Here is a 120,459-nt window from a genome sequence, read left to right as displayed (position 1 = left end):
AAGAGGCAATGAGGGGCGACCTTGAAAATTTATGTTCTGCTTTTACGCTAATAGAGGAATAGAGAGCTTTTCTTGTATCTACATCTTTTCAATTGCCTTCCACTCAAAATAAGCCTTTTACCAATGTGGCATACTTTGGGATGGCAAATTCTACTTCCGTTTACTGCTGCTAAGTCGCTTCAGCCGTGTCCGACTCTGTCTGACGGCAACCCACCAGGCTCCCCCGTCCCTGGGATTCTCCAGGCAAGAACACTGGAGTGGGTTGTCATTTCCTTCTCCGATGAATGAAAGTGAAAAGTGAAGGTGAAGTCGCCCAGTCGTGTCCGACTCTTCACGACCCCATGGACTGCAGCCTACCAGGCTCCTCCGTCCATGGGATTTTCCAGGCAAGAGCACTGGAGTGGGGTGCCATTGCCTTCTCCGACTTCCCTTCACTACAGTGACCTTAAAGACAACAAATGACCACTACAAATATATTGATCTCAAGTGGAGTAATTACACGAAAATGTTTTACAAACTTTGAGAACTCAGTCACAGAACATTATTTCATTTTGTATTGCACTGATTTTAACCTACTTGAAGGCAGGCATACAACAGTAAACCTGGACATAAAGAATGTATGCAAGATGGAAACTGAAAATTAAAAGTTTTATATATATATATCTGTACACACACACATATATATAAAATTAGAGCTCCCATCACACTTAAGCTGACTATAGGAAAACTGGAAAAAGGAGAAGGATGAGATGGCTGGATGGCGTCACTGACTCGATGGACGTGAGTCTGAGTGAACTCCGGGCGTTGGCGATCGAGAGGGAGGCCTGGCGTGCTGTGATTCATGGGGTAGCAAAGAGTCGGACACGACTGAGCGACTGAACCGAACTGAACTGAGTCTTTTTAATTTAAAAAAATTGATATTAAAATAATTATTTTAAGCCAATTCGCTGTAAATTCAGTCCTCTTCACAGAATCACTCTGAAAGGAAGCCTAAAGGTATAAAACCTTCAATGAAGTGAGAACATATGCTTCCAGAATCGCATCGAGACTTAATGCTGTATCTTATGTGTTGTGTTCCTTCCTTCTAATGAAAAGGCAACTACCGCTAGTTAGAAGTAAAAAGACTGTACCACGAATGCTGCCTACCACGGAATAACTTGAAATTCTCTAAAAAGTTTGACGTAGTACAAGTGACGTACACAGCGATATAATAAAACTCGCTGCAGTGAGTTCACCTCAGGTACACAATCAGAGAGACTATTCTGATTATAAAGAAAACCAGTTTCCAAATAAAATATTCCTTCCTAGCCAAAACGCCGTTTTCTGTCTCTCCCAGAAAAGCTCCGAGGTACGGAGGAAGCCAAAGTTAGTCGTCAAATATCGCGAGAACATTTCACTCTCGCTTCACTGAGCTGAGGCCGAGGACTGGCCAATCAGATGGAGGCACCCCGCCCCCTGTTGCCGGGCGACGAAAAGGCTCGCGGCTACCCGTGATTAGGCTTTGAGGGCCTAGGAAATCTGCACGCAGGTGGGAGCGGGTTCACGGGCCCGACCGGTGGGCTACGCGGTGGTGGAGGGCTCGCAAGAAGTTCGAGTGCCCCTGGGTGGTGCGACCGCGCTCCTTTCGCACCCCTCAGCGCCGGCTGAGGTGAGAAATCCCCGGTCCCAACTTTGTCCGTGCCTCCCTTACTGGTTATCTTAGCTTGGGCGATGCTGACGCACTTCAAAGAAAATAAACCCGGCTCTTAGGAGTTCTCCTCCAGCCCGACGCCGGGCTAAGGAAGGCCCATTTTTAGTCCTGCAGAACATGGGAAGAGGTTTTCTCACACAGTCCCCTAAGCAAACCCGCCAGGGGACCAGAGGGAAAACGACCGGAGCGCCTCAGAAAATTAACTGTGGGCTGAGTTTTACTCGAAGTTATAATAGCTGTCTGTCTGTCGGTCATAGCAGAAGGGACTTAACAACTTTCCGCTTCTTCAAATATATTAAAATGGTTGGTTTGGGGAGGATAATGATTGTAATAATAATTAGGAGCCAGGTATTTCAGTGTCTGAAATCGTCACAAAGACTGCAAGCTGGAGCTCTCTCCATACTACAGTAAGAAAACACGCCCTGAGGGTGTACAGCTACGTCTCTGGTTGTGTGAATAACCCCTTAAATTATGCAAATATTTGAAAGACTAACCCCGAAGTTAGTGGCATGTTTGTTACTAGTGCTCCTCCCTTGTATTTTACCCCGTGGAACTGATCAAATGGTAACCAAATTTTTTTTCCCTTCTGTAATAAAGCAGTGGCAAAGAAAATCAGGTGGAATTCTATGTAGTGTGCATTTTCTTAAAGTTTTCAGGAAAGCTAGAGTAACCCCAACTATTTTTGCTGAATAAAGGAAGGTTTATTGTCTTAACTTTCTCTGAGAGGAAACCGTTTTTTTTTTTTCCCTTGGCACTGCCTTAGTTACAACACCAGGGATGGAACTGGTGCCCCCTGTAGTGGAAGCACAGAGAGTTAACCACTGGACTGCCAGGGAAGTCCCTGGGAGGAACTGTTTGGACTATAGACCTTGTCTGCCTTTGAAAAAGTCGTTTTATAAAACTTACTTTTCCATTTGAAATAATAGTAATAATTCTGTTACTTTGTCCGAAGAGTTCAGAATGGCCAGAAAATAGAATCACAGAGCTGGTTGGAATGGGAAGATTCTAAGTCTGCTGTGAATATATTAAATATAAAGTAATAATGGTAAATCTGAATAGAAATCCACCTTCCCTCCAATAGTTGAAAACTCAGACGTGGTGTCCAGTTTTAAGGACAGAACTGGAGATACTGATTTATGAGTCATCAGCCTAGTTACAGTTACATGAAAACAAAATATTACGGAGAGGAGAGAAACAATTCCAGGATTGATCATGAATAATGCCAAGGAAACCAGAGAAGTACTGGGCAGGGGCTATAGAAACTGAGAAGCCATTTTGGTTCAAGAAGTTATTTGTTTTCTTTTTGATAATTTAGTAAATGTTTGTAGCTGGTTTTTGTAGCTGGCAATGCCTTCACGTGGGTGGAAATTCAGAAGGTACAAAAAGAAACAAAGGTTTTGCCTGGCACTGAGATTAATGCTGGGGATATAAAGATGAATAAGATCCAGCTCTTGCCTTCAAGGTGGAAAAGTATTTAAGCAGATTGGTGTGATAGGTCCTGGGATAGATATGTGTACAGATGCATAGTAGCAGTTCAGACAGCCCTGTAAATTCAGATGGAAGAAGGTTAGGGTGGGTATGAATTGGTGGTTGATGGATTCCTAGGGAGAATAACAGGCAAGATGTGTGTTACGCAAGGGACAAGTCAGGAGGCCAATATAATAATCCACTTGAGTTCATGAGGCTCTGAACAGTACAAAAGCAATGGAGAGGAAGTTATATTTTAAACATTTAGAAATAAAAGTAGGATTATGTGGTTAGCCGTGGGAAATAAGGGAGAGGGAGAAATCAAGGACTGAATTTGTGGCTTGTGTGATTAGGAGGTACACCAGGAGGAAGAGTAAATTCGGGAGAGATGACAATGAGTTTACGTTTTCATTTATTTTGAAATGTTGATACTATATTGAAGTGAAAATGGCAAGTAATTGTTTGGATATACACACCTCAGAGGGAATGTGAGAAGTCAGGACTGGAGATTCAGTATTGTGAGTCATCAGCTTATTAATTGCTCAAACCCTGAGTATAGATGAGGTGGATCAATGAGAGGGTAGAGAGGAAAAAGAAAAATAGACTGGTTCATATCTTGAGAAATGCTTCAATAGGGGCAAGTAGAATAAGATGAAGGAGACTGAAAGAGGAGAAACAGAAGAGGGGAGTATCACGGAGATGGTTGCAATATTTTAGAATTTGCCTCTGTAGAAAAAGAATATATAGGACAGAATTAAAGGTGGTTTCAGAATCAAGAAATTAGTTTTTAGGGTTAGGAAAGAATGGAACATGACACCAGACTCAAAGAAAGGAGAAAGTTTAAAGACACAGTCAGTCAATCAGTTCAGTTGCTCAGTCGTGTCCGACTTTTGCAATCCCATGGACTGCCCCACACCAGGTTTCGCTGTCCATCACCACCTCTTGGAGCTTGCTCAAACTCAAGTCCATTGAGTCGGTGATGCCATCCAACCATCTCTTCCTCTGTTGTCCCCTTCTCAGGAGTTGGATAATGGTCCGAAGGAGCTTGGGGCAGGGGTTAGGGAGAAGGAGTTTGGCAAGGAGAGGGAAGCTAATGTCCCAGAGGTGTGGGATTAAGAGGATAAATCAGAATAGAGAATGATCTTGAATGAGAGAAGTCATGGCTCTTGAGAGTGGAAGGCAGCATTGATATAGGTAAGTTGATTTGCTCCAAATATGATGGATTTCACATCTTAATTTTCTTAATTATGAAATTGAGTCATCTGCTGAGAGAGGCAGGAGTAGAAAAGTTGTTAAGAATTGGAATCATCAAGGACAGAATAGCTTATCAAGGATAAATAAAATAATTTCAGAGATATGAAGATCCATCTAAACTTGGTGACTATGACTTTGCAGTTCTCCAGTCTATACAGCTGTGAGTTTTCCATCAGCAGTGTTCAGCAGTCCAGGTTGAATGTAGAGAATAGTTTCTGATTTGTGAAATGGGTTGGAGTGTTCAAGGATGCAAATTAGTTGATGGTGCTCATGAAACGGTAATTTAATGTTGAGAAGGAAAGGAATTGTTAAATGACCTAATGGCTTCTTCAGTGGGGATTTCAATGGACATTTCAGTGTTCATCTTACTTGAATTCCCAGAAGAAAATATCCATGGCTGACCATTCTTGCCTTCTCTTGGCATCTCTGGCACACACTCCTGGCTTTTCTGTTAGCTTTCTGAGTCTTTGTTTTCCATCTCTTATACAAGCTTTCCCTCTTCTGTGCAACCTGTATATATTTACATTCCTCAGGCCAGAGTCTTGGGTACTCTTTTTCTCCATATTCTCTCTCTAGTTCAGAATCTTTAAAACTCTTTTGAACATTACCCATAATAGGACATATATCTTACATTATAGACCTGTATACACATATGTGTAAATTTACACAAATAAAACTGAAACAAAAATTTAATGAAACAGTACCCTTCCTATGTGCAATGAAACCTCTTATATCTTCTGTTCTATTTCACATTTAACCCATATTGGTCATAACCCTCTAAGTTGTTTTTATAAGATACTAATAGATTATGACCATTATTTTAAAATGCTATTTTAAATAGTCAACATTTTAAATGATATTTTATTCTGCTGAGTACAGGAGGGGGCTGATAAACTAGAAGATAATGAATAAAGGCAATAATTTAAGGGGAGGTGTTCAGTTCAGTCGCTCAATCATGTCCGACTCTATGTGACCCCATGAACTGCAGCACGCCAGGCCTCCCTGTCCATTACCAACTGCCGGAGTCTACCCCAACCCATGTCCATTGAGTCGGTGCTGCCATCCAACCATCTCATCCTCTGTCGTCCCCTTCTCTTCCTGCCCTCAATCTTTCCCAGCATCAGGGTCTTTTGTGAGAATAAAGGTGAGAAAAAGATAGAAGGAGAGGAAATTAGGGCCAGAGAATAAAGTATTTCGTTAAGATATTTGAGATGAAGCAATTCCAGATGATGATAAGCTCTAGCTCTGGCCATGGCCAGGAATTAGAATTGAAATGGTTGCTGAGATTTGGGTCGTGGAACTGTGGAGCTAGAATGTTACATATCGAATCCAATATCCATACGGAAATCATCCAGGTTGTTGGTGGTACTAGAATGGAGAGACTGAACAAGATACACAAGACTTTAGTAAATATGGGGGAGAGATTAGGTGGCTCCTATATAAAAGCAACCAGGAAAGATCCAAGGCAATGTAGTTGCATTATTTGGTCCTCATGGAAGACAATCCTGTTGTTTATTACTTTTTTTAAACTTTGAAGAATGACGTTTGCCAGTTACATTGTGGAGCAAGGAGAGTGCCATATATTCACTCTTTGCCTTGGACAAGAAGCTAAGACAGTCTTCACTACCAAAAGTTTTTTCGGAAGACAGGATCCTGTTAAGTTGATGAGTGCAAGGAGGTATTTATAACAGGGTTGAGAATATAAGGGAATTTTCTATAGACCAGAAAGCACAGATAAAAATAGTCAGAGAAGAAAGATACTTGTTTTGCAAGGAGAGAGAAAACTTAACTAAAGCATGAATGAGAGCCCAGGAGAGAAAGGTAAGTAGACGGACTTGCATTTTGATAAGATAGTAGGGAAATGAGGAGGGCATGTTATAATAAATGATTCCATGGTTGAGTGGAACAGTTATGTCAAACCTGAACAAAATTAAAGCAGGCTTAACCTTGTACATAGTGGTACCTACAATAGCAATTTGCAAGAAAAGTCGCAGTGGATTAAATGTTTGAAAGGGTATGTAGTTCACTCCTGTCTTGCTATAGGAGGTATCAAAGGAGAATTAAATTATTCTTGTTTCCAAGCAGTGGTTAAACTGAGCAAATAATGGCCAGTAATCACAAACCTTCAGCAGTCCGTCCTGTTTCTCGAGGTGGGATTGGATTGACAGGAAGGCCTCCTTCTGGAATACGACCCCCATCAGGAAATATTCGAGTGGCAACTGGTGTAAGTTTAAAACAAATTGTTTAATTATTATGTGTATATCCTGGTAGAATTTAAAAAGCCTGTCTATAATAAATATTCTTCTTTGTTTTTCTTTATGCTATAAGCATACTATTATATATGTGTGTGTGTGTGTTTTAAACATCTAGAAGTATAAAGAGCTTCCCTAGTAGCTCAGTTGGTAAAAAATCTGCATGCAATGCAGAAGACCCTGGTTCAATTCCTGGGTTGGGAAGATCCGCTGGAGAAGGGAAAGACTACCCATTCCAGTATTCTGGCCTGGAGAATTCCATAGACTGTATAGTCCATGGGATTGTAAAGAGTTGGACATGACTATATCAATGTGGGAGAATGTTTAAAAGACTAATGTTAAGAGACAATGCGTACTCATACTAATATTGAAATTTATTTTAAAGCTACAACAATTTAGGGGCATAGCATATTAGTGCCAAAACCAAGTGAAATGGAATAGACCAGAAATGGAATTAGGCAAGTAAGAATTTAATTAGTGATGAAGGTTGCATTTCAAATTAGTAGGAAAGCATGGAGTATTCAGTACTGCTGAGTAATTGGTAAACCATTTGTTTTAATAAACCAAATTCTTCCCTGACACAGAATCCTAGATATTTTCAAAATTTTATATTAAAAAATGAAATTTAAATGTATTAGCAAAACATGTAGACAAGTATATTGTATAAACTCAGCATCTCCCAAAGTTTGCTCAGGTTCATGTCCATTGATTGGTGATGCCATTCAGCCACCTCATCTTCTGATGTTCTCTTCTCCCTCTGCCCTCACTCTTACCCAGCATCAGACACTTTTCAATTATTTGGTCTTTCACATCAGATGCCCAAAATATTAGAGCTTCAGCTTCACCATTAGTCCTGTTGTAAATAAGGACAAATATATGGACATTTTGTTTCTTTACAGATTGGAAGTGGTATAAATATGTCTAACACATAGAATTTTACATTTTAAAGAAAAATATTACTTGTCATTAATTTTAGATATTTTATTTACTATTTCAAACATTTTAAAATGTAAGGAAAATTTTACATATTACATAGAATCTTAGTTTTATTTTTAATATTCTTTTTATAGTGTTAATATTAGAGGTACAGTCTTTCTCTATTTTATTGAAACTGAATCTTGTCATTTAGATGCCACCTGGAACAGCAAGACCAGGCTCTCGTGGTGGTCCCATAGGGACAGGAGGAGTTCTGTCTTCTCAAATCAAAGTTGCAGATCGTCCTGTAACACAGCAAGGTTTGAGTGGAATGAAAACTGGTATGAAAGGTATCTATTTTAAGAAGATGAGCATATTTTGTATAAGAAGTATTACAGTGTATTAGTGCTACGTCACTTCAGTCATGTCTGACTCTGCAGCCGCATGGACTGTGGCCCACCAGGTTCTTCTGTCCATGGGATTTTCCAGGCAAGAATACGGGAGTGGCTTGCCCTTTCGTTCTCCAGGGGATCTTCCTGACCCTAGATGTTAGAGATGGAACCCTCATTTCTTACATCACATGTTGGCAGACAGGTTCTTTACCACTAGCGCCACCTGGGAGCTATTACAGTGTATTGCTAAATCAGAATTATACAGTGAAAGAGGCTATTTTACTCAGTTCTTACGCCTTGATTCAGAAATTTTAAGGGTTAAATAAGAGAATGAATGTGAGAATTCATTGTGAACTAGGGAGTTATATACATGTATGAGCTATTTTAATCATTTTTCTGGTGAACTTTGCTATAACTTCTCAAAATTGAATATAGTTGATTTACAATATTATGTTAGTTTCAGGTGTACAGAACAGTGATTCAGTTATATATACATATATATGTATATATTTATTTTCAAATTATTTTCCCTTTTGGTTATTATAAAATGTTGACTATAGTTTTCTATGCTATAGAGTAGGTAGGTCCTTGTTGGTGAACTTTGCTATAATTTCTTTGAAGAAATTTGAAATAATTTGAAGGAAAACTCAGACATGAAAATTAGATTTCTAGTACTATATAGAAATATTCTTAGTGTTTTTTTTTGGTTTCCATATCAAATGACAATGGTAGGTATTTGTATATTTATGAGAAGTGAGACCAGAAGTGTTACTTTTGGTAATAGTTATTATTCCATTATAATGCTTAAGTAAGGAAGTGAGGCTAACATATAGATTTATACTGTATCTCTCCTTATGTCTCTATGTGTTTAGAAATGCATAATAATAATAACACTATATGTTTTGATTCAAGAAGTTGGTCTATAATATATATATATATAAATCAAAACATAGGGAGCTGTTTCATATTGAGTTTTTAAATTTTCTGTATACATGCAAATGACTTATCAGGGATGAACATACTAGTACAAAATTAATTATAAGATGATATACCGACTTCTATAATATAATATATCCTACCTTTCAACAAACTTAATTTTCTTACTTATGATACAACTTATTTCACTAAATATTGAAAACCAGTTGGTTATGGGACTTCCCTGGTGGTTCAGTAGTTAAGACTCTGCACTTCTGATGCAGGGGCCACAGATCTGATCCCTGGTTGAATAAGATCCCATGTGCCATGCAGGGTGGCCAAAGGATGAAAAAAAATCAGTTGTTTAGAAATGCTTGCTTAATAATTATCAATGCTGTGGAGGAAAATGACTCAAAATTTTGTAGTTGTTTAGTCTTTAAAACTGTATTCACAGAATCGTTTATGTGTTTCCTATTTCTTATTTAAAAACCTTAAGGGCAGAAACCTTAAGGGTGCAATTCTAAGAGAACTCATCAAATTTTATTACTGTATTAATTTCTCCTTTAAAACAGAACCAGTATTATTAATTATTTAATAATTATTATTTAATTATTTAAGATTAAATAAGATTCTTATTTAATAAGAACAGTATTAAATATTTAATACTTAAATATTAAGTATTAATAATTTAAGTATTATTTAAGAAAATAGTCATTTTCTACAAATACAGTTCAAAACCTCATGTGAAAAGTTCTGTTACCAGCATGTACCCCTATCTGCTGTGACTTTTGCTGTTACCTGTTCCAGTGCCTCATTTCCCATTCTAGTGAGACCTTCTCTCCCTCTTCTCAGCATGGATTTCAGTCAATACTGCCTAGTCTTTTCTTTCATGCCATGCAGGGCATTTCACCTCTCTCAAGGTTTGGAACATTTAACCTATGGATGCTTTTTTAGTCCTACTGAAATGTAAGATTGTGTTCCTAAAAAGTCTCTGAAAAATTATATAAAATCATAATCTCTTGCCTACATTGAGAAATTTATAGTCTAAACCTACATTGTCCATTGTGATAGCCAATAGCTATTTGTATTTGTAATATAAATTATTTGTATTTTTACAAATACAAATATTTGTGATTATTTAAATTAATTAAAATTAGTTAAAATAAAAGTATTTTACCAGTTCAGTTGCTTAGTTGTCTCCGACTCTTGGCAACCCATGAACCGCAGCATGCCAGGCCTCCCTGTCCATCACCAACTCCCGGAATTCACCCAAACCCATGTCCATTGTGTCAGTGATGCCATCCAACCATCTCATCCTCTGTCGTCCCCTTCTCCTCCTGCCCTCAATCTTTCCCAGCATCAGGGTCTTTTCAAATGAGTCAGCTCTCTGCATCAGGTGGCCAAAGAGTTTCAGCTTCAATATCAGTCCCTCCAATGAACACTCAGGACTGATCTCCTTTAGGATGGACTGGTTGGATCTCCCTGCAGTCCAAGGGACTCTCGAGTCTTCTCCAATACCACAGTACAAAAGCATCAATTCTTTGGCGCTCAGCTTTCTTTATAGCCCAACTCTCAGATCCATACAAGACTACTGGAAAAATCATAGTTTTCACTAGATGGACCTTTGTTGGCAAAGTAATGTCTCTGCTTTTTAATATGTTGTCTAGGTTGGTCATAACTTCCCTTCCAAGGAGTAAGCATCTTTTAATTTCATGGCTGAAATCACCATCCACAGTGATTTTGGAGCCCAGAAAAATAAAGTCAGCCACTGTTTCCACTGTTTCCCGTTTCCCCATCTATTTGTCCTGAAGTGATGGGACCAGATGCCATGATCTTAGTTTTCTGAATATTGAGTTTTAAGCCAACTTTTTCACTCTCCTCTTTCACTTTCATCAAGAGGCTCTTTAGTTCTTCTTCACTTTCTGCCATAAGGGTGCTGTCATCTGCATATCTGAGGTTATTGATATTTCTCCCGGCAATCTTGATTCCAGCTTGTGCTTCCTCCAGCCCAGCATTTCTCATGATGTACTCTGCATGTAAGTTAAATAAGCAGGGTGACAATATACAGCCTTGACGTACTCCTTTTCCCAATTTGGAACCAGTCTGTTGTTCCATGTCCAGTTCTAACTATTGCTTCCTGACCTGTATACAGATTTCTTAAGAGGCAGGTCCGGTGGTCTGGTATTCCCATCTCTTTCAGAATTTTCCACAGTTTATTGTTATCCACACAGTCAAAGGCTTTGGCATAGTCAATAAAGCAGAAATAGAGGTTTTTCTGGAACTCTTTTGCTTTTTCCATGATCTAGAGGATGTTGGCAATTTGATCTCTGGTTCCTCTGCCTTTTCTAAAACCACCTTGAACATCTGGAAGTTCATGGTTCACATATTGCTGAAGCCTGGCTTGGAGAATTTTGAGCATTACTTTACTAGCATGTGAGATGAGTGCAATTGTGTGGTAGTTTGAGCATTCTTTGGCATTGCCTTTCTTTGGAATTGGAATGAAAACTGTCCTTTTCCAATCCTGTGGCCACTGCTGAGTTTTCCAAATTTGCTGACATATTGAGTACAGCACTTTCACAGCATCATCTTTTAGAATTTGAAATAACTCAACTGGAATTCCATCTTCTCCACTAGCTTTATTCATAGTGATGCTTCCTAAGGCCCACCTGACTTCACATTCCAGGATGTCCCACTCTAGGTGAGTGTGAGTGATCATACCTTTGTGATTATGTGGGTCCTGAAGATCTTTCTTTTACAGTTCTGTGTATTCTTGCCTCCTCTTCTTAATATCTTCTGCTTCTGTTAGGTCCATACCGTTTCTGTCCCTTATTGAGCCCATCTTTGCATGAAATGTTCCTTTGGTATCTCTCATTTTCTTGAAGAGATCTCTAGTCTTTCCCATTCTATTATTTTTCTTCTATTTCTTTGCATTGATCCCTGAGGAAGGCTTTCTTATCTCTCCTTGCTATTCTTTGGAACTCTGCATTCAAATGGGTAGATCTTTCCTTTTCTCCTTTGCTTTTCGCTTCTCTTCTTTTCACATACCACCAGCCATGTTTCAAGTGGTCAGTATTCCCATGTAGCTACTTATTGGACAATGCTATAGAATATTTCCATTGGTGCAGAACGTTCTCTTGGTTAGTCCTGTTCTAGACCCCATTAGTCCTCATTTCCATTCAGTCACCCTAACCAGTAGAGTCCAATGTTTTTCTTGGTTGTTTTGAATCCACTCTCTTAACAGCCCAACATCTAGTCCCATCTTTGTGATCTTAATCCAGGCTTCCATTATGTCATGATGCTACGATATTAGTTCTCTTTTCTATTTCATTGCTTCTTTCAGATTTTTAGACTTACTGGGACATTTGTAAGAGCTATTAGAGAATTGTTTAGTGTAATTCTGATTGCGCTTTGGATTTGGTAATGTGGTGGCATTTTCAAACTGAACACTAATATCTAAAAATTTTTTTTAGGTCCCCAGAGGCAAATTTTAGACAAATCTTACTATCTTGGACTTCTTCGGTATGTTATATACTTTTTTTTCCTAGGAATGATCATGAAGTTTTAACTATAGTACTTACTGAGATAATTAGGTATCTGTTAATTCTTAAGATTATTTTGTATTCTGACATAATTTATGGTTAATTTGGCTCTAAATAGATGTCATTACAAATGGTGGTGGTATAGTTAGGCTGAGATTTTAAATTTTATGTATTAGAATGTATGTGAGCTATATATTTCCAGTTCAGTTTTTCATCTAATGAGAAGAATATTTTATGCTTCTTTCACTGAGTATTCTGAAATATATTATTCATAGATATGTGTATGAATGATAAAATGTATATGCATGCCTGCTAAATTGCTTTAGTTGTGTCCGACTCTGCGACCCCTTGGACTGTATGTAGCCCACCAGGCTCCTCTGTCCATGGGATTCTCCTGGCGAGAATACTGGAGTGGGTTGCCATTTCCTTCTCCATAAAATGTATATACTAATTTATAATAATTACTGAAGAGTTTTACATAAGTATGCATTTAGTCAGTTGCTGTAACTGTGACCTAATTTTAACTCATTAGTTTGTTATGAATCTCTTAAGTATGCAGCTCTAAATTAGCAACTCTTTTCTCTTTCTCTACCTACTTTTTTCTCTGCTCAGATGCCCTACTAGCCTATCTCCATTTTTCCATTTTACTTTATTTTCTGGTTGGTTCATCCTCTGTGTCTTCTTTCCCTCTTACTTGCATTCTATTTAATGCATCCTTCTATTGTATCCTGAAATCTCTGTTTTCTTTCTTTTAGTCCTTCTTAATTCTTTTGCTCTTCAGTTACTTGAATCTTTTTTATCCTCAAACTCCTAGAAGTTAGTAAGAGAAGGGAAGGTTTTCTCCCATCTATCCTCAAAGCTGACATCAGCCGTTAAAAAGAATACATTTGAATCAGTTCTAATGAGGTGGATGAAACTGGACCCTATTATACAGAGTGAAGTAAGCCAGAAAGAAAAACACCAATACAGTATACTAATGCATATATATGGAATTTAGAAAGATGGTAATGATAACCCTGTAAGTGAGAGAGCAAAAGAGACACAGATGTATAGAACAGTCTTTTGGACTCTGGGAGAGGGAGAGGGTGGGATGATTTGGGAGAATGGCATTGAAACATGTTAATATCATATAAGAAATGAATCACCAGTCCAGGTTCGATGCAGGATACAGGATGCTTGGGGCTGGTGCACTGGGATGACCCAGAGGGATGGTACAGGGAGGGTGGTGGGAGGGGGGTTCAGGATGGGGAACACGTGTACACCCATGGCGGATTCATGTTGATGTATGGCAAAACCAATACAATATTGTAAAGTAAAAAGAAAATGATAATAAATAAATGATAAATGGTTAAAATAAATAAATAAAATGCCAGTGGATTAAATGTCATTATAAAATAAAAAAAATCTAGAGACAGTTAAATTCTAAAAAAAAAAAAAAGCTGACATCAGTAAGAATGAGAGTGAGGCCATCAGTTTTGATATCTAGTCACTTTTTAATCAAAAGAGGGAAAGGTGATAAAGCTATTTCTCACCATCACATAGCCTCTCTTCTCCAAGATTTGTGCTTCTGTACTAATAATTACAATTACCTACTTATAGTAATTGAGTGAAGAACAATGGTTCTCAACTGGCAGTGATTTTGCCCCCTCAAGGAATATTTGGCAATTTTTAGACTCATTTTTTGTTGTCCTAACTGGATTTGGGTGATGTGTCATTGGCATCCATACCACAGAGATGGTTAAGCATCTTACAGTGCACAGAAAGAATCGTTTTAAGTATTGTTCAAAGACCTAAAATGTCCATAGTGCTGCTTTTGAAAAGCTGTATTCTAGAGGGTAGCAAGAATTGGGAGAGTGACAGTCAGATGCCTACTTCTGTCTGTAGATTGTACCAGGTGCCATTCTAATACTATTTCATCTTTTTTAATGAATAGAGAACTTTTATCAATTTCTCAGTTGGCGTATACCACCTTAATAAAATAAGCTGCTTAAATTGTTTTTCTTTTTTTAGTGAAATTTCACAAAACCAATTATATTGTTGTTACACATTTATGAAAAGTTTATTTTGTTTAACTAGAGAGACTGTTTTCTGGATTGGAAGCATTACTAATTTCTCTATTTCTTTCCATTAGAAGTAAAATAAGTGAACTCACAACAGAAATCAATAAACTTCAGAAAGAAATAGAAATGTACAATCAAGAGAATTCAGTGTATTTGTCATATGAAAAGAGGTGAGTAATTTTGCAGTTAAAGTATGCAAGGTATATTTTTATTATGAGTAACATTTGATGTAATATGTTTCAGAATTTTAGTACTAAATTTGTAGTTAAACATAATATTCATAATGTTCATCTGCCTATTTATGTATTTATGAATGTATTTTATATTTACAGAGCTGAGACTTTAGCTGTTGAAATAAAAGAGTTTCAAGGACAACTAGCAGACTACAACATGGTATTTGGTCTTTTCTGAGAGAATTTCTTTTGAATATTTTCATTGCTTTTTACCACTTTAGAGAATGCTATAACATTTTAATGTTAAATACCAAATAATGCATGAATACATACATAGAAAGATTGAAACCATACCAAATGTAGAGATTAAAGTATATATTTGCTTTCTCCCTACTTTCCCTCCCAAGAAATATTTTGGCTTTATAGATTAATAGGTATTCTTCCAGCCTTTAATAGAAAAACACTTAAAAATACAGAACATGGATACTTTTTTTCCCTAACAATTTAAAAATAATATTTTTTAGAGTAGATAAAATGTATTGAGTACTAGCAATGTCACTGCTTTAAAAATACTTTTATCTTTCTACAGAGTGTTGTCATCATGACGTTTTAAAAATTTAGTTACTTGGTACCAAACTTGCCTTTATCCTTCCATTTCATTCAAAATACAGTGTTTGTCTCCTGTCACAATAGGGCAACTAATATTATCACAGTTTTGCTTCCTAATGTGGACTTCCAGTAGAAGCTTCCTAGTGTGGATTTCCAGAAGAAATGATCTTGTTTGCAGTGTTGATTACTGGCTCAATCTTTGGAGTAATCTTGGCCCCATGAACATTTCTAATGTTTCAGAATTTTCTTTCTTCCTACTCTGTGGGTACTTTAGGCAGCAGTGGTCTCGGAACTTACTGTAAACTTTATCTCACATTTCCAATTTAAAAATAGTGATACACAAAGTAAGAAATATTCCACCATAATGATTAGGTACCTTATAATATACCTACTTGATATTGTTATATTGTACTCACAAACAGAATTTCTGATTATATTAATAGTATATTTTCACAGTATAATCCATATAGTTCTGTGTAACTTTTTTAGTAAATGATCTTCTAAATATGAGAAAAATAATTTTTTATAAAATATAAAAGACAGAGAAAGGGATTTTTAGTTATATGAGAATAAATTATGCAAGTTACTTGATATAAAAATATTAATAATGTGTAAAATATGCTGTTTGTAGGTTTTTATCTAATACAGAGAAAGCACTTAGTTAGCCAGTTATCTTGGAGAAGGCAATGGCACCCCACTCCAGTACTCTTGCCTGGAAAATCCCATGGGCTGAGGAGCCTGGTAGGCTGCAGTCCATGGGGTCGCTAAGAGTTGGACACGACTGAGCGACCTCACTTTCACTTTTCACTTTCATGCATTGGAGAAGGAAATGGCAACCCACTCCAGTGTTCTTGCCTGGAGAATCCCAGGGACGGGAGAGCCTGGTGGGCTGCCGTCTATGGGGTCGCACAGAGTCGGACACGACTGAAGCGACTTAGCAGCAGCAGCAGCAGCAGCCAGTTATCTAACACAGAGTAAGGTTTCAGTAAATATTAGATCTTATTAGCATTATTATCCAGAGAGGGAAATGGCAACCCACTCCAGTGTTCTTCCCTGGAGAATCCCAGGGACGGGAGAGAGAGCCTGGTGGGCTGCCGCCTATGGGGTCGCACAGAGTCGGACACGACTGAAGCGACTTAGCAGCAGCAGCAGCAGCGTTATTATCCAAGAAGCTAAGGTCATGGCATCTGGTCCCATGACTTCATGGCAGATAGATGGAGGAACAGTGGAAATAGTGACAGACTTTATTTTTGGGGACTCGCAAATCACTGGAGATGGTGACTGCAGCCATGAAATTAAAAGACACCTGCTCCTTGGAAGGAAAGCTGTGACCAACCTAGACAGTGTATTAAAAAGCAGAGATGTAACTTTGCCAACAAAGGTCCTTGTAGTCAAAGCTGTAGTTTTTCCTGTAGTCTTGTATGGATGTGAGAGTTGGAGCATAAAGAAGGTGGAGCACTGAAGAACTGATGCATTTGAACTGTGGTGTTGGAGAAGACTCTTGAGAGTCCCTTGGACTGCAAGGAGATGAAACCAGTCAATTCTAAAGGAAATGAACTCTGAATATTCATTGGAAGGACTGATGCTAAAGCTGAAGCTCCAACACGGGCCACCTGATGTGAAGACTGACTCATTGGAAAAGACCCTGATGCTGGGATAGATTGAAGGCAGGAGGAGAAAGGGATGACAGGATGAGATGGTTGCATGGCATCACTGACTCAATGTTACCTGAGTTGGAGCAAACTGTGGAGATGGTAAATGCCAGGGAATCCTGGTGTTCTGTAGTCCATGGCGTCACAAAGAGTCAGACACAACTGAACAATAACAATAACGAGCACTTGTTATCCATATCACAGTTGAAAATGTTATATATAGAGATATATATTATGTTAGGAAAGTTTAGTCTCTTAGAGTCAATTACATCCAGGTAGTTTGCTTTTAGTAGCCTTCCTGTTCAAATTCTGCTTTGACAACTTGCTAAATTTTTGTATCTGCAAAATATGGATTATAATATCTACTTCGTAGTATACTTGTGATAATTAAGTGAAAGAATACATATAATAGGCTCAGAACAAGGTTTGGCACAAGGTAAATACATTTGCTGTTGTTGTCACTGCCTAACTTTTTTTTGCCTGACTTTTTGAAGTAGGCTTCTGTTTGAAGTGTTCTGTTTGTGCCTTGCCCTGTAGATTTTTTTTTCAATTTAATTTTTTAATAATTTTTAAAAGATTAAATCATTTTACATTTTCAGTGGTATAAATTTGTAAATCCATTAACATTTCTTCCCTCTGGGGAAAAAAAGGAGAAAGATCTTCCCCCAAATTTTGTTTTCTCAACATCCTTCTTTATAAAGTTAGACATCTTTTCAGAGAAGGCAAAGCTGTTTGAGGTACTATCTGCAGGAAGAATAGTTCTTTACTGCTTACTTTTCCTCCCTGAAAATGTAGTTTGTTGATTGCTTTAATGCTTAGAATGTGCTTATTTAAGTAGCTCAATATTTGTTTTATCTTGGAAGTAGTAATACTTAAATAACTACTTATTTGTAAGATTGAATACCTATATTATAGATTATAGAGAGGATTTATGAAGACTAATAGAATATTTTTTTGTACTTTTGTTTTTAGTTGGCAGATAAACTTAATACCAATACTGAAATGGAAGAAGTAATGAATGATTACAACATGGTAAGAAAATTTATAAGCAGTTGATCTACATAGCCTCTCTAAAATAAAGCATTTATATCTGGAAGTAACTTGATAAAACCTTATGTACCATGAAGATAGGTATTACTCTGATCCTAAAGACTACTGTTATATTTGAGTTCCCTTAGTTGCTCTTTTAAAATTTCTTCCTGTTGGTTGACACTCTCAAGTGGATGCTTTAGTGTCTTTCTACAAGGCTGTGTTAGAACTGATCTCTCATTCAGTATTAGTTAGGAGTCCCATCCATATATGCTTGTATATAAATTAGTTTGCAATACTTCTGGTTTAATGTTTGTGCACATGGAGCTGAGTACTCAGTGAAGAGTTGTATTAGAAAAGGAGAAAATGAATAATTGCCATATGATGCCAGACATAACAGTACTTTTGATTAGTAAATGAGAAATTGTATTCAGTGTTCTTAACGAGTATTTGGTAGAAAGTAATAAAATGATAATAGCTAGCTTAATTGATCGGAGAAGGCAATAGCAACCAACTCCAGTATTCTTGCCTGGAAAATCCCATGGGCGGAGGAGCCTGGTAGGCTGCAGTCCATGGGGTCGCTAAGAGTCGAACACGATTGAGCGACCTCACTTTCACTTTTCACTTTCATGCATTGGAGAAGGAAATGGCAACCCACTCCAGTATTCTTGCCTGGAGAATCCCAGGGATGGGGGAGCCTGGTGGGCTGCCGTCTATGGGGTCGCACAGAGTCGGACATGACTGAAGCGACTTAGCAGCAGCAGCAGCTTAATTGATTATAAATATTTGGAAGAAAATAAATAAAATTTATATAGTTTATTATTTATCTATACAAAGACTACAAAAGCATAGGATTTATAAAATGACTCTTCTAAATTTTGGGGCTTCCCTGGTAGCTCAGCTGGTAAAGAACATGCCGGCGATGTGGGAGACCTGGGTTTGATCCCTGGGTTGGGAAGATCCCCTGGAGGAGGGCATGGCAATCCACTCTAGTATTCTTCCCTGGCGAGTCCCCATGGACAGAGTAGCCTGGTGAGCTACAGTCCATGGGATCGCAGAGTTGGACACAACTGAGCGAATAAGCACAAAAGCAATAATAATGTAGTGAAGTTCTTAACTTCTTAACTTTAAAACACAGGAGAATTCTCAATTTAAAAACTGTGTTTTTAATGCCAAATATAAAAAGTGAAAACGTGTTCTTTTTGTTTTGAGAAAGAAAGTGAAAGTGAAGTCGCTCAGTCGTGTCTGACTCTTTGCCACCTCATAGACTGTAGCCTACCAGGCTCCTCTGTCCATGGGATTTTCCAGGCAGTGGGATTGCCATTTCCTTCTCCAGGGGATCTTCCCAACCCAGGGCTTGAACCCAGGTCTCCTGCATTGTAGACAGACGCTTTAGGTCCAAAGTCTAGACTGACTATGTGCAGGTTGAGTCAAATAGGAGTACTCAGGTAAAATCTTAAATGATTTAAGAAAACTTGCGTTGGGTCTAGATTTGACATATTACTAATCCACTATTGAACACTTAATGATATCTTGAAATTCTGTTTACATAAGTAAAGTTTACATTAGATTACTTAACAGGTCAGTAAACAATGAATATTTTTGGTGTGAGATTTATAATGCCTGTGAAAAAGAGTGTTTCTTTGTATTTGGTGTTGGTAGTGGTTTGTTAAGTAAAGTATATGGATTTTTTAAAACTTTGCCTGTGGCATTAGGATTATTTTTATAATCTCTAATTGATTCATAGTCAGAATGAGCTTTAAAGAGATAGTTTGGCTTAATGGTACTTTTTTATCACTAACTTTTCAGTTAACTCTTTTTTCAGCTTAAAGCTCAAAATGATCGAGAAACACAAAGTATGGATATTATATTCACCGAAAGACAAGCGTGAGTACAATCCATTTAGAAATCAAACAGATTTATTAGTGACCTGTATAGGTAGTTTAACTTCTGAATCATTTATTTCTTTAGTTTTGTTCATTGTTTTTCCCTGTTGCATTTTCTAATTTTAAAAAGTTGAATGTTTGCAATACAGACTGCATTGTTAATGTATCTGTTGTCTTCATTTAGATAAATTTTCTACCTCTCTGAGTTTTAAATCTAAGGTGGATAAGAACATCTCTGCCATTTGCAATTTTAACTTGAACTTCTTAACTAATTCAAATTATGAGATTTAAGCCCCAATCTAATGAAATGCACTTTATTATTCTGTGGGCTATTTATATTATTTTATTATTCACTTACTAATTGATAATTAGTTGTTATGTTAGTAATCTACTTTATAGATGTAGGTTGTATGTGCATCTTTATATATATAACCTGGTTAAAGACCAAATACCAGGTAACTGTTGTTTTTAAATCTGTTTTTTTCAATAATTTTATTTATTTTTAGCTGTACTGAGTCTTTGTTGCTGTGTGAACTTTTGTCCAGTTGCAGCAAACGGGGGCTGCTCTCTAGTTGCTTCTCATGTGGTGGCTTCTCTTATTGGGGAACACAGGCTTTATGGCATGCCGGCTTCAGTCGTTGTGGCACTTGGGCTCAGTAATTGTAGCTTTGGGTTCTAGAGCACAGGCTCAGTAGTTGTGGTGCATGGGCTTATTTGCTCTGTGGCATGTGGGATCTTCGCAAATCAGGGATTGAACCCAGGTCTCCTGCATTGGCAGGCAGATTCTTTACTATTGAGCCACCTGGGAAGCTCCCAAGTAACTTTGACTTTGATGATAAGGTAAGTGTGGCAGTGACAGTAATGCCTACAAAGATAAGTGGACGTAATACAGAGACCTTAGTCCATTTGGGCCACTGTAACAAAGTATCATAGACTTGGTAACTTATAAACAACAGGAATGTATTGCTCAGGGTTCTGAAGGCTGGGATGTCCAAGATCAAGGCAGCAGTACAGTCCTGTTTCGGTGAAGGCCCTCTTTCTGGTTCATACCTTCTTGTGATATCATCACATGGTAGACAGAGCTAGGAAGCTCTTTGGGATCTCTTATAAGGGGCACTTACTAATCCCATTCATGAGGACTCTACCCTCATGACCTAATCACCTCCCAACCTTTACACCATTACCTTTGGTTCAACATATGAATCTTGGAGGGACACAAATATTCAGACATTATCAGTAGTTAACGTAATTATTCTTTATTGACTTTTTGACTTTAATTATTGTCTAAAGCAGTGCAAACAGAAGATGAGCTATTTTGTACAAACACTGTACACATTTTGTTCCATAAATTTAACAATATTAATTTCCTTGAGAGCAGGGGTAATAATTAACCCAAATAACCAAAATTGTATAACATCAAAAATACTGTCATATTACCTCCGCATGTACAGTAAAAACTTGATGAAAAATAAGATGTTAAAATATAAGGATGAATTATTTGAAAGGTAAAGGAAGGTAATTTTCTTTTCATTAAAAACAAAGAAATCTCTTCCCCTGTCTATCATCTGATGCTCCTATAAAGTACTATCTTAAATTACAAATATACTGGAAATCTCTTCCCTTTTGCAAAGAAAATCCCATATTCGTGGTAACCAGACACATACTTGAAAGCTTCCTTTTTGTTGCTCTGGTTTTAGACCAGTTAACAAATATTCATATAAAATACTTTCTTAGGTGTCTAAAAAGTAAAATATAATAAACTATAACTAACTCGTTGAGGACCTTATATAGTTCAGAACATTTCAGTTCAGTTCAGTCACTCAGTCATGTCCGACTCTTTGCAACCCCATGGACTGCTGCACACCAGGCCTCCCTTGTCTATCACCAACTCCCGGAGCTTGCTCAAACTCATGTCCATCGAGTTGGTGATGCCATCCAACCATCTTATCCTCTGTCATCTCCTTCCCCTCCTGCCTTCCGTCTTTCCCAGCATCAGGGTCTTTTTCAGTGAGTCAGGTCTTCACATCAGGTGACCAAAGTATTGAAGCTTCAACTCCAAGAGAGCATTAGAACATTTTGTCCTCATTTATTTTTGCATTTATCTACAAACCTATATAATGCACCGGTCAGATTTGTAAATGTTATATGTATGTGTTTTATAGATATTTTATCCAAAAAGATAACTCACAGATTATAAATTCAGTGATGATGTAGGTTTCTATGTCTGTTTGGTTCATTGATTAAGAAAAATGTTCTTAAAATATGGTACTTTGTCCTGAAAATGTTAGCAGTTTCAAAACTTAATATCTATTGTAACTAAGGCTGAGTGAGATAGGGTCCCCTGACCCTTTAAGAGGAATTTTAAATTAAAGACAAATTATTTTTATAAAGTTTATTTTTATATGTACCAGGAGGATAGATTTATTTCATGTGTTCAATCAGATGGCCAACATCTTAATAAGACAAGAATTTACCTTATGTTATCCTATACATTTGAAGGGAGCAGGAAATGTACTCATACTTTGAGAAAACAGGTATAAAAAAACCTGTGTTTTCTTTCTCTTCTCTTTTAGTACCACCATTTACTGTGGCATGAGACCATATGTTTTATTATGGAACACCTACTTATAATAAAGTGGTTATAGTATATAGACCCAACATGTTACTATGGTATCTGGCTTTAATTCATTTTCACACACCTACTTGAACTAATGCTTTTCTTCCATTTTTAATGTCTACTTTTTTAGTTTGGTATTAGCCAAAATCAGTTATCCCTTAAAAATATACATAATTATAATTTTAAACCCATTTATTTTTCTTTGTTTAATCAGTTATCTATTGAATACCCAATATTTAATTATGAGTCTTTTGAATATAAGAGATTTGATGTAGTCTTTGATATTTTTCATAGTTCTATTTCATTTTTACTATATTTATAAAATATGAACATTTGCCTCTTAAATTAGGAAATGATATTTGGTAAAATGATAGGTTATGTAGAAAAAGATGCCTTATGTTTATATAGTTATCTCACTCTTATAATTGAGATTTAAAATTGTAACATATAATTTATATTATCTATTAGGAAATACTACACATAAAGCATTTATATCCTTTATTGAAAACATGTTCCTATAAATACAAGCAAATATGCATTACAAATGATTCAGTTATTTTATTTCACAGAGTATATCATCCTAAACAATTTTTATTTTCCTTAGTACACATTTGAACTGAATTTACTATTTATATAACCTTAAAAATTACTATTGTTAGAAAATAATGTACATCTACATTATTTTTAGTCTCTTTTTTCTAAGGAACTATCAGTTATACACATTTTAGAAACTTTACATTATAGAGAAATTTGAACATACACAAAAATAAAATAACATATTATACTCCTAAGCACCCATCTCCATCAACTTTTATCCAACCCTGCTCCATCTACACCACTGGATGCTGTTCTCTTCCTTGTATACTGAAGAAAATCTAAAACACCATATTATTTAATCCATAAATATATTTGTGTTTTAGAAAATTTTTTCTAATATACATAGATAAATACTGTATACTAAATTACTCCACATATGAAAAGTAAAAATGATGGTTTTTTTTACAGTTTTTAGTGCCACTATTTACATTAACTTGTTAAAATTATGATTGTAGCCAATTGATGATAAAGAATTAGCAAATAATTCACTTTAGACTTTTCTTGTAATAGTTTCAAAGCCAGTGTTCTTTGGACCATTATTGTGCTATGATCTGTTAGTAGCCATGCATCAAAGAAAAGGTTTTGTTGTTAAGAAATTTGGCAAATTCTTAATATTATGCTCTTGAAGAGCAGAAAGCAGGTTAGCCTAGTAAAGTCTTGGGTAGCAAAGTCCTTCTTTACTATAAGTCCTGTAGTAAACAAGCTTGTTTGACTTTGTTTAAACCCAGTATTTTCTCATAATTCTATAGTAGTTTCCACCTGCAATGCAGGAGACCTGGGATCAATCCCTGGGTTGGGAAGATCCTCTGGAGAAGGAAAGGCTACCTAGTCTAGTATTCTGGCCTGGAGAATTCCTTGGACAGCATAGTCCATGGGTTGCAAAGGGTTGGACACAACTGAGCGACTTTCACTTTGACCATGTACCTTATAATCCTCCATACTGAATGTCTCTCTGGAAGTTAATGTTCTAGAAAACAAGTTTGGAAACATTGCTCTGCCTACAGCATCCCAAAGAACTAACCATAGGCTAACTGAAGATTCCTTAGCTCCAGAACAGAATCATTTGAATAAAAATGTCCCCCAAAGGATCAGAATAGGTATTTTTTAAAACAAGATGCATAGATAATTTCCACTTTGGAAGTTGGTATATTATTCAGTTGCGACAATCATTTATTTTGATGACAGTCTTTCTTCATAACTGAAATTGAGAGATTGTGGCTGATGTTGTGCCTGTGCTTTAAATTGCTGCTAAATTTTCAGAAATTTGATGTGCCAATTCAGGAAGCATTTAAAAAGATTTTAAAAGCATTTTCCAATTTCATGAATTCATTCTATGGGCATAAAATCAATCTTAGTGTTTTGTCAGTTTAAACTATCTCTGTTCTTCACTTTAACTCATGATAAAATTCCAAAATTTTTATTTCTTTACTGATTCCAATCAGTAAAACTTTAATAGGTGTTACATCAAATATCTGGCTAATATGAGAATCTGTTCCCTTTAATTAAAGAATAATGTAGATTTTTTTCCTACTATTATTTTGGGTCTCATATATACTGCTGAGAATAAGCAATGCTAGTATTTTAACTGTTAGGTATCAAGGAGTGGCAGTTACTGTATTTGGACCTGCTTGCACAAAGCTAATGAGAAGAGTGTAATTTTATGATATTTATGTGTTGCAATTAATATGATGGTCTACTGGCCCATAGTTCAGTATATCATTGATCAAAATTTCCATGCCTAAAATGTGAGTGAGCTGGTAACATTTTTTTAAAAATCAAATATTGAAAGAAATTAATTTTCTTCACATAATTCATGAGTATCTATATATTTGTCTTCAATAAACCCATCATCATATACCACAAATGAATGTAGTTGTTCAAATATTACTGTAGTTTCTTCAGAGTTTGAGTCTGGTATCTGTGAAGGAGAACTTGGATTTCCAGTAAAACCATCTTCATAGGTTTCTGCTTCATGCTCTTCCAGACGATGATGATTGTAACTAAGCAGAAAATTATACCATACTGGACATTTGATAGCAATTGAAATGAGTAGTGAAGTCATCACTACAGTGACGACAACACCGACAAGAAAAGCCCAGCTTTTTCCATGAGATTCATGTTCTTAAATGGAATAACGAGAAAGAAAGGGAGAGGAATTTTGTTAAATTGACAAAAATAAAATAATCATAATTACATGTCCTAATAACTCCCCAGTATTGGTATTAGAAATAAATATCCATAATCTTCTCTAAGCAAAAGTTACTAAAACTGCAGTAAATAAAGATAGTTCATATTGTGGTACAAGAATACCTTTTTTCAAAATAACTACCTATCTTTGCATTGTTTTTCCATTCACTCAGAAACATTATTGATTTATACCTGTTAAGTATTGTGACTTAACTAGTTAATACCAAGGCTCAGAGAAGTTAAATAATTTGTATAATGCATTTGACTGATAACTGAGCCTACTTAAGAAACCCAATATTTTGTTAATCATTTCTTAAGTGGAGGAATTGTTCTTTTACACTGTTTCAAGAAATTTAAAATGCAGAAGAATGAGAACTATCTCAGTTTATTTAGTATGCTATCCTCAGCAATATTAATATTCAAAACAAATTACCTGAATTTCTTGTCAAGTTGTTCAAAGAGTTATTAAATGTTGAATTGCTAATGGACTGAAAAGGAATGTGAAGGTCTTCAGTTATAAATGAAGGAAATTTTGAGTAGCATTCAGCCTTGTAAGGTACTGTTTTGATATTGTAGCACTTCAGGATATCTGGATAGCTACACATGGTGATGTTCTCATTTTCTAGTAAAGTAGAAAAAATTTATTATGGAAAATAAGATTATTATGGTTAATAAATTATTATGGTTAACAACATCTTATAATTTTTTATCTGGAACTTTTTTGACATGTCTATCTGTCATTAAAGGTATAAGAAAGAAGATAATTGTATTTGTCTAGCAACAAAATGAAGAAAGATGCCTATTTCTGTTTATTAAGTTACTTTATAGATACAGTTTAAATGCAGTTCTTGTGTATTGTTCAGTTTGTCTGTGTTAGTAAAGATGTTATGATTTAGATTGTGGTGAGCATCTGGAACATGGTATATAGTTTAGAAAATAGGGCACCTACTTCCACCTACTCTCTGACAGGATATCCTTAGAAAGGAAGTACTTTTAAAAATTACAATAGTTAGGACATGGAAACAACCTAGATGTCCATTGGCAGATGAATGGATAAAGAAATTATGGTACATATATATATAATGGAATATTACTCAGCCATAAAAAGGAATCCATTTGAGTCAGTTCTAGTGAGGTGGATGAACCTAGAGCTTATTATACAGAGTGAAGTAAGTTAGAAAGAGGAAAACAAATTTCGTACATCAACGCATATATACAAAGTGTAGAAAAATGGTATTTTCAGGGTAGAAATAGAGACGTAGACACAGAGAACAGACTTTAGATAAATAGCAGGGGAAGGAGAGTGTGGGACAAATCGAGAGAGTGGCATTGACATATATACACCACCATGTGTAAAATAGATAGCCAGTGGGAAGCTGCTGTATTGGAACGGGGAGCTCAACCTGGTGCTCTGTGACAACCTAGAAGGGTGGGATGGAATAGGGGGGTAGGGGGAGGTTCAGGAGGGAGGGGACATGTGTGTATTTGTGGATGATTCACCTTGTTGTATGGCAGAAGCCAACACAATATTGTAAAGCAATTATCCTCCAGTTAAAAATAAATGTTAAAAAAACAGTAAAAGAAAATTAGTCTTATGTGTTGAAACTGCAAACAGTATACAGAGTGACAGTTTCATCTTACATATGTAGAACATTCAAGCTTCTTCTCTTATTTCTTTTTTTCTGGAGAGGCAGAGGGAGAGCTTGTATTCAGCAGTTGCTTTTCAGTGTTTCTCCTGTTTCCATTAAACAGGACTAGTTTCCTTTAAACAGGAATAGTTTCCTTTGCTTTAAGACATGAAATGAGAGACACTTCTAGGGTAGAACAAGACAAAATCATTTTGGTTTTGACTAATTTAAATTATAAATGCTTACCTAGTGTCACATTCGATGTCTTCAACCAGTTTTGTAAATTCAGTAGACTACAGGAGCAGTTCCATGGATTTCCATATAAAATTATGAATTCCAGATAAAACAGTTGTGGTACATCAAAATAGCTTATCAAATTGCCATGCAAATTCAATAGTATCAGGTTTTTAAGAGGCAAAAATGTATCAGGATTCAGTTGAACTATTTTATTTTGGCAGAGATACAACTTTTTCAGTTTATGTAATCCTGTAAAGGCACCCTGTTGAATTGTGTGGATGGAATTTCTACAGATATTTAAAATTTCTAGATTGGACAGGCTACTGAAACTGTTATTAAGTAGGATAGTGACTTTGTTCTCAATCAAATAGAGCTCACTGAGTAAAAAATATGTCTGTAGAACTCTTGTGTCTGTAATATTTAGAGTAATTTGATTATAACTGAGGTCAAGTATAGTAACATTTTTACTGATATTTGCTGGAATCAAAGAATAATTCTTTGCAGTCGAATTACATTTGACTTCCTAAAAAAGAGAAAATTAGAAATGCATTAATAAGGAAAAATATTGACAAAATTTCCCAAATTTTCATATCTAGGCAATTAGACATTGGAAGGAAATTCTTTTAGGGAAAAAGTTTACTATCTAATCTTTTGATGTTAAAATATGTAAAAAGGTAAAGAAAATACTCCTTTTTAAAATTGGGATGGAGTGTTGAAGATTAAGGAAATTCTGATGTCATGCGAGTATCTTCCAACAGTTAGTAAATAATTATTATTGAAAGAATATTGATATATTACCATTTATATATGTGGAAATAAATGGTAAGTAATTCCATTAATTTCCTTAGTATTTTAGTATGCAAGATTGATGTTTATGATGAGAAAATAATGTAAAAATATGTAATTTTAAAAAATCAGTAGAGCTACCAACATTACATCTAAGATTATTAAATAATTAAAAAACAACATTCTGCATATAACTCTATAGGGTTAACAGCTCAAACTTTGGTGTTTTAAAGGAAAATATCTTGTAATAGAAATTGTGCCATGTGTTAAAGTCTGCCGACAAGAAGAAGTACGTCGCCTATGTGGATATAGATCCAAAGAAATAGTTCTTGTTTCAACTGTTTTTGTAGTTGAAGTGTCCCCTGATAGTAATAATAATAATGCAACAACAACAATTTTCCTCATAATTACGTGTTTTTAAAAAACGTTTTCTACATTTTAAAGTGTTTTTATGTCTTAACTCATCTCTGATCTTATAGTGAAATTTTATGTATTTCTTGCTTTTAAAGAACTTAGTTTTTTATAAAATGAAGACTGCTTTTGTCCGTTACAATCTGGCTGAGAGATCACATGTTTTGAATATACCCTACTAACTAAAGGGTTCATTTTGATAGTTTGATTTTTTTTTTGCTTATATTGCCTTTAATATTTTACTATTTAAATTTACCCAAAGTGTACCATTGAAAATATTTTCACTGCTTTGATTGTAAAAACTTACTGTTTTAGAAGTCTGGCTTTCGTCTGATAATAATAACATGGAGAGCAGCCAAAATAAGATTGTAATGCTCATGGTTTTCATACTGTTAACCTGATAGAAAAGAGAGTATTTACATCTTGTTAGGAGACAAGAACATTAGTCTTTTGAGGACATTTTGATTTCCTTTTCACTCCTTTTAAGTCTGTTTTTTCTTAAAATATGTAAAAAAGGAAACAAGTAAAGATCCCTTCACCCTCCCTACACTCTGATCTTAGAAACTGAAATGCTCCTGCGGAGAATGAAAGACAGTAATTTTCAGGATATCTTTTTAGCTCCTGGATCTAGTGAAAGGAACTTTAAAACAATTGAAGTGGTTGGGCATTTTAAAATTTATATATATGCACAAAAGAAAGTCTAAAGGATATATATACTTATGTATATATATATTAATACATCTTTAAGTATATACTCATATTGCTACTTCTTGACTTTTCGACTTTAGGCATTATCTACTGATATTATCCTTTGACTTAACATTTTGGGAGATGAGAGTCCTCAGCTTGCTTTCCAATAGCTCACTACCTTCATCTTCAGTGCATCAAATATATATCTACTGTCTTTGCACTTTCCTTATCTTCAATGCATCAAATATATATCTAGTGTCTCTTCACTTTCCAAACAGTCAATTGTAATTTTTGTTAGACGACTGAAGCTACTTAGCAGCAGCAGCAGCAGTTTATATAACTCAGTTTATACTTCAAGAATGTATAAAACTGTCAAAGACTGAGCCATGTTAACAGGATTATTATTCTGTTCCTGCATACTTTTTTCTCTAGTTAGTTGTGTTTGTTTTCTTTTCCTGTGCTTAGGGTTTTTTCACCCATTAATTTATACACAAACACTCTTAGCAAATCTCTCAATAGTTTATGTATATTAGATATTTTAATCTATTTCATTTGCTTGAAAAAGTCTCTCCTAGACCCTGCTGCCATGCTCTGATATGGATAAGCTGATCACTAGGCCCTCTATGGCAGAGAAGGCAATGGCACCCCACTCCAGTACTGTTGCCTGGAAAATCCCACGGATGGAGGAACCTGATAGGCTGCAGTCCATGGGGTCGCTGAGAGTTGGACACAACTCGGTGACTTCACTTTCACTTTTCACTTTCATGCATTGGAGAAGGAAATGGCAACCTACTCCAGTGTTCTTGCCTGGAGAATCCCAGAGACAGAGGAGCCTCGCGTGCTGCTGTCTATGGGGTTGCACAGAGTCGGACACGACTGAAGCGACTTAGCAGCAACAGCAGCAGCAGGCCCTCTATGGAGTTGTTGACCTCCACTCTCCTTCTATCCTCATTGTAGAGATTCTCTTTTGCCCTCGTTACTGGATTCCTGTTTTCTAGAATGCCTTGTCTTGGATTACTGCCTTTTTTCCATGGAGTTTCCTGCAGTAGCTTCCTGAAAAGGTCCTTAGGAGGAAATACTTTCTGGACCTTGAAAGATGTTTTGGCTAGAAATTTTAAGTAGGATTTCTTAGAATTCTTAGAATTCTAAGTAGGAAATGATTTTCCCTCAAATGGTTGATGGCATTGCCCCGTTGTCTTTGGATTGCTAGTACATTCATCCCTTGGTATCTGCAGGGGATTGGTTTCTAGAAACCCCTGCAGGTACCAAATCTGTAGATGTTCGAGCTCCTTATATAAAATGGTGTAATGTAATGAATATACATTACAAAGGGCCTGATTTTGTATTCACAGGTTTTACTTCTGTGGATTCAACTAACCATGACTGTCTTACTGTAAAGAAATGAGATGCTATGCCATTCTAATTCTTTATCTTTTACGTAACTTGCCACTTCTTAACCCCAAAGCTTTTCTTCTGAAGTATGTTGCTGAACAATATTATAGAAGTTAGAGGTATACTGTATAGTGATTCAGAATTTTTAAAGACTATACTGCACTAATAGTTATTATTAAAATATTGGCTGTATTCTCTGTGCTGTACAATATAGCCTTAATGTGGCTATTCTGAAATTTCATGATCCTTTGTGAGAATCTATTTTGTGAAAGCCTATGCCTAGAGAATCCCATGGATGGAGGAGCCTGGTGGGCTGCAGTCCATGGGGTCGCGAAGAGTTGAACACGACTCAGTGACTTCCCTTCCACTTTTCACTTTCATGCATTGGAGAAGGAAATGGCAACCCACTCCAGTGTTCTTGCCTGGAGAATCCCAGGGACGGGGGAGCCTGGTGGGCTACCGTACATGGGGTCACACAGAGTCGGACATGACTGAAGTGACTTAGCAGCAGCAGCAGCATGAAATAGATACTTGATGGGTGGTTTCAATCGGAAAACAAATAAATCTTTCTGAATTATTTCATTGATGATATTGATAATTTTCTTCCCATTAAAAAAAATCTTACCTCCCTTTCTAGAACTTCTTTAATTCTAAAAGGAATTGGCTCTCCTTGTATGATTTTCTAATCTTTTATATTTATTCATCTGCACTTCATCTCTGTGTGTTTTTGCTCTGCTTTCTGGAACTTTATCTTCAAACTCCTCTATTAAAGTTTTCTTTTTCCTGTTATCCTCTTAATTCTCAGAGCTATTTTTAATTCTCTGAAAATTTCTTTTCTAGTATACTGTCCTATGAATATATTTTCTTGTATCTCTTGTTTTTTTTTTTTCCCTTGAAAAGCCTCTGTGTCTTCAGGTCATGTTTTTCCAATTTCTTTTAATAAGTATCCTTTATATTAGAGGATTTCTTTTAAACTTCCCATATCTGTTAATATTTGGGTTCAGTTCAGTTCAGTCACTGAGACATGTCCGACTCTTTGCGACACCATGAATTGCAGCACACCAGGCCTCCCTGTCCATCTCCAACTCCCGGAGTTCACCCAAACTCTTGTCCATCGAGTAGGTGATCCCATCCAGCCATCTCATCCTCTGTTGTCCCCTTCTCCTCCTGCCCCCAGTCCCTCCCGGCATCAGAGTCTTTTCCAATGAGTTAACTTTTCACATGAGGTAGCCAAAGTATTGGAGTTTCAGCTTTAGCATCAGTCCTTGACTATGCCAAAGCCTTTGACTGTGTGGATCACAATAAACTGTGGAAAATTCTGAAAGAGATGGGAATACCAGACCACCTGACCTGCCTCTTGAGAAACCTATACGCAGGTCAGGAACCAACAGTCAGAACTGGACATGGAACAACAGACTGGTTCCAAATAGGAAAAAGAGTACGTCAAGGCTGTATATTGTCACCCTGCTTATTTAACTTATATGCAGAGTACATCATGAGAAATGCTGGGCTGGAGGAAGCACACGCTGGAATCAAGATTGCCAGGAGAAATATCAATAACCTCAGATATACAGATGACAGCACCCTTATGGCAGAAAGTGAAGAGGAACTAAAAAGCCTCTTGATGAAAGTGAAAGAGGAGAGTGAAAAAGTGGGCTTAAAGCTCAACATTCAGAAAATAAAGATCATGGCATCTGGTCCCATCACTTCATGGGAAATAGATGGGGAAACAGAGGAAACAGTGTCAGACTTTATTTTTTGGGGCTCCAGAATCACTGCAGATGGTGACTGCAGCCATGAAATTAAAAGATGCTTACTCCTTGGAAGAAAAGTTATGACCAACCTAGATAGCATATTGAAAAGCAGAGACATTACTTTGCCAACAAAGGTCCATCTAGTCAAGGCTATGGTTTTTCCAGTGGTCATGTATGGATGTGAAAGTTGGACTGTTTTAAGCTGAGTGCCGAAGAATTGATGCTTTTGAAGTGTGGTGTTGGAGAAGACTCTTGAGAGTCCCTTGGACTGCAAAGAGATCCAACTAGTCCATTCTGAAGGAGATCAGCCCTTGGTGTTCTTTGGAAGGAATGATGCTAAAGCCGAAGCTCCAGTACTTTGGCTACCTCATGTGAAGAGTTGACTCATTGGAAAAGACTCTGATGCTGGGAGGAATTGGGGGCAGGAGGAGAAGGGGACGACAGAGGATGAGATGGCTGGATAGCATCACCGACTTGATGGACGTGAGTTTGCATGAACTCTGGGAGATGGGGATGGACCCAGAGGCCTGGTGTACTGTGATTCATGGGGTCGCAAAGAGTCGGACACAACTGAGCAACTGAACTGAACTGAACTTCCAAAGAACACCCAGGACTGATCTCCTTTAGAATGGACTGGTTGGATCTCCTTGCAGTCCAAGGGACTCTCAAGAGTCTTCTCCAGCACCACAGTTCAAAAACATCAATACTTTGGCGCTCAGCTTTCTTTACAGTCCAACTCTCACATCCATACATGACCACCGGAAAAACCATAGCCTTGACTAGATGGACCTTTGTTGGCAAAGTAATGTCTCTGCTTTTCAATATGCTATCTAGGTTGGTCATAACTTTTCTTCCAAGGAGTAAGCGTCTTTTAATTTCATGGCTGCAGTCACCATCCGCAGTGATTCTGGAGCCCCAAAAAATAAAGTCTGACACTGGTTCCACTGTTTCCCCATCTATTTCCCATGAAGTGATGGGACCAGATGCCATGATCTTTATTTTCTGAATGTTGAGCTTTAAGCCCACTTTTTCACTCTCCTCTTTCACTTTCATCAAGAGGCTTTTTAGTTCCTCTTCACTTTCTGCCATAAGGGTGCTGTCATCTGTATATCTGAGGTTATTGATATTTCTCCTGGCAATCTTGATTCCAGCGTGTGCTTCCTCCAGCCCAGCATTTCTCATGATGTACTCTGCATATAAGTTAAATAAGCAGGGTGACAATATACAGCCTTGACGTACTCTTTTTCCTATTTGGAACCAGTCTGTTGTTCCATGTCCAGTTCTGACTGTTGGTTCCTGACCTGCGTATAGGTTTCTCAAGAGGCAGGTCAGGTGGTCTGGTATTCCCATCTCTTTCAGAATTTTCCACAGTTTATTGTGATCCACACAGTCAAAGGCTTTGGCATAGTCAGTAAAGCAGAAATAGAGGTTTTTCTGAAACTCTTACTTTTTCGATGATCTAGTGGATGTTGGCAATTTGATCTCTGGTTCCTCTGCCTAATATTTGGTTTAGGACTTACACATATGAATGGGAAATGAAAAAACTGATTGGAAACTGGATTTGTGTGGTTCTTTTTTTTTTTTTTTTTTTTTAATATTTTCTTGATGTGGACCATTTTAAAAGTCTTATTGGATTTGTTACAGTATTGCTCCTGTTTTATATTTTGGTTCTTTGGCCTCCTGACCAGGAATTGAACACCTTGCCTCCTGGGGTGAAAGGGAAGAGTCCTAACTGCTTGACCTCCAGAGAATTCCCAGCTCTTACCCAACTGTAGACCTTACTATAGAGTGACCTTAATAGGCTTTTATTCTTGGGGAATCCCTAATGTCATTATCTTTAGATTGTTCCTTTTGGGCTGCTTAGATTCCTCAAAATGACTTTTCTGATCTACTGCCTGAAAAGGTGACACCAATTGGCCGGCGTTCTGAGAGCTGAGTGGTGAAAAAGTTGGGTTTAGCTCAGTAATTAGTATTTACTGTTATTTTCCCTGCTTTTGACATAACATCCCTGCAGTCACTTGTGCCCAGATTCCATTAGTTTTATTCTCCCCAGAGTAAAAAAAACACCTCATTTTTCTGCTTAGGTAGGAGGGGAACTTTACCTGACTGGACAGTGTCCGGGAGAAAGACTTTCAGCTGTTTCAGCCTCTCCTTTTCTACTTCCAGAATACCTGGTGCTGCCAATCTCTGAGCCATCTAGGGGTTCTGCAGTATAAAAAATGTAGCTTCTCAGCTTTCCCCACTGCTGGCTTCAGAAAATTTTGGTTTCCTAGTCAGTTTCCACTTAACTTTTAGCTTTCTAGTTTCTAGATTTCATTGCTGTTTCCTCTTCTATTCATTTTGTCATTATAAGTTTTGTAATTCATATTATCTTTTATTTTCATTTTAATAGGTTTTTGAACAGGAGTCAATGTTAGTGGGTACATTCAACATGCCCTAACTAGAAATTGTCATTTATTTCAATAATTTTTCTCACTAAATACTTTCCATTTAGTCATTTTATTCATGACCTTAATGTTTCTTGTTTTTATCTGTTTTCTTAAGATCAGTGTTAGAAGCTGCTATATAAAGCAACTATACTCCAATAAAAATTAATTTTAAAATTATCTATTAATTTTAAAAATAAACTGCTGCAAATGAGCTGTTTGAAAGGATATGAATATGTTATTATCATCCTTAGTGATTTTTAAAAATTTAGTCTTTTGAGGCTTCTTATAGCACTTACTATAATTAGTTGCTTATGATTTTTTAGGGCAGTTTATTCCTTCAGAACAGGGAGTAAGAAACTACTCAGTTAACAAGATTCATTTCAAGTTACTAGAGTGTGTTGCCACATTAGCAATGAGGAATTTATTGTTATGTCAATACTGGTCTATTAACTTCCTCATTGCCTTCAATTTGATGATCTGTTTATGTTTATTCCCTTTCCAATTTCTTTCTTTCCATGGCTAAATCAAAATTGTAAGAGAAAGCCACTGTTCTCCTAGATTTTGCAATTTGAATGTAGATCATAATAGCATCCCTTTTAGAGCCAGAAATGATTTCAAGCTATCACTTATGCCAGACCACTGCCCACAAAAGGGGATCCCTGAATCATGTATAAAAGGTAAGTACCCATGTTTAGTGATCTCTCGGAGTAAGTGCGCAACCTCCTCAATGGTTTGTTTTGGTATTTCTCAATGGCGTAGTGAAATTCTTACTGATGTTTTTGTAGGATGCCCATGTAAGTAATATAGAGGTAAGGGAGAAGTTCCTTTTTTTTTTTAAGAGAGAAATAGGATAAGGATGAATAAAGGAAGCAGATAATCTATAAAGAAAAGGGTTGACATGAAATAGGAGCAGCTAGAAAAGGTAATGGAGGTCAGGTAGGATTGTGAGACTGTGGAAATGGAGACTGAGGATTGTCATGTATTCATTATATTTATCAGCTACTTTATACTATCATGCTAAAGTGGATAAAATCATAAGGGTTAGAAAAGGAATCTTTTTAAATTTATATTTGATAAATTTTAGAGTTAGAAAAGACACATACTCAGAGCTTAAGGTAGATTTTGTTCAAGAAAACAGTCAACAAATCTAAAGCATTAGTAGGTCTAAAGCTATGAAATGCATTGATTGAGCCACATGGGCCATGGGGCTTTTCTTGTATTTGTACATCTTTTGAGAGGGAAAAGATTGACAAAGGGAGTTGATGTTGACTGTCACAACACTACACAGACAAATCCTTAAACAGAAACATTTGCTAACAAATCCTTATACAGACATAGTGGCTATCTTGAAGAAATCAAATTGGTGAAATAAATAGCTGATAGCAGAAATTATTCCTGAGTCAGTTTACCCTGTTTAAAAAGTTGATTTAAAAGGAAACAGTTATTATTGCCCTTTTCTCCCTTTAGATTTTCTTCTCAATTTGAAATTTATTTTGAACTGATATTTTGGTTTGAGTTTAGTGATTAAAAAATAGAGAACAAATGGAATATCAGGTTTTTAAAGAATTGTTTTACAAGATTAAATGTTCTTTTATATAGCCTATACCCTATGTTATAGGAAAAGAGACTTACACAAAAGGAAATGGTAGATATTGAGAAAGAAACAATGTTCTTCTTAGCACAGTTTCAAGTGTGAATTTCTGAGTTTTTGGTCATGTACTTTATATGGCTATTATATACTGTGAAATAAAAAGATACTGCTGTTATTTTGGCTTGATTAAATAAAGTGTGTATCCTGTAATACAGTTTTTCCATTAAATATTTTAGATATTTATACCAGAATTCAATGTATTTATAGTAAGGTATTAATAACTCACAGTTAACTTTTCTCTTGTAATTTCATAGAACTAACTTTCTTTTTTTTCCCCAAATTTGAAAAGTTTTATAATGGAAAATTTCAAGGAAAAAAACCTCTCAGGAAAAGAATCATCACTCAGTTGTAACAATTATCACCTATTATCCAGTCTTTTTTCATCTTACAAATTTGTTTTTAGGTTAATGTCACTTCCGATTGCTCTGTGATTAATATATTTCAAAATTAAAAGATCTTATAAATTTGATTGGCTAAATGAAATCTTCCTCCCCCCAAATTACGTTGCTTTATGTTATTACTCTATTTGGAAAAGATTTTTTGGCCATGTCCAAGTTTGTATTTCTAAGATAGCTGTCGTGAAAATACAGTTATATTTTCTGCTCTTTCATCACTTATTAAAGACAAAGATTTTTATATAGACTTAACAGGCTTAAATATGATTTTAAAAAATTCAACAACAATCACCAAACCTATAAATATATAGCATCTTACCTTTCCTTTTTTCTTTTCTCTGAGACTGGTGTGTAAGGAATCTGCTGTCTTTCTTCTACACCATTAAAAAAAAAAAGTATGTCATGTGATTTATTTCACTTTGTCTTAACCTTTGTACTCATTGAACAGGTGGAAAAAAAAACAAACTAGACTTCCTTAGCAAAAGATTGACTCAAAGCATAATTTCTTAAAGTCATCTATGACTTTTTTAGTATAACAAGTAAGGTGGCTTTAGTTTAATCTTTGTGTTTCTTAATTTCTCTTGAGAAATTTAAATATTAACAAATTTACCTTCTGTGTTAAAGTGTGTAATATTGAAAATGCATAATTTGAAAGGTGCATTGCTAAAGTGATTTAAATGTTAGTCCTAAAGGTATTTTATATTTTGCAAGACTCAAGTTGAAAAGATCCCACCAAATTTTGTATTCCAGTGAGTTTCACCTTTGTTTACTCATTTTATAACACCATCATTGGTGGTTTTACTGCCAAGTTATAACAGGAGCAGACTACTCAAAGAATCAAAAGACCCACCCCTTGGCCATTATGTGGCCCTCAAAGAATCAGTTACCTTCCTTGTGCTTCCTTGTGTAACTTCTCCTGTGTAAAATGGAATACTTTACAACATTCACTCCCATCTAATTGTAGTAGATATATCAGGTAAAAAGATAGTTAAAATTCATTGTTGGTAATAAATAATCATGGGGTTCAGAATGAGTTAGTTCTAACAGATTTAACTCAGTATCCCTAATCTGTGAAAGAAAGAGGTTGAAATAGATATTCTTTTATGTTTGAAATATCTATGAGTGCATATACCCATGTAAATTGTAGCAGCAGCTGACATATTTATTATGCTATAGTAATTGAGGTTAAAAGTGAAGACATTACTTCTGTTTAACAATGAGACAAAAATAAATAGAAATTCCAGGTTGTCTGTTTCGTTATATTTATCTTTTATTTGGTTATTATGAGATTCTGTCTGTAGGAAAATTTGGGAGTTGGTGATGGATAGGGAGGCCTGGCGTGCTGCGACCCCCTCTTTGGGGTCGCAAAGAGTCGGACACGACTGAGCGACTGAACTGAACTGAACTGATTATGTTAGTAGGGTATGAGAGTGTGAAGTGTGTGGAGGATAGATATTAGGATCTATGAGGCTTAGCTAGTGATTGTGAAAACTGTTAAAGTTGATACCTGTATTTGAAAGAGATTGAATAGAATAATTATATTTTATTATTGAAACAATTATTTTCAGGCAAGATTCAAGATTCAAATTCAAAACTTCTTTTTATATGTAATCTTAAAGTATTTAGATGATAACTAGCATCCTACCTCTGTTTTTTTCAGAATTTTTCTCTACCCTATGTATAATTGATCTTGCATAGGTAGTAAGTGCACATCACTGGTACTTCTTGTGATTATTTGATAAAGATGGTTATTGTTTGTAATTAATATCATACTACTACTTATATAATTAGACTTGTAATGTTCCTATTATATTCTCAAGGAAATTAGCTGATTATTTTACAGTGCTAAAGAACAGTTGATAATTTTGAAATATCAATTTTAATTAAAGCAGTAGATAAAGAAGAATTTAAGGAAAATATATTAATCTAAAGCTATGAACTTTAAAATCAGATTGCACTGTTGATTTTCTTACTCTGCAGTGTAATCAGAGCTGTGTTACTTTAAATGATTTGGTAAACTTCCATACAAGATTTCAAAGATATCAAAGAATTCTGTAGCTAAAAGATACTTGAAAACCACTATTTTAAAATTTAACTTTCTTGTTAATCTTGAGGATATGATAACAAGAAGTGCAAATGCATTCTGATCTATATAAGACTTTAAGGATTTTCTGTGATAAACTGTATTTTCTTACAAGAAAGTGAAGTAGAGAATAAGAAAATAGAAGGATTTAGGGATTGAGAAGAGAAGGATGCTGAAAACGTCTGTGTTGATGGGGCCAAATTTCTGTGTTCATCTGTGTGCGCTTCTCTGGTAACTCAGTGATAGTCTGCGTGCAGTGCAGGGGACGTGAGTTCAATCCTTGCGTTGAGAAGATCCCCTGAGGAAGAAAATGGCAACCCTGGTATTGTCTGGGAAATCCCATGGACAGAGGAGTCTGGCAGGCTGCCATCCACGGTACTGCAGAAGAGTCAGACACAACTATGCAACTAAACACCACCAGCATAAGGAGTTATCACAAACTGCGGTTGAATAACTTAAGTATCCTATGTAATTGAGACTGAGTAAAGTTAATTGATTTTCTCTTCAATATAGTAAGAGCAGTATTGCATACTTTTGATTTCAGGAAGGAAAAACAAATTAGAAGTGTAGAAGAAGAAATTGAACAGGAAAAACAAGCAGCAGAGGGTATTATCAAAAATATGTCTCCTGAAAAACAAGTCAAGTATATAGAAATGAAAACCGCAAATGAGAAATTATTACAGGTAATACTAGTTACTACTCTGTGCTGGGCTACAGCAATCTTACTACTGAAAATATGTTCTGAAAGTGGGCAGGATTGGCATCCCCTGAGAGCTTGACTAGACCTACTGATCAGAGTCTTCATTTTAACAAGATGATTCATACAAACCTTTAAATTTGGGAAACACTCATGTAGAAAACTTTGTTTTCTTATGTTGTATAGTGACGTAACTTTTACTATATTATTCAGTTCTGTGCATCATTCGTTTTTGCAGGTCATAAAGATATCAATACATGAAGCACTTGTTTTATAACGAGCTTTTAATGGAAACATTAAAAGGCCATATACAACAGAGCCATATGGATATTTACTTTCTTTCCTTTTCTTCCTTCCTAATAAACACTTTTTACTTTCTATGTCCTCAGTTTGAACAGTTATTGTCCCCTAATTATGGTAAGCAATTTGGATGCCCGCTGAGGGGTTATTGAGACTGCTCTCAGCATTCAGTCATAATGGTGACTCAGATTTGGAAGGTATTATTGCCCTTTCATGCCCAGATTTTCCTTAAGCAAGCAATTAAAAGAGAATTAGTCCCCACAAATACCAATGAATGTAGTTTTAGTTTCTCAGATAATCCTTTATTGACAAGTTAATATGACTTTTTATTTCAGACACAATTTGTGAAATAGGATAAAATATTGATGAAAGAGTGTGATAAAAATGCTGAAATACTATCAAAGTATAGCTAATATTGCACAGGGGTTTTTGAATGGGTCTAGTTGGCCCTTGAACAACTTGGATGTTAGGAACAGCAACCCCTGTGCAGTTTAAAACCTGCATATAACTTATAGTTTTCCCTCAGTGTCTGAGGTTTCACATCTACAGATTCAACCATCTTTGGACTGAGTACTATGTATTTCTTGAAAAAAAATCTGTATGTCAGTGGACCCATGCAGTTCAAACCTGTTATGTTCAAGAGTCAATGGTAAACACTTGAAGGGTCTTATCCCTAAGAGTGAGCCATGTAAATTGCTATAGGTCTTGGCCTTAAGAGAAAATGGTCAAAAAATATGGAAACATGGTTAAAAAGTCCAATAAAAATTATAACTTTAAACAGTAACATCATTAATTTAAAGTCTTCTGATATTTGATATTCTCAGAACACAGTGATGATTCACTGAAAAGTTCTGGCTCCCTTTTAATAATTCATGAAGTATTTAAAAGGTAGATCATGGTAAGGTTTTTAATAATGATGAAATAAATTGGCAAAATAGAAATAATGAGTGTTAATAAATTCTAGTCAACTTATAACATGGGTTGAAAATGTTTACAAAAGTTACTTCAACACATATATTTGACATGTTGATAAATGAACTATTCTTAATGTGATTTGAATATATATTTGCTTTTTTCCCTTCTTAGGAATTAGATACACTTCAACAACAGCTAGATTCACTGAATATGAAAAAAGAGAGCTTGGAATCTGTAAGTATAAAATGAAGTAAAAGTTTTCATATTACTCAGCTACAAAAGGTAATTCAGTTAAGTGTATTAATGGAACTCATTCAAGGTATATATTTATTTAGTAGTTTACTAACAGGAGTATAATATATTTTTTTCCCATTCAGGACTTCAACTGTCCTAGTTTAGTAAAAAAGTAGATTCAGTGGGCATGGAAACCCACTCCAGTGTTTTTGCCTGGGGAACGCATGGACAGAGGAGGCTGGCAGGCTGCAGTCCAAAGGGTCTCAAAGAGTCAGAACATGACTGAAGTGACTTAGCACATCATGGCAGATTCAGTTATTGAGTACCTACCTGTACAAAAATCAGGGTGCCTGCTGAGGCACACAAAATCTAATGGTAATTTAGAAACGTGAACAAGAGACTAAAAACAAATGAAGAAGGGGAGATCAGTTCATTAAAGATGTAAAAGCTCACATTTGCTTTATTATTGATCTAAAGCATTTTAAGGGCTTCTCTGGGGGCTCAAAGGGTAAGGCATCTGCCTGGAATGCGGGAGACCCGGGTTCGATCCCTGGGTCGGGAAGATCCCCTGGAGAAGGAAATGGCAACCCACTCCAGTACTCTTGCCTGGAGAATCCAATGGAGGGAGGAGCCTGGTTGCAGAGTCGGACACAACTGAGCGAAAAACATTTTAAAGTTCACAAAACGTATTTGTTATAAAATATTACAAAAGATGAATGTAAAAATGCCTGTTTCCTTTCTCTCTTTCTAGACAGTCTCGCTTACATTTGCTGAGTGCTTATTATGTGCTCATTGTCATTTTACCTTCACAACAATCCTCTAATCCTATCTTTGTTTTACTGTTGAGAAAAACCTCAAGTCGGGTATACACTGGATATGCTTTCTGCAGCCTATCTTTTTTTTTTTTTTAATATAACATTCTCTCTCAAATATCTGTTCATATCAACTCTTAAAGTATCTTCCTCATTATTTGAAATTACTACACTGTACTGCATTGTATGATTATATATAGCACAGCCCTGTAGATGACTAGGTTTTTCATAGTTTTTTAAGATTATAAAACAATGTGGTAGTAAAAATATACATTTTTTTGTTGAGTTACTGTGAGTATATCTTAAGATAAATTTCCCACATTGGGTAGAAAGTTACAAACTTCTAAATGTTGTGACATTGCCAAATTGCCTTCCAAAAAGCTTGTTTTGTTTTATACTCCTAATCCCAATGTATGAAAGTGTATATTTCCCCATTTATTCATTAACAGCATGCATTAATCAATCCATCATTTGCCTCCTTTGTCAAAAATAAGGTATCCTTAGGTGCATGGGTTTATTTCTGGGCTTTCTATCTTGTTCCATTGGTCTATGTTTCTGTTTTTTGTGATAGTACCATACTGTCTTGATGACTGTAGGTTTGTAGTATAATCTGAAGTCAGGAAGGTTGATTCCTCCAGCTCCATTCTTCTTTCTCAAGACTGCTTTGGCCATTTGGGGTTGTGTTTCCATATGAAATGTGAAATTTTTTGTTCTAGTTCTATAAAGATGTCATTGGTAATTTGATAGGGATTGCATTGAAGGTGTAGACTGCATTTGGTAGTATAGTCATTTTCACAGTATTGATTCTTCCTACCCAGGAACATGGAATATCTCTCCATCTGTTTATGTTGTCTTTGATTTCTTTCACCAGTGTCTTATAATTGTCTATATATAGTAATTTTTGCCTCCTTAGATAGGTTTATTCCTAGATATTTTATATGTTTTTGTTGCAGTAATGAATTCCTTAATTTTTATTTCTGATTTTTCATTGTTAGTATATAGGAATGCAAGTGATTTCTGTGTATTGATTTTGTATCCTGTGACTTTGCTAAATTCACTGGTTAGCTCTAGTAATTTTCTGATAGTATCTTTAGGGTTTTCTATGTATAGTATAGTGTCATCTGCAAACAGTGAGAGCTTTACTTCTTTTCTGATCTGGATTCCTTTTATTTCTTTTTTGAAATAAATTTTTTTTATTTCACTCTTTTTGGCATTAGTACATATCTGCCTAAAACTACGTGAATTTAAAGAAATGTTACAATATTCTCAAATGAAGAAAATGTAAATCCTAATTCTGTTTAACCTTAGCTGGATTCCTTTGTGGGTTTAAAACAACTGATTATACAGAGTGAAGTAAGCCAGAAAGAAAAACACCAATACAGTATACTAACACATATATATGGAATTTAGAAAGATGGCAATGATGACCCTGTATACAAGACAGCAAAAAAGACACAGATGTGTATAGCGGACTTTTAGAGGGAGAGGGAGAGGGTGGGATGATTTGGGAGAATGGCATTGAAACATGTATACTATCATGTAAGAATTGAATCACCAGTCTATGTCTGATGCAGGATACAGCATGCTTGGGGCTGGTGCACGGGGATGACCCAGAGAGATGTTATGGGGAGGGAGGTGGGAGGGGGGTTCATATTTGGGAATGCATGTACACCCGTGGTGGATTCATGTCATTGTATGGCAAAACCAATACAGTATTGTAAAATAAAGTAAAAATAAAAATTAAAAAAAACATTATGTCAAATATCAGTCAACAAGTATTTAGTATCTGCTGTATGCTCACTACTGTGCTAAGTATTGTTGATTCAGTTCACAGGGGTGTGAAAAAAAATCAGGTGAAGGATCAACATGAGCTTGAGTCTTCAGGAATGGTTTTATCAAGATGAAATTTGAACATGTCTATAAGTGGTTAAGTAAAATGGAAGGGGAAGATACTGTGAAGAGGGATACCTCAAGATGTCTGCATGTTTTTCTATTGATGTTTTATTATCATGACTTTTCACCTAAAGCTAATATATTGTTAAGTTGGTGCAAAAGTAATTGTGGCTTTGGATTGTTGAAATTTGCCATTTGATATTGGAATACATTCTTGAATAAATGTGGTTATGTTATACATCATTTTAATGCATATTTCTCACTTCATGTTTTCTTGCTAATGACTTATTACTTGCTATTTATATTTATTTTAGAATATAGAAAGGATGTTAGACAAAAAGCAAATTGGAGCAGTTTTTTTAATGTGAGGATTTTTTTTTATTCGAGTTCAAAATGGGTCATAAAGCAGCAGACACAACTCACAACATCAGCATTGCATTTGGCCAGGAATTGCTAACAGATATACAGTGCAGTGGTGATTCAAGAAGTTTTGCAAGGAAGATGAGAGCCTTGAAGATGAGGAGTGCAGTGGCCAGCCATTGGAAATTGACAACAACCAACTGAGATCTATCATCATAGCTGATCCTCTTAAATCTACACAAGAAAGTGCCTAAGAACTCAACATCAACCATTCTGCAGTCATTCAGCATTTGAAGCAAATTGGAAAGGTGAAAAAGCTCGATAAGTGGGTGCCTTGTGAACTGACCAAAAATCAAAAAAATCATCATCCTGAAGTGTTGTCTTCTCTTATTCTACAGAACAACTATTTCTCGATTGGATTGTGACATGCAATGAAAAGTGAATTTTATGTGACAACTGGTGACAACCAGTTCAGTGGTGGGACTGAGAAGAAGCTTCAAAACACTTCCCCAAACCAAACTTATACCATAAAAGGGTCTTAGTCACTGTTTGGTGGTCTGCAGCCCATCTGATCCTCTACAGCTTTCTGAATCCAGAAAGGATTCAACAGAAAGGGCCCAATTCTTTGCCACGACAATGCCTGACCCCATGTTGCACAACCAGTGATTCAGTAGTTGAACAATTGGGGCTATGTAGTTTTGCCTCATGCATCATATTCACCTGACCTTTCACCAACCGACTACCACTTCTTCAAGCATTTCAACAACTTTTTGCAGGGAAAATGCTTCCACAACCAGCAGGAGGCAGAAAATGCTTTCCAAGAGCTAGTTGAATCCTGAAGCACAGATTTTTATGCTACAGGAATAAACAAACTTATTTCTTGTTAGCAAAAATGTGTTGTACCTATTTTCATTAATAAAGATGTGTTTGAGCTTAGTTATAATGATTTAAAATTCATGGTCCAAAACCGCACTTAAGCTGTGTATATAACCCTTTGCCTATGGACTTTCAGACATTTCCTCTTGTTCAATTTTTCCCTTTTTTATTATTCTTTCTCTTTTGCTTTCAAAAAGGAGGAGCTCTTTCTTCCCTCTTAAAAATCTTGTTAATGCTGTGGGCCTGGTTTCAGATATCAGCATTAACTTTTATTTTTGTTAACTTAGAAAAATTCTTTAGATCTCAGATAATCAATTTTCACATGTGTAAAACAGAATTAATGGTACTGTCTTACAGAGTTACTTTGAGTGTTAAGAGAATATGAAGTATAAAGTCTATACTTTACATATAAGAACATATTAAGTATAAAGTATATATATAAGGTATATAAAGAATTTGAAGTATAGTGCCTGCCACAGAATACATGCTCATTAAATAGTAGCTTCAAATGTCATTTTCATCATTATAATCACCACTAACACCCCTAGCTCTTTTTATTTTCTTTTGAAATTATCCTGTCCCTTATTTTCTCTTTGTGAACAGTAGAACAGTGGTGAATACATGATCATTTTACTACTCATTTTTACTAGTTTCCTAGTGCTGCTATAATAAAGTATTACAAACTGAGTGACATAAAACAACAGAAGAAATATTCTAATACTTCTGGAGGCTAAAGGTCTTAAAGTATCAGCAGAGATTTGCTTCCTCTGGAACACTAGGTAGAATCCTTCCTTGCCTATTCCTAGGTTCTGGTGCTGGCTGTCAATCCTTGGTATTTGTTTCTTAACTTGTATCTGTATCACTCTATTCTTTGCCAGTATCATCAAATGGCATTCTCCTCATGTATCTGTGTGTGTGTGTATGTATCTCTGTTTTTATCCTCATGTATCTCTGTTTTTATCTTTTTCAATGAAGACAGCCGTTATGCTGGATTAAGGTTCACCTTAATGACCTCAGGATATCAGAACTTAATTAAATCTGCACAGACTGCATTTCAAATTAGGTCACATTCACAGGTGCTGGAGATTAGGACTTCAACGTATATTTTTGGGGGATATAATTCAACCCATAACATTGTAGGAAAGCTTATATATGATCTATTTAGGGGAAAATATCTTACTTCTAGAGATCAGTTCTTTGGACTTTGGATTGGGTTTTGTGGTTCAAGTTATACATACATCATTTCATTTTCTTTATTATCTTCCCACTGGTAGAGATGTCTATATCTTTGTTTAGTTCTTATATTTAGAAACTAAAATAAACTTAAGTTACCACCTTCTTGTGAATCTTAGACTGAATAGCTTACACACGTATATAGGGATTTATTTTTCTTCTTCAGTGTTTAGAATTTGTAGCATTCTTGAGTTTTATAGATACTTGATATCTCTATTTAAAGAAGCTGGTAGTTTAAATTTGTCCTTAGTTATAAACTGGAAACTATTTGAATAGTTTTTGATAAAATACTAAAATTTTTTTTTTTATTCTCTTTAGGAAATAGCACACTCCCAGGTAAAACAGGAGGCTGTATTGTTACATGAAAAACTTTATGAGTTGGAGTCCCATCGAGACCAGATGATTGCAGAAGACAAAAATATAGGATCTCCAATGGAAGAAAGAGAGAGATTACTCAAGCAGGTAGGGAAAGCAAACATACTTATTTTAAAATGTCAGGATTTGGTAAATGTATACAGTTGTTTTATTTAAGGCATATGCATTGAACAGAAAGCCAGTAAGCTTATTTAAAAAACAAAACAGTAAAAAGCAAACTCCACCTAAATTAATATGAACTGCTTGACCAAGAAAATCTAGATAAGTCATTTCTCACATAAAAACTTTTTATTTTTTCTTACTTAAATCCTAATTTTGTATGGTCTTCATCCATATTTGATCATTTTTTCATGTCTTGGTTCCTTACAAGAAAAACTCTTCTTATTGGTTAGTAAATAATTAGACAGTCTTACAGAAAATGTATTCCTTTATATGCTTTAGGCCTCATATTTAGAAAATTAAGTGTCCCAAGGCTGATGACTTTATGTGGTTATTTCTATCAGTGCCTGGATGAAAGTGAATGGATTTAAAATGTCCTGTGAAATCACAGTATGTCAGCATGTTGTATCACATGTGTTCAGTAGTTTTCTTACTGCCCCAAGGCTGGCTTTAATTTAGCCTATTATTTATCCTGAGACACCCTAAAACACCCTAAACAGATAGCCCTTAGGACCCTATATATTTGGGAAACAACTCTAGTGAATAACCTGTAAATGGGACTCCTGTGTGGTCTTAGATTGAATCCAGTGGGTTTGTAAGAACAGTAAGGATCACCTCAAGCTTCCCAGGTGGAATTAGTGGTAAAGAACCTGCCTGCCAGTGTAGGAGACACAAGAGGCGCAGGTTTGATCCCTGGGTTAGGAAAATCTCTTGGAAGAAGGCATGGCAACCCTCTCCATATTCTTGTTTGGAGAATCCCATGGACAGGGGAGCTTGGTGGGCTAAGTCCATAGGGTCACAAAGAGTCAGACACAAATGAAGCGACTTAGCACACACAGGAGCTATTTAAGTATTAGAATCATTCTATAAAGGTACTATAATCTAGTATCTCTGAAACTCCTTGGAAAGAGATCATTGAAGGCAGGGGACTAAAGAATGATCCCGGGATGGAATTGCTAAATAAAATATAGAATGATTAAGTTAAATTTGAATTTCAGATAAGCAATGAATAATCTTTCAGAATAAATATATACATAAAGATGATAAGTGTATTCCAAATACTGCATAGTATATACATACCACAAAAGTTACTCATTGTTTTTCTGAAATTGAAATGTAATGAGGATTGCTAAATCTGGCAACCCTACTTTGTGTGTGGGTTGGGAGTAGGTAAGATGGGGAGCAAGGGTAGGGAGACAGGCTCAAACATCCTAGATATTTATTTAAACTGATTCGGTCCTGAAAATGTATTAATCTGATTGTGCTTTGTTGGATAGGTATGGATATATCAGTCACCACTCTTCCTTTGAGGAGGAAAGAAAAATCTGTGACTAGTTCCCCAGTGATGTTCCTTTTAACTTAAAAGCTTGAATTGTAAGAAATAAGTTAAAAGAAAGAGACTAGATTTGACATTTCAGTACATGCCTTAGAAGGAAAATCTCTTTAAGATGGCCTAACAATGAACAGTTCTTTAAATTCTGTTTTCTCTTTATACATTTATAGGTTAAAGAAGATAATCAGGAAATAGCCAGCATGGAGCGGCAGTAAGTACATTTACATTAGGACATTTTACATTCATTTCTTATCTTTTAAATTGTGTAAGTGTATAAGAGATGCATATTGTTAGTCTTTTTTTTCAGTGGTTCATAGTGACAATGCAGCTTTCAGTTTTATTTATAGCTTTAAATAATTCTTTGAATGTTTAGTTAGGAGCCATTACATAGTATAATTACTTTTTAAAAACAGCTTTATTGTGATGTAATACATACTATACAATTCACGTATTTAAAGTGTACAATTCAGAGGTTTTTAGTATATTCACAGAATTGTGTAACCACCACCTCAGTCAATTTTCAAACACTTCACTCACCCCACTAACAACCCATATCCCATCACACCTCTCATCCCCAATTCCCAGTCCTAGGCAACCACTCTGCTTTATGTCTCTATAGGTTAGCCTGTTCTGGACATTCATATAAATGAAAGCATACAATGTATAGTCCTGTGTGGCTGGATTCTTAGACTTAGCATGTTTCCGTTATGGTTGGGGACACTGAGTGTACCAGTGCAAGTGCATGGGACCTTTTGAAGGAGGTCACCGTTATCTTCATTACCTCCACCATAGTTTGGCCTCAGGTCAAATAATGTGGAGGGAACACAGCCCCACCCTTCAACAGAAAATTAGATTAAAGATTTACTGAGCATGGCCCCACCCATCAGGACAAGACCCAGTTTCCCCTTCAGTCTCTCCCATAAGCTTCTATAAACCTCTTATCCTTCTCCATCAGAGGGCAGAAAACCACAATCACAGAAAACTATCAAATCTGAACACCACAGCCTTGTCTAACTCAATGAATGAGCCATGCCACGTAGGGCCACCTAGAATGGATGGGTCATGGTGGAGAGTTCTGACAAAATGTGGTCCACTGGAGAAGGGAATGGCAAACCCTTCAGTATTCTTGCCTTGAGAACCTCATGAATAGTGTGAAAAGGCAAAAAGATAGGACACTGAAAGATGAACCCCCCAGGTTGGTAGGTGCCCAGTATGCTACTAGAGATAGTGGAGAAATAACTCCAGAAAGAATGAAGGGATGGAGCCAAAACAAAAACAACACCCAGTTGTGGATGTGACTGGTGATGGAAGTAAAGTCTGATGCTGTAAAGAGCAATATTGCATAGGAACCTGGAATGTTAAGTCCACGAATCAAGGCAAATTGGAAGTGGTCAAACAGGAGATGGCAAAAGTGAACATTGACATTTTAGGAATTGGTGAACTAAATGGACTGGAATGGGTGAATTTGACTCAGATGACCATTATATGTACTACTGTGGACAAGAATTTCTTAGAAGAAATGGGGTAGCTATCATAGTCAACAGGAGTCCGAAATGTAGTACTTGGATGCAATCTCAAAAACAATAGAATAATCTCTGTTCGTTTCCAAGGCAAACCATTCAGTATCACAGTAATCCAAGTCTGTGCCCCAATCAATATTGCTGAAGAAGCTGAAGTTGAATGGTTCTATGAAGACCTACAAGACCTTCTAGAATTCACACCCAAAAAAGATGTCCTTTTCATTATAGGGGACTGGAATGCAAAAGTAGGAAGTCAGATTTGGGCTTGAAGTACACAGTGAAGCAGGGCAAAGGCTAATAGAATTTTGCCAAGAGAATGCACTGGTCATAGCAAATACCCTCTTCCGACAGAAGGGAAGACTCTACACATGGACATCACCAGATGGTCAATACCGAAATCAGATTGATTATATTCTTTGCAGCCCAAGATAGAGAAGCTCTATGCAGTCAGCAAAAACAAGGAGTTGACTGTGGCTCAGATCATGAACTCTTTAAGCCAAATTCAGACTTAAATTGAAGAAAGTAGGGAAAACCACTAGACCATTCAGGTATGACCTTAATCAAATCCCTTATGATTATACAGGAGCAGTGACAAATAGATTCAAGGTATTAGATCTGATAGACACAGTGCCTGAAGAACTATGGACGGAGGTTCATGATGTTGTACAGCAGGCAGTGATCAAGACCATCCCCAAGAAAAAGAAATGCAAAAAGGCAAAATGGTTGTCTGAGGAGGCCTTACAAATAGCTATGAAAAGAAGAGAAGTGAAAAGCAAAGGAGAAAAGGAAAGATATACCCATTTGAATGCAGACTTCCAAAGAATTGCAAGGATAGATAAGAAAGCCTTCCTCAATAATCAATGCAAAGAAATAGAGGAAAACAATAGAATGGGAAAGACTAGAGATCTCTTCAAGAAAATTAGAGATACCAAGGGAACGTTTCATGCAAAGGTGGGCACAATAAAGGACAGAAATGGTATGGACCTAACAGAAGCAGAAGATATTAAGAAGAGGTGGCAAGAATGCACAGAAGAACTATACAAAAAAGATCTTCAGGACCCACATAATCACGATGGTGTGATCACTCATCTAGAGCTGGACATCCTGGAAGCCAAGTCAAGTGGGCCTTAGAAAGCATCACTATGAACAAAGCTAGTGGAGGTGATGGAATTCCAGTTGAGCTGTTTCAAATCCTGAAAGATGATGCTGTGAAAGTGCTGCACTAAGTATGCCAGCAAATTTGGAAAACTCAGCAGTGGCCACAGGACTGGAAAAGCTCAGTTTTCCTTCCAATCCCAAAGAAAGGCAATGCCAAAGAATGCTCAAAGTACCACACAGTTGCCCTCATCTCACACGCTAGCAAAGTAATGCTCAAAATTCTCCAAGCCAGGCTTCAACAGTACATGAACCATGAATTTCCAGATGTTCAAGCTTGTTTTCGAAAAGACAGAGGAACCAGAAACGAAATGGCCAACATCTGTTGGATCACGGAAAAAGGAAGAGAGTTCCAGGAAAACATCTACTTCTGCATTATTGACAGTGCCAAAGCCTTTGACTGTGTGGATCACAATAAACTGTGGAAAATTCTGAAAGAGATGGGAATACCAGCCCATCTGACCTGTCTCCTGAGAAATCTGTATTCAGGACAAGAGGCAACAGTTAGAACTGGACATGGAACAACAGACTGGTTCCAAATCAGGAAAGGAATACATCAAGGCTGTATATTGTCACCCTGCTTATTTAACATATCCAGAATACATCATGAGAAATGCTGGGCTTGATGAAGCGCAAGCTGGAATCAAGATTGCCGGAAGAAATATCAATAACCTCAGATATGCAGATGACACCACCCTTATGGCAGAAAGTGAAGAAGAACTAAAGGGCCTCTTGAGGAAAGTGAAAGAGGAGAGTGAAAAAGTTGGCTTAAAGCTCATCATTCAGAAAGTAAGATCATGGCATCTGGTCCCATCACTTCATGGGAAATAGATGGAGAAACAGTGGAAACAGTGTCAGACTTTATTTTTTTGGGCTCCAAAATCACTGCAGATAGTGACTGCAGCCATGAAATTAAAAGACACTAGCTCCTTGGAAGAAAAGTTACGACCAAACTAGAAAGGAAGAAAAAGAAAGAAAGTGATGTCACTCAGTAGTGTCCGACTCTTTGTGACCCTGTGGACTGTAGCCTACCAGGCTCCTCTGTCCATGGATTCTCCAGGCAAGAATACTGGAGTGGGTTGCCATTTGCTTCTCCAGGGGATCTTCCCAACCCAGGGATCGAACTCGCATCTCCCACCATGCAGGCAGATGCTTTACCCTCTGAGCCACCAGGGAAGCCCTATGACCAACCGAGACAGCATATTAAAAAGCAGAGACATTACTTTGCTAACAAAGGTCAGTCTAGTAAAAGCTATGGTGTTTCCAGTAGTCATGTATGGATGTGAGAGTTGGATTATAAAGAAAGCTGAGCACCAAAGAATTGTTGCTTTTGAACAGTGGTGTTGGAGAAGACTCTTGAGAGTCCTTTGGACAGCAAGGAGATCCAACCAGTCCATCTTAAAGGAGATCAGTCTGGAATATTCATTGGAAGGACTGATGCTGAAGCTGAAACTCCCAATACTTTGGCCACCTTATGTGAAGAACTGACTCATTTGAAAGGAGCGTGATGCTGGGAACGATTGAAGGCGGGAGGAGAAGGGGACGACAGAGGATGAGATGGTTGGATGGCATCACCAACTCAATGGATATGAGTTTGGGTAAACTCCGGGAGTTGGTTATGGACAGGGAGGCCTGGTGTGCTGCGGTCCATGGGTCACAAAGGGTTGGACACGACTGAGTGACTGGACTGAACTAAATGTTTTGAAGGTTCATCTATGTTGTAGCATGTATCAGTATTTCATTTCTTTTTATTGCCAAATAATATCCCATTGCATGGATAGACCATATTTATTTATCCATTCATTAATTGACATTTGGATTGTTTCTGTTTTTTGGCTATGATGGATCATGCTGGTATGAAGATTCATGTACAATTTCTTGTGTGGACATATATTTTTGCTTCTCTTGTGTATTTACCAAGAGTGGAATTTACCTGGGAGTGCTGATTCACACAATAACTTTATATTTAACTTTTTCAGGAGGTGCCAGACTATTTTCCAATGCTGCTAAACCATTTTACATTTTCACCAGCAGTAACTAAGTATTCCAGTTTCTCCATGACTTTATCAACCCTTGTTATTACCTTTTTTTTTATTATTATAGCCATTATTGTGTGTGTGAAGTGGTATCTCATTGATTTGGATTTTCCTGATGACTAATGAATGATGTTGAACCTTTTTTTATGCATTTATTCGTCATATGTATATATTCTTTGGAAAAATATCTGTTCATATTCTTTTCCCATTTTTTTCATTCAGTTTTATAAATTTTCTTTGTGTTTTGGCTGCGTTGGTTCTTCCTTACAGTGTGTGGGCTCTTCGTTGCTGTATTCTGGCTTTCTCTAGTTGTGGAGAGCGGGAGCCACTCTCTAGGTGCAATGCAATGGGCTTCTCCTTACAGTAACTTCTCTTGCTTTGGAGCACAGTCTCTAGGGTGTGGGAGCTTGGTAGGTGTAGCTCATGGACTTAGTTGCCCCATGGCGTGTGGGATCTTAGTTCCCAGACTGGTGATTGAACCCATGTCCCCAGCATTGACAGGTAAATTCTTAACCACTGGGCCACCAGGGAAGTCCTCCCAATTTTAAATTGAATTATTAATTTATTTTTGTCCATGCCACACAGAATCTTAGTTCCCTGACCAAGGATTGAACTGGAGTCCCTTCCATTGGAAGTGCAGTGTCTTAACCACTGGACTGTCAAAGGAGTCCATTTATTGTCTTATTGAATTGTAAGAGTTCTTTATATATTCTAAATAGACTCTCTCATCAGGTAAATAACTTGCAAAATTTTTCTTCCATTATGTGGATTTGCTTTTTACTTACTTTATGGTTTTCATTGAAACACAGAAATTTTACATTTTGATGATGTCTGGTTTGTTTTCTTTTGTTGCTTGTGCTTTTGGTGTCAAGAAACCAGTGCCTAATTCAAGTTCACAAAGACTTATACTTATGTTTTACTTTTATTTAACTGTTTTATAGTGCAGTTCTTATGTTTAGATCTGTGATCCATTAACTTTTGTGAATGGTATGAGGTAGGAGTCCAGTTGTATTCTTTTCCTTGTGCATTTCCAGCTGTCCCAGTACCATTTGTTGAAATATTCTTTCAACAAATGTTGTTTAATGTTCTTCCTCTGTTGAACTGTTTTGGTACCTTTGTCAAAAATCAATGTATGCGGGGGGGGGCGCTCCGCAGAAAGAGAGAGGCAGTGGAACTTCCCTCAGCAAAGCCGAGAGGTCCTAAGGAGAGGTGAGCCTGCTGTCCGCCAACCAAGCCCCTCGGCGAGCAAGAGACAATCAGACTCGACGGGTTCCGTCTAAGCAGTTCCGCTTTATTGCCACAAACTCTTGGTTTATATAGGCAAGCAAGGGGGGGGGGTTTGCAAGGGTTGGACCAATCACGTTAAAGGTCAAATCTTAATATACCATCGTTGCACCAATCACGTTAAAGGTCAGGTCGTCATGCGCTTCATTGTAACAGGAGTCTATGGTGATCACACGCTGTCCACATGCACGGAAATCAAGAGAGCCAATCAAAAGTTTTAACAAACTTAGGCCACGCCCTCATCTCTTCCCCCAGGCACCATCTTAGCTCTAAACTGCAAAGCTAGCCCTTCTTTTTTTAAGGTTTCCCATTTAGGGCCCCACAAATGTATATAGATACAGTCCTTTTTCTAGACTCAAAACAATTCTATTCCATGGCTATATATGTCTTTTCTTATTCCAGTACCATACTGTCTTGATGTTGTTGTAACACTATTTGTTGTTATTATTCAGTCACTAATCATGTCCAACTCTTTGCAACCCGACGGGCTGTAGCATGCCAGGCTCCCTGTCCTTCATTATCTCCTGGAGTTTGCTCAAATTCATGTCCATTGAGTTGGTGATACTATGTAACCATCTCATCCTCTGCTTCCTCTTTTCTCCTTATGCCTTCAATCTTTCTCAGCATCAGGGCCTTTTCCAGTGAGTCTGCTCTTCACATCAGGTGGCCGGAATATTGGAGTTTCAGGTTCAGCATAAGTTCTTCCAAAGAATATTGGATTGATTTTCCCAAAGGATTGATTTCCCTTAGGGTTGACTGGTTGAATCTCCTTGCAGTCCAAGGGACTCCCAAGAGTCTTCTCTGGCACCACAATTCAAAAACATCAGTTCTTTGGTGTTCAACCTTTTTTATGGTCCATGGTCCAACTCACATTTGTACATGACTACTGGAAAAATCATAGCTTTGACTATAGGAACCTTTGTCAGCGAAGTGACATCTCTGCTTTTTAATGTGCTGTCTAGGTTTGTCACAGCTTTCCTTCCAAGGAGCTCAGTTCAGTGGCTCAGTTGTGTCCGACTCTTTGCGACCCCATTAATCGTAGCACATCAGGCCTCCCTGTCCATCACCAGCTCCCGGAGTTCACTCAGACTCATGTCCATCCAGTCGGTGATGCCATCCAGCCATCTCAATCCTCTGTCGTCCCCTCTTCCTCCTGCCCCCAATCCCTCCCAGCATCAGAGTCTTTTCCAATGAGTCAACTCTTCGCATGAGGTGGCCAAAGTACTGGAGCTTCAGCTTTAGCATCATTCCTTCCAAAGAAATCCCAGAGCTGATCTCCCTCAGAATGGACTGGTTGGATCTCCTTGCAGTCCAAGGGACTCTCAAGAGTCTTCTCCAACACCACAGTTCAAAAGCATCAATTCTTCGGCGCTCAGCCTTCTTCACAGTCCAACTCACATCCATACATGACCACTGGAAAAACCATAGCCTTGACTAGACGGACCTTTGTTGGCAAAGTAATGTCTCTACTTTTGAATATACTATCTAGGTTGGTCATAACTTTCCTTCCAAGGAGTAAGCATCTTTAAATTCTATGGCTGCAATCACCGTCTGCAATGATTTTGGAGCCCAGGGAAAGAAAATCTGACATTGCTTCCATTTTTTCCCCTTCTATTTGTCATAAAGTGATGGGAGCAGATGCTATGATCTTAGTGTTCTTCTAATGATTACTATAGTTTTGTAATAAGTACAACTGCTTTTGTGAAAATTTTAACACATATAATCTGCTCTCAATGGTAAATTTTCTGTTACTTTCCAACTTTTCAGACAAACTTGCTAACTTAGTTTAGTTTATACAAACCTACATAAAGAATGTTGTTAAAGATTTTTTATTTTCTTAATATCACAAGTAAAATTCAAAAGAACTTTGGGGAAGTGTCTGCTGTTGAAGTCAGGCAACCTGACATTCTCGGAATATACTTGTACTCTAAAGGTGAATCATGAAAAAATATTTTTCTCTCAAAATTTATAGTACTATTCTCAGAATAAAGCATATTTTTATCAATATTATTTCTGCAGATTAGAAAAGATTAAAGATTTTGTAACATCATCACTAAATGTTTATTTTGAATAGCAAAATTGTCTGCCATAGATTAATTAAATAATATTTTCAACAGGTTAACAGATATAAAAGAAAAAATAAATCAATTTAATGAAGAAATTAGACAACTTGACATGGATTTAGAAGAACACCAAGGTAGTTTTTTTATATTTTTATGATGTATAATAATAGACTAAAAAATAGATACATAGCAGTATTTATTTATATAGTACTAGGGTCTCAGGTACTCTTTGCCTGGGGTTTATTATTTAATTCTTTGTGATATCACTAAGTTTAACTGCTAAAATACTAAACTACTACAATACTGAATATAGTTAGTATTGAATTAAAGCCAACTAAAAGCTGTATGTAACTTAAAATGGTTGTATAATAACAAGAATTTATTTTGTTTTGCCAAGAAGTTTTTTTTTTTTAATCAAGTAAAATGGGTTAAAGTTGCTCACAGATTTCTAAATTATACTTCTTCAGCATAGGCCATGTGGTAGAGTTGTGGAGGAGTGAGGATCAAGTCATAAATATCACAAAATGTACAGGAAGTTATTCCCCGGAGGGCCCAGTAATGAGGTAGCAAATACTGATTACTCCAGTTCTCTGTCACCTTTCCTTAGCAGTGTCATTTGAAGAATCAAGGCAAGAACCTGAGCTCTTGGGGTGGAAATGCTGTGGTATGAATTTGGGAGCTACAGTCTGTGTGTGTTTGGGGGAAGACTTTGGGCATTACAGATTTCTAACCAGCTTCTCTCTAATAAAGGGGGAAAGTGGATTACTATGGCACTTTAATCCCATATTAACTGCAAACCAGTTAATATGTTAATTGGATTATCAACACTTGACTATATATTCTTAAGAGTTAGGTATGGTATTGTAAATAATATACCTAGTATAGCAGAACAGATTAAGAAGAAGTGGCAAAAATACACAGAACAACTATATAAAAAAGGTCTTAATGACCTGGATAAACATGATGATGTGGTCACTCACCTAGAACTGGACATCCTAGAGTGTGAAGTCAAGTGGGCCTTCAGAAGCATTACTGTTTAAGTTACTGGAAGTGATGGAATTCCAGTTGAGCTATTTAAAATCCTAAAAGATGTTACTGTTAAAGTGAAAGTCGCTCAGTCATGTCTGACTCTTTGCAACCCCGTGGACTACACAGTCCATGAAATTCTCCAGGCCAGAATACTAGAGGGGGTAGCCTTTCCCTTCTCCAGGTGATCTTCCCAACCCAGGGATCGAACCCTTTGAAGCCTCGTTAACCTCTTTTATACTTGTTGAAGCTCAGAGAAGTTACTCATATTCCCACAACTAATAACGGGTAGAGTCTAGATATAAGCCAAGTTCTCTTTGACCCCAAAGTCTTAGTTTTATTGCCCAAACCTAATCTTGGCTTTCTGATATGAAGTGCCATATTTGTGAAATGAAAATGTTCTTGTGAAATGCTTACAGTCTTATTTACATGTGACGACATGGCTTCCCTGGTGGCTCAGAGGTTAAAGCATCTGCCTACAATGTGGGAGACCCTGGTTCGATCCTTGGATCGGGACAATCTCCTGGAGAAGGCAGTGGCAACCCACTCCAGTATTCTTGCCTGGAGAATCCCATGGATGGAGGAGCCTGGTAGGTTACAGTCCACAGGGTCGCAAAGAGTCACACGACTGAGCGACTTCACTTTCACTTTCATATGTCAGTGAGATCTCTAAAAACAGACAAACTTTAAGCCCTGATTATTAGGAAAGTAAACTTTTCTGAGCTTTCATTTTTCTCATTTGCAAAATAAATATAATGGTCCTACCTCACTAAGCTTTATGAATATTAGATGGTACACATGGCAAGGCAGTTTCACTAAGGTCATGTTATTTTCTTTATTAAATTATTTTATTGCTTTTAGTGCATATAGATCTAGTATTGCAGATTTCTGAGAAATCTGTCAGATACTTTATAGGACACATTTTAAATAATATTCCACCTTCTAAATTTAAATTTATTAATTGCTAGTTCTAAAAGTTCCTCTGTTCTCCAGGGGATCTTCCCAACCCAGGGATTGAACCAGGTCTCCCGCATTGCAAGCAGACTCTTATACCATCTGAGCCCCCAGGGAATTCCAGTTCTAAAATAAATAGAATGCTTTTAACTGTAGCTTGCTTTCTCCTTTTCGTTTTCTAACATTCTTTTTCAAAAATTCTTTGTCCTTTCTTGCCGTGCTGTGGCTTGTAGTATCCAGTTCTCCAACCAGGGATCGAACGTGTCCCCCTTGCAGTGCAAGCACAGAGCCCTAACCACTGGACCACAAGGGAATTCCCTGTCCGTTTTGATTAATGTAGAAAGATGCAATCTATAATGTAATAGTAGCAAGAAAAAAAAAGCAAAAAAGTATATATACATATGCTTTTTTATTTTATACACACACACACACACACACACACACATGTGTGTGTGTGTGTGTGTGTGTGTGCTCAGTTGCTCAGTCATGTCCAGCTCTTTGCGACCTCATGGACTATAGTTGGCCAGGCTTCTTTTTCCATGGAATTTTCCAGGCAAGAATCCTGGAGTTGGTTGCCATTTCCTACTACAGGAGATCTTCCCGACCCAGGGATGAAACCTGTGTTTCTGGTGTCTCCTGAATTGGCAGGTAGACTCTTTACCACTGTGCCACCTGGGAAGCCCATATTTATATACGTAAATGTAAGAACATATGTGATATGTAAGTATGATGTGTACATATATCTCTCTCTCAGTGGATGAGTTTCCTGTTCTTCTACTACCCTGTGAATATTGTGAACAGCACAGGGATTTCTGTTAGGTACAGATCGCATTATTTCTTGCCTGAACTACTGCACTAGTCTACTAACTGGTCTCCCCACCTCCATTCTTGCTCCCTCTCAGATTCATCCACCACAGTATGCCAGACTGACTTATGTGAAATGTGATTTTCTGTCGTTCTCCTACTTAACAGTGGTTCTCGATGACCTACAAGAAAACATTTAAGAATCTTTGTATGGCGTTCTAGTTCTTCTGTAATCTGGCCTGTACATTGTCAGTCTCCCTTTCTGTCCCTTGTCATCTCTACGCTTACATTCTAATAATAATAATAATAATCTATTATACCAGTGGTACCTCACACCTCACCCCCTTTACCATATATCAAAGGATTGTTTCACGTTCAATCCTTTGTTCCTATTATTTATTCCCTTATCTTGAATGTTCTTTTCCCTGTTATTTATCTCCCTGACTTCTCATCTTTTAAGATCTAGCTCATGTATCCTTTTATGTCCAACATAATTAACCCTGACTTCCCTCCCTGGCCTATTTCTGGGCCTGGCTAAGTGAATGACCCCCTCTGTTACCAGAGCACATGGCTGGCATAAACGCGTTGACCACGTGACTACCACTTTCTACTTAGATGTTTGTCTTTCTCTTAGGCTGTATGTCCTCCAGGACAGGGACTGTGTCTTGTTTCCTCTTTCATCAACACAGTGCCTGGGAAAATAAGCATTCAATAAATCTTTGTGGAATGAATCAAACAGTCCTTATTTTATTTAAATATTTTAAAATTATTATTAATTTTTGGCCACACCTTGCAGCTTGTAGGGTTAGCCCAACCAAGGACTGAACCCCAGCCCGCCACAGTGAGAGCAGAGAGTCCTAACTACTGGACCATGAGGGAATTTCCCTGTATTTTGGAAGGGAAAGATTTGTAGAGTCAATTAAAGGTGATAATTGGCCTCTAGTCACTTCTTTGGGCCCTGCAGTTCTCTTTTAAGAGAAGCTTCCCTGGTGGCTCAGGGGTTAAAGCGTCTGCCTCCAATGTGGGAGACCCGGGTTCTATCCCTGGGTCGGGAAGATCCCCTGGAGAAGGCAATGGCACCCCACTCCAGTATTCTTGCCTGGAGAATCCCATGGACGGAGAAGCCTGGTAGGCTACAGTCCATGGGGTCGCAAAGAGTCAGACACGACTGAGCGACTTCGTTTCCTTTCTCTTTTAAGAATTTAATCTTTTTTTCCTTCTACACTGGGTCTTCATTACTGTGTGTGGGCTCTCTGTAACTGCATTGAGTAGGGGCCACTCTCTAGTTGTGGCATGGGGCCTTCTCATTGTGGTGGCTTTTCTTTTTGTGGGGTATGGGCTCTGGGTACGAGAGTTTATGTAGTTGTGATGCACAGGTTCAGTTGCTGTGCAGCATATGGCATCTTCCCAGATCAAGGGTCGAATCTATGTCCCCTGCTTTGGCAGGTAGATTCTTAACCACTGGACCACCAGGGAAGTCTGGCCCTCTAGTTCTTAAGATATGCAAATATACTCTTATATGCAGAGAGAGCTTGATTAATTAGCAACAGTTTTAGTACCTTCTAGAGGATTCCTACCTTCGCAGTTTATGATTTTCAATAAAGAGGCTCCTTAAGATGTGGAGGATTATCAGGTTGACTCTCTGGTCCATACTTATCTCTGCCCCTAGCTTTACTCCTTCTGACCCATTTTATTAATTTCTTAGATGTTACCTGGTTTCTTCCATGTATGGCATCTGTATATAATCCAGCTTGGCTACCTTTTGCCTTGTAGGGGTTCTGGTTAAGATAGCATTTAAACCATAAATGTGTTTGTTCTTGTCTGACTTTATTAGTACTCCTCCAACCTTTTGATTTTCAAATAAACTTTTAAAAGGTTTGCATTTCAAATAAACTTTTAAAAGGTTTGCATAATTCTAACTTTAAAGGCATCTTTTGATATTGGTTTAGGTATAGTTATGTTCTCTACTAGGTATTAATGGTGGTCCTGTAATCCAACAGCTTCATTAAATTCATCATATTTAGGCATTTTTTAAGTCTTTAAAGTTATAGTTTGCTAAAAGTTACATTGCCAGACTGTTTGAGACCCTATGGACTGTAGCCCGCCAGGCTCCTCTGTCCATGGGATTTTCCAGGCAAGAATACTAGAGTGGGTTGCCATGCCCTCCTCCAGGGGATCTTTATTATTATTGTTTCCTTTCCTGTATTCCTCATTGCCAGGAGTTTGACCTTTAAAAAATTATTTTTACTGTCATTTTAGAGGAGTTTGGGGGTGGGGTGGGGTGAGGGGTTAGATGTGCACATTCAACCTTTACAAAAAAATTACAAGTTTTAAATTTATCCAGAATTTCTAAAGAGTTTAATCATCTTGAATGTTCTTCATTTTACTGGTTTGTGGGTGTGTATGTTTTGCCTCAAATGACCATTCTCATGTGTTTTCACTAACTGTGCAATAATCAACCAGCATCTACAAGGATACCCCTTCTTGCTTTTTAAAAATTTTCCTTACACTAGTTCAAGTTATTTTAAAGACTCCACATAACTTACTTTTTAATTGTATACTTTTTAAATACAAATCTGGTATATACTATCATGGGGAAAATTCAAGCAGTACCAAAGTGTATAAAGTAAAAAGGCATCTCCTTTCTCCTTATACTCATCCTTCATTGCTTTTCTCCTCATACTTGTACTTCAGAGGTAATCATTGTTTACAGCATAGCCTTTGGACTTTTTTTCTATACAGAGCACACGTATATATAATTGTATATATATATTTTATATATGTATATATTTAATTAAGTGATACTATAAAGTTCTTCTGAGCTGAGTCTTAACTTTGTCCTTACAAAAACTATTAGCTGTGGTCATGTTGATCTGGTTGTTAAATAGCATTAGCTATATCCACATTGACATTTGTTGTTGTTTAGTCACTAAGTTGTGTTCAGCTCTTTGCAACCCCATGGTCTATGGCCCACCAGGCTCCTCTGTCCCTGGGATTTTCCAAGCAAGAGTACTAGAATGGGTTTCCATTTCCTTCTTCAGGCGATCTTCCCAACTCAGGGATTTAACCCAGGTCTCCTGCACTGGCTGGAGGATTCTTTACCACTGAACCTCCAAGGAAGCTCCTACATTGATTGACATTAGGTTGTTTCTAATTCACTACCAAGAATAATGCTGCAGTAAATAACCTTGAAAATTTCCCCTTGATACATATGTGTTTGTTAATTTGTTTATTTCTATAGGCTAAATTTCTAGAAGTGAAATTTTGAATAGAATGTTATTTATGTATACAGTTTTTATTATTTTTTAAAATTTCTTTCCATAAAAGGTTGTACCATTTTATACAACCACAAGCAGTGTGTAAAAGTGTTTCCTCACCAGTGCTAGTTATTAGTTTTTGTCAGTCAATACATAGTTCTCTGACAATTCAGTGTTCTCCAAAGCCTGAATCTGTGTTACTATGATGATCCACAAGGTGGGGCTAATTTTCTGGACATCTACATACTCAGACTGAGCTTAAGGAATGCAGTTTACAAAGTACAGTCACATATCTCCCCAAGAAGGATTTTTGGACATCGTCACTAACTATAAATTATTCCTTCTATTTGAGAGTATGGTATTTTCCCAGAGATTGATGAAACGAACTATCATGTGGTTATTAATACAATATATCACAGACATCTAAATATCCAACAGCTCTAATGTGATAAATATGTGTCATAATAAAATGCTATAGGATCATATGATTACTGTCTTAAATTTCAGATGAATTCATTTCAGTTTATTCCATGATTTATATACTGCTTTCAAGAACAGTAAAAAAAAGACAACCATTAAATGTTTAGTGAGTGCCAATTAAAAGAATAGTAAAAACATAAAATACAACCCTTTGGTTTGTCTGTAGGTTACTTCTTTCTACTCATAGTTCCAAGGCCAGGTTAGAAGCTTTTATTCTCTGATTTTGTCAGATAAAATAGAATTTATGAAGACAGAATAGTTTTGTTTTAGAGCACAGGTTCTACAACCAGAATGCCAGGATTCAAATCTGGGCTGTTCTGTTTTACTGGCTGATCTTAGCCATGCTACTTGACCTTTCTATACCTTTGTTTCTTCGTCTTTAAAGGGAGATAGTAACAGTAGCTACCTCCCTCTTAGGGTTACTGTGAGGATTAAATGAACACTGTGTGAGTGTGTGTGTGTATGTGTATGACTCAGAATAGCATGCAGTTTTAAAATTGTGCATAAATGTTAGTTATTGGTTGTTAGCATTAATGCTTTTAATTTATAAACTGAAGCTTGAATAACGGTCAAGAAGATTTTCTCAAAACATATTTGGAAAGAATTTTCCCATTAGTATTTTCTGTGGAACATACAGGATAACATCTTCAGCTTACCATCTGGTATCTGAGATTTCAAATGACATCTTTATGCTGCTATTCTTTAGTTTCTCAATACACATTCAATGAAGAATGAGTCATTTCTTGGTGTTCAATTTGGAGACTGGTTAAACTATTCATGAGTGTAGTGGTGTTATCTTCAGACCAGGCACATTAGCATCCTCTGAAACTTGTCAGAAATGAAACTTCTTGGATTCTACCCTAAACCTACTGAACATGAAACCTTGAGAATACAGTTTAGCAGTTTGTTTCAACAAACCCTCCTGATGATTCAGATGCATGCTAAAGTTTGATAACCACTGCTTTAGGAAATAATTAAGAACTTAACATTGTATTTAGTATACATGCCAAGGATTACTCATTAAACCATATGATTTTGTTGACATTACTCTGTTGAAACAAACTTTTTAAAATGGTACTTTCTCTTCTCTTTAGAAATGGTGGACTTTAGGCAATAATTTAACTTTTACATATTTAGAGGATTTTTAATGTATATATTTTAAATGCCTCTAGTAGATAGAATTACCAGACTTTGTCTGCATAGCTGTAAAGAAACTTTCTTGGCAAAATTTAAAACATTTTGTAGAGAATGTATGATTGATAAATTGGGTGAAGCTTGAAAATTAAAGGGGAGAGTGAAAAAGTTGGCTTAAAGTTCAACATTCAGAAAACTAAGATCATGGCATCCGGTCCCATCAATTCATGGCAAGTAGATAGAGAAACAGTGGAAACAGTGTCAGCCTTTATTTGGGGGGGGCCTCTAAAATCACTGCAGATGGTGACTGCAGCCATAAAATTAAAAGATGCTTACTCCTTGGAAGAAAAGTTATGACCAACCTAGAGAGCATGTTAAAAAGCAGAGACGTTACTTTGTCAACAAAGGTCTGTCTAGACAAGGCTATGGTTTTTTCCAGTAGTCATGTATGGATGTGAGAGTTGGACTATGAAAAAAAGCTGAGCACTGAAGAATTGATGCTTTTGAACTGTGGTGTTGGAGAAGACTCTTGAGAGTCTTGGACTTGCCCCTTGGACTGCAAGGAGATCCAGCCAGTCCATACTAAAGGTAATCAATCCTGAATGTTCATTGGAAGGACTGATGCTGAACCTGAAACTCCAATGCTTTGGCCACCTAATGTGAAAAGCTGACTCATTTGAAAAGACCCTAATGCTGGGAAAGATTGAAGGTGGGAGTAGAAGGGATGACAGAGGATGAGATGGCTGGATGGCATCACTGACTCAATGGACATGAGTTTGAGTAAACTCCAGGAGTTGGTGAGGGAGAGGGAGGCCTGGTGTGCTGCAGTCCATGGGGTTGCAAAGAGTCAAACACGACTGAGTGACTGAACTGAACTGAACTGAAGCCAAAAGTTAGTTTATAACATTTAAACTTATGTGTACTCATTTTAACCTGCCAGTTTAGTAGTATTTGATATATTAGTTTCTTACTACTATAGTAATACCCAAAAAGGTAAGAGATGATATAAAAAGTTGAAGTTTAATAGGACTACAAAACTAATTAAAATTGAAGTAGGAGTTGGGGAGAAGGAAGTGCTATAGCTTACTAAAATATGTGAAAATGTTAAAGCGGATTTAGATAACAGCTCAATGTGAATTCATGTGATATAGCCTCCAGAACAGCTGGAATCCTAATCCTTTTACATTAACAAAAGATGAATATATAGACTATGAGAAGTGATAGTCTGCTTGGAATCCTGTTTTTGGCATCATACTTTAAAAGGAATAAAGGATTGGAATTCACTAAGAGTAGAATGAACACATGATAAGGGGGCTGAAACCATGCCAAATAAGGAGCACTTGATGGTACTGAATATCAACAGTACTGGGAGGTTTACCTTGCCTCAGAAGGATCCCAAGTGCTAAAAGGAAAAAGTCCTTCCAGCAAAAGTCCTTCAGGGTTAATTTTTGCCCCTTGGCATTAATTTTATTTGCTCTCTGCTGCTTTTTCTCCTCTAAAATCAGTAAGTCTGCTGACTTGGGGACCTTGTGGCCAGGGAGTCACTAGCATATGCCTTGTAAACTGGAGAGAAGATTGGGGTAGCTACATATTCTGGAAAATGGTGATCAGACCCTTTTCCAAGGTCACATCAAATACTCAGAGTTTGAAAGTAGCTGTGAAATAACCCTCATTTTATGAGCGTGTCCTTTCCCTCTCCTTTGGTCTCTTCATTAGACCCTTTTGCTGGCCTGCTTTTTTTACACCTCCAGTGTGATAGCCAATTAGCTTCCCTCGTCTATGATCTTGCTCTCTTCTATAATAGGAAATCTAAGAGCAGATACCTTTTTCCTGAGGTGAAACAAGCCCTGTGTTTTACCCTACTTTAGGACTACCCATGTCTATACATTGCCTCTCATGGGAAGCTCAGATATTAATCCACCAACTGAGAAATTACAAAATAGAGTTCACTAGGGATCTGATCTCTTTTCTTTTTAGCCACAATGATATATGGGGGAGGAGGTTTTATGAAACTTGGGAATCTGCTAAGATATAGGGGTTCTGTCTTATCTAATGCAGCTGACCAGCTGTATAGCTGGAAACATTGACCAGATATATCTTTCAGCTACGTCTTTTGGTAACTTGGAGCATGGGATTGAGTGGAGTAGCAGGTAGGAATCTCCCAGGTTTCTGACTTGCATGATGATGATGGTGAAGGGCTTTCAAACATAGTAGGGAATACAGAGGGGTACAGACTTTGAGGGGGAAGACTGATCCATTTAACTATGGAATGGCTCAGGAGTAAAGAATCTGCCTGACAATGCAGGAGCCACAGGAGATGTGGGTTCAATCCCTGAGTTGGAAAGGTCCCCTGGAGAAGGGCATCGCAACCCACTCCAGTACTCTTGCCTGGAGAATCCCATGGACAGAGGAGCCTGGTGTGCTACAGTCCATGGGGTCACAAAGACTCAGACACAGCCGAGTGACTGTGTGTAAGGGCTATCCTTAATGAATTTGGGAAAACTGTTTTCAGACCTGAAAGCAGAAAAGCTGTCTGCTGACTTGGGTCTCTGACTTTGCCATCACCTTTATATACTGGTAACTCATTTCCTACCCAAGCAAGTATACAAGTGGAAATTTATCAGTGCCATGTAATTAGGGGCTCTACTCTATCTGTTTCACTCCCTAGCCTTACTGCTCTTTTAGTTGGCACCTGGCGAAACAGTATACTTAATAGGAGGCTATATAGAACACAGGCTGACCAGTGGGCTCTTAGCCTCTAGTCTTTAACTGTTGACTCCCCCATTCTCTTTGAATCCTTCTTCTGAAAGTCCTTCTAAATGTCAGCTTCTTACCAGGAGCCCCCTTAGAAATCTCTTATTTTCTCCGTCTTTGCTGGGCATCATCTTAGTAAAATTCCGTAGCTTCTGCAGAATGCTGAGAACCAAATGACTTTAAGGAAGAAACTGAAGATTGGAGCAAGCACAAATTTATTCTGTTTTCTCTACCTGGGATCCTGGGAGCACAGGACTGCAGCCATCTTACTAGTTGAGGAAAATAGCCCTGGGCTTCCAAATCTCAATTTTTGTAATACTAAAAATCCTGTTTTTCTAAAATTATCATGATCTAGTTTTACCAATGATCCTTTTATGCAGCTATAAAATGTCAAATTTTGTCCTTGTGTTTGGGCCTTGGATTTTTGCTCTTTTAATCATGTCTTTCACATATATTAAATGCAACTTGTCTAGAATTACTTCAAGCAACTTCTTCCTCAACTTAGTTTTTTCTTTCAGTAACTAATACGACAGTGTCCTCAGTTGCCCAAGACAGAAACCTGGGAGTCATACTTGAGTTCTCCATCTCCAGCCCTCACCACAATCAATTCACTCTAGCTCTTAAATGTCTCAAAAAAAAAAAAATCTCTACCTTACATCCTAATTGCCACCGGTCAGTCTTCATCTGTCAACTGAATCATTGTTGACAGCCTCCTAACTGGTCTTACTGTCTCCAGTCTTCTCTTTTATTCTCCTGATCAGAAATATTTTTCAGAAATGCAAATTGATAATTTTATTCCTCTTCTTAAATAATCGTACCATTGTCCTTAGGAGAAAATCCAAACGTTTATAACATATGCCATATAAGGTCTCTCATAGCCTACCTCATCTTTTTTTTTTTTAATGGGAGTATAATTGCTTTACAATGTTGTATTAGTTTCTCCTGTAAAACAGTGTGAATCAGCTATAAGTATACAAATATCCCCTCCCTCTTGAGCCTCCCTCTCACCTCCCCCATGCCACCCCTCTTGGTCATCATAGAGCACCGAGCTGAGCTCTCCCCATACTGTGCAGCAGTTTTCCACTGGATATCTACTTTACACATGGTGGTGTACATATGTCAATGCTACTCTCTCAATTCATCCCACCCTCTCCTACCTCATTTTTGTAGCACTTTTTCTCTTCATATTCTCTTTCAGTTCTTTGTGCTACCATATTCATCCTCACTTTCAAATTTCAGTACTTATAATGCTTTGATTATGAACTTCTATAATTTGACCCAGTAACTCCTTTTCATCCTTTTTTTATAATGCACACATGTTAAATATTACTTCTTTAGTGAAAAACTTCCTGGATCCCCAAACTAGGTTGTCTTTGCTGTGTACTGCTGTAACATCCTTTACTTTCATCTAATAGCACTTCAGTTCAGTTCAGTTCAGTTGCTCAGTCGTGTCCAACTCTTTGCGACCCCATGAACTGCAGCACACCAGGCCTCCCTGTCCATCACCAACTCCCAGAGTTTACCCAAACTCATGTCCATCGAGTAGGTGATGCCATCCAGCTATCTCATCCTCTGTCATCCCCTTCCCCTCCTGCCCCCAATCCTTCCCAGCATCAGGGTCTTTTCCAATGAGTCAACTCTTTGCATGAGGTGGCCAGAGTACTGGAGTTTCAGCTTTAGCATCAGTCCTTCCAATGAACACCCAGGACTGTTCTCCTTTAGAATGGACTGGTTGGATCTCCTTGCAGTCCAAGGGACTCTCAAGAGTCTTCTCCAACACCACAGTTCAAAAGCATCAATTCTTCAGCACTCAGCCTTCTTCACAGTCCAACTCTCACATCCATACATGACTACCTTTGTTGGCAAAATAACGTCTATGCTTTTTAATATGCTGTCTAGGTTGGTCATAACTTTCCTTCTAAGGAGTAAGCGTCTTTTAATTTCATGGCTGCAATTACCATCTGCAGTGATTTTGGAGCCCAAAAAAATAAAGTCTGACACTGTTTCCACTGTTTCCCCATCTATTTCCCATGAAGTGATGGGACCAGATGCCATGATCTTAGTTTTCTGGATGTTGAGCTTTAAGCCGACTTTTTCACTCTCCTCTTTCACTTTCATCAAGAGGCTTTTTAGTTCCTCTTCTCTTTCTGTCATAAGGGTGGTGTCATCTGCATATCTGAGGTTATTGATACTTAGTACATTTTAATTGTTAAATCTTTAGACTTTAAGTTCTGTGAGGAAACTAACCCTGCTATTTTGTTTGCTGTTGTGAGCTATTCAGAGATGAAATGAACTTTCACGGGAGCGTATATTTCCCATCACCAGTGTGTTCATGTGTAGGTTGAAATTGGAACTAAAATAGAGAACTTTTGGAGACCTTTTCAGTTCTTTTCAGTTCTTTCAGTAAGGAGATTTTTTTTTACCAAGTTGTCAAGCATATAAATGTATAACTTTTAAAATAAAATCAATTTAAATGAATCTCACCTAATTGAACATTAATATTAACCACTGAATATGTAATGACTAATAGCATATAGAGAACCTAAGAGATATTTCTAATTTTGAGTACTGTAACTGGAGTTTTTAAAAATTGTTATTCTCTTTTATTGCTTGTAGGTGAAATGAATCAGAAGTACAAGGAGCTAAAAAAGAGGGAGGAAAATATGGACAGTAAGTGATAATCTTAGAGATGTGAAAATATTATATTCTCAGATAGTTGTTCATTTATACTAAATCAGATCTCACTTTGGGACGATACAGTGACTAATAATAAGTGCAGAAGTGTGGACATTCAAAGCATTTGACTTGAAGTATTACTAAATGTCTAGCATAGTTTAGGGATGGGTAGAGAATTATAGAAAGATTTTGTACATGTGTATACGTGTGTATGATTGTATGTTAGGGATAGATTCTAAAGCTAATATTTACATTTATAGTCTGTATAAAGAATCTATGGACCACTCATTGTTTGAACATTGGATGTTCTCTTTTACATGCTTTACCCTTAATATCTTTCACCTTTTTTATACTTTTCATAATACCTGTCTCGTTATGTATTAGCCCTCATCTCTGATTTTGTTTCTTGGTTCTGTCACTAACTGAAACTTCTGTTGTGGCTTCTCATTCACTTTTTTTAAAAAAAAATCTGAATTTTAACTTTGTAAATAGATCTTCACTTTAACTTATGTTGTACCTTCAAAAGTTTATAAAAATTGACTGTATTAATGATTACTGCTGCTGCTAAGTCACTTCAGTCGTGTCTGACTCTGTGCGATCCCATGGACGGCAGCCCACCAGGCTCCCCCATCCCTGGGATTCTCCAAGCAAGAACACTGGAGTGGGTTGCCATTTCCTTCTCCAGTGCATGAAAGTGAAAAGTGAAAGTGAAGTCCATCAGTCGTGGCCGACCCTTAGCGACCCCATGGACTGTAGCCTACCAGGCTCTTCCGTCCATGGGATTTTCTAGTCTCTTTTAAATTATCATTTTTCTAGAATTTGACATTTTTGTAAGTCTGATGTCAGTTGTTACCTTCATAGAAGCATGTTATAAATCAGTAATGGCCAACTCTGGTTTAACAATATCCCAAGACTACTTTAAAAATCTCAACAAGTACCAAAAACTACCTCAAAATTAATTTGTTGTTTCATGCAAATATTAAAATTATTTTAAGTTAATTTTTGAAAGATCCATAGAAATATTTTAAGAATGTAAATAAGAGCAAATTATATACTAATTTTATATTAGAGGAGAAAAAGAATGATTTCTTAGAATATTTATTTATGATCTTGAATAAATCACTGCTGCTTCTGCTGCTGCTGCTAAGTTGCTTTAGTCATGTCTGACTCTGTGCGACCCCATAGACAGCAGCCCACCAGGCTCCCCCATCCCTGGGGGAGTGGGTTGCCATTTCCTTCTCCAATGCATGAAAGTGAAAAGTCAAAGTGAAGTTGCTCAGTCGTGTCCGACTGTTCACGACTCCATGGACTGCAGCCTACCAGGCTCCTCCGTCTGTGGGATTTTCCAGGCAAGAGTACTGGAGTGGGGTCCCATTGCCTTCTCCAGAATAAACTAAACTTATTTAATTGAGACTATTTTGGCATTATAAGGAAAATGCTCAATTTTCAGGTAAAAAAGGTATAGTAGTATTTTCAGAAGTAAAATTAATGGCCAATTACAGATGTTAATAATTGTAGCTGTATCAGTGAGATCCTAGTGTAAAACCATAGAAATTTTTCTCATCTCCATCTTATCAGTTGTTGCTTCTCAGCCTGCATTTATAAATATTTAGTGTACTTGTATTAAGATCATAGTAGTTAAACTTTAAAAGTTTGAAAGTATGTAGAAATGTTCTTATTGAGTAATTTAATTACCCTTGGGTTAAAAAATTAAAGTGATATTTAAAAATTTGCTTTGAACTTCTAAAAAGTACTTCTCAGACTTACAAATCAGAGCTTATATAGTGTTTAGCTATATCAACAGTAGCCTTTCATCATATGTTTCAATCGACAGCTTTTATTGAGACTTTTGAGGAAACTAAGAACCAGGAACTGGAAAGGAAGGCACAGATAGAAGCCAGCATTGTTTCGCTTTTGGAGCACAGTAGTCGAGTAAGTGCCATGTGCCGGTCTTACTGTCCTCATTATTTTTACTGTGGTTACCTTATAAATACAACTCAAAAACCGCAAATGTTCACTATTGTGTAAGAGCGCAGGATACCTAGTGAATATCTTGATTCCTCAAAAAATGTTTATTGAGCAGCTACTGTTGTGTGGTACCATAGGAGGGAAAATATATGATCTCTTTTCAATATTCTAAGTGTTTTAAAAATCCAGTTAGTTCCTATAATAGCATAGTTGAATCTTTCTACAGTGAAATAAAGCAAATATAAAAGAAACAATTCTGAATTTTAATTTAACCTCTCCTTACTGAGAAATCTGACTTTGAATATCATGTTTTCTTTTATAAAATATATATATGTAATGAATGATATATTTCAAAACATCCAGTCCTTTAGCAGCATTTTTAAGAGTTTTATTGGAAAGTTAAATCAATGGAATTTTTCCACTTTCATGTCTCTGCAAATACAGAATATAAATCGTATGAAACAGATATCCTCTATCACCAATCAAGAGCTGAAAATGATGCAGGATGATCTCAATTTTAAATCTACTGAAATGCAGAAATCACAGAGTACGGCTAGGAATCTGACTTCAGGTGAGAAAACACTGTAGATTTTAATGTCCTTTTTTTCTGTAACGAATTGGAACTTTAAAAATCTGTTATTCTCTTTGATTTTTTTTAAAGACTGAGGATATAATTTATGATTGCCTATTGCTGCAGTCATTCATAGGCTCAGAATTTTGTGTGACTTTCATATCTACTTCATAGTAATTCATTCGCATATTCTCATTCATTTAACATTTATTGAATATTTGCTCTGTGCCTTTGCTATAATTTGGGTATACAGAGATTTTTAGAACTTGAAATGGCTCAGCTGGAATTCCTTCACCTCTACTAGCTTTGTTTGACTTCACACTCCAGGATATGTGGCTCTAGGTGAGTGATAAGACCATCATGCTTATCTAGGTGAGCAAATTTGGAAAACTTAGCAGTGGCCTCAGTGCTGGAAAAGGTCACTTTTCATTCCAGTCCCAAAGAAGGGCAGTGCCCCAAAATGTTCAAACTACTGCACAATTGCGTTAATTCCCATGCCAGCAAGGTAATGCTTAAAATCCTTCAAGCTAGGTTTCAATAGTATGTGAACTGAGAACTTCCAGATGTTCAAGCTGGATTTAGAAAAGGCAGAGGAACCAGAGATCAAATTGCCAACATCCGTTGGCTCAAATGCAGGAGACCCCAGTTCGACTCCTGACTCGGGAAGATCCCTGAAGAAGGGATAGGCTACCCACTCCATATGCATGGACTTTTCTGGTCGCTCAGATGGTAAAGCATCCACCTGCAATGTAGGAGACCTGAGTTCAGTCCCTGGGTTGGGAAGATCCGCTAGAGGAGGGCATGGCAATCCATTCCAGTATTCTTGCCTGGAGAAGCCCCATGGACAGAGGAGCCTGGTGAGCTATGGTCCATGGAGTCACACAGAGTCAGACACAACTGAGTAACTAAGCACAGGACACGCAGAAAAACCAGGAGAATTCCAGAAAAGCATCTACTTCAGCTTTATTGACTATGCTAAAGCCTTGGACTGTGTGGATCACAGCAAACTATGAAATATTCTTAAAGAAATGGGAATACCAGACTACCTTACCTGCCTCTTGAGAAACCTGTATGTAGGTCAAGAAGCAATAGTTAGAACTGGACATGGAGCAGCAGACTGGTTCTAAATTGGGAAAGAAGTACGTCAGGGCTGTATATTGTCACACTGCTTACTTAACAGTTATGCAGAGTATATCATGTGAAATGCCAGGCTGGATGAAGCGCACGCTGGAATCAAGATTCTGGGAGAAATACCAATAATCTCAGATATGCAGATGACACCACTCTAATGACAGAAAACGAAGGGGAACTAAAGAACCTCTTGTTGAAGGTAAAAGAGGAGAGGGAAAAAGCTGGCTTAACATTCACATTCAAAAAATGAAGATCATGGCATCTGGTCCCATCACTTCATGTCAAATAAATGGGGAAACAATGGAAACCGTGATAGACTTTATTTTCTTGGGTTCTAAAGTCACTGTGGATGGCAACTGCAATCATGAGATTAAAAGACACTTGCTTCTTGGAAGAAAAGCTGTTGACTAACCCAGACAGAGTATTAAAAAGCAGAGACTACTTTGGCAACTAAGGTCCATCTAGTCAAAGCTATGGCTTTTGCAGTAGGCATGTATGGATGTGAGAGCTGGACAGTAAAAAGGAAGAGTGCCAAAGAATCAGTGCCTTTGAATTGTAGCGCTGGAGAAGACTCTTGTGAGTCCCTTGGGCAACAAGGAGATCAAATCAGTTAATCCTGAAGGAAATCAACCCTCAGTATTCACTAGAAGGACTGATGTTGAAGCTGAAGCTCCAATTCTTTGGCCACCTGATGCGAAGGGCCAACTTATTGGCAAATATCCTGATGCTGGGGTCAAAAGCAGGAGGAGAAGGGGATGACAGAGGATGAGATGGTTGGATAGTATCACCAACTCAATGGACATGAGTTTGAGCAAATTCTGGGAAGTAGTAAAGGACAGGAAAGTCTGGAATGCTGCAGTCCATGGGGTTGCAAAGAGTCAGACCCAACTGAGCAACTGAACAGCAACAACAGATTTTTTTTTTTTTTAATCCAGTCTATTTCTTCAAGAAACTTTTCAATCTCGTAGAATGACAAATAATTGAAATATAATGAAACAGTACTATGATATAAGCATAAAGAGCAATGGAGGTACACAGGGCTCATATCCCCCTGGTCTTGGGTAATTAGGAGAGGTCCTGCAGGTGGCCATATTTTAATTACAATTAGTTTCAGTCATTATGACTAACATGAGATTAGGGCAGCACTGTCTGAAAGAAATGTAATGCTAGCCACATATATAAATTTCCTAGTAGCCACACTAGAAAAGTGAAAAAGGTGATTGTTAATAATATATTTTGTTTACCCCAGTGTAAAAAGCACATAAAATTTACCATCCTGTAAGGGTACAGTATAGTAAATTATCTGTACATTGTTATGTGACAGATATCTAGAACGTATTCATCTTGCAAAACTGGTATTTATACCCATTGAACAGCAGCTCCCCATTTTCTCCTCCTCCTAAGCCCCAGCTAACCATAGTCTACTTTCTGTTTGACTACGTTAAACACCTCTTACAAGTTGTATCGTGCATATTTGACTTTGTGTTACTGGTTTAGTTCATTTATCATAATGTTTCTCAAAGTTCATCTGTGTTGTGACATGTGACAGGATTTCCTTTTTTTGAAGGCTGGAAAATATTCTGTACTGTGGTAACTACCACATTTTCATTATTCATTCATTTGTTGACATTTAGGTTGTTTCTACCCTAAGGCTATTGTGAATCATACTTCAATGAACAAGTGTACAAAGATCTCTTCACAATCGTCTTTCAGCTGTTTTGGATGTATACAACTATGAATATTTTTACACCTTTATTTTCTGTTTTTCATAAGCTGAAGTATTTTATGTTTAATTATTTCATCTAAGAAACTTCTATTTTGGGTTTTAAGCCATAGTTTAAAATTTTTCATTATCGAAGGTCAATATTAATTCAACAAGTTTTTGCCTCCTTTAAGCTATCTTTATATAAGAAATATACATTTTTAAAGAGTAAATATCAGAACTAGCAAATGAATTCAATAATCATAACTTAGTATTCCTTTCATATTTTTATATTTTGTATTTACATTTCTTTTGAAAGCCTAGTTAATAAAAAAAAATGAGAAAATCCAGTGGAGATAAAAATCCAGTTTATTACTCTGATAAGGGTTTTACTGAAAATTTCCCTTTTAAAGCTTGAATTATCTGACCCCTACAATTAATTTCATTTTCTGTGCTCAGTTACTTTTTTTAAAAAACTTTTTATTTTGTATTGGGGTATAGCTAGTTAACAATGTTGTGATAGTTTCAGGTGAACAGAGAAGGAACTCAGCCATACAGATACGTGTATCCATTCTCCCCCAAACTCCCCTCCCATCCAGGCTACCACATAACACTGAGCAGAGTTCCATGTGCTATACAGTAGGTCCTTGTTGGTTATCCATTCTAAATATTAATATAGCAGTATTGTACTCAGATGTTTTCAAGTGTTAATTTAAGCCATGCATATACATTGTTTTTTTAATTGTTCCTTAACATCATCCCCAATAAGAAACTTCTATCTGGAGATCACCATAAGAGGTTTAGAATATTATGATTCAGCTTTCAGAGATAATGAATTTTACATCCCCTTTTTGTGAACTGCCTTCCTTTGGCCCTTAAAGTTATAATTGGAACTCACCTAATTTTTTTGGTGTACTCTATGTTTCTTAATGGGGCAAATCGCTCCCAAGGGGGAAAATTACTTCTTGGGAGGAAGGTAAAATTTTACACACTAATTATAATGGTTTGTCGCCCTCCAAAGGGTCATTGTACATAAACAGATATACATCTGTAATATAAAAACTTCATGGGAGGTGACTAGGGAAACAGTAGTCTACAAACGGCTCCTTTGGGGGACAACAATGTAAAAAAAAAGATTAAGAAGCACTGATAAACTGCATGAGTGAAGAGGCAAGGAACCTGTCAGCAATAGTTTTTATTTATATTTTTGGAAAGGAAACGCCAGAGAATAAACAAATCCTCTGATGGCAGAATATTTCAGGAACATTTCCCCAGGTCAAAGTGGCTCCTTCTGAGATTTTGCTACTATGTACACACTGCTTGGTAAACTTTTCAACTTCATAGCATATCAGAAGGAACTAGTCTGCATCCTCTTCCTGTCTCTTCTCTTGGAGAAGGTTTTAGCTTTTCATGGGGACCTGCTGTTAAAGGAAGATAAACTTTATACCAACCAACCATTTTCTCCCTTTCTCTAGGAAAAGCAGTATATGTAGTTTTTTAGTGTATCTCCCTAATATATCTTTAAATTAAACTTGTAGTTAGATTTATATAGCTTTTTACTGAACAGTGAAAATATACAAACTGAGTACATTTCCTATTTGGAACATTGAAACACCATAAGCCTCAGTGACTTTGATTCAGTGCTTTGATTCTCATCTTAACTATTTCCAACCCTAGTAGAAATATTAATCCAACAAAACGAAAGCCCTCTCAACAACACTTAAGTCCATGTGTATCTTATAAAATAAAAAATGTCAATATTGTTGAGCCTTTAGATTCTTTAAAGGGACAGAGGAAATGTTCACATTTAATTATACCAACTTAGGACAAATTTGGTTGGTAACAACCTTCTTTGTTAAATCAGTGTCGTCTGAACCTTTTTTTTTTTTTTTTTTACTGTTTGATATTTAATATCCTGTGTGATTTTCTCATAATAATAAGCCATGAGTCATTCAATTCTTAAACATATTTTTATTATGATGTCACCTTCCAGGTATATTTTAATCTTTCTGATTTTTTAGGTAGTAGAGAAAGGTTTAATAGCAGCTTTATATTTAATTTTTCTATTAGGCAATCTGTATAGATAATAAAAATTAATTCCAAGTAAATTTTGATAAATCTTACATGAAAAAACCAACTTACTTACCCATTGCCTGCCCTGTATAAGAGAGACATCCTGGTAAGAAGTGCCAGAAATCTGTATATAAATGCCAACCAGATACTTATCTGGCTACTGAAATGTATGTGCATAGAGTAGACTTTTTGGGACCTAAGGAAAAAGCAGAATTTGAAAGAACTGAATGCAGAGATTTCAGATGCTATGTACTCCAAAGGAGAAAAGTTTAGAGTTTTATTAATTTCAGCAAAGTTAATTGTTCATTTATAATATAAATCAACACTCTTCAAAGGAATAGAATATGGCATCTCTAACATCATTTAAAATGTCCATTATACCATAAAAAATTTAATAATGTAAAGAAAGAAGAAAATGTAAGTCAAGAGAAAAAGCAGTCACTATATACTGAACCTGAGATAATCCAGATATTGAAATGAAAAGGACTTTAAAAGTTATAAGCATATTTAAGGGCTTGAGAAAAATGAAATCATACTAAATGAACAGGTGGAGAATCCCACAAAGAAATGAAAATAACAAAAAAAGAACCAACTGAAAATTCTAGAGTTGAAAATACAACTAAAATGAAAAAAATCACTGATCTAACGGAAGATAGAAGACAATTGGAAAAAAGAATCAGTGAACTTAAAAGATAAATAAATAGAAATTAACTAACCTGAAGAAGGAGAAAAAAAGAGTAGAGCCTACATGATCTGTGGGACAATTTCAAGCAGTCTAATTTACATGTAATTGGAGTCCCAAAAAGAAAAGAGAGACAGAGAATGGGAGAGAAAAGATAGTTGGAAAATGGCTGAAATTTTTCTGAATTTGATGAAAAAAATTGTACAGACCTAGGTCAAGAAGCAACAGTTAGAACTGGACATGGAACAACAGACTGGTTCCAAATAGGAAAAGGAGTATGTCAAGGCTGTATATTGTCACCCTGCTTATTTATCTTATATGCAGAGTACATCATGCGAAATGCCCAGCTGGATGAAGCACAAGGTGGAATCAAGATTGCCGGGGGAAATATCAATAACCTCAGATATGCAGAAGACACCACCCTTATGGCAGAAAGTGAAGAAGAACTAAAGAGCCTCTTGATGAAAGTGAAAGAGGAGAGTGAAAAGTTAGCTTAAAACTCAACATTCAGAAAAACGAAGATCATGGCATCTGGTCCTATCACTTCAGGGCAAATAGATGGGCAAACAGTGGAAACAGTGTTAGACTTTATTTTTGGGGGCTCCAAAATCACTGCAGATGGTGACTGCAGCCATGAAATAAAAAGATGCTTACTCCTTGGAAGGAAAGTTATGACCAACCTAGACAGGATATTCAAAAGCAGAGACATTACTTTGTCAACAAAGGTCCATCTAGTCAAAGTATGGTTTTTCCAGTAGTCATGTATGGATGTGAGAACTGGACTGTGAAGAAAGCTGAGCACCAAAGAATTGATGCTTTTGAACTGTGGTATTGGAGAAGACTCTTGAGAGTCCCTTGGACTGCAAGGAGATCCAGCCAGTCCATCGTAAAGAACAGTCCTGGGTGTTCATTGGAAGGACTGATGTTGAAGCTGAAAATCCAATACTTTGGCCACCTGATGCAAAGAGCTGACTCATTTGAAAGGACCCTGATGCAGGGAAAGATTGATGGCAGGAGGAGAAGGGGATGACAGAGGATGAGATGGCTGGATGGCATCACTGACTCAATGGACATGAGTTTGGGTAAACTCTGGGAGTTGGTGATGGACAGGGAGGCCTGGTGTGCTGCGGTTCATGGGGTCGCAAATAGTTGGACACGACTGACCAACTGAACTGAACTGAACTTAAGAAGCCCATCAAACCCCAAAAAAGGTTAATATAAAAACTGCTCACCTAAGCACATCATCGTGACTGCTGAAATGCAACAATAAAGAGTAAACAATAAAAGGAGCCAGAGAAAAATAATATGTATATACAGGGAATGATACATCCCAGTCATTCTGAATTTTGTATTTTACTCTGAAATATGTTACTTTTAATATAAAAATCTTCTGTCCCTAAATATAATTATTTTTAGCAGGATGTTGTGTTCAGCTTTTGATATTCTGAAATACCAATCCCAAGGAAGGGCAATACCAAAGAATGTTCAAACTACTGCACAATTGCTTTCATTTCACCTGCTAGCAAAGTAATGCTCAAAATCCTACAAGCTAGGCTTCAACAGTGCATGAACCGAGAATTACCAGATATACAAGCTGGATTTAGAAAAGGCAGAGGAGCCAGAGATCAAATTGCTAATATCTGTTGAATCATAGAAAAAGCAAGAGAATTCTAGAAAAACATCTACTTCTGCTACATTCTGTATGCTAAAGCCTTTGACTGTGTGGATGACAACAAACTGGAAAATTCTTCAAGAGATGGGAATACCAGACCACCTTGCTTACTTCGTGAGAAACTGTATGCAGGTCAAGAGGCAATATTTAGAACCAGCCATGGAACAACTGACTGATTCCAAATTGGGAAAGGAGTATGTCAAGACTGTATATTGTCATCCTGCTTATTTAACTTCTGTGCAGCGTACATCATGTGAAATGCCGAGCTGGATGAGGACAAACTGGAATCAAGATTGCCGGGAGAAATATCAGTAACATCGAATATACAGATGACACCACCCTTATGGCAGAAAGTGAAGAGGAACTAAAGAGCTTCTTGATGAAGGTGAAAGAGGGGAGGGGAAAAGCTGGCTTAAAACTCAACATTCAAAAAACAGAGATCATGGCATTCAGTCTCATCACTTCATGTCAGATAGATGGGGAAACAGTGGAAACAGTGACAGAGTATTTTCCTGGGCTCCAAAATCACTGCAGATGGTGACTCCAGCCATGAAGTTAAACTTGCTCCTTGGAAGAAAAGCTATGACAAACCTATACTATAGTGTATTAAAAAGCAGAGACATTACTGACAAAGGTCCATCTAGTCAAAGCTACGGTTTTTCCAGTAGTCATGTATGGAAGTAAGAGTTGGATCATAAAGAAGGCTGAGTGCCAAAGAATTGATGCTTTTGAGCTGTGGTGTTGGAGAAGACTCTTGAGAGTCACTTGAACAGCAAGGAGATGAAACCAGTCAGTCCTAAAGGAAATCAGTCCTGAATATTCATTGGAAGGACTGATACTGAAGCTGAAGCTCCAGTTCTTTGGCCACTTGATGTGAAGAGCTGACTCAATGGAAGAGACCCTGATGCTGGGAAAGATTGAAGGCAGGAGAAGGGGACAACAGAGGACGAGATGGTTGGATAGCATCACCGACTCAATGGACATGAGTCGACTCAATGGACTCTGGGAGTTGGTGATGGACAGGGAAGTCTGGCATACTACAGTCCATGGGGCTGCAAAGAGTTGGACATGACTGAGCGACTGAACAACAACAGCTCTGAAATACCACTATATTTTTGGGTGGGAGGTATTCATATCCTTACTTTAAAATAGAGGAAAGATGAACATAAAATATTCTATGAAACTGTATCACTGTATGCCTCTACAAATTAGTAACTACAGTATGTATCAGATTATTCCCATGCCAGTCTCTGGCAATACAGGAGAGAGGAAACTGGCAAATTCAAACCAGGTTTGAATTCAGATTTCTTCATCTTGATATACAGGACATATATTTCAATTCCATTTTAGTATTTGGTTTTGAGTTACCTGGAATAAAATTTCCAGAACAATGGATGATGCCTGGGGAAAGAAGCCTGAAGTAGTGTTGCAGGAAGGAGGACCCCTTCCAGGGCCCGAAACTGGGCTCTTGTCTAACACTCAGAAATGAATTGTCCGAGGAGACACATGTGCTGACAAAGCAAGAGATTTTATTGGGAAAGTGCACCCGGGTGGAGAGCAGTTGGGTAAGGGAACCCAGGAGAACTGTTCTGCCACGTGGCTCACAATGTCGGGTTTTATGGTGATGGGATTAGTTTCTGGGTGGTCTTTGGCCAATCATTCTAATTCAGAGTCTTTCCTGGTGGCGCACACATCGCTCAGCCAAGATGGATGCTAGCGAGAGGGATTCTGGGAAGTGGACAGACACGAGGTGTCTCCTTTAGACCTTTCCTGAACTCTTCCAGTTGGTGGTGGCTTATTAGTTCCATATTCCTTATCAGGACCTCCTGTCATAAAACAACTCATGCAAATAGTTACTGTGGTGCCTGGCCAGGGTGGGCGGTTTCAATCAGTGTGCTTCCCCTAACAACTCCCTCCTGAGAGACTTCATACTCATGATACTTCTTGGGAATTGGGGCGGAGGTCTCTTTCTTCTATAACTTCTTCCTGCTGTGCATGGGCGTAGCCCTGCCTAGCAGAGCAGAAGTCTCTCTCTACCTGATCTAAGTTGGGGTGTTCCACATCTGAAACCAGCTTCCACCCTTGTAGTAACAGCAATTTAGTTTGAAACTGCTGGAGTCTGCTGGAAATAAACTTTGTAAGGAGTTGGAGTATACAGGGGCCAAATAGGAGGCCTAATAAGATAGTTACCACTGGACCCATGAACAGTAGGAGCCAAGAAGGGAAAGAAAGAGAACTCCATACACTTGTTGAACGCAATTCCCAGATCTTTGTGGCCTGTTCCAAAAGCCCCTTGATATCTTCTTGGACCTGCCCAGACTGGTTGTAATAAAAACAGCATTCTTTAGATAGAGACAAGTGCCCCCCTGTCCTGCAGTCAGTAAATCTAGGGCCTGACGATTTTGTAGGACCGTTGCGGCTAGGGAGTCTAACTGGGATTCTAGGCGTTGGAGGGTCCTCACCGTTTTTTCTATGGTTACAGCAGTGTTGGTAGAAAGCTGCTGAAATTTATGTAAAGAAGTTCCCCCCATGGCAGCTCCTGTCAAACCAGCCGTCAGTCCTAATGCCAGGAAAAGAGGGGTAAATATTACCACACGACATATCCTCTGATCAGTATATACTGGTAAAGGCAAGGAGGTATTACTCCAGGCCAGATCTATGTGGGGTGTAACATACCCTAAGGAGCAAGTTCCTGACCAAAAAGGTGGTAGGGATAAATAAGCTTTATCCCCACATATGAAATAGACACCATGACTGGGTTTAAGCTGGGCAGCAAAACGGGTTTGCCAAAGAGGAACAGGATTTCCATCTGCCTTACAACTGGAACATGTTATAATGGAACAGGGGCAGTCTCTTAGTAGCTGAGAGAAGACTGTCACTCCACTTGCTGCAAAACCGGCAGCAGTGAGGGCATTTAGGAAGGGATTCAAGTGTTGTGAGGCATCCTGGGTTCTGTCCTCAAGCTAGAGAGTATTTCGTTTAGGCTCCCACCATAGGGTTAGGTTTTCAGGGGTGGGTACCCCTACAAGGGAGTAACAGGGGTCAGAGTTGCCTGCCCGATTTAGAAACCAGGATGACCAGGTGTGGTTCTTTGGTCGTCCAGAATAGAACATGGATTTTCGAGACTGGTTAATAGCATTCGAGGAGAGCCTCATGTTTGGGGATAGGTATAGTGTGTCAGTTCTGCCAGAACCTCTAGTTCCCAGACTTTGGGCTAAATCATAATACCCTAGTGAAATTTCTAGGTCCCGGTTTTTCCCATCAGTTTCAACAGTGAAAGTCACCGCACATTGTGAGTTGCCTAGATTTCCCACTGACACCCCTGTCAGGGAGTCGCTTTTTAGACAGATAGGGAAGGTCACTTGGGGAATGTTAGTCAAGAGAGAAAATAAGGGCTCAGGTGGGATTGCAGATGTTATTGAGGGGGTAAATATAGACAGTTGTTGCTGATACCAAGGCATGAATATTTTTCCCCTTTTTCCCCAAAGGCCATACCACGACCAGATGGGGCACACTGGGTAACAGCATGTAGCTCAGCTGGAAGAGTGGGCCACTGATACCCTGGGATAGATTGGACATATCCCCAACTTCTGCCATTAATGCAGATCCAGCAGGGGCTGGTTAGGTTGAGTCGAGAAGCAGTGTGGTTTGCAAGTGTATATGCCTCGTTTAGGGAGAGATTAATAGCCATACAGGGAGATATGATTAGAAAGAGGAAGAACATCATATGATGCATTTTTACTTATCTGAAGGAGAGTTGATGTGGTTCCACCTGAACAAGAGTCTGAGATCTTCAACAGATTCACAGGAATAGTTGTCCTCTGGTTTTGGAGTCTCAGTCCCCTTCCCCCCCCTCCTGTAGGCCATAGGGTTTTATTCTAGAATTGTGGACCCAGGCAGATAGACCCTTCACTTTTACAGCAGTTGAGGTTACTAGGACAACCTGATAGGTCCTGTCCATTTTTTGGACAACTGGCTTAGACTCCCTTTTTCTTGCCAGGTCTTTACTAATACTTGGTCCCCCGGCTCTTCCTGGGGATTTTTCAAGTTTTCCTGTGGTCTAGGGAGGATCTGTTCTCCATATCATTGGAGTTCTTGTTGAAAACTTCCCAAATCAGTTATATGTTTTAAGAGAGTATTGGTGTCCTCATCAAAAAACAAATCAGAAGTTAGGAATAGACATCCATACATCGTTTCATAAGGGCTTAATAATAGTGGCCGTTTGGGGGCTGTCCATACCCTCATGAGGGCTATAGGTAGCATATGGATCCACTTATTATGTGTTTCTTGACATAGCTTGGCCAGAGCCCTTTTAAGAGTCTGGTTGGCTTTCTCTACCTTTCCCGAAGCCTGAGACCTCCAAGATGAGTGGAGGTGGTATTTTATGCCTAAGCATGCGGCCAGATTCTAGGATATCGTGGCTGTAAATGAGGGCCCATTGTCACTCTGAAGTGATCGAGGCAACCCAAACCTAGGTACTGTCTCCTTCAGCAGAGCTTTACAGACTTCTGTGGCTCTCTCTTAGTAGGGAGCGCTTCAATCCATCCTGTGAACGTGTCAATAAAGACTAGCAAATAAGAAAACCCTTGGGTCTTTGGCATAGCTGTAAAATCCATCTGCCAGTCCTCTCCTGGGTATGATCCCTGATGTTGGACAAGTTTAAGACCTGTCTAACAACCTTAGCCAACTGGGGATGGTAGAGAATAGGCTTGAGGAAGATTTCCAGATTATCTCTTCCAAAATGGGTACTTTTTTGTAAGGAGTTAATAATTTCCCAAACCTGAGAGTCAGGGAGTATTACTTGGGCCTGAACAGTCTGAAACCACCCATGTGACCCAGTCTCCCAGCCCCGCTCAGCATATCAGGAATGTTCCTCTGGGGTATAATCTGGAGTCAGGGTTTGCTTGGGGAAAAGGGGGCAGATAGCAGTGACAGGGGTAGCTTCCCTAGCAGCTCGTTTTGCCTCCTGATCAGCTTTTCTATTTCCCTGGGCCGCCTCTTCTTGCCCCTTCTGGTGACCTTTACAGTGGATGACAGCTAATTTTGCAGGAAGTTTGCCTCCAGGAGCCTGAGAATGAGCTCTTTGTGTTTAATAGGAGAGCTTCGAGCACTGAGCATCCTTCTTTCCTTCCAAATTGCTGCATGGGCGTGCACATTAATCCTCTTTCCTTCCCCTAATTCCAAAGCTCTTGTCAGGGCACAAAGTTCAGCTTTCTGGGCTGAGGTGTCTGAAGGAAGAGACCCACTTTCCTTAGTTTCTTCTAGGCTCACTACAGCATTTCCTGCTTTTCTCTCTCCCTTTTCTACAAAACAACTGCCATCTGTGTACCATTTTTCCTCTGGGTCAGATAAAGGTGTCTCTGATAGGTCCAGGCGAGAAGAGTATAACTTGTCTATGATTTGCATGCATTGGTGATCCAAAGGGTAAGTAGGGGGATCTGGCAGTAAGGTGGCTGGGTTTAAAGTCTGACAGACCCTCAACTTTATTTCTGGAGTGTCAAGGAGGAGACTTGGTATTGGGTGATCCTTCCTCCTGTCATCCACCTACCATCCCCTTTAGTTTCCAAGACTGCTTGCACCTGGTGAGGCATATACACTGTGGTGGGCTGACCCAGGGTCAGCTTAGATGCCTCCTTAACCATAAGAGCGGTGGCCTCTACTGCCCGGAGGCAAGTGGGCCATCCTCTGGCCATCTCATCTAGTTGTTTTGAGAGATAAGCCACGGGTTGTAATACAGGCCCCATCATTTGTCCTAACATCCCAAGAGCAGTTCCTATCCTTTCAGAAACATAAAGCTTGAAAGGCTTTTCCAGGTTTGGGAGGCCTAAAGCTGGGGCTGTAGTGATAGACTCTTTTAGGGCATTAAAGGCCGCCTTGCAGGTCTCATCCCAGTCGAGTGGCTCTTCCTCTTTCCCTCTTAACTTTTCATATAGGGGTCAGGCCAGATTGCCATAATTAGGAATCCAGATCCTGCAAAACCCAGTCATTCCTAAAAATCCTCTAAGCTGTTTTTCTGTTTGGGGGTATGGGTTATTTAAGAAAAGGGATTTCTTCTGGGGGTCGAGCATTCTTTTTCCTTCCATAGTTATAAGTCCAAGGTATTTTATTTGGGTTAAGCTAATCTGAGCTTTCTTGGGGGAGACTTGATAGCCCTTTTCATACAGGAAATTTAGAGTTTTAATAGTGTCCCTTTGAGAGCTGGTAAAATCTGGACTAGCTATGAGTAAGTCATCCACATATTGTATTAGATTGCTGTTTATTAAAGTTAATTCCCTTAGTTCTCTCCCCAAGGAAGTCCCGAAAATATGAGAGCCGTCCCAAAACCCTTGTGGTAGTCAAGTCCAGCAGATTTGTATGGCCTCCCTTGTTTCCAAGTCCCGCCACTCAAAAGCAAAGAGTTTTTGGGATTCAGGATGGAGAGGAATGCAAAAGAAGGCATCTTTAAGATCAAAGACTGAGAAGTACTTAGCATTTCCTGGGACTTGGGATAGGAGGGTATACGGATTTGGGACTGTGGGGTGGATGGGAACCACAGCTTCATTAACAGCTCTTAGATCCTGGACAAATCGATAAGATCCATCTGGTTTTTTAACAGGCAAGATTGGAGTAGTGCAGGGAGACTCACAGGTGATTAGAATTCCAATATCTCGGTATTTGTTAACTAATGGTCTAAGACCTTCAAGAGCTTCTGGTTTTAAGGGATATAGTCTTTTCCAGGGGTAGGGAGCATTTGGCTTCAGAAGAATCTTGACTGGTGGAACATTTATGGCTAGACCAGGGCTGGAGATATCCCACACCTGGGGATTGACCTCATCTAAGAAAGGGAGAGACTCCTCCTTTTCTACATCTGACTATAAATATTCAGACACTAGGCAAAGGAAATTATCAACTTCTAGCTTTCCCCAAGTCACTCTGGTCTGGAGGCGGCAAAGAAGGTCTCTCGCCAGTAGGGGAGCAGGGCAACCAGGGATGTATGAGAAGGGGTGGGTTCCTTGCCATTTGCCCACCTTACAATGGAGGGGCTTAGTAAAATTTCGGCTTTGGGGCTTTCCATCTACCCCATCACCGTTTTAGTCTGGGAGTTTAAAGGTCCTAATCAGAAAGGAAGAACAGAGAAGGCAGCCCCTGTGTCTACAAGAAAGTTCACATCCTTACCTTCTATTTTTAGAGTCACCCAAGGGTTGAGAGGAGTGATCTGAACCTCACCATTCGTGGGGGTTTCTCCAGCCGCTGGGCAGCAGGTTTAAGGGTCTCCATACACCTTCCCTTAGGGCGATATGGGCACTCCCTTTTCCAGTGCCCATCCTCTGTGCAGTAGGCACACTGGGTGTGTCTCAGCCATGGTGGATTATTAAGATCCTTTTTCCTTCCTTGTTCTCCCCTGGACTCTTGCGTAGTGGCAGGATGAATCAAAGCCAGGATTTTAGCCTGTTGTTGGTCCAAGGCCTGGGTCTGCCTATTCTCCTATCTTTTCGGGCTTCCTTTTGCTCCCTCCTCCTGGTCCCTGTTCAAAAACACCCTGTTTGCCTCCTCCACCAAATCGGAAATTGGGGTCTCTGGTCCTTTTCCTAGTTTTTGTAATTTTCTCCTTATGTCTGGGGCTGCCTGGGTTATGAAGGAATGGGCCAACAGGACTCCTCCTTCCATACTTTTTAGATCTGTCTTCTTTAAGTTTTTAAAGGCTTCTGTGAGTCTGCCCAAAAAGCTGTATTTTCATTTTCTTCCTGTGTAACCTCTTTTATCTTACTATAATTAACAACTTTTCGGACACCCTGGGTTATTCCCTGTATTAGGCAAGTAATGAGGTGTCTTAAGGATTTCTTTCCTGCCCTTAGGATCCCAGTCTGGCTCTGTAGAGGGGATTGCCTCTTCAGCAGGGGCCAGACTGACATCTACCCGCTGTCTCTCATCAGCCACTTTTCTAGCCTGATCTAGGATTCGAGCTTTTTCCTCATCATTACAACACTGGGTGAGGATGACCATTATATCCCTCCAGGTGAGGGGGAAGTTAAGGCTAAGACACTCAAATTCATCCTTAAATTTTGGGGGGTTCTCGGAATATGAGCCCAATTGTTCCTTGCATTGGGTAATGTCTTGCATAGAGAACAGAACATGAACGTGCATAGTTCCCCCCTCCCCGTCTGGTACCTCTCTTAGAGGGCAGATTTTGTCTGAGGATGACCTTTCCTTCTCTGGAGGACAAAGCTTACTTGCTGATCGTAACCCCATGGAGGAGGGAACATATGGAGGAGGAGCCGAAGCAATGGTGAGTGACTTCCCTTCAGATCCCACGACTTCCGGGCCCAGCCTCATGACTTCCGGGTCTGAGCTCGTGACTCCTGGGCCTAGCCTCCTGACTTCCAGGTCCGAGCTCGTGACTCCTGGGCCTAGTCTCCTGACTTCCGGTCCAAGCTCGTGACTCCCAGGCCTAGCCTCCTGGCTTCCGGGTCCAAGCTCGTGACTCCCAGGTGTGTCTTAGCCTTCTTTCCCCGTGATTTCTCTGCTGAAGAGGAGGTGGTCAAGAGAAGGTCAAGGGGCTCTTCTGTTTCAGTCCTTGCTAAAAGGATTTTGGAAGAGCATTTATCAAAGTCCTCAAGCTTATATTTTCCCGTTTTCCTGGAGTCCTGGTAGAGGGCCATAAAGGCCTGGACATAGGGAACCTCCTTGTATTTACCCTCGCATTTGCAGTATAGACTGAGCTGTGAAATGGTGGTATCCAAGTGATCCCGACTGGGGCCATTTTTCCCCTCCTTCCAGGGAGTAAGTAGGCCAGTATTGAGTGCAGTATTTGATAAGTTTTTTCTTTTTTAGCCCTTCCAGTTGGTATCCCTCCTAGTGGGCCAAAAGACAACCCAGCGGGGTGTCTAAAGGAAAGCTAGGCTTATTTCCCATTTTAGTGACAGTATAGTTTATGTCTCATTCCCAGGGGACAAGTATTGGGGTCGATGCCCCTATATCTGACTCTAGAGAGATTGTAAGCTCTCTCCTGATCCCAAATTGCCTGATTGTATATGCGCCAAAGGAAATGTTCAGTAGTAAGCACAGTCAATGGTGCTGTAGGACTGGTCCCGAAAGGTGAATTGACCCCTAAGGATGTGTCTCAGTTCAGTTCAGTCGCTCAGTCCTGTCCAACTCTTTGCGACCCCATGAATCGCAGCTCGCCAGGCCTCCCTGTCCATCACCATCTCCCAGAGTTCAATCAGACTCATGTCCATCGAGTCCGTGATGCCATCCAGCCATCCCATCCTCGGTCGTCCCCTTCTACTACTGCCCCTAATCCCTCCCAGAATCAGAGTCTTTTCCAGTGAGTTAACTCTTTGCATGAGGTGGCCAAAGTACTGGAGTTTCAGCTTCAGCATCATTCTCTCCAAAGAAATCCCAGGGCTGATCTCCTTCAGAATGGACTGGTTGGATCTCCTTGCAGTCTAGGGTGTTAATTTTCACCCAAGACCAAGTGTGACTATACTGAACCCCGTCAATCACTTCCACGTGGAAGCACTCAGCCAAATGCTCAATTAAATGGCTGAATTTATAGAAACAGGGCACCCAGTGGAGGGCTTCTAACGCCCGATTGTCTCCCCAAGAACAGAAAGCACAATTGATGGGGAGCAGAGAGCGTAGCCTCTCAGAAAATCTCTTGCAAAGACCCAGAACTTCAGGTCCAAGTATCGACAGACAGAGTGAATGGAAATAACTTGGGTCTTCATAGAGAGGAAAAGAGGCCAGGTTGAGAGAGAAGGAGTGGGAAAAGACAAAAGGTATAACAGTGCGGGGAGAGAAAGAGGAAAAAGAAAAAAAAAGGGGGTGGCCTTACAGACGTCTCCTGCCACCTACAGATACCCAGGTGTTAACGGGACTTTTCCCTGGGTCTCCAGAGAAGGGAGGACTGGAACTCGGCCCTACCAGAAATCAGAACCAGAGTTCGAGTTCTCTGCCAAGAGGTGATCAGTCTCCAATCCTCAGCTCAGGTTGAGGCCCTTCGACTAGACTCCTGTGTCCAGGACCGGGGGACTAGAAAAATAGGATGGGATAGGTTGAAAGGAGGGGGTGAGATAAAAGGGGGTCAACAAAATCTCTTGTTCCTTACCCAGTCGGGGCACCCTGGCCAGTTGTCTGCGTCAGGAGGAGACCAGGGACAAACGAGTCCCAGTTGTGGCTGCTGGGTCAGATCCGTCGGCAGGCAAGCTGGTCCTGGAGTACCCTGAGCGATCTGGATGTCAGCCCCAGTAAAAATGGAGGTGTCCTTTCATGGTCGCCAGTTGTTGTCCCCTACTGGACAAATTGGTCAGGTATTACTGTTCCTCTTTCCATAGCTCACTAGCTCATAGAGGCGTTTTGGGTCATAAAGCGATATTTGTTATCTTAAAAATGAATATTTCATAGAGATGATGATAATATCACTCAGCACCAAAGCTTGACTGGTTGTTGACCTTGGGCAGTTACCTTTCTAAGCTTTTTGTTGTTATTCAGTAGCTAACTCATGTCTGACTCTTTGCATCCCAATGGACTGTAGCATGCCAGGCTCCCCTGTCCTCCAGTGTCTTCAGGAATTTGCTTAAATTCATGTCCATTGATGTCTAATCATCTCATCCTCTACTGCCCCTTTCTCCTTTTACCTTCAGTAGTTTCCTTATATAGTAACATTTACCCCTTCCACCCTATCTCAAGGCTGTTATGAAAAGTAAATCAGATAATATATAAAGCCAGGTACTTTCCAGGTTCTCAGTAATATTGGTTTCCTTCTTTTCCCTTTAAAAAAGAGACTTTTAAAGCCAGCATCACAAAGTTAAGTCTCTGAAATAGAGAAAGTAGGTATTAATATTTAATTCTACCAGAATGGAATTTTTAAAAATACTACTTTATGGTTATAAATGTAATTCATAGTCATTATAGAGGATTTAGGAGAGATATAAGCAAGCATAAATAAAAAGTAAAAATATAATCCTACTATCAAAAGTTTATTACTATTAAAATTTTGGTATCCTTTTAGTCTTTTTTCTGTATTTTCTTGGGGGAAAAAACGTTTCCCAAGTATTTTCTGCCCAGCTATTCCTCTCTTTCAAAGGTTTCCCAGCCAAATTTCTTAAAATAATCTCACTCTTGGTTCCATTTCTTTATATAAAAATCTATTCTCAGGAGATAATACCCAGGTTCTCCTGGTCAGTAAATGCAACACATATTTATACAGTATTGTAAAGTAAAATAAAGTAAAAATAAAAATTTAAATCAAGTAAAAAAAAAAGTCTCTAATATTCTGCACTGCAATCCACTCCTTTATTCTTGAAATGTTTTTTCCCCATGACTTCTGACTTTTCTTTTATTTCTTTGGTCACTTCTTATTCTATATGGATCCTTCATGTTAATTTAGTCTTTAAAAATTTGGTATTTTTGTAAGTGCAGTCATGAATCCTTTTCTCTTGATGATTTCAACCATTCCCATAGCTTCAGGTGCCATGTCTGCGCTGATAGTTTTAGAAACTGTATCTTCTGATCTCACATTTTTCTCTGGGCTTTCAACCCATATTTCTCTATATGGGCATATTTACTTATCTTTATTTGTATGTTTTTGAGGTTTCTCAAACTGAACAAATCCTAAATCACTTTCAATGTATCATCTCTCCCTCCTACAGACAAAAATTTTATCTCTTTCTGCCTACCCTCCCATACACTCATGTATTCAATTTGGAAGTGGGATTCTGCACTGACTTCTTTCATTCAACCATTGTATTTGGTCGATTGCCTGTTTGTTAATCCCAAATCCCTCATGTTTCTTAGTCCCTCCAGATCTCTCCTGCTTTGTTTCTACAATTATTTTTATCTGGCAGGAGACCCCAGTTCAATTCCTGGGTCGGGAAGATCCCTTGGAGAAGGGATAGGCTATCCACTCCAATATTCTTGGGTTTCCCTTGTGGCTCAGCTGGTAAAGAATCCACCTGCAATGCAGGAGACCTGGGTTCCATCCCTGGGTTGGAAGATCTTCTGGAGAAGGGAAAGGCTACCCACTCCAGGATTCTGGCCTGGAGAATTCCATGGACTGTATAGTCTATGGGGTTGGAAAGAATCGGACACGACTGAGTGACTTTCACTTTCATTTTCACTAATTGTATATTTTATCAAATATATGTATAGCCTTCTTCCACTGAACTGTAAGTTCTTTGTTCATTGCTATATTCTCCATGCCTTTCTATTTGCCTGGCACATAGAAAGCATTTAATAAATATTGTTTAATGAAAAAAAAATTCTCAGCAGTGTAAGATTTCTTGCCTAAATCACTGAGTCAACTGGTCTTCTTGAGCATAGTTATGCTGTTTCAATTCACTGTCCATGTGGCAACCAGAGTGAACTTTCTGAAATTTAACCATGTCACTCTGTGATTTGAAACTCGTTGATGACTTGCATGGCCCTTAGCATAAAGTCCCAGTTCCCTATCTTGACTTAAGCCCTTCATGAACTTATCCTTCAACTTTTCCATTTTATCTCCTACCACCACCCGTTTCAAACTGTGGGTTCTAGGCATACCAAACTTCTGTTATTTGCCCAGAAATACTGTGCTTTCTTACCTCTAGACATTTTTGCACATGATGATTATTTTCTCTGGAAACTCAGTTTTTCCTTTGTGTGGCTGATTCCTAATACTTAAGGCAACAGTTAAAAGGCATAGCTTTAGAGAATTCTTTTGACCAATATCCATTATCTTTTCATAGTAGAAGATATCTTGTATCCTGGAATCTTATAGTTATCCAGTTTACTGTAAATGCTTCTTTAATTTTCTGATTTAACCTCTAGAATATAGCTTCTTGAGTGAAAAGTGTCTCTGTTGATTTCCATCAGCACCTGGCACATAGTAGATGCTCAATACTTTTGAAAGAAAGAAACACGCACACCACACACCCATACACACACACAAATGTGCAGTCATCGTTATTCATGGATGCTGTATTTGTAAATTTGCTTTCTCACTAAAATTAATTTGTATTTCAAATTCATATTTGCAGTACTTTCATGGTCATTTGTGAACACATGCAGAGGTGTAAAATTTGAATGCTCAGATTCTCAGTGGAGGTTGAATAAGGCAGCACTATGCCTCTTGCTTTAGGTCACATACTTACAAGCATTCTTTTCATGGTACATTATTTAATGTCGCTTTTTAAAGCCACATTTTTATGTATTTTTGTTCATGCTTTTGCCATTTAAAATGGCCTCCAAGTATAGTGCTGAAGTGTTGACAAGTGTTTCTAAGAAGAAGGCTGTGATATGCCTTACAGTGAAAATATGTCTGTTAGAGTAAGCTTTGTAGAGGCATAGTTCATGGTTGGCCTTTAGTTCAGTCTTAGCAAATTAATAATATATATTAAGTAAAGTATATTTGAAGAGAAATATACATAAAGCAAATTTATATATTAGTTTCTTGATAAAAATATTGTCAGAGGCTCACAGAAACTAACTCTATATTTCCCATAGGAGTTAAATGCTTGCTAACTCGGTGTGTACAGTGATTTTACAGAATATAACTACCACAAATAATGAGAACTGACTATATGTAATTATAAAATTTTGCTCATAATGTTTCATAACTTGCTTTTTTCCCCACATAACTGTGTATGTATGTCATGCACACACTAAAAATAATATTTATCTTATATGTTAATTATGATGTAAGAAAAAGAACTATATGTGTTCTTGTATGTTTATATGAGTATGGAGACAAATATGATTAATACGTAATCAGGTTATGTTGGTTACCTAGAGGGTGAGTAATTTTTTAAAGATTGATATTGCCTTAATGGTTACAATGAACATGTTTCTGGTGCAGACACTCTTGTAAACCATGATGTAGTGATTTCATTTCCTTTTGTGAAAGAACTGAAGTTTCAACCAAGTATGGCCTTTGAATTTTCCTACATTTCAGACAGTCAGCGGCTACAGTTGGATCTACAGAAAATGGAACTTCTGGAAAGTAAAATGACTGAGGAACAACAGTCTCTAAAAAATAAAATTAAGCAAATGATAACTGATCTGGAGACATATAATGATTTGGCAGCTTTAAAATCATCAGGTGAAGAAAAGAAAAAGGTAAATGGTAACAATGCTATGAAATTGTAATTCAAATTGTTTTTCTTGATTAAATTTAATAATATATGAGTTTTTAAAACTTCATAAGTTTATTTTCACTTGATTACTTGATGTATAAGGAAAAAATAAAGATGTTTATATACAAAGTAGGAATTTAGAGTGAATTTCAAAACAAAAGACAAAAATTGAAAAGCAAGGAGTAGAGTACTTCAACAAATATAATAAGTGTGTCCTCAGTCATTACTAACTCTGAGACCCCATGGATTATAGACCACCAGGCTCCTCTGTCTATGGAATTTTGTAGGTAAGAATACTGGAGCAGGTTGCCATTTCCTACTCCAGGGGATCTTCCCAACCCAGAGATCAAAGTTGCATCTCTTTCATCTCCTGCATTGGCAGGCAGGTTCCTTACCACTTCATTACCTGGGAAGCCCTTCAACAAATGTAAACTTTGTTAAATGCAAATTTGATTGTGATATTTCTCTACTTGAGACTTCTCAGTGGATTTTCATTGCCATTTACATTAATTTAAAGTAAATCTGGTAGAGTACAAACACATAAGGCAGCCCTAATAAGTTATTATTTATATTGTTAATATTAATTTGGCTTATTATGAAATTCCCCAGTGACTCAGCAGTAAAGAATCCACCAGCCAGGATCCACCAGACTCAGTTTGATCCCTGGGTTGGAAAGATCCCCTGGAGAAGGAAATGGCAACCCACTCCAGTATTCTTGCCTGGAAATCCCATGGACAGAGAAGCCTTGTGGGCTACAGTTTATGGGGTTGCACGAGTAAACACAACTTAGGGACTAAACAACAACAACACAATTTAGCTTTTTTATAGTTAGAAGAATATTTTTACAGACAGGTTTTCTAGCCTTGGTAGGATTTTAGTAGAATATTATTGAAATTATTTAAGTTAAATGCTATTTTAATTGATTTACTAGATACCTGCTAAAGCCTTTTATTTACTTCCATTTGGATCCATCTAGAAATTACATCAGGAGAAAACAGTATTATCAACTCGCAGAAATGCCTTTAAAAAAATAATGGAGAAACTAGACACAGAATGTGAGACACTAAAAACACAACTGCAAGAAAACGAGACACATTCTCAGGTAAAAAAGAAAAAGACTGAAATTCATTTCTATTTTTAGATTATCTGGCATGTTCTTTTAATCTGTATTTTCACCCTCAAAGAAACCCATTCCTTTTTTTTAATCTGCTTTGTTTACCTATCAGATTTTCTGGCTTTGAAGATAGCTAGATTGTATACAGTCTCCACTCAGAATGAGTTTACTCCTGCCTTCTCTAAACCTATATCGAAGGCCAGCTCTAGGGTTGGCACTATTCTGGGAACAGTCATTATGATAATAGCTTTTAAAAATATCAAAAGTAAAGTGTTTTTAATGCAGAAACGTTGCTGATACATCAATGCCACAGATAATGAAAATGAGCCATAATGACTAGTATCCCACCACCCAGAAGAGATGATTTTATGCATATGTGGATAGATAGTTCTAGTCTATATGTATGTAGTATGAATATATTCACTTTATACATACACGTAAGTATACATTATTTCTGTATATTTACAGAAATGGTACTATATTGTACCTATTATTTGGAAACTTGTTTTTCATTATTAACTATTCTTTCCCTTGTCAGTAAATTTTTTAAAAATATGATTCTATATAATATTTGACTGTATGGATATAGCAAATTGTTAGACATTTTGGTTATTTCTCATTTTAAAACTGTTCAAATAATGCTATGAAGAGCAGTCCTATTCTTGAATTTCTTTATTTACATTTATGATGTTTTACTCCGGATGCAAAGGCAAACCTTTTCCATATCACTCATCCTGCTGATAATTACCTAAACAAGGTCTGAGGTCTTCTATATTGAAGGGCAGAAGCCTTGTCTCTGTCACTCACTTTCTCCCCAGCACTGTGTTAGTGGTTGGCACATGGTAAGTGTTCAATAAGTATTTTTTGGTGGATTAAATGAAGCATGTGTGTCATATACAAAATCAGTTATGGTCTGATAAAGGTTAGTCATTCTCACATCAAATTAGTCTATGTTAACAATTTGCAGCTATGATTTATTAATGCTAAATGCATTGTTTTTTCTTCACATGGTATCATGATCATGATAGACAGTTATCATTAACATTTTGGTATAATATCCTTGTAAACTTTTTTCCTTTGCAGTTCAGTTAAATTCAGTCGCTCAGTGTCCAAGTCTTTGCAACCCCATGAATCGTAGCACGCCAGGCTTCCCTGTCCATCACCAACTCCTGGAGTTTACCTTTGCAGTTATACACCCTTAATTATATTGTTCTTACAGATAATGAAATCATTCTATGCATATAGTCTTTAAGCATTTATTTTCTTACTTAAATGTTTTCAAGCTCTTTTGATATTTTTAGGATGTCAGCTATTTCATTGTATGTCTGTACCTTTTAAAAAAAAGATAAACCTTATATTCGTCATAAAAGGGATGGACTCTCATCAGAGTTTGCCACAAACTTCAGTTCAGTTCAGTTCAGTCTCTCAGTGGTGTCCAACTTATAAGTCACTAATTTACATGTTTCTAATTTATTAGTCAATTACTTTGTCTCTGCTTTGTAATATACAAGCCTATTTATAGACTTGTAAATAGAAAGTTTATCCTAGTCTGTTTAGAGTTGGAATGGATACTGGAGAAGAAAACCTAAGAACAAGTTAATGAGGCCATTGTCTTATGGTTCATAGGAAAGAGCATTGATACTTCATATGGATTTTTGGCCCTCTTCTTTCACTGAATAGATGATTTAAAGACAAAAACATTTAACAAACACAGTTTCTTAGAGCCAGTCCGTGGCTACCTTGTTTATTCCCACATTAAGTGATAATCTTATTCTTAACCCCATTTACAGGAATTTGTAACATAAATCACAGTTTACAATGCTTCTCTGTATTATGGTTTGCCTTTTACGAATCCCAGTTGTTTGAATCAAATCCTGGCCTCCCTATTTTTTGAAGTTATTTTCTTGAAAACTGGCTTTGACATCTATAAATAACATGGCATAACAGACATTTTTTGAGTGGTTATTTATTTGATATCATTTAAACATATTTATATTGGAACAAACTGCAAAGCTCCTAGAAGAAAACATAGGGGAAAAGCTCCTTGACGTTAGTCTTGGCAACAAGTTTTTATTATAACACCAAAAAGCACAAGCAACCAAGGCAAAAATAAATAAATGGTCCACATCAGACTAAAAAGATTCTGCACAGCAAATGAAACAATCAACAAAAGGGAAAAGCAGTTTACAGTTTGGGAGAAAATATAAAGAACTCATGATAGACTTTTAAAATAAGTTGTAGGGAAAAAAAAAATTTGTGCTTCTTGACATCCTTGGGGGTTTAAAGGCAAGATTTATATATATCACTGAAATAAATAAATGTATAGTAAAGAAGGAATTTGACCATATGACATAGAGTTGCTTTTATAGCAGTATTCATGTAGCACTTAAGAGGTTTGCTTCATAATAAGGCCACCCCTTTGTATGGAACAAAGAGGGAAAATTTGGTACTTGACTTTGCAAAAGGTTATTTTAGATTTATTGTCAAAAACTGCTGACTACTTCCTTAAGTCCATCTGAGCTTCAAGGTTCTATCAGGGGAAGCTGGATCTGATTTTGTAGCATTAACTCACAGCACATACAGTTCATATAATTAGTTATGACTCATCCTAATATCTAGATTTATCTTTGGAGGAAACAATGGGATAGATGCTACACTGATACTGAACTTATGCCCTGAAAATAATTTTAACTTGAGTTTAGGAAGAAATATGAATGCTGTTTCAGTTATCAGATTTTTTAAAATGATTATTACTTCTTGGAAATATTCAGGCAGAACATTATTTTAATGTTTCATTTTTCAGACTTTGCTTAGGAAAAAAACTATGTGCATCTTAAAAAGACCATAACCCAGAGTTACAAGGTTAATTAAATCAGAAAAACAATTTAATTCTATAACAGTAAAATTGTCTTTGGAGGAAGCAACCATCAATATAATATCCACATTAGCTTCCTGTTGATGCAGAAATTATTGTAAGAATGCCAGCTTTTTACCAGCCCTCTTATAATCTTTACACTGCAGCTCTACTCTTATCACAGCTTGTGAAATTAGACAGGAAATTTAGCCCTGGAAATAAGGAAGTTTCTCCTATATAGCTCAACCTTTGACAGTGTTAGAATATGTAGTACTTTCATGGCATTAGACCTTCAGATTTCAAGGAGAGATTCTTATCATGTCCCATTCTTCTTTTTAAAGTTCTTTTAGGAGAGGGAAATATCATAAATTGTCTTTCAGTTGGTATGTTCATTGGTATAATAAATATGTTCCAATTAAAGTAAACAGAGTAAACCTGTTGAATTCAGTGTTCTATTTAGTATTATATTTACTGTTGTTTAACTTTTTCTAAATTTCTGTTTTGTCTGTCATGGCTTTATCTCAGTAAAATGCGGGAGTTGAAAAGATTTAAAATTGAGAGGTTTTGTTTCTTATATCTCAAAGGAGTGTATAATTGTTTTGAACATCGGCACTGGTGAACATTTTTCTTTTGTGTTTTAGCTTACAAATTTGGAGAGGAAGTGGCAACACCATGAGCAAAATAATTTTGTGATGAAAGAATGTATCCTTTAAGAAATTGCAAATGAACTTGATTGAGGGATTTTTTTTTCTCTAGGAATTTCTTTAAAGATTGAAATAATATTCAGTTCAACATCAAATACCTAATATGTACAAAATACTGGCTAAACTATGTGGGAAATGAATAAGACTTAGTTTCCATTCTACAATAGTGTGTGTGTGTGTGTGTGTGTGTGTGTATACTAAAGTAACTAATAGAAAGCAGACCATACAAAGCCATAGTGTGGCATAGTGACTAAGTAGTCAGATTTTAGAGTCAGGAAATCTAATTTTAAATATTGACTCTACTATGTATAGGTTATGGACTTTGGACAGTTAACTATAAACTGCAATTTTGTCATCTGAAATACAGCTAATATTTCCTTCTCATAGACTTGTTGGGAGAATTATATATAACCATATATATGTATATGTGTGTATGTATGGTCATTTTTTGTTATTTATAATGTTGTACCTTAGATATCTGGGAAGCAAAAGGAGGGATAACCAAGAAGTGTACACATGAGAAATTTGACCTTCAATCTCATCTACCAAGATAGTACTTATGTCCCATCTTATTTCTATCAAGATAGTACTTATGTTTAAGTCTTTTTGCTCATCTTTTTGTGTAATCATAGATGGAAGCAGCAACTGACAACAGGTATTGTGGAATGTAAGAAACATTTCCCAAAATGTTGTCTCCTAGTCCCATCTTTGACTATTCAAGAGCAACTCTGATTAGAGAACTAGATTCTAACTCATTGGTTGCATAGGTTCTCTAGGATGCTACTGAACATCTTCTCAGGGCATCATGGACCCAGCTTTCCTCCAGATGAGATGCTGAAGGCTCTAGTTCCCAGTGGTTGTGCAATTTATTTTAAAAGCAGATTTATATTCACAATATGTTAAAGTCCAGAACTCTGGTTTTGTCTGACATAAAGTAGGTGATTTTGAAGCAGAGTGATGTCTAGAAACTTGCCTGAAATTCTGTGTGGTACTCTAAAGGATGTGGTTCTTCTGAACATTGAATTGTTCTATGACCAGATTGAGATGAATAACATATTAACTCTAAAAATGTTTGTATACCATAGGTGAACTTTTTTGAAACAAATTTGGCCTGGCCTTTTAGGGTTAGACCTTTTAGGTTTAGGTTTGATGCTTAATCTGTTAAAATACTGTTTGTTTTTTTTTAAACTATTCTAATTGTGCTTTTTTGTGCCATCTTCAGTTTTCAATAAGAAAAACACTAGTATAATTTGAGTCTTTTCTGCATCACAGAATTAGATTAATATTTATATTGATATTGTTCCCTCTTAACTCATGTAATTAGTCATAGCAACCAAGAGTCAAGAGAGTGATTACCGGCCGATTATGAAGAATGTGTCCAAGCAGATTGCAGAATATAATAAAAGCATCGTGGATGCTCTGCATAGCATGAGCAGAAACTGAGTCTGAAGCGACTGCAAGTCTCTATAGAAATGTTCTCTTGCTGCTAAACTTTGTACACGCCATTAAAAAAAATTGCTTACTCTTGACAAGTTTTACCTAACAATTTTTGAAAGTTATAATTTCATGGCCTCTTTGAAGAATGATGCTTTAAATAGTATAATAGTTTAATAAATAGCTTATATATTAAAAAAGTATCATCTCCTTTTATATTTAGATTTGTTTTGTGTAGGTGATAAAAATTTCTCAAAGAACCAGGAGATAAAACAAACTTAAAGTGGCTATTGTTATTCATTTAGTTAGTATAATCCATCTGTGGCAGCAAATGCTATCATCTTTTCATATGTCAAACATAGGAGGCATGCTTGGAGTATGATTCTAATTTAGCATTTATCAACCTTGCCAATTTTTGCTTCTAGAAATAGATAATAAGAATAGAAAGGAGGTATTTAGTTTTGAGCTTTACTTCTCAAGCAAGATATATTTGATGTGTTTTTAAGGCATATGAAATCACAGGTAAATACGTAACATTTTTTATATGTCAGTTATTCCTTTGTGAAATTAAGACATTCTTTATTGGGAATTAATAGTTTTACTCTTTGCACTTAAAAAAATTATTTCTTACATGTATTTGCTAGGAAAAGCATAAAATTTAAAATAAATGTTGTATTTACAGTGGACTCTTTTGGACTATGCTGTTCGTTTTTATTCCGGAGTTTGCATTCACTCTTAGTACTACAGGAGGACTTGAGCAGATTAATTTATAAGCGTTTCCGGCACATTTGAAAGGAAAAGGTGGAAGAGGTAGAAATGTATCATGTCAATCTGAGGAGACATTACGGAACTGAAGATGTATCCTCTCGTTTGGGAAGAATGAGTCACTTTTGCCACAATAAAGTATTCCTTAAAACTGTCCTTCCTTTGCTCTGATCTTGCATTCCTCAAGTTATTCTACTTCTCAGTTTTCATGAAACAGAAGCATATTAGTTTCTTTTTAAAAAGGCTTTATTGAGATACAGTTTACATATGATGAAAGTTCCCATGCATGTTCCTTACCTGAAGTAAATATTTATCATTAAATTATTCAGTTTTAGTTCTGTGTGAGTTTAGGTAGAAGGGTGAACATTGTTGAATTTGATTAACTCTGGATTACTAGTATGGCCGAAGATTCTGCACACACATTCATTAAGGTGGCATTCATAAAGTATGTTCCTTAGATCCTGAGTTCTTCAGGTTTCTAATAGGTGTTATACCATCAAAGGATTCATAGTCAAAGGAATTTGGGAAGCATTATTTGAAACAAAGGTAAATTATTCTCTTTCTCCTTGTCTGCTCAGAACCCTTAATATGCTAATATGCAATAAGTTCAAGAAGAATATGTACTATTAATATTACAGTTTTTTCTGAGTATTGGGATTGTGGGTCTTTTCATCTTCATTGAACTTTCTGGTACTTTCTCAAAATTATCTGTGATGTACATATAATTGATGTGCAATAAAAATTCAAATTAAAAACATATATACAGTTAATACTTGTAGAAAGGACATATGATAGTTTAGACAGCTCTGCTATAATCATTGAGCTAGAACTTAACCAGTCTTTACTCAGAAAGAAAGTAGGAGGAAAATTGCCTCGTCATTATATATGTGTGTTTGTATTATAACACTGTGAAGTTTGGCAGAAAAAGATTGTAACTTTCTTGAAAAAAGCAAAATTCCCAACTTCCATGCTAAATTACTCATATATGATATTTGGGGGAACATAACTGAGCAGGATTTCTTTAAACTATAATGTGTTATCTGAAGGAAATTCTTACTAATGTCTCTTCCTTCCTCTCAGAGCTTTTCAACAAATCCAACAAGAATATTCTCTCTGCTAGGATAGACCTGGAGGCTACTATCTGCTTAAACCGGCTCTTCCTCAGTCAGTCACATTGCTCAGTGAGTTTCATTCCTGTTGAAATAACACCTTGTGAGTCGCATGGGAAGAAGCTGCAGACTGAACAAACATGCTGAATCGCCTTACTAATGAAGACCAACATCGGAAAGCTAGCAGAATCTGTGCTTTTCCCACCATTATCTTTATCAGTAAATAAACATGAGTTCTTTATACTCTTTCACTAATGGGAGTCCCTGATTTGGACCGTATTCTGGTTTCATGTTACAGTGTAAAATTCAGGCGGGGTAAGAGAATTAGAGCATGGAGTCATGCTGTTCACACTGGAGATAAAAGATCAGTTAAGAGAAGCTCCAGGGGTTCTTGCTGCCCAATTTCTCTGTAGTTGTTTTCTTTAGCTATATGATTCCAGCATAAACAACCTTAATAAATAAGAACATTCATACTTGAAGTAGGAAGAAACTGACAGACTACTAGAGAACTGTGGTGATCTAATTTAAAATTAATGTATCTCATTTTTATCTACCTTTTGAAATAGAAGCAGATTGTGTCTTTAAATCGCAGATTCACAGTTTGAGAACTGAGATTGAGCATCTTTAAAAAGATAGCTTTTAATACAAAGGTAGAAAATTTAGGAAAGACAGATCAAATGAAAATTACTTCTGATCACATTAGTCTCAAGATGTGCATCTATATACATCTGTCATACATACCTATTTTTCATTATATACTTATATATATATTTTTAAATTAAAATCATACTGTTCTTAAACTTTTGCTATTTATAGTTTTGCAAACACTTATTCATGTCATTATATACTCCTGTACAGCAACATGTTAAATTGCTATATATTATTTTATTATAGGAATACTTTCTGAAAACAAACACCATGTATTGAATGAGGTTAGTGGGGTGTGGTTAGGCATAAGCTTTGAATTATGTAACTGAGTTTGAACCACAGCTCCACTGCTAACTTTTCATATGACCTAGGGAAGTTACTTAGTCTCTGAATTTCAGTTTCTTCATCTATAAAATGGAATAATAGTGCTTAACTCGTCTCTGAATTTCAGTTTCTTCATCTATAAAATGGAATAATAGTGCTTAACTTGCAGGATTGGCTCAGAGAGTCAAAAGCCAGAGTCCAAGGCCTTTTGACACAAATTGCCCTCAGGAACATGACGCGAATAGCAGTGTGCAAGCATGTGCCTGCACTCACCATCATTGGCATTATCCACATTGACAGTGCACTGCATATATTTGTTTTAGTTGTTTTAAGTAAACCAAACTGCCTTCATCATTATAACAAAAATTTTCTTGTGTTTTAACTAGGAACGCCATGCAGAATGTGTTTTCATACTAAAAATATAATTTTAAAAATTCTATTAAAATACTTATAACTTTGTAATAACACAAGGTTAATTCTTACTGCTTATTTTTAGTAGATAATAGATTATATTTTGCTGCCTCAGTATCTTTCCTCATAACATATTGTAATGAATTGCTGCTCTGAAACTAACTGTATAATCTCAAGGGACATGGGAATAACCTGTGTATAAATAGCCTAGTTGGTAAATAGGCTGTTCTGCTTGGTCGACTTTATTCTTCAAGTCAAGAGTGATTACGCATAAAGAGAAGTTGTGTCACAGGAGGGAAAATAACACCCACTGGAGAGTCCAGTGTAGAAGAGAGTTTGGAGGAAGCATGAGTCAGAGAATTGAGCGGTCTTCTACCTAAAAGAGGCTTAAATACACTAGGTAAGCATTTCACATGAAAAATATAAAAACTAAAATGAGATTTTCAAAATTACTGTTTTATTTCAACATCTTTTTGTAAAACAGTATTTTTACCATGATAACAACATAGCGATACCATGAAAAAAAGCAAACAATTGATTAGAATTGTATTTGGTATAGATCAAGAAAGAACTACAACTAGCCAAACTGAAATATTACCTCATTTCTGTGTTCTCACTTTCAACAGATAAATTCACCCTACTAAAGGAAGTCTTGATTAACATGAAGGTGAAACTGTTTGAAAGGCAACTATGCTCACCACTACACCACCAGTGCTGAGGGTGAAAATATTTGATATAGTCCATAAGCTCAACCTGAATTTTTTATTAAAGTAAAACGTAGTTCATTTTTAAAAGCCTCTCTCGGTGTTTAAATAGCTTCTTGTTAAAATGAACTTTCCCTCAGTTTACTGGAGGGGGGAGGGCCACCTTAGAGGCCAACCAGCACCACCCCATCCCCCCCAGCCAAGGACGAAGCAGGGGCTTTGTGTCTCAGGAGTAGGGGAAATGGTTAAGAAGGAGAGGAAGAGAAAATTGCTTTTCCAGCCTCTCTAACTTCCCATGTAGCCTACAGAGAAAAGCAGGCATCCCTTGGGAGGAAATAACAAAAGTGCCAAACAGTAGATGGATGGATGAAGCCTAAATCTCTGCAGTGTACTAGAGCTCTTGGCTTTAAAATGTCACAAAAGCCCCGTGCCTTGCTCATGGTGGTTATCAGAAGGCCAAATGGACATTTACTGCCAATTGGCCCTACCTTCCTAGGGACATCTGCCCTTGAACGTGTTCCTTGGCTCAGTTCCTTTTCCTGCTAGAAATATTTCAGTCAGAGAAGGGGCTCTGGTGAAGCTGTAGGAGTCCAGCTGTGGCACAATTGAGATAGCCAGTTAGACCATGAGAAGCATCCATAAGAGACCCTAAGAGACAGCTAATTGAAAGAAATACAGACAATAGGAGGCAAGCAAACTTCTTACAAAACCTCTCACCATTGTATTATCTCCAAGATGCCCCTACTTCAGCCAAAAAAAAAAAAAAGGTAAAACTCTGCCATAAAATAAACATTCAAAATTTCTGTGATCGAGTATCTTTTTATTGACCACAGATTAGATTTCCAGGACAAGTTTTCTTTACCACATACTCTGACTTGTCAGACTGTTTATTTCTAAGAAACTTCAGGACCTCAGTGTGCACTGCCATCCCCCTCCCTAAACAATAACCTCGACAAGCCATATCTCTTACTTATCTTCAGTAAGTATTAAGGTATGACCTGATGAAAAGAATTTTTTAAAGAGTATGTTGGATTGATTGTCTGAAATTCCATACCAAGCTAATGTTTCGACATTGTGTGGTCACAGCCTCAGAAATGTAAACAGAAGGGACATTTCCAAATGAAGACTGGAAAGGATATTTAGCACTAACACATTGCACCTCAGTAAGGAAAACTCACTGGAATTTCAACTACCATGAGCGTCAGACCCCTCATCCTATCTTGTAATAATCTGACTTTATCCTTGTTTTATCCATTGTGATAAAAGCATTCACCATACAAATATAACTAGTCATTTCTTTAACCTTCCTCATTGAAGCAGCTCTCTGCAAATACTGTCCTCACTAGAAGAGAGAACGCCCCTTCATACAACCCAAGTTACACACTTTCTGTGGGTCTTTCCTTTGTCACCTTCCTCCTCGGCTTGTACATAGTTATTAAGGAATGCAGCATAACTGAAAGGGCCTGGGACTTTGAGTTTGAAGAAGCACCTATGCATCTCTCTCATGAGAATATGGCTTAGAAGCATAATTTCTAAGTCTTTTCTAGAAGAAGGCCTCTCTCTTCCTAAGACTAGTTCCTATACTGGTGCTTATATCTGTTCCAGATTCCTTCTGAATCTTCCTTAATTTTCTGTCTTTCATCCCCTTCTTCCTATGGCTTTAGCCTTTCCTCCATTGATTACATCCTGTCAATACAGAAACACATTCATCTTCCTCCCATTCTTTTCACATTCAAAACTCTTAAAAGACTAGTCTTCTTCATACCCCAATCTTTTTTCCAAACACTGCTCCCCCTACTCCACTGAAATTGCTTTTGTTAACATAACCAATGATATCTTTTATTGAAACTTTTTATGTTGTATTGGTGTATCGTCAACAATGTTATGATAGTTTAAGGTGAACAGCAAAGAGACTCAGCCTCAGCCGTGTGTGTGTATGTGTATATATATATATATACACATACACATACACACATATATATACATATGTCCATTTACCCCCAAACTCCCCCCATCCAGGCTGCCACATAACTTTGAGGAAAGTTCTATGTGCTATACAATAGGTCCTTGTTGGTTATCCATTTTAACTTTGAGCAGAGTTCCATGTGCTATACAATAAGTCCTTGTTGGTTATCCATTTTAATTTTGAGCAGAGTTCCATGTGCTATACAATAGGTCCTTGTTGGTTATCCATTTTAAGTAGAGCAGAGTGTACATCTCCATCCCAAGCTCCCTAATTATCCCTACCCCCATCCCTCCCACCAGCAACCATGTTTGTTCTCTAAGTCTGTGAGTCTCTTTCTGTTTTGTAAGTAAGTTCACCTGTATCATTTCATTTTTAGAATCCACATATAAGGAATGTCATGTGATATTTCCCCTTCTCTGTCTGACTTCACTCAGTATGACAATCTCTAGGTCCATTGATATTTTAATTACTAAAATTAGTAGACTACTGGATTTTATTCCAGTAAAATTTCTATGTGGGCTTTAAAATTACTAGCCACACTTTCTTGAAACTTTTTCTTCTTTTGCATTTTGTGGCATCATTTTCTCTTAATTCTACCTTTTTGTCCACTCTTCATTCTTTTCCCTTGGTATCTCCTCTGCTTCTACAAGAGGCTTAGAGAATTTTAGCTTGCCAAATTGAATTCTTCAGTTCAGTCACTCAGTCGTGTCCGACTCTGCGACCCCATGAATCGCAGCACGCCAGGCCTCCCTGTCCATCACCAACTCCCAGAGTTCACTCAGACTCACGTCCTCTCAGGTATTGGAATCATTTCAAAGATTTCTATGTATCAGCCTGATTTCATACGTTGATAATGATTTTGTGATTAAGATAAGTATATAATGAAATTTGAATCATGACTACTTATTTCCTATTTACTTCTAAGGTGTCACTAGACATAGATGGCAACCCATTCCAATATTCTGCCTAGAGAATCCTTTGGATGGACGAGCCTGGTGGGCTGCTGTCCATAGGGTCGCACAAGTCGGACACGACTGAAGTGACTTGGCATGCATGCATGCATTGGAGAAGGAAACGGCAACCCACTCCAGTGTTCTTGCCTGGAGAATCCCAGGGACAGAGGAGCCTGGTGGGCTGCCATCTATGGGGTCACACAGAGTCAGACATGACTGAAGTGACTTAGCATCAGACATAGATAAATTTTAGTAACAACTAATGAGTTCATTTTAGGCCTCATCTAAAGATATAAAAAGCCACAGTAGCAGCAACAAAAACAATGAAAACCGCATTATTAAATGTTTCCTGAATGCTAGTGGTGTTATTGTAAAGTATTGGGGTCATCTGAGCATCTCGTCCTCATCTGATACTACTGAGCCACAAATACTTTCTTCTTCCCTCTTTAAGGCAGGTACCAGGTGGTAGGAAGGACTTCTCACTCATTTCTACTAAGCTATGAGGTCTTTCACCAGGCAGTGGGCTCCCTGAAAACAGGGATGATGTCTTAGTCATCTGCATCCTGTCTGCCAAGTGGCCCTATTGGTAAGTAAGCCCACAGTAAATGCTTATTGAATCAGTTTGAGTGAGATAAGCTAAGCCAAATTGAAAGGCATAGGAGTCCCTTTGAAAACAGTTAGAAAATTTCTTGAGAAGGTAAACATAGAGTTACCATGTCACCTAACAGATCCATTCATAGGTACCTGGGAGGGTTGAAAACATTTTGACACAAAAACTTGTACACAAATGTTCATAGCAGCATTAATCATAATAGTCTGAAAGTGGATACAACCCAAATATCCATTAACTGATGAATGGATAAATAAAATGTAGTACATAAAGATACACAATGAAACATCATTCAACCATTAAAAAGAAGTATAGGTTAGTGGTTTCCCTGGTGGCTCAGACAGTAAAGAATCTGCCTGCAATGTGGGAGACCCAGGTTCGATCCCTGGGTCAGGAAGATCCCTCAGAGAAGGGCATGGCAACCCACTTCAGTATTCTTCCCTAGAGAATTCCATGGACAGGGGAGCCTGGTGGGCCCCAGCCATGGGGTCACAAAGAGTTGGACACTACTGACTAACACTTTTCACTTTCAGGGATGGGATGGGACATAGATGAGGGAATGATAACTAAAGGTACAGTATTTATTCAAATGAAGAGGCATAGTGGCATAGGAGAAGGCAATGGCACCCCACTCCAGTACTCTTGCCTGGAAAATCCCACGGACGGAGGAGCCTGGTGGGCTGCAGTCCGTGGGGTTGCTAAGAGTCGGATACGACTGAGCGACTTCACTTTGACCTTTCACTTTCATGCATTGGAGAAGGAAATGGCAACCCACTCCAATGTTCTTGCCTGGAGAATCCCAGGGACGGGGGAGCCTGGTGGGCTGCCGTCTATGGGGTCGCACAGAGTCGGACACGACTGAAGCGACTTAGCAGCAGCAGCAGCAGCAGTGGCATAGGAGTTGTGGGACACAGTTACTCAAGACCCCTTTGAACATTCTCTTGGATTTCTGTTGAGAAGCAGAAGTGTCAAACATTCCATTCTTCTTCTCTAGCACCACTATTATAATCCAAGAGCAGTTTTTGAAGCTTATTCGAAGACAGGCCTGGTTTTGATGATGGATGGATGGATAGATAGGTGGATGGATGAATAGATGGATAGATAGATGGTTATACAAACTGTTGAGGGAACATCTGTTGAGACATCATTTAGGCTCCCATTTGCTAGCCTTTTATCTAGGGTCAATGATTTGTTTAGGCAGAATTTTTTAAATGGAAATAACCATTGCTTGTCTTAGAATGTATACCAAAAATAAAAATAAAAGTGAAGGCATTGTAACTGAGTCTGGTACAGACTTAGAGCACCTGTATGGCTGGTACAATTGTCAGTCTTTTTCTTTTTTTTTAAATTTTACTTTACTTTTCAATACTGTATTGGTTTTGCCATACATCAACATGAATCCACCACGGGTGTATATGTGTTCCCAATCCTGAACCCCCCTCCCACCTCCCTCCCCATACCGTCTCTCTGGGTCATCCCAGTTCACCAGCCCCAAGCATCCTGTATCCTGCATCGAACCTAGCCTGGCAATTCATTTCTTATATGATATTATACATGTTTCAATGCCATTCTCCCAAATCATCCCAACCTCTCCCTCTCCCACAGAGTCCAAAAGACTGTTCTATACATCTGTGTCTCTTTTGCTGTCTTGCAAACAGGGTTATTGTTACTATCTTTCTAAATTCCATATATATGTGTTAGTATACTGTATTGGTGTTTTTCTTTCTGGCTTACTTCACTCTGTATAATAGGGTCCAGTTTCATCCACCTCATTAGAACTGATTCAAATGTATTCTTTTCAATGGCTGAGTAATAGATGTCCATCAGCAGATGAATGGATAAGAAAGCTGTGGTACATATACACAGTGGAGTATTACTCAGCAAGTGTCAGTCATTTTAAGGTCTGTAGAGATGCACCTGGAAAATGGGGGAAATATCTATCTACTCTTCCAGAGTGAGCTAGTGATTAAATAACTTAAAATATTATAAAATATTTTAAAATAGTGCTCCAAAATATTTTGAATTAAAGGTTTTTTAATGCATAAGTAAAACTCATTCAAACATGTCTATTCAGAAATGAAGCTGTTTGATCTTGATGCTGTAGGAGGAAATACTGGCTTGATAATTTAGAACAGTGCTCTCTGATAGAATTATAATATGAGCTTACAAATGTGAGCAAATATGTCAATTTTAATTTTCTAATATATTAAAAATTAAGTAGGTGAAATTTGTTTTACTGTATTTAACTCAATATATCCAAAATATTATTTCAACATTTATTAAATTTATTGAGATACTTTATGTTCTGTTTCTCATTCTAAGTCTTTTGATTCAATGTGTATTTTATACTTGCAAATGTTGTTTAGTTGTTCAGTCATGTCCAACTCTTTGTGACCCCATGGACTGCAGCACACCAGGCTTTCTTGTCCTTCACTATATCCTGGAGCTTGCTCAAACTCATATCCATTGGGTCAGTGATGCTATCCAACCATCTCATCCTGTCATTCCCTTCTCCTTCTGCCTTCAATCTTTCCCAGCACCAGGGTCTTTTCTAATGAATTGGCTCTTTGCATCAGGTGGCCAAAGTACTGGAGCTTCAGTTTCAGCAGTCTTGCCAGTGAATATTCAGCATTGATTTCCTTTAGGATTAACTGGTTTGATCTCCCTGAAATCAAAGAGACTCTCGAGAGTCTTCTCCAACACCACAGCTCAAAAGCATCAATTCTTTGGCACTCTGCCTTCTTTATGGTCCAACAACTCTCACATCCATACATGGCTACTGGAAGCCATAGCTTTGACTAGATGGACCTTTGTTGGCAAAGTAATATTTCTGCTTTTTAATACTTTGTCTAGGTTTGTCAATAACTTTTCTTCCATGGAGCAAGGGTCTTTTAATTTCATGGCTGCAATCACCATCTGTGATTTTAGAGCCCAAGAAAATAAAGTTTCTCACTGTTTCCATTGTTTTCCCATCTGTTTGCCATGAAGTGATAGGATCAGATGCCATGATCTTAGTTTCTTGAAAACTAAGATTCGATATATATTTTACACCTAAAGAAAATCTCAGTTCAGACTGGCCACATTTCAAATGCTTAATAGTGCATGTGGATAGTGGCTACAAACTGCACAGCATAGATTTAGAATTTAGAACTTTTTATTTTGATTATAGGAAGGGGATGAGTCACAGGAGGAAGCCAAATGGCAGTTTTATAAAATAGAGGAAGACTGTCCCATAAGGAAAAAAAAATTCCTATGTGAGATTATAATCTAAAATAGGATTTTTTGCATTTCCTTTGATCACTCTTAAGCTATTCTTGTTAGGGAGTTTGGGATGGACAGGTATACACTGCTATATTTAAAATGGGCAATCAACAGGACCTACTGTATAGTGCACGAAACTGCTCGGTGTTACGTGGCAGCCTGGATAGAAGGGGAGTTTGGGGAAGATTGGGCACATGTGTTTGTATGACTGAGTCCCTTTGCTGTTCACCTGAAACTATTACAGCATTATTATTTGGCTATACCCCAATATAAAATAAAGCCTGAAAAATAAATAAGTGACTCTTACAGATATATTTCATTGAAAATTAACCTCAATTGGTCAAATGAAGAAAAAGTACACATAGTAGTTAAAAATATTTATATATTTTCTTCTGAATGAAGCCGCTGAAAGAATCTGTCAGGCCAGATCTTCTGTAACTTCAGTAATTGAAAACAGCAGAAGGTTTGTGAATTATACTTACTTTTAATAACTCTAGTATTGAAAAACAGTTTGCAGCCTATATTCTATGGTATAAATATTTTATATGATGCCAGTGTCAATAATAGTTTCCTCATTTATCCATGTATCATCTAGATAGTAAACTTTAATTGCCAGAGTTGAAAAGCTTTGAATTACAGGGCTATTCTAAGAAAACCTCTAAACTGAGACCTTCTTTGGAAAAAAGAAGGTCCCTTATTAATGTAAGGGAAGCTTTTCTAGTCTCTCATCCAATGCCCCAGTTTCTCCCATCAAAGAACAGTATATCTAAAAGTCTGTTTGACTAGTGTACCTTTGATTTAAAATAATATTTATACTCAATAGGGATTTACTTTAATAACATGATTTTTTGACACTTAGCAAATTATCGAATATTGTTATTTAACAATGTTTAAAATAGGCTGGGTCACACAAACGAGGTAACACTGCAGTCGGCTACCTGTTGAGCTCCACGTGAAGCTCTCCTCGGCCCCTTCCCAGCCGCGCTCTGGCTCCCCAGGCCTTCCTCTCACCCTCCCAGATCTCTGGCACTAGTATCAGCAGAGGAAGGAGCAAGGATGAAGGCGAGCAGATTAAAACAATGGGGAAGGGAAGAAGACAGAGTAGGCAAAGTACCTTGTGACCTTAAAATAACGAGCCAGTTTTCCTGTGTGTCTGGTGAACTGTCTTTAAAGACAATTCCAAAAAAGAAACTACAAAAAAATGTTTAGAATAAAAGCAACATCCTTCAGCTAAGAGCTTGCCCTACCAAGTTTGCTATTTTGAAGCTCAGCTCACATCTGAATTTAACTGAAAAGCAGGTTTCAGTACATTCGGAAGGTGAGGAATGGGGATGAGGTAAGGATTAGTCTTACTGTTTGAAAATCATTGTTTATAACTCATATTACAACTTTTGAAGTGATAAAAGAAGTAGTGGTCCCCTTGCTCCCATCTGTTATATAATGAGATCTTCTTGGTTGAGATGGAAATAAATTTCCAATTTTGTTTATTCCAGATAAACTCTGCTATGTGCCTCTAGACGTTTCAAAATTTTTCAGTTTTTTACAGTGCAACAACATAGTGAAGGAGCAAAGAGTGAAAACATCAATGTAAGTAAGATTTCTAAAATAGCTATGGTACACGGAATTTAAATGTTCACATCCTAATCCCTAGAAGCTGTGAGTATGTTACCTTACTTGGCAAAAGAAACAATGCAATTGTGAGTAAGGATTGAGATGTGAAGATTATTCTGGATTATCTGGGTGGACTCAGTGAAATCACAAACTTCTCTTGAAAAAGGAGGCAAGAAGGTCCAAGCCAGAGAGATAAAACATGAGATTTAGAAGCAATTGATGTACTTTGAAGATGGAGGAAGGAGCTGTGAGCCAAGAAATGCAGGCAGCCTCTAGAATCTGGGAAAGGAAAGGAAAACAGAATCTCCCCAGGGCCTCCAGAAGGATTTTAGCCTAGACCCCTCAGACTTCTGACTTCCAGAACTGTAAGATAATAAATTTGTGTTGCCTTAGGCCACTAATTTTGTGGTGATTTATTACAGCCATGATTTATGCAGCGTATGCCACAACCCCCTGCAATTACTTTCTCTCCAATTATAGTTTCCATCCTCATATTTATTTGTCATAATTTCATTGCCAATAACAGGAACTGCTAATGATATAAACTCCATCATATGAGGAAAGCAAAACATATCTGTACATATAAAGACAACCATACCAGAAAGTAAGGCTGTCTGTTTCTGTTTAGCACATTCACTCAACTAATAATTGAATAAAGAAGTGACCAAAACCAATAAAATTCCTCCCCAGATTGAACTTAAATCCTAATGGAAGAGTAAGCAGTGCAAGTTCATTTGATGATAACTTTTCTTGGTAAATGTCGATACTGACTGATACCGAAAAATTAAACCAAGTGTCTTTTTATAAACCCACTGCCAAATTCATGAAACCTTTATTACCATAAAATATGTTTTTCCTGAGGCATTCATGTAAAACTTCCAGGGGTTCTTCAGGACCTGACATCTCATTTATTTCATACCAGCTTTCTCAAATTTTATGGAATAATCACTTTCTAAAGTGATTAAAGGTACTCAGGTGAATATTATGGACTTCCTTGGTAGCTCAGCTGGTAAAGAATCTGCTTGCAATGCAGGAGATCCTGGTTCGATTCCTGACTCAAGAAGATCCCCTGGAGAAGGGATAGGGTACTCCAATATTTTGGGGCTTCCCTGGTGTCTCAGACAGTAAATAATCTGCCTGCAATGCGGGAGACTTGGGTTTGATCCCTGGGTTGTGAAGATTCCCAGGAAGAGAGCATGATAGCCCACTCCAGTATTCTGGCCTGGAGAATCCCATGGGCAGAGAAGCCTGCTGGGCTACAGCCCATGGGTTCACAGAGTCGGACATGACTGAGCGACTAAGCTCAAGTGAATGTTACAGCTTCTGTCCCTATGATCCACCTTGAGCCTAAATGCCATATTCTGACCAACATCCCAGAATAACCCAGGACTTTTAAGGCTCACATGGGCTCCAAAATGTCTGTATGAGAGGGTCTATAATGTCTTTGAAATTGTGGCTGAGACTTTCTTAAAGCTGTGTTTCACTGGCAAGCACACTGTTCATTTGGGGAATAGTAATATAGATTCAGGGTAGAATTCAAAAGTTTCCTCTAAGATACTCATTGGCACTGCCACTACAAGACAGATAACTAAGAGAGCTGAAGATCTAGTCACTGCCATGGGCAACTTGGGAGAAGGTCTGGTCCAGATGAAGGGAAGGTTGAGCTAACCAAGTTCTGTTTATGTGCTGCCATTGTGTTCCTTGGGAGTAGAGCAACTCCCAGCAAAATACAGAAGTTTAATTTTCATATCTCTGTAACTGAAGAAATTAACCAATAACTGTCTCAAGTGACTATGAAAGTGCAAGTGTTGTCCAACTCTTTGTGACCCCATTGACTGTAGCCTGCCAGGCTTCTCTGTCCATGGACTTCTCCAGGCAAGAGTACTGGAGTAGGTAGCCATTCCCTTCTCCAGGGGATCTTCCCAGCCCAGGGATTGAACCCGGGTCTCTGGCATTGCAGACAGATATTTTTACCATCTGAGCCAGTAGGGAAGTGACTCTAAATGATATTTAATGAAACTGCACAGTTTCATATTATCTATGTTTTTGCCCAACAAAATCAAACTCCAAGTATGAAGTAAGTTTATATGCAAAAACAGATTTAAAACAGAGACATCCTTCATTTCTTTCTTTCCCTTACCCCTTATATTCAACAGCAACTTCTAAAATTTTATCTCCAAAATATCACCTGTTTAGTCTATTTATTTTCATTTTTAAATTATAATCCTAGTTCAAGCCACCATCATGTTTCGCTTGGACCTGAAGTGATCTCTTGCCTCTCTACAATCCATTCTTTAAGCACAGCTATGGTAATAATACTTTTGATTTCACTGAAAAAAATTAAAAATCAGTAAATATTAAATCAAAGAATTTTAACAACAAATACCAGTATACTCACCACCAGGAATTAGTAAGTTATTAATATTTTGTCCTTACAGATATGAATGATGTTACAAATATGATAGAAATAGATATTATGTGTATGGTGATGTTTTCTTTGTTTCTTTCTTCAGCCCTGTAGCCCTAAATCATCATCTTAAATTTAGTGCTTATCCTTCAAGGCTGTTTTTATACTTTTACTCCATATAAGTGTGTGTAAACAAAATATAGAATTATTTTGTGTGCTTAACAAATCTACATAAAAGCTATCATTACACACCTTTATTTTTTCAATCAAACATTACTTTTAAAAAGGCTATCCATGTTGATTCTTACAAATCTTATTTATTCATTTTAATTGCTATTTATTTTATTCCAGTGTATTAAAAAACCACAACCTACTCTTTACACTTTTGCTACCAACTGGTGTTTAGGTTGCTCTGTATTTTTCTCTATTATAATACCCCAGTTAACATTCCGCTATGTGACACTTTATGCTCATGCTTATGACTTTAATTACCTAGGTATAGAATTGCTAGATTATAGGGTATTAGATTTTCAGTTAGTTCTTTCTAAAGTGGTTGTGCTCATTTACAGCCCCACCAGTCATCTCCTGGACTTGGTATTTTCAGATTTTAAATATTTTCAGATTGTTGTTTTAGTGGGATTTCCATGATGACTAGTGAGATCGAGTATCTTTTCACACAACTGCTGCTTCTGCTGCTGCTAAGTCGCTTCAGTCGTGGCCGACTCTGTGCAACCCCAGAGACGGCAGCCCACCAGGCTCCCCCATCCCTGGGATTCTCCAGCCCAAGAACACTGGAGTGGGTCGCCATTTCCTTCTCCAATGCATGAAAGTGAAAGTGAAGTTCCTCAGTTGTGTCGTGACCCCATGGACTGCAGCCTACCAGGCTCCTCTGCCCATGGGATTTTCCAGGCAAGAGTACTGCATTAATTTTTCTTCTGTGAATTATCTGTTCATATTCATTGTCTACTACTGTTTTGAATCCTAATTATTTACATCACATATATAGTTTATTTACATATATATATATATATATATTTCCCTAAAAACTTCTCTCAGGATATGCCTTATCTTTTCACTTTGTATAAGATGTTATTCATCATTCAGAAATTTTATTTGAGGTAATAAGTTTAAAATATAAATTAGATCACAATCTTCTCCTCTGCTTAAAACCTCTAGTGACCTCCCTCTGCTAAACATTTTGCCTGGAGCACACAAATCTGTTTTTCAGGATCTTGGGGAAGCCTTTTCTGATCATTCAATTGAACTCCACCCTCAACACTCTACTTACATTAGCCTGTTTTATTCTCTTAACAGCACTTACAATTTAATCTCTTTATGATATATTCTTAAGTATTTAATTCTCTGCCACCTCTACTCTAACCCACCTAGAATCTGAGCTCCATAACAGATGGAACTTTGTGTTTTTAGTTGTGGTACACACCTGTGCTTTGAACAATGCTAGTAGGCACTTGGGTTTTTATTAAGAAAATGAAACAATGACCTTACTATAATTCTGTATAATTTGCAGTATATATTGGTCTATAAAAGAATGTGGACCCATTCATTCTCAATATTGCCCAGAATAATGCTTTGTATATGGTAGGTTCTGAACAGATATTTTTTAATAAATGGATTGTTTTTGTCATTATAAAATTCTGAATTGAAAAACGTATGCTAAAAAAATGGTACCAGTGAACCTATTTGCCCGGAAGGAATGGAGACACAGACATAGAGAGTGGACTTGTGGACACAGTGGGGAAGGAAAGGGTGGAGCAAATTGAGAAAGTAGCATTGACATATATACACTGCCATGTGTAAAACAGATAGCCAGGGGAAAGCTGCCGTATAGCCCAGGGAGACCAGCCTGGCGCTCTGTAACAACCTTAAGGGGCAGGATGATGGGGGCTGGGCGGAGGCTCAAGAGGAAGGGATATATATATATATATATATATATATATATATATATATATATTTATATATATATATATTTATTTATATATATATGTATAGTTATGACTGATTTGTGATGTTGTATGGCAGAAACCACACAACATTGTAAAGCAATCATCCTCCAACTAAAAAATGTTTAAACGGGTAAAAAAAAACTTATGCTCAGTGTTAGTATTAAAAAAAAAAGTGTTGTATAGTGAAGAAAACTAGGTAAGCCACACTGATAGGACTTTCCTTGTTAGGGTTTCCTTCTTTTGAGATACACTACATATCATAGAAGCCCTACAACCAGACTTAGATCAGCTAAAAGATTGGGTTATTACTATAACAGCCTTTCCAGGAGAAGAAAGGGTTACACCATTGGGTTGGCTAAAAAGTACATTTGAATTTTTCCATACCATCTTATGGAAAAATTCAGATAAACTTTTTGGTCAATCCAATATAAAGGAAATTTGTTTCAGAACAATGGGGAACACATATAGAATAGTGGTTAAGAGCATGAGTTCTGGAGGTAGACAAATCTGGGTTTTAATCCTGGGTCTGCCACTTGTTAGGGTAACCCAGGACCACCAACCTTCTCTAATTCTCAGTTTTAGCAACTGCAAAATAAGGGAAACAATATCTTCCTTATAGAAGATATTAATAGATGAGATGAACTAATACAGTCAAGCATCCGCACAGTGCCTGCCATGAAAGTACTCAATAGATAGTAAGAGCTAATATTGTTCAATGGAAGTTATTATATATTCTCACATGTTATATAATGGAAATAAAGAGATTTTTAACTTTTAATGACATTATAAGACTGCAGTCTTGTTATAATGTACTAGGGGATACTTTTTCACTGTAAGAACAAATTGCCTTAGATGATTTACTTCCTATCTTGACTTCTAGTTTTCAATGATGAATTATTATAGATTTGTGCAAATTTCAAGTATTATTGACTAAACTTTTTATTCTAAAAAGTATTTTCATTACTTTGTAGTTACATTTGTGTAAATATATGTAACATTTTAGATAGTGCATCAGTTTAGTTCAGTCCAGTCACTCAGTCGTGTCCGACTCTTTGTCAACCCATGGACTGCAGCATGCCAGGCTTCCCTGTCCATCACCAACTCCCAGAGCTTACTCAAACTCATGTCCATCAAGTCAGTGATGCCATCCAACCATCTCATCTTCTGTCGTCCCCTTCTCCTCCTGCCTTCAATCTTTCCCAGCATCAGGGTCTTTTCTAATGAGTCAGTTCTTCACATCAGGTGGCTTCAAAGTACTGGAGTTTCAGCTTCAGTGTCAATGAATATTCAGGACTGATTTCCTTTAGGATGGACTGGCTGAATCTCCTTGCAGTCCAGGGGACTCTCAAGAGTCTTCTCCAATACTACAGTTTAAAAGCATCAATTCTTCGGTGCTCAGGTTTCTTTATAGTCCAACTCTCACATCCATACATGACTACTGGAAAAACCATAGCTTTGACTAGATGGACCTTTGTTGGCGAAGTAATGTCTCTGCTTTTTAATATGTACTTATGTATATGTTATCTTATTCAATTTTCCACAACCTCAAAAGACAGGAATTTCCATTCCCATTTTACAAAGAAATATTACATAAAGTCCAAGATCTCAGAGCATGTCATAGATTTTCAGTGAGCTTACAGGAAGTAAATAAGAGAATGAATAATTTAAGCACAAGTCATGCGTGGAAACAAGTAGTTTATTATACATTTCTAATGTAGAAATCGCTTCCCTAGTGGCTCAGTGGTAAAGAGTCCACCTGCAATGCAGGAGACTTGCAGGAAACACAGGTTCAGTCCCTGGGTTGGGGAGATCCCCTGGAGAAGAAAATGACAGCCCACTCCCAGGTATTATTACTTGGGAAATCCCAGGGACAGAGGAACCTGGAAGGTTACAGTCCATGGGGTCACAAAAGAGTCGGACAAGACTCAGTGACTAAGGAGCAATAACAAAGGATGGAAATGCATAATGAATTTCTTGTTCATACAGAAAGTTCAATTATTGTTTAATTTTCATTGAAATATTTAGGTAAGTTTTCAGTGATAGGATGAGAATAGAGTTGGGCTTCGAAGTGTGAGTAGAGAATAGATAAATGGACATGGGGAGGAAGATATTTCAGGTGGAGGCAACTAGAGGCAGTCACTTAAGCAGGCAGGAACATGGTTGTCAAGTGGATTGGAGCATTTTACTAGAAGCCTTTCAATTCTATCTAAAACAAAAAAAAAGACAATACATACAAACTGCAGTATATGTCAGACTAATTTTGTGGCTCAAAGCTATTATTTAACTTTCTACAATATAACAACAAACATGGGAACATCATCAGATAAATCATTAAGTCAAAAATGTAAAAGCAAGGAGACTTTGATGCAGATAAGGTGCTATAATTTCCTAGGACGGCACACATAGTGAGTGGCAGACCTGGGGTATGAACAGATGTTTCTGGTTTCTGCATTCTACCTATGTGATTTGATTCCTCATTTACAAGTGGGGAACTGAAGTCTGGAGAGGTTACATTACATAAAAATTATTAGTGTTAATTTATTGGAGTTTTCTGTTCTGATTTCTCTAAAAGTACAGATAGAATAATGGAATATAAAATATGAATAGAACACAACTAATAAGCTCTGTCATACAGAAAAGGAGTCAAAAGCAGAGGAGCAGATTAGGAAGATAATTCTGTTTGATTCGCATTGAATTTGAGTTGTTGCTAGATAAGCTTTGAATGTCCAGGGCACCCTTCTTTAAAAAGTTCTCCAAATTATAGAAAGAACCACTTGGGGTTTTTACAGATCTTGTACAACTGTTTGTATAGATGTTTGTTTATTCTAATCCCAAAGATTCTCTTTACCCTCCAGTTATGCAACCAAATCGTGAATCTCCCGTTTGACAGTTAGGTATTAGATGTGTGCATTTCCTTGGCTTAGTAGTTTAAACTACCCTCTAACCATTACTCTCTTTGAAGATTTAGACTTAAAAGAAGAGATACAGTACTTCTTAGTCACTCCCACCCTGTGAGATATGCCTGCTTGTACCTTCACTCCCTTCTCTTCAGTTCAGTGGAAACCTGATGAAGACCAGACCTAGAGCTTATCCAAACCTAGAGCTGATAAAGAAAGACAGTGTTACTGTGAAAGAATATTATATATCCCACCCCTAACTTTTTGCAGGGATAGAGTAAGAATCTTTCACCCTTTACAGGAACATGTCACCCACTTAATTTGACTTAATGTTATATTTCTTAAAAACTATAAAATCAGATCTGTATAGTCCTTTAAAAAGTTGACAAATTTCTTAGTAAAATATATGTAAATATTTTCCAGAATGTTCTCGTCTTACACACAACAATGATGCAAGAAACAAGAAAACTAAAGTGGTAAGAAATTAAGATAGTAGTCTCATTCCCTAAGTTTCTCAGGGTGTTGAGAAAGCAAGCTAATAAGAATACTTCAGTTATTTTGTTTCAGATTTCATCTTCGTGTTATCTTTTGTCATTAGCTCACTTGGCCATGAATTAATCAGGCCCTTTTCCTGTTGGTCTTTAGGAAAGAGGTCTTATAGTTTAAGTTTTTACCTTTTTGACCAGTTTCCTATTTAGCTAAATTTCATCTTTCTATCATATTTTTAAAGTAAGTGTGCAAATTTAGTATATAATTTTTTTTTACTTATTATATACCTACTATGCAGAGAACTCATGTTTCCTCATGGCAATTACTAAAGGAAATTTTCAAAATGCTATCTAACATCTATTAGTGTTCTTCCTATTAATAGGAGCACTTTGATAAACTTATCAAGATTCAGTCGCTTAGCGGTAGCATTTCTGTGCTTGTTGTATTAGGTAACTCTAGCCCAACAAGTTTTCCAGCTTCTGAAATTTTGTGGTTTCTGCCTTCTCTCCCATTTTCTTTGGCAGGTTGGTTTTACATCCTTAAAGAATTCATTGACTCTATTTTAATGATTTTGAGAGGGAGTAGTAGTTACTGCATGTGACTATCTCCCTGTCTTTAAACTGAAAGTTCAGTTTCAATTCTATTTGCCTATTGACATTTTTTGTTTAATATTTTGAGGAGAATAGGTTACCCAACATTTCTTGTTTCTAAAAGAGGCAATCAAGGCATAAGCCACACTTGAGTAAACCATTGCATGTGGGAATAAATTAAAACAGAAGTATACTTGAATTATTTATGATAGTTCCTTTTTCTTATGATCACTTAGAATTATGTGCACAGTTCTTATATTAATTATTTCATCTTTTAATCACTAAGATACATTATTTCAAGCCTCATACAAATGGCTATTAATTTCCTTTCTGAAGCTTTAACAATATTAATAATAATATTTATTTTGTACATACCCCATCTCAGGCACCTTGCTAAGTATTGTATATACATTATCATATAGTCTTTATAACAACCTCATAAGGTGAGTACTTTCAAACTGCTTTTACAGATAGAGAAGCAGAGCTTAAATATCCAGTGTAATATGCTAGTAAATGGTGGGCTTAGGCCTTTATGCTTCTTTTCCTGATTTTGAAATGCTATGCTATACTAGGGAGAACCTTACCTGTTCAACTTAGAGACAGTCTAGTTTGGTTATATCTGCCATAGCATGAATTGTGTATGGGTCTGTAGGTATTATTAATATGTATCTGCATTTTCAATTAAATGTATATACATGATTAAGTGAATTTCTTTTTATTAAATAAACTTCCTGC

The 120,459-nt window shown here is 37.4% G+C and overlaps 2 protein-coding genes across 2 annotated transcripts; one reads left to right on the top strand and one right to left on the bottom strand.

Annotated features, from left to right (window-relative positions):
- Positions 1-6,515: 6,515 nt before the first annotated feature.
- Positions 6,516-99,080, top strand: IFT74 (intraflagellar transport 74). The gene is made up of 19 exons (XM_052645018.1): positions 6,516-6,635; positions 7,793-7,928; positions 12,356-12,404; positions 14,556-14,654; positions 14,817-14,877; positions 17,891-17,950; positions 19,773-19,834; positions 39,235-39,373; positions 40,774-40,836; positions 46,329-46,472; positions 48,048-48,088; positions 55,990-56,069; positions 68,961-69,014; positions 70,855-70,952; positions 71,433-71,559; positions 92,729-92,892; positions 93,886-94,011; positions 97,519-97,579; positions 98,906-99,080. Exons 1-19 carry the CDS (start codon positions 6,516-6,518, stop codon positions 99,022-99,024), a joined length of 1,803 nt encoding a protein of 600 aa, XP_052500978.1. The 3' UTR covers positions 99,025-99,080.
- Positions 24,840-28,684, bottom strand: LRRC19 (leucine rich repeat containing 19). The gene is made up of 4 exons (XM_052645019.1): positions 28,604-28,684; positions 27,109-27,622; positions 25,668-25,856; positions 24,840-25,168 (listed from the first exon to the last, which is right to left on the bottom strand). The coding sequence occupies exons 1-4, from the start codon at positions 28,682-28,684 to the stop codon at positions 24,840-24,842; spliced, it is 1,113 nt and encodes a 370-aa protein (XP_052500979.1).
- Positions 99,081-120,459: the final 21,379 nt, after the last annotated feature.

Source organism: Budorcas taxicolor, chromosome 8 (assembly GCF_023091745.1).
Source record: "Budorcas taxicolor isolate Tak-1 chromosome 8, Takin1.1, whole genome shotgun sequence".
Taxonomy (NCBI): domain Eukaryota; kingdom Metazoa; phylum Chordata; class Mammalia; order Artiodactyla; family Bovidae; genus Budorcas; species Budorcas taxicolor.
The sequence above is the reverse complement of the archived record's forward strand: the minus strand, read 5'-3'. Positions and strand labels throughout refer to the sequence as shown.

Coding starts and splice junctions, on each gene's coding strand:
- IFT74 (XM_052645018.1), top strand. CDS start 6,516: ATGGCCAGTAATCACAAACCTTCAGCAGTCCGTCCTGTTTCTCGAGGT. Junction 17,951..19,772: donor TAATGAATGATTACAACATG/GTAAGAAAATTT, acceptor CTCTTTTTTCAG/CTTAAAGCTCAAAATGATCG. Junction 94,012..97,518: donor AAAACGAGACACATTCTCAG/GTAAAAAAGAAA, acceptor TTTGTGTTTTAG/CTTACAAATTTGGAGAGGAA.
- LRRC19 (XM_052645019.1), bottom strand. CDS start 28,684: ATGAAAACCATGAGCATTACAATCTTATTTTGGCTGCTCTCCATGTTA. Junction 25,857..27,108: donor GACATCGAATGTGACACTAG/GTAAGCATTTAT, acceptor CTACTTTACTAG/AAAATGAGAACATCACCATG. Junction 25,169..25,667: donor CAACTTGACAAGAAATTCAG/GTAATTTGTTTT, acceptor ATTCCATTTAAG/AACATGAATCTCATGGAAAA.